At 44.6% G+C, this 130,808-nt stretch overlaps 2 protein-coding genes across 3 annotated transcripts in view; one reads left to right on the top strand and one right to left on the bottom strand.

The window, feature by feature from the left end:
• Positions 1-9,458: 9,458 nt before the first annotated feature.
• On the bottom strand, positions 9,459-70,420 carry AK4 (adenylate kinase 4). Its single transcript, XM_069738201.1, has 6 exons — positions 70,222-70,420; positions 69,108-69,296; positions 41,071-41,190; positions 19,825-19,997; positions 17,381-17,499; positions 9,459-11,975 (listed from the first exon to the last, which is right to left on the bottom strand). The coding sequence occupies exons 2-6, from the start codon at positions 69,250-69,252 to the stop codon at positions 11,837-11,839; spliced, it is 696 nt and encodes a 231-aa protein (XP_069594302.1). The 5' UTR covers positions 69,253-69,296; positions 70,222-70,420; the 3' UTR covers positions 9,459-11,836.
• A 35,736-nt stretch (positions 70,421-106,156) lies between these two features.
• Positions 106,157-130,808, top strand: part of JAK1 (Janus kinase 1) — a 74,782-nt gene continuing 50,130 nt past the window's right edge. The window contains exon 1 of one of the 2 annotated variants that reach the window (XM_069738198.1): positions 106,157-106,273. The gene's annotated coding sequence lies outside the window, so the exon portion shown is untranslated. Of the gene's footprint in view, positions 106,274-125,365; positions 125,480-130,808 lie in introns of those variants that run through there. The other variant, XM_069738197.1, reaches the window with a different exon arrangement.

Here is a 130,808-nt window from a genome sequence, read left to right as displayed (position 1 = left end):
GATGGGCCCAGGGCAGTAAAGCTGGACACAGGGTGGGGGCCGGGGGGAAGTAAAGCTGGACACAGGGTGGGGGCCGGGGGGCAGTAAAGCTGGACACAGGGTGGGGGCCGGGGGGCAGTAAAGCTGGACACAGGGTGGGGGCCGGGGGGCAGTAAAGCTGGACACAGGGTGGGGGCCGGGGGGCAGTAAAGCTGGACACAGGGTGGGGGCCGAGGGGGCAGTAAAGCTGGACACGGGGTGGGGGCCGGGGGGCAGTAAAGCTGGACACGGGGTGGGGGCCGGGGGGCAGTAAAGCTGGACACGGGGGGGCAGAGTGCTGGGCAGAGTGCTGGACAGAGATGGGGCAGAGTGTTGAACAGAGATGGGGCAGAGTGCTGAACAGAGATGGGGCAGAGTGCTGGACAGAGATGGGGCAGAGTGCTGGACAGAGATGGGGCAGAGTGCTGAACAGAGATGGGGCAGAGTGCTGAACAGAGATGGGGCAGAGTGCTGGACAGAGATGGGGCAGAGTGCTGGACAGAGATGGGGCAGAGTGCTGGACAGAGATGGGGCAGAGTGCTGGACAGAGATGGGGCAGAGTGCTGGACAGAGATGGGGCAGAGTGCTGGACACTGATGGGGCAGAGTGCTGGACACTGATGGGGCAGAGTGCTGGACAGAGATGGGGCAGAGTGCTGGACAGAGATGGGGCAGAGTGCTGGACAGAGATGGGGCAGAGTGCTGGACAGAGATGGGGCAGAGTGCTGGACAGAGATGGGGCAGAGTGCTGGACAGAGATGGGGCAGAGTGCTGGACAGAGATGGGGCAGAGTGCTGGACACAGATGGGGCAGGATTGCACACAGACTGGGCAGAGTGCTGGACACAGATGGGGCAGAGTGCTGGACACAGATGGGGCAGGATTGGAAACAGATGGGGCAGAATGGAGACAGATGGGGCAAGATTGGAGACAGATGGGGCAGGATGGATACGATGGAGACAGATGGGACAGGATGGGGAGATCATATGGGGCAGAATGGATACCCATGAGGGCAGGATGGGAGAACATATGGCTGGAGCCTGGAATGAGACACACGGGGGCTAGGATGGCGAATATTACCATAGGGGCTAATTAAGGGATATTTTTATTGCAGTGATGTATTTATTTTATTTTTTGAGTATACTGTTTTAAATGGGGGGGAGGTCCTGTTACTGTGTAGAGTGATACTATGTTGCCTTCTTCATGTGGTGTAATGTAGAAGTTGGGAAAATTAAGTAATGTGTTCTACAAGCGGAACTCGAGATAACTGTTTTATTTCCTGCAGAGACGAGTCCTGGCTGGATGAAGTGATGGCGGTCTGTGCTGGATGAAAGATGAAGGACTTCACCTAGAGACGTCACTGGTGAGTCAGTGTTACCTATACACTGACACTATACACTGTATACTATATACAGAGGTCCTGTGTACAATGTCACCAGTGATCACTGTATTACCTATACATTATATACAGAGCTCCTGTGTATAATGTCACCGGTGATCACTGTATTACCTGTACACAGACACTGCTTACTAATTACAGATCTCCTGTGTATAATGGCACTGATGGTGATAGTATTGTGGTTTTTTTTTATTACTGATCAGTATTGTAGTATTCAGTCATTGGTGGTAATATGCGGTCTGGTCATGGTGTAGCGGTATTTGTTCCTTGTATTTTATATTATTCGATCACTGTGGTGGTAATATGTCATCTGGTCATAGTGCGGTGGTATTTGTTCCTTGTATGTAGTATTATAGGTCATTTTAAAAATTGAAAAATAAATAAAAATATACCTAAATTGTATTGCATATTTTAACAAATATTTAGTAGGTTACAGTAGAGTAGGGCCCGGCCAAAAGTGTCTACCGTGTTATGGTGGCGGCTTAAAAAATCTTTTGGCCAAAACAAAAGCTGCCGGCTATATATGTGATCTGGTGATGGGAACTGTCAATGTGTGATAGGTGAGAAGTGGAGATTTTCCAAGAGAGAGCGGTGGGACTGTGGACAGTTCGTGGGGTGGAGCCTGGAGGCGGGGTTGGGGTGGAGCCTGGGCGGAGTTTCAAGGGGGCCCCGAAAATTTTGCCAGTATGGGGCCCCAAAATTTCTAGTGGCAGCCCTGCCGCAGTGGCCAATCCGCTCCGGATCCAAAGCAAAATCCGCAGCGCGTGCACATACCCTGAGGCTGCCGTCACACTAGCAGTATTTGGTCAGTATTTTACATCAGTATTTGTAAGCCAAAACCAGGAGTGGAACAATTAGAGGAAAAGTATAATAGAAACATATGCGCCACTTCTGTATTTATCACCAACTCCTGGTTCTGGCTACAAATACTGATGTAAAATACTGACCAAATACTGCTAGTGTGACGGCAGCCTAAATCTTGAGAACAGATACCACTGATACATGTCACTGAGTAATTCAGGTAAAATACTGTACCTCCTCAAAGGACTCAATTTATATAACACAAAGGACACTCCTCAAATAGATGAATCCTACAAAGACATGTCTGGGGCTGTGGTTGGAGCTGCCCTAAAAGACGAAGAAGCTGATAGACTCCATGGATGGAGCGTATGGCTGTTATTGAAAAGAAAGGCAGCCAAATTACCGTACTATATAGGTCACATGTATGTATCAGAAATGTATTTTTGTTGAGTTGTTTGATTTTTCATTTAGTTGCCAAATAATTCTGCACACATTGATTTTCCCCTAAGAAAGACTTTTCTTAAATATTCAGGTTTATTGCCCTTCTCCATTGGCCGACAGCACCGGAGTTGTTCAATAGTAAAATTATTATTATGATTTTACAGCCTTCGGCTCGATCTTGAGCCATGGCAACTTGAAGGATAAACGCTCTATATTAAGATAGATCTTATGCAGCCTAGATGGGTCCACCAGGGTCTTCTCCACCGTTATCTTGATAGTATCTACCATTGGGTTGCTGGTCTTCCTCTTCACCTGGCTTCTTCTAATCTTACGTCCATGATGTCCTTCTCCAATGATTGTTCTCTTCATGTGATATGTCCAAAGTAGACAAGTCGTAGCTTGGTGATCCTTGCTTCCAGGGACATGTCTGGCTTGATTGGAGCCAAGATTGATGTTTGTTCTTCTTGCCATCCATGGTATTGAGAACATCCTTCTCCAGCACCACATTATGAAAACGTCAGTTCTTTTGTCTAGTTTCTATATCCTCCAGGTTTCACATCCATCTGTTACCATAGAAAAGACCAGATTATGTACAAATCGAGTCATCACCAGTCACATGTTCCTTGATTTGAAGACCTTGTCCAGTGACTTTATTGGTGATTTGTCCTTAGCTATTCTCCTATTATTATTTATTATAGCGCCATTTATTCCATAGCGCTTTACATGTGAGAAGGGGAATACATAATAAAAAACAAGTAGAATAATCTTAATCTTCTGGCGTTGTCACTGCATCTTGAGTGATAATTGATCCGAGTAGGTTGAAGTCCTTTACAACTTCCAGTTCATCACCGTCCATCTCAGATGTGTCCTGGTTGTTCCTGGCCGTAGTCAGTATCTTTTGTAGCAGTCCCATGTTCGAGCTTTCTAGCTTGACACTCCGTAATAAGTCCTTTACTCCATCTATGCTTATTGCTATCAATGTTGTAAATTAATAATCAAAAATACAAATTGCTTAATTATGTACACAGTGTACCTATATATCTATCTGTTCAACACTTTATGTCTATGATTTTTGTCTACACAGTGGGAGTTTGACAATACTTGTACTGTTTCTACAAGAAGCAGTATTATTGTAATATAATAGTTATATTCTTGTACGTAGAAGCAATAATATAGTGGTTATATATATGTGTATGCAGTAGTAGCGTTACTTTGTCATGCACTTCTTGCTTGCGATGATGGACACCTCCCTCCTTCTTTCCATCCTTCTGATCCAGTATCATCTTTCAGCTTGTCATCTAAGCTTCATGGTCTGTGTCTGTCATCTTTGGCTAAAATAATTTTTCTGCTTCTTCTTGATATAAGATTTATTACAGAATCTCACATAAATGACATTGATGCTTGTGCTGTTAGATCTTTGTGCCCACCAGAGGGCGCTGAAGAACAAGATTTTCCAATATTTCACTTATAAAACAGTAGCTGACAGATATAAGCATCACACAAAATATCTAAAGTAGAAGGTACATTGGCAATTTAAAAGCTAATTTAAAGAATATTGTCCAGTAACAATCACAAAATTCCCAAAATTTATAGGTGCTCTAATCGCTCTGTAGTTTTGAGTGATTAGTAGTGATAAGAGAACGTGCTCAGATAAGGTGTTATCTGAGCATGCTCGGGTGCTAACCGACTGTCTTCAGCGTGCTTGAAAGATATGTATGAGTCCCCATGCCTGGGTGTTCGACAGTCGCAACACATGCATGGATAGCCTTTTTGTTAGGCAATCTATGCATGCATTGTGGCTGTCAAACAGCAGCAAAACCTGCAGCTCGAGGACTTGAACGTATTTTTTGAGCACCCCGATTTAGCTCGGTTAGCACATGAGCATGCTGAGATAACACCATATCAGAGCATGTACGCTCATCACTAGTGATTAGCAGTTCTATTCTGTTATTTACATATAGAGTTGAGCAAATATGTTTGGGTTCCCTCTTATTCGGCAAGCTATAGTGCTTACCCAAGAAGCTGCAGAGGGAACACGGCTTCCTGGATCGCGCTGGACGATCAACTGATCAGTGCCGCAACTGCATGTGTCGCGGCTATGTGACTGTCACACCACATGCATGGACAGCCTGTATGTTGGGTTCTCCATGCATGTGCTGTGATAAGAGGGAACCCGAACATATTCGCTCAGTTCTCGCACAAGAGCTGTGGCTCAGCAGAGATCCGACAAACGTAACTCTGCTCAAAATGGGGACAATGTATGAATATCGAGTTATCTCATACTATCATTGTGTTATATCCAATCTTTTACTCCAGTCACATCTAAAGCTGCATTCAAAATTGGACCCCAGAACCTTTTTTGACAGTGGATATCCAAACAACCATTATCATTGGCATATCCAGTGCCTGCAGTAAGAAGTTTGGGTGGGGTGTACATACTAATGTGTCCACCTTTTTGTGATAAATACTCTTTCAAGGAATTTTCCAGTTTTATGTTAATAAGGAATAATAATTCTTTACCAAACATTTCTTCATCTTTCTATCACACTAAGGCCGGGATCACACATGCGAGAAATATGTCCGAGTCTCGCATGCTAATACCCGGCATTCCTGCCGTCACTCAGGAGCGGAGCGTGCGGCTGCATGTATTGCTATGCGGCCGACGCTCCGCTCCTGAGTGACGGCGGCAATGCCGGGTATTAGCATGTGAGACTCGGACGTATTTCTCGCATGTGTGATCCTGGCCTTAGCTTTTCAATTCCTGGGTATTCAAGTTCTCACCTTGCTGTCAGTGAATGGGAACATTCATTTTTCTCCAAAGGGCGAGAGACTCACGGTAAAAAGTTCTGAGCCCATGTCAAGCAAAGAACTTGAAAATTGAAAAAAAAAAATAAAAAAAAATTGAAACGTTAAACTATACTATCCTATTGTTTGGAACTGGGGAATCCCTATTTTCAGGTCATTTCATAAACACAGATAATGAATGACAAGAAAATGCAGATTAAAGGGTTTAATTTATTAAGAAATCGAGGCTGATTACAAACGAGGAAAAGTGAAATCAGTAATTAATTTTCATTCACCTGTTAAGAAACTTGTTCAGTCCTTTTAGTGCCTAGAAAAATTTCACAGAAACAATCCTTTAGGGCTCGCTGATACGAGCGAATAAATCAGAGTAGTGCAATCTGATAAAAAAATCGGATTGCACTCGACCCAGTGTTATTCTAAGGGGCTGTGCACATCTGCGATTATTTTCTCATGCCAATTTGACTTGCAAAAACAATCGCAGCATGCTGTGAATGGCTGCGAGAATTGAATCGCAATCACCCATACAAGTCTATGGGCGCATATGAAACATCGGACTGCACTCGGATGTCACCTGAGTGCAGTGTGGTTATCGCAGGCACTGGAGGAGATGGAGAAAGTAATTTCTGTGCTCCAATTTGATCATGCCAGAAAATCGGAGCACAGAGCACTAGCACTGACACTCGGGTCACACTCGCAGCAGAGCTGGAGCCGAGTGTCGTTAGATGCCATAAGCCAGTGTGACTCCGGCCCTAACCTGGTGTTCACAGGAAGCAATATCTGACAGATTATCAAATATTCTGGATTAACAGATGGTCATATAAAAATTAATATTCCATTATCTGCATTATTATATGGCTGCACAGATCTATGTGTTGTCAGATTCCACATCATCTTGCAGTATTGCCCTAGAAATATTCCAGATTATCAGAAAAACCAGATGCCAGACTAAAGGAATTTGCTGTCATCTATAGTTTATGAAAAAGAAAATTGCTAATGATTATAATGCCAGAGTTATACAATTTGCTGCCATCTCATGTTCCTGAGTTTCCTTCAATGTGAAGTGGTTGAAAAGTTGAGTGAGCACAAATATGTCGCCATCACCCAGGCAAGGGAGCGTATACTATAGAGTCAGACTGTGTGGTAGAATGGAAAACAAACACCAGGACCTTCCGTTCTAAATGTAAAATCCAGCAGCATAAAAGAAGAATATTTGCAATTAGGCCCTTCTTTCCCCAATGGGCATGGAGCATTTTGAGAACTCCTAGTCCATAAAGTTACAGTAGTGTGGATTGTATCATTGCAGAACTAGACAGATTTGCAAGTTAAAAGTCGATGAAAGATGTCGAACAACCCCAAATAGTGACTACATTGGTTGTCATTCAGCTTTCATGGCTACAAAATGGTCAAAAACATTATTCATTTTTGTTTTGTTTTAAATAGTCATTGAATTTTTATTGTTTATTATGTTTCCGTCCTGGATTATGATTCTTTTGTTTTGCTAGAAAAGATTTATAATATAGAAAATATTTATAAAACACAAAGGCATTAAAAAAAAACAACAAAATATTATATAAGTGCATCTGGAGGGGGTGAGGTCTCACCTTCCCCATATCTGGGAGACATTACTTTGGATTGTAGAAAAAGGAGTTAATCACTCCCACCTGTAACCTGATAATACAAAAAATGTCTGTAGAAATATGAGAAGTAACGTGCAAATGAGACAGAGAAACATGGAAGGAATGAGGGGAGCAAACGAAAACGTCTGAGGACAACAGTAAAGGAGAGAAGTCCAGGGATGCCCATCACAAACACCACTGACTGTGAACCCTCTGTCTTCACAATATTTATTATTTTTGCTCTAAGTGTGTGTATACATATGCACCTAAAACAAAGAAAAAGGGATTTGTGCAAAACTTGCATAGGTCCCGTGTAGACATATCTGTATCCATGTTTACACCCCGCAAACAAACCCTGCAGTCTGAACCTTCCGCCATTTGGTAAGGCGCTCAGGACCCGGCTCTCTGCAACATGAAGGGCACAGAATTCATTTTAATTGTGGCCAGAGTTCCACTGTATTCTTATTAACCCCTTAATGACCACCAATATGTCTCTTTACTGACCTGAGATACAAGAGACAAGCATCCCCATACAGGTGACAATCCAGCAGCTGTCGGCTGTCCACTATAGCTGACAACTTGCTGCATCAGCCACGATCAGTGTTCACATTGTCCAAATCTGTTTAAGCCCTTAGATGCTGCTGTCAATAGTGACATCATATAAATGGTTAACAGAGTGTGAGGGCTTCCTCTTTATCCCAATCGGTGCCCTCAGATCATGATTTTGTGGTCCTGATGTTTGCCATGGAAAATCCATGACCAAATAGCGGCCTTAGGCCGGGGGTCACACTGGCGACTTAAACGGACGAGTGCAATGCGATTAAAAAAAAAAATCGCATTGCACTCGGACCAATGTTAAGCTATGGGGCAGATCCCACAGCCGATTTTTTGACTGTCGGCTCACTCGCACCCATATGAGCCTATGGGTGCGAGTGAGACAGTGCACACCCCTCGGATATCATCCGAGTGCTGTGCGTTATAAGCGGACCCCAGCAATGGAGGAGATGGAGAAATTAGTTTCTCCGCCTCCTCCGCATCTGTGCTCCGATCCGCTCTGTGCGAGAGGCTCGGAGCACAGACGCATGACACTCGGCTCCTGCTTGCAGCAGAGCAGGAGCCGAGGGTCATTAGCATATCGCATCGGATGCAATATGCTAGTGTGACCGCAGCCTTAAGGCACCTTCACACTGAACGATATCGCTAGCGATCCGTGACGTTGCAGCGTCCTGGATAGCGATATCGTTCAGTTTGACAGGCAGCAGCGATCAGGATCCTGCTGTGCCATCGTTGGTCGGAGCAGAAAGTCCAGAACTTAATTTTGTCGCTGGACTCCCTGCAGACATCGCTGAATCGGCGTGTGTGACGCCGATTCAGCGATGTCTTCACTGGCAACCAGGGTAAACATCGGGTTACTAAGCGCAGGGCCGCGCTTAGCAACCCGATGTTTACCCTGGTTACCAGCGTAAACGTAAAAAATACACTACATACGTACATTCCGGTGTCTGTCCTCCGGCGCTGTGCTTCTCTGCACTGTGAGCGCCGGCCAGCCGGAAAGCAGAGCACAGCGGTGACGTCACCGCTGTGCTTTCCGGCTGGCGCTCACAGTCAGTGCAGAGAAGCACAGCGCCGGGGGACAGACACCGGAATGTAAGTATGTAGTGTTTTTTTTTTTTTACGTTTACGCTGGTAACCAGGGTAAACATCGGGTTACTAAGCGCGGCCCTGCGCTTAGTAACCCGATGTTTACCCTGGTTACCCGGGGACCGGCATCGTTGGTCGCTGGAGAGCTGTCTGTGTGACAGCTCTCCAGCGACCACACAGTGACGCTGCAGCGATCGGGATCGTTGTCTAGATCGCTGTAGCGTCGCTAAATGTGACGGTACCTTTAGAGTAATCTCTGTCGAATAGCTGTTATGCAGCAGTGGAGAATCGAACATATGCTCGGACAACACCTTATCAGAACACTTTCGCTCATCACTAGTCAGGAGCAATGGTGAAAGAGAACTGATAATTGATCAAAGGACATTTGTTTGACAGAACAGCAGTTCAAGCCATGGCTATTTTATGGATGCACTTGTCCATGGATATAACATGAAAGCCTTGGAGAGTGTCTGATATCGATAGTAAAGGCCCCGTCTTTCCTCCTGTACAGGAATGGATCACTGCTTTTTATCCACAGTGTCCCAGGATCACATACAGGAACATAGATGGAGTATACACCCATCGGCATGCATGTGTATATTCATTCCCGTATGTGATCCCACATATACACGTGTGACCTCTGTGAGTGTATATGCGCTGTATGAATACATGCGTATCCGCTACATACACATGTATGTAACATACAACTGGATGGAGAATATGAATCACATAAACACAGTTTCAGAATTTGTATTTTAATCACATTTGATGATATGATGATAATGAAGGAAAAAAACAAACATCTTTAGCCATAAATCTTCATATACCGGGTCTGCACCGCTCTCGATAACAGAGAGCACAAAACCCGGCAATCATCTGATCAGAACTTCATTGCAGATACCAGGGCAGATTTATCATTGTGACGCAGAGTAATGGCCACACTGCTAGAACAAGAATCCTGGGGTGCACAATTACCCCAGAATTGTTGACATTATGGGGTGCCTAAAATCGCTGGTGAAGGCATACCACTGACTGATGGCACAGCTGCGCACCTTCACCTCTGTTGCTCACACCCTCACCTCTGTCGCGCACCCTCACCTCTGTCGCGCACCCTTCACCTCTGTCGCGCACCCTCACCTCTGTCGGTGAACCCTCACCTCTGTCGCGCACCCTCACCTCTGTCGGTGAACCCTCACCTCTGTCGGTGAACCCTCACCTCTGTTGTGCACCCTTCACCTCTGTCATGCACCCTTCACCTCTGTCGCGCACACTTTACCTCTGTCGTGCACCCTCACCTCTGTCGGTGAACCCTCACCTCTGTCGCGCACCCTCACCTCTGTCGCGCACCCTTCCCCTCTGTCGCGCACCCTTCCCCTCTGTCGCGCACCCTTCACCTCTGTCGCGCACATTCACCTCTGTCGCGCACCCTTCCCCTCTGTCGCGCACCCTTCTCCTCTGTCGCGCGCCCTCCACCTCTGTTGTGCACATTCACCTCTGTCGCGCACCCTTTACCTCTGTTGTGCACATTCACCTCTGTTGTGCGTGGGCCTTCGGGGAAATATTGGTGGAACATTAGAGCTATGTGTTTACTTTGCATATCGGTTCAGCTTTTATGGTCCTTCTTGATGGACTACAGAAGTGTGTGCCCCAAGTTCTCTAAACCCCACCCCATGTAATTACATGCTCTACCTTTTGTGAGACATAGGAGAGGTTTGGCAGCAGCCTAGGCAGGTATCAGGGCAGAGAAACAAATCCTTAAAAAGGTTAGTCCGATGCCAATCTCCTTCGCAACAGCAAATGAGCGGTGCAGATGACCTGCGTCAATGGAGACCTACCAGGATACAGGCAGGAGCAGCAAGTATCGGGCGCCTTATGGTTCCTTAAGACAGATGCACAATGTCTGCCAATAATGCCCTCCTCCAAGGAGATATCTATCAATGCAACATCATCAGCGCCTCCCGACGAAGAATTGAACGGCGCAAGACAATCTCTCCAAAAGAAACCTTTCAGCAAGTTTCCCCTCTGGAAGTAATGGTATACTAGATTTATCATGACTGGCCCATTGGATCTCTAAAAAAAAAAAAGTATCATTTTTACTGGGGGACGAGAGCCTTTTGAGCCATACCACTACTTCCATATGTAAAACTTGCTGACTGTTTCCCTTTATGATATGGCAAAAGGGGCTGCATTTATCCTTTAACCTAAATGGCCTGCAATACACCACATTCTTGTTCTTCAACCCTTTATATAGTGTGGTCTCATGGCAGTCACACTCCATGTTTATCAAGGATTTACTAACAGACGTCGTTAGCACTGAGCCAGGCGGCCGCACCACACTGGACACAGCAAAACTAAAAGAATTAGGTTGGAGTATTACAGACAAAAATAGCTGATTGTCCCGGTGTTCTTTCTCTCAACAGTCTTGTTTGTCCTGTAAAATGGATCTGAAGGATCATGAATGATGCAAATATTCCCCAAGATAGGCATTTCTAGGAGCAAATGTCCTGCAATGATAAGGTTTATTCCCTGTGTCAGTCCTGATAAATCTGCCCCAGGGCTTTATGCAATTTCTGACCATCTTTGGTCTGTATAGGAACAGTCCCCATATGTCTTGGAGACAAATCAGCCTTCTTTCCCATGGAAGTCAATCAGGATCCATGTTTCATTACTCCATTGCAAGTTATAAAACAGCGTCTGATTGGTTCCCATGGATCCCAAAGCCACATCTCAGTTTTGATACATGGGGCCCATTGTTATGTATTACATCTTTTACAAAAAAAAAAATTTACTTTGACATATATATATATATATATATATATATATATATATATATATTTTCACAAAAATACAGGATATCCTAAAGGTCACAAGGCCAATAATAACCGATACGCTATATAGATATATTCAAAAAATATCCAGATAACTGCAGCGGGCAGTTCATTGGTTGACGCTCTGAGAAACACTGAACAAATTTAGAAAAACATTTTTCTAAATAAAATTACTTAAAGATCCTGATAGAGAATAAAACGTAACAAAACATCATAAACAATTCATGGATCGTGAGTACATAGCACCACATGGATACCGCACACAGACATCAATAAATAACCCGCGGGTCTACGGGTTCTCATGGCGCAAGGCTTGGCTGGTGTCCTCGGGGTGAACCGGTGTGGTTCTGGTACTCATGAGCGTGTAGATGTACGGCCAGATTTTATTTGTCTCAGTTCCTGAAAATGTGTGAAGAACTCCTTTACTCCTGAAACAAACAAAAAAAAAGAATTACATCAGAAGACAAATAGAGCAAGAGTATGCCTAAGGGTTCACATTGCGTTAACAGGCTGCTGTTAACGCAAATGCCGGTATGGCAGCGCGCTAGCGCAGATAGAGCTAGCAGACACTCTATCTGCGCTAGCAGTGACGGACCCGGAAACGCTGCAACCCGCGTCCCAGGGTCCGTCACTCAATGGCGGCACATCGCTAGCGCACGCCCATTGTACACTTAAATACCCAATACTGATCCTGAGTTACATCCTGTATTATACTCCAGAGCTGTACTCACTATTCTGCTGGTGCAGTCACTGTATACATACATTACTGATCCTGGGTTACATCCAGTATTATACCCCAGAGCTGCACTCACTATTCTGCTGGTGCAATCACTGTGTACATACATTACATTACGGATCCTGGGTTACATCAAGTATTATACCCCAGAGCTGCACTCACTATTCTGCTGGTGCAGTCACTGTGTACATACATTACATTACTGATTCTGAGTTACATCCAGTATTATACCCCAGAGCTGCACTCACTATTCTGCTGGTGCAGTCACTGTGTACATACATTACATTACTGATTCTGAGTTACATCCTGTATTATACCCCAGAGCTGCACTCACTATTCTGCTGGTCCAGTCATTGTGTACATACATTACATTACTGATCCCGAGTTACATCCTGTATTATACTCCAGAGCTGCACTCACTATTCTGATGGTGCAGGATGTTCCTCAGGATCACTTTAGGATCAGTAATGTAATGTATGTACATAGTGACTGCACCAGCAGAATAGTGAGTGCAGCTCTGGAGTATAATACAGGATGTAACTCAGGATCAGTAATGTCATGTATGTACACAGTGACTGCACCAGCAGAATAGTGAGTGCAGCTCTGGGGTATAATACAGGATGTAAATCAGGATCAGTAATGTAATTTATGTACACAGTGACTGCACCAGCAGAATAGTGAGTGCAGCTCTGGAGTATAATACAGGAGGTATCTCAGGATCAGTAATGTATGTACACAGTGACTGCACCAGCAGAATAGTGAGTGCAGCTCTGGAGTATAATACAGGATGTAACTCAGGATCAGTAATGTATGTACACAGTGACTGCACCAGCAGAATAGTGAGTGCAGCTCTGGGGTATAATACAGGATGTAAATCAGGATCAGTAATGTAATGTATGTACACAGTGACTGCACCAGCAGAATAGTGAGTGCAGCTCTGGGGTATAATACAGGATGTAAATCAGGATCAGTAATGTAATGTATGTACACAGTGACTGCACCAGCAGAATAGTGAGTGCAGCTCTGGAGTATAATACAGGGTGTAACACAGGATCAGTAATGTATGTACACAGTGACTGCACCAGCAGAATAGTGAGTGCAGCTCTGGGGTATAATACAGGATGTAAATCAGGATCAGTAATGTAATGTACAGTGGGGCAAAAAAGTATTTAGTCAGTCAGCAATAGTGCAAGTTCCACCACTTAAAAAGATGAGAGGCGTCTGTAATTTACATCATAGGTAGACCTCAACTATGGGAGACAAACTGAGAAAAAAAAATCCAGAAAATCACATTGTCTGTTTTTTTTAACAATTTATTTGCATATTATGGTGGAAAATAAGTATTTGGTCAGAAACAAACAATCAAGATTTCTGGCTCTCACAGACCTGTAACTTCTTCTTTAAGAGTCTCCTCTTTCCTCCACTCATTACCTGTAGTAATGGCACCTGTTTAAACTTGTTATCAGTATAAAAAGACACCTGTGCACACCCTCAAACAGTCTGACTCCAAACTTGGTCTTCCCCAAACTATGGGGAAGACCAAAGAGCTGTCAAAGGACACCAGAAACAAAATTGTAGCCCTGCACCAGGCTGGGAAGACTGAATCTGCATTAGCCAACCAGCTTGGAGTGAAGAAATCAACAGTGGGAGCAATAATTAGAAAATGGAAGACATACAAGACCACTGATAATCTCCCTCGATCTGGGGCTCCACGCAAAATCCCACCCCGTGGGGTCAGAATGATCACAAGAACGGTGAGCAAAAATCCCAGAACCACGCGGGGGGACCTAGTGAATGAACTGCAGAGAGCTGGGACCAATGTAACAAGGCCTACCATAAGTAACACACTACGCCACCATGGACTCAGATCCTGCAGTGCCAGACGTGTCCCACTGCTTAAGCCAGTACATGTCCGGGCCCATCTGAAGTTTGCTAGAGAGCATTTGGATGATCCAGAGGAGTTTTGGGAGAATGTCCTATGGTCTGATGAAACCAAACTGGAACTGTTTGGTAGAAACACAACTTGTCGTGTTTGGAGGAAAAAGAATACTGAGTTGCATCCATCAAACACCATACCTACTGTAAAGCATGGTGGTGGAAACATCATGCTTTGGGGCTGTTTCTCTGCAAAGGGGCCAGGACGACTGATCTGGGTACATGAAAGAATGAATGGGGCCATGTATCGTGAGATTTTGAGTGCAAACCTCCTTCCATCAGCAAGGGCATTGAAGATGAAACGTGGCTGGGTCTTTCAACATGACAATGATCCAAAGCACACCGCCAGGGCAACGAAGGAGTGGCTTCGTAAGAAGCATTTCAAGGTCCTGGAGTGGCCTAGCCAGTCTCCAGATCTCAACCCTATAGAAAACCTTTGGAGGGAGTTGAAAGTCCGTGTTGCCAAGCGAAAAGCCAAAAACATCACTGCTCTAGAGGAGATCTGCATGGAGGAATGGGCCAACATACCAACAACAGTGTGTGGCAACCTTGTGAAGACTTACAGAAAACGTTTGACCTCTGTCATTGCCAACAAAGGATATATTACAAAGTATTGAGATGAAATTTTGTTTCTGACCAAATACTTATTTTCCACCATAATATGCAAATAAAATGTTAAAAAAACAGACAATGTGATTTTCTGGATTTTTTTTTCTCAGTTTGTCTCCCATAGTTGAGGTCTACCTATGATGTAAATTACAGACGCCTCTCATCTTTTTAAGTGGTGGAACTTGCACTATTGCTGACTGACTAAATACTTTTTTGCCCCACTGTATGTACACAGTGACTGCACCAGCAGAATAGTGAGTGCAGCTCTGGAGTATAATACAGGGTGTAACACAGGATCAGTAATGTATGTACACAGTGACTGCACCAGCAGAATAGTGAGTGCAGCTCTGGACTATAATACAGGATGTAACTCAGGACCAGTGATTGGTCTGTAATGTCATGTAAATAGAAAGCGGTGACCTGGCATCCACAGTCGCTATGCTGTGTTACTTTCCTAAACCAGACTCCAGCAGTTGATCGTGTACAGCTTTTTGGCTGTGGTCCAGTTGTCCTTATCTTTATGCAAGATAAAACCATCCTACACTTGACCATCAAACTCACCAAGTGAAGGCAACTGCAAGACGCATCAGCCGGGTGTTACGCTGAGAACGTGCCCAGCTCAACACTCAAGCTATTTTTGTCCTTGTTACGGAGACTATGCAGAGACTTCTTATCATGAGACCTGGGGCTGGCAGGGTAAGCCCGCTCTAGCACAGTAATGCAGTTCTTCAGGGTAACATGATCTAGATTAACGCAACGGAAAATCAGCGCAAATTAACTTGTTTGGTTTGCAGAACTCACAGAAAAATGCCATATTAGAACATAATGAGGCAAAACCGAGGGAGAGGTCACTGATGATCCATTTTTTACAAAAAGGAGTGTACCAGTTATGCACCAAGCCAGGAACGCGTCATACATCTGCAAAATTTCATTGCAAAAGAGGGTGACTTCATACAAGGGTACAATTATTAAATGAGGTCAAGGGCAGAGCTGAAGCAAGCGCTGGATACAGGACCACCCTCAGAGCTGGAGCAAGCGCTGGATACGGGACCACCCTCAGCGCTGGAGCATGTGATGGCTACGGGACCACCCTCAGAGCTGGAGCAAGCGCTGGATACGAGACCACCCTCAGAGCTGGAGCAAGCGCTGGATACGAGACCACCCTCAGAGCTGGAGCAAGCGCTGGATACGAGACCACCCTCAGAGCTGGAGCAAGCGCTGGATACGAGACCACCCTCAGAGCTGGAGCAAGCGCTGGATACGGGACCACCCTCAGAGCTGGAGCAAGCGCTGGATACGGGACCACCCTCAGAGCTGGAGCAAGCGCTGGATACGGGACCACCCTCAGAGCTGGAGCATGCGCTGGATACGGGACCACCCTCAGAGCTGGAGCAAGCGCTGGATACGGGACCACCCTCAGAGCTGGAGCAAGCGCTGCATAGGGGACCACCCTCCGTGCTGGAGCACGAGATGGCTACAGGACCACCCTCAGAGCTGGAACACATGCAGAATACGGGACCACCCTCAGAGCTGGAGCATGCGATGGCTACAGGACCACCTTCAGAGCTGGAGCATGCGATGGCTACAGGACCACCTTCAGAGCTGAGGCACGCGCTGGATATGGGACCACCCTCAGAGATGGAGCACGCGCTGCATATGGGACCACCCTCAGAGCTGGAGCACGCGCTGGACACGGGACCACAATCAGAGCTGGAGCACGAGATGGCTACAGGACCACCCTCAGATCTGGAGCATGCGCTGGATAGGGGACCACCCTCAGTGCTGGAGCATGCGCTGGATAGGGGACCACCCTCAGAGCTGGAGCACGCGCTGGATATGGGACCACCCTCAGTGCTGGAGCACGCGCTGGATACAGGACCACCCTCAGTGCTGGAGCACGCGATGGATACGGGACCACCCTCAGAGCTGGAGCACGCGATGGATACCGATCCATAACAGACTATTAAGGTTTTGCCTGGTTTAGAAACCTTATTTTAAAATACCCTATGAGTTAAAAAAAAAACTATGATTTTACCATCCGCTATGAAGATAGGGATGACGAAAATTTGTCTCTTTCTGGAACACCCAGCATGACACAGATACCCACTGATTTGGGCACCATGTAACGCTTCATTTCTCCAGAGGTGGCGCCAGAGACTTTAATGAGTGCCTATTTCGTCTGTGACATTTATGGTTAGAATATGTAAAACTGGATTGAGCAACGCTCTTTGTAATCAGTTTTCTACTTTGGTTAATTGAGGGGGTGTTGTGAGTGCAGCGTATTTTCTATTACAGTTCACACGCCTCAATGATGCATATTCATAGGGTCGTTCATCATATTGAAAAATAGATTAAAAAACGAATTTAAAAAAATAAGAAGTCACATTGCTTCCATGGTTCACACAGTGGAAGGTTTTCATGCAGCATTTAGGAATGAATCACGAACGGCTCCACACACAATACTCCTGACCGAGCTCTTATGTAATCTGCTGATTCACTCGCTGGATTCCGCCGTTTCACTCATGCAGTAATAATAAGGTTAAGTAAACTCACTTATATCGCTCTATCACCGGTTTGGCAACGTCTTTGTATTGGCGTAATCTGGCGACCACTGCGTCGGGCTTATCATCCTCCTGCTGGACAAGGGGCTCCCCAGTAACATCATCAATGCCCTGAAATCAGACAGCGAAAGAAGAAATACATAAAGGGCTATTCCCAAAGCATCAATTGCCGCCTCTCCACCGGATAAAGGATATCTTGCAGATCGCTGTGTTCCAACCACTGGACCCTGAGCGATCCCGAAAACTTTTCTCTGGAGCCCCATCCTCAATGACCTCCAGCGATAATCAAGCTATCCCCTTTCCAATACATAGGGAGTACCTTGAATTTTGATGACTTACCCTTGAATATGCAGCTCGCAAAACAACATATATACCGTAGTTTAATTTCAGCACGTCCTAACAACCTCAGGATGCTGACAGTTGTAGTTACAGCAAACTATAGTTTGGAAGCAACAGCACGCATAGCTATATTTTAGAATGTCCTCCACAAACTTCTTTCACCATATTATCCATATTACCTAGATATCCCTTGACCAGTATAAAAAATGCCACTACACCGCATCAAAACTAAACACAAAAATAATTTTTTTTCCATAAAGAGCAATATTTTATAATATAGAAAATTCTACACAAAGAGTCATAAGCAGACACTTCTTGATAATGCTGCAACTTCCTGGAAATGTGTGAGATGGCAATAACAAGAAACGTCTTGGGAGAATAGAACTGACAAGGCTGTTCACTTTTAACCAAGCACAGGTGCTTCTCACAAAGATTTTAGAATATCATCAAAAAGTTAATTTATTTTAATAAAAAAAGTGAAACTCATATTATATAGAGTCATTATAGACTGATCTATTTCAAGTGTTTATTTCTGTTAATGTTGATGATTATGGCTTACAACCAATGAAAACCCAAAATTCATTATCTCAGTAAATGAGATTAACAAAAAACACCTACAAAGGCTTCCTAAGTGTTTATAAAGGTCCCTTAGCCTGTTTCAGTAGCTCCACAATCATGGGGAAGACTGCTGACCTGACAGATGTCCAGAAGGCAGTCACTGACACAGTCCACAAGGAGGGGAAGCCACAAAAGGTCATTGCTAAGGAAGCCGACTGTTCACAGAGTGCTGTATCCAAGCATATTAATGGAAAGTTGATTGAAGGAAAAAGTGTGGTAGAAAAAGGTGCACAAGCAACCGGGATAACCACAGCTTTGAAAGGATTGTTAAGGAAAGACCATTAAAAAATGGGGAGATTCACAAGGAGCGGACTGTTGCTTCAAGAGCCACCACACACAGACTTATCCAGGACATGGGCTACAAGTGTCGCATTCCTTGTGTCCGGCCACTCATGACCAATAGACAACGCCAGAAGCGTCTTACCTGGGCCAAGGAGAACAAGAACTGGACTGTTGTCAGTGGTCCAAGGTGTTGTTGTCAGATGAAAGTAAATTTTGCATTTCATTTGGAAATCAAGGTCCCAGAGTCTGGAGGAAGAGTGAAGAGACCACAATCCAAGCTGCTGGAGGTCTAGTGTGAAGTCTCCACAATCAGTGATGGTTTGGGAGCCATGTCTTCTGCTGGTGTAGGTCCAATATGTTTTACCCAGACCGAAGTCAGCGCAGCCGTCTACCAGGAAATTTTAGAGCACTTCATGCTTCCCTCTACCGACAAGCTTTTTGGAGATGGAAATGTCATTCTCCAGCAGGACTTGGCACCTGTCCTCACTGCCAAAAGTACCAATATCTGGTTTACAAACAACAGTATCACTGAGCTTGATTGGCAGCAAACTCGCCTGACCTTAACCCCATAGAGAATCTATGGAGTATTGTCAAGAGGAAGATGAGAGACACCAGACCCCACAATGCAGACGAGCTGAAGGCTGCTATCAAAGCAACCTGGGCTTCCATAACCCCTCAGCAGTGTCACAGGCTGATCGCCTCAATGCCACGCTGCATTGATGCAGTAATTGATACAAAAGGAGCTGTGACCAAGTATTGAGTGCATTTACTGAACATAAATTTCAGTAGGACAACATTTCGGATTTTAAAATAATTTTTCTAGCTGGTGTTATAAAGTATTCCAATTTACTGAGATAATGACTTTTGGGTTTTCATTGGCTGTAAGCCATAATCATCAACATTAACAGAAATAAAACACATGAAACCTCACTCTGTTTGTAATGACTCTATATAATACAGTGAAGGAAATAATTATTTGATACCTTGCTGATTTTATAAGTTTGCCAACTGACAAAGACATGAACAGTCTGTAATTTTAAGGGTAGGTTAATTTTAACATTGAGAGATAGAATATCAAAAATAAAATCCAGAAAATCACATTGTATAAATTATATATATTTGCATTTTGCAGTGAGAAATAAATATTTGATCCCTCTGTTCTGCAAAGATTGATCAGTCAGCCCTGAACGTTCTTACGTGCACTTGGGGAGGGTTGAATTCCAGGTTGTAGACTCTTCCGCTGGGCAGGTGAACCCACCGCGTGTTTAGACGATCCTTTAAGGTTTCAAATGGGATATTCAATGTGATCACCAGGTCTAGGTCACAGATCTTATCCAGAGCCTCTGCCTGAACCACCGTCCTGGGAAATCCTAAATATCAAGACACAAAACATAATCAGATTTTCAGAGCCATGTTGAGATAGAAATAAAAAACAAACATACAGTTAGGTCCATATATATTTGGACATAGACAACATTTTTCTAATTTTGGTTATAGACATTACCACAATAAATTTTAAACAAAAACAATTCAGATGCAGTTGAAGTTCAGACTTTCAGCTTTCATTTGAGGGTATCCACATTAAAACTGGACGAAAGGTTTGGAAGTTTCAGCTTCTTAACATGTGCCACCCTGTTTTTAAAGGGACCGAAAGTAATTGGACAATTGACTCCAAGGCTATTTCATGGACAGGTGTGGGCAATCCCTTTGTTATGTAATTCTCAATCAAGCAGATCAAAGGCCTGGAGTTGATTTCAGGAGTGGTGCTTGCATTTGAAAGGTTTTGCTGTGAAGTAAACATGCGGTAAAGGAGCTCTCCATGCAGGTGAAACAAGCCATCCTTAAGCTGCGAAAACAGAAAAAAAAAACATCCGAGAATTTGCTACAATATTAGGAGTGGCAAAATCTACAGTTTGGTACATCCTGAGAAGGAAAGAAAGCACTGGTGAACTCATCAATGCAAAAAGACCTGGGTGCCTACGGAAGACAACAGTGGTGGATGATCGCAGAATAATCTTCATGGTGAAGAGAAACCCCTTCACAACAGCCAACCAAGTGAACAACACTCTCCAGGAGGTCGGCGTATCAATATCCAAATCTACCATAAAGAGAAGACTGCATGAAAGTAAATACAGAGGGTTCACTGCACAGTGCAAGCCACTCATAAGCATCAAGAAGAAAAAGGCTAGACTGGACTTTGCTAAAAAACATCAAAAAAAGCCAGCACAGTTCTGGAAGAACATTCTTTGGACAGATGAAAGCAAGATCAACCTCTACCAGAATGATGGAAAGAGAAAAGTATGGCGAAGGCGTGGTACAGCTCATGATCCAAAGCATGCCCCATCATCTGTAAAACACGGCGGAGGCAGTGTGATGGCTTGGGCATGCATGGCTGCTAGTGGCACTGGGTCACTAGTGTTTATTGATTATGTGACACAGGACAGAAGCAGCCGAATTAATTCTGAGGTCTTCAGAGCCATACTGTGTGCTCAGATCCAGCCAAATGCAGCCCAACTGATTGGTCGTTGTTTCATACTACAGATGGACTTTGACCCAAAACATAAAGCCAAAGCAACCCAGGAGTTTATTAAAGCAAAGAAGTGGAATATTCTTGAATGGCCAAGTCAGTCACCTGATCTCAACCCTAATTGAGCATGCATTTCACTTGTTAAAGACTAAGCTTCAGACAGAAAGGCCACAAACAAACAGCAACTGAAAACCACCGCAGTGAAGGCCTGGCAGAGCATCAAAAAGGAGGAAACACAGCGTCTGGTGATGTCCATGAGTTCAAGACTTCAGGCAGTCATTGCCAACAAAGGATTTTCAACCAAGTACTAGAAATGAACATTTTATTTAACCCCTCTGTGACCTTAGACGTACTATCCCGTCGAGGTGCCCTGGGCTTATCTGACCCTGGACGGGATAGTACGTCATAGCCGATCGGCCGCGCTCACGGGGGGAGCGCGGCCGATCGCGGCCGGGTGTCAGCTGCTTATCGCAGCTGACATCCGGCACTATGTGCCAGGAGCGGTCACGGACCGCCCCCGGCACATTAACCCCTGGCACACCGCGATCAAAGATGATCGCGATGTGCCGGCGGTGCAGGGAAGCACCGCGCAGGGAGGGGGCTCCCTGCGGGCTTCCCTGAGCCCCCCGCAGCAACGCGATGTGATCGCGTTGCTGCGAGGGTCTCCTCACCTCCCTCCCTGCTCGAGCCCCGGATCCAAGATGGCCGCGGATCCGGGTCCTGCAGGGAGGGAGGTGGCTTCACAGAGCCTGCTCAGAGCAGGCACTGTGAAGGCTGCAGCGCTGCATGTCAGATCAGTGATCTGACAGAGTGCTGTGCAAACTGTCAGATCACTGATCTGTGATGTCCCCCCCTGGGACAAAGTAAAAAAGTAAAAAAAAATTTTTCCAAATGTGTAAAAAAAATAAAAAAAAATATTCCAAAATAATGAAAAAAAAAAAAATATATTATTCCCATAAATACATTTCTTCATCTAAATAAAAAAAAAAAACCAATAAAAGTACACATATTTAGTATCGCCGCATCCGTAACGACCCGACCTATAAAACTGTCCCACTAGTTAACCCCTTCAGTAAACACCGTAAGAAAAAAAAAAAAAAAACGAGGCAAAAAACAACGCTTTATTATCATACTGCCGAACAAAAAGTGGAATAACACGCGATCAAAAGGACAGATATAAATAACCATGGTACCACTGAAAGCGTCATATTGTCCCGCAAAAAAAGAGCCGCCATACAGCATCATCAGCAAAAAAATAAAAAAGTTATAGTCCTGAGAATAAAGCGATGCAAAAATAATTATTTTTTCTGTAAAATAGTTTTTATCGTATAAAAGCACCAAACCATAAAAAAAATGATATAAATGAGGTATCGCTGTAATCGTACTGACCCGAAGAATAAAACTGATTTATCAATTTTACCAAACGCGGAACGGTATAAACGCCTCCCCCAATAGAAATTCATGAATAGCTGGCTTTTGGTCATTCTTCCTCACAAAAATCTGAATAAAAAGCGATAAAAAAATGTCACGTGCCCAAAAATGTTTTCAATAAAAACGTCAACTCGTCCCGCAAAAAACAAGACCTCACATGACTCTGTGGACCAAAATATGGAAAAATTATAGCTCTCAAAATGTGGTATTGCAAAAAATATTTTTTGCAATAAAAAGGGTCTTTCAGTGTGTGACGGCTGCCAATCATAAAAATCCGCTAAAAAACCCACTATAAAAGTAAATCAAACCCCCCTTCATCCCCCCCTTAGTTAGGGAAAAATAAAAAAAAATGTATTTATTTCCATTTTCCCATTAGGGCTAGGGCTAGGGCTAGGGTTAGGGTTAGGGCTAGGGTTAGGGCTAGGGTTAGGGCTAGGGTTAGGGCTAGGGTTAGGGTTAGGGCTAGGGTTAGGGCTAGGGTTAGGGTTAGGGCTAGGGTTAGGGTTAGGGTTGGGGCTACAGTTAGGGTTGGGGCTAAAGTTAGGGTTAGGGTTTAGATTACATTTACAGTTGGGAATAGGGTTGGGATTAGGGTTAGGGGTGTGTCAGGGTTAGAGGTGTGGTTAGGGTTACCGTTGGAATTAGGGTTAGGGGTGTGTTTAGATTAGGGTTTCAGTTATAATTGGGGGGTTTCCACTGTTTCGGCACATCAGGGGCTCTCCAAACACGACATGGCGTCCGATCTCAATTCCAGCCAATTCTGCGTTGAAAAAGTAAAACAGTGCTCCTTCCCTTCCGAGCTCTCCTGTGTGCCCAAACAGGGGTTTACCCCAACATATGGGGTATCAGCGTACTCAGGACAAATTGGACAACAACTTTTGTGGACCAATTTCTCCTGTTACCCTTGGGAAAATACAAAACTGGGGGCTAAAAAATAATTTTTGTGGGAAAACAAAAAGATTTTTTATTTTCACGGCTCTGCGTTATAAACTGTAGTGAAACACTTGGGGGTTCAAAGTTCTCACAACACATCTAGATAAGTTCATTGAGGGGTCTAGTTTCCAATATGGGGTCACTTGTGGGGGGTTTCTACTGTTTAGGTACATTAGGGGCTCTGCAAACGCAATGTGACGCCTGCAGACCAATCCATCTAAGTCTGCATTCCAAATGATGCTCCTTCCCTTCCGAGCCCTCCCATGCGCCCAAACGGTGGTTCCCCCCACATATCGGGTATCAGCGTACTCAGGACAAATTGGACAACAACATTTAGGGTCCAATTTCTCCTGCTAACCTTGGAAAAATACAAAACTGGGGGCTAAAATATAATTTTTGTGGAAAAAAAAATATTTTTTATTTGCATGGCTCTGCGTTATAAACTGTAGTGAAATACTTGGGGGTTCAAAGCTCTCACAACACATCAAGATGAGTTCCTTAGGGGGTCTACTTTCCAAAATGGTGTCACTTGTGGGGGGTTTCTACTGTTTAGGTACATTAGGGGCTCTGCAAACGCAATGTGACGCCTGCAGACCAATCCATCTAAGTCTGCATTCCAAATGATGCTCCTTCCCTTCCGAGCCCTCCCATGCGCCCAAACGGTGGTTCCCCCCACATATCGGGTATCAGCGTACTCAGGACAAATTGGACAACAACATTTAGGGTCCAATTTCTCCTGCTAACCTTGGAAAAATACAAAACTGGGGGCTAAAATATAATTTTTGTGGAAAAAAAAATATTTTTTATTTGCATGGCTCTGCGTTATAAACTGTAGTGAAATACTTGGGGGTTCAAAGCTCTCACAACACATCAAGATGAGTTCCTTAGGGGGTCTACTTTCCAAAATGGTGTCACTTGTGGGGGGTTTCTACTGTTTAGGTACATTAGGGGCTCTGCAAACGCAATGTGACGCCTGCAGACCATTCCATCTAAGTCTGCATTCCAAATGGCGCTCCTTCCCTTCCGAACCCTCCCATGCGCCCAAACGGTTGTTCCCCCCCACATATGGGGTATCAGCGTACTCAGGACAAATTGGACAACAACTTTTGGGGTCCAATTTCTCCTGTTACCCTAGGGAAAATACAAAACTGGGGGCTAAAAAATAATTTTTGTGGGAAAAAAATTTTGTTTTATTTTTATGGCTCTGCATTATAAACTTCTGTGAAGCCCTTGGTGGGTCAAAGTGCTCACCACACATCCAGATAAGTTCCTTAGGGGGTCTACTTTCCAAAATGGTGTCACTTGTGGGGGGTTTCAATGTTTAGGCACATCAGTGGCTCTCCAAACGCAACATGGCGTCCCATCTCAATTCCTGTCAATTTTGCATTGAAAAGTCAAACGGCGCTCCTTCCCTTCCGAGCTCTCCCATGCGCCCAAACAGTGGTTTACTGCCACATATGGGGTATCAGCGTACTCGGGACAAATTGGACAACAACTTTTGAGGTCCAATTTCTTCTCTTACCCTTGGAAAAATAAAAAATTGGGGGCAAAAATATAATTTTTGTGAAAAAATATGATTTTTTATTTTTACGGTTCTGCATTATAAACTTCTGTGAAGCACTTGGTGGGTCAAAGTGCTCACCACACCTCTAGATAAGTTCCTTAGGGGGTCTACTTTCCAAAATGGTGTCACTTGTGGGGGGTTTCAATGTTTAGGCACATCAGTGGCTCTCCAAACGCAACATGGCGTCCCATCTCAATTTCTGTCAATTTTGCATTGAAAAGTCAAACTGCGCTCCTTCCCTTCCGAGCTCTCCCATGCGCCCAAACAGTGGTTTACTGCCACATATGGGGTATCAGCGTACTCAGGACAAATTGGACAACAACTTTTGAGGTCCAATTTCTTCTCTTACCCTTGGAAAAATAAAAAATTGGGGGCAAAAATATAATTTTTGTGAAAAAATATGATTTTTTATTTTTACGGTTCTGCATTATAAACTTCTGTGAAGCACTTGGTGGGTCAAAGTGCTCACCACACATCCAGATAAGTTCCTTAGGGGGTCTACTTTCCAAAATGGTGTCACTTGTGGGGGGTTTCAATGTTTAGGCACATCAGTGGCTCTCCAAACGCAACATGGCGTCCCATCTCAATTCCTGTCAATTTTGCATTGAAAAGTCAAATAGCGCTCCTTCCCTTCCGAGCTCTCCCATGCGCCCAAACAGTGGTTTACTGCCACATATGGTGTATCAGCGTACTCAGGACAAATTGGACAACAACTTTTTGGGTCCAATTTCTCCTGTTACCCTTGGTAAAATAAAACAAATTGGAGCTGAAGTAAATTTTTTGTGTAAAAAAGTTAAATGTTCATTTTTATTTAAACATTCCAAAATTTCCTATTAAACACCTGAAGGGTTAATAAACTTCTTGAATGTGGTTTTGAGCACCTTGAGGGGTGCAGTTTTTAGAATGGTGTCACACTTGGGCATTTTCTATCATATAGACCCCTCAAAATGACTTCAAATGAGACGTGGTCCCTAAAAAAAAATGGTGTTGTAAAAATGAGAAATTGCTGGTCAACTTTTAACCCTTATAACTCCCTAACAAAAAAAAAAATTGGTTCCAAAATTATGCTGATGTAAAGGAGACATGTGGGAAATGTTACTTATTAAGTATTTTGTGTGACATATCTCTGTGATTTAATTGCATAAAAATTCAAAGTTTGAAAATTGCGAAATTTTCGCCAAATTTCCGTTTTTTTCACAAATAAACGCAGGTACTATCAAAGAAATTTTACCACTATCATGAAGTACAATATGTCACGAGAAAACAATGTCAGAATCACCAGGATCCGTTGAAGCGTTTCGGAGTTATAACCTCATAAAGGGACAGTGGTCAGAATTGTAAAAATTGGCCTGGTCATTAACGTGCAAACCACCCTTGGGGGTAAAGGGGTTAAAATTATTGAATCTGTCCAATTACTTTTGGTCCCTTTAAAAACAGGGTGGCACATGTTAAGGAGCTAAAACTCCTAAACCCTTCATCCATTTTTAATGTGGATACCATCAAATAAAAGCTGAAAGTCTGAACTTTAACTGCATCTGAAATGTTTTGTTTAAAATTCATTGTGGTAATGTCTATAACCAAAATTAGAAAAATGTTGTCTCTGTCCAAATATATATGGACCTAACTGTAAAACATAAAAATAAATAAAAACTGTAAATGACATCTGGTGACACCAGTCATGTCCCAGCAGGCCCTTCTGTGTAAGAAGATTACTAGCTGCTATGTTCTCAGCGTGGCTCGGGGGCAGCTCCGCAAGGGTGTAGATTTCTACCTGACATGAGATGAGGTCACTGAATTTGTGTGGAATTGTCAGTAGTCCTCTCGCCTGAGCCGCTGCTGTGATAATACAGATTTTTTTGAGCCATTAAAAAATCACAAGTTTTTCAATCATAAACTGCATTAGGGTATGTGTACACTAGGGTTGAGCGAAACAGATCGGCACTTTTCAAAAGTCGCCGACTTTTAGCAAAGTCGGGTTTCCCACTCTGGGATCGGGTTGGCGGTCGGGTTTATTTAAAAGTCTAAGGCGGTCTAATTAAAAGTCGGGTTTCGTTATATATATATATATATATATATATATACATCCATTACTTAAAAAACCATCCCTCGATCAAAACTGTGCCGCTAATTATAGACCTGTCTCTAATCTTCCCTTCATCTCTAAACTCCTCGAACGCCTGGTCCACTCCCGTCTTACCCGCTATCTCTCAGATAACTCTCTTCTCGACCCTCTTCAATCTGGCTTCCGCTCTTTACACTCTACTGAAACTGCCCTCACTAAAGTCTCTAATGACCTACTAACAGCTAAATCTAATGGTCACTACTCCATGCTAATTCTCTTGGATCTCTCTGCAGCATTCGACACTGTGGATCATCAGCTCCTCCTCACTATGCTCCGCTCCATCGGCCTCAAGGACACCGTTCTCTCCTGGTTCTCCTCCTATCTCTCTGACCGATCCTGCACTGTATGTTTTGCTGGTTCCTCCTCCTCTCACCTTCCCCTTACTGTTGGGGTTCCTCAAGGATCAGTCCTAGGCCCCCTACTCTTCTCGTTGTATACTGCCCCTATTGGACAAACAATCAGTAGATTTGGTTTCCAGTACCATCTCTATGCTGACGACACCCAATTATACACTTCTGCTCCCGATATCACACCGACCTTTTTAGAAAACACCAGTGATTGTCTTACCGCTGTCTCTAACATCATGTCCTCCCTCTATCTGAAACTAAACCTGTCAAAAACTGAACTCCTCGTGTTCTCTCCCTCTACTAACCTACCTTTGCCTGACATTGCCATCTCCGTGTGCGGTTCCACCATTACTCCAAAGCAACATGCCCGCTGCCTTGGGGTCATCCTTGATTCTGACCTTTCATTCACCCCCTACATCCGATCACTGGCTCGCTCTTCTTACCTGCATCTCAAAAACATTTCTAGAATTCGCCCTTTTCTTACTTTCGACTCTGCAAAAACTCTGACTGTTTCACTTATTCATTCTCGTCTGGACTATTGTAACTCTCTACTAATCGGTCTCCCTCTTGCAAAACTCTCCCCGCTCCAATCTGTCCTGAATGCTGCAGCCAGGATCATATTCCTCACCAACCGTTACACCGATGCCTCTACCCTGTGCCAGTCATTACACTGGCTACCCATCCACTCCAGAATCCAGTACAAAACTACTACCCTCATCCACAAAGCACTCCATGGCTCAGCACCACCCTACATCTCCTCCCTGGTATCAGTCTACCACCCTACCCGTGCCCTCCGCTCCGCTAATGACCTCAGGTTAGCATCCTCAATAATCAGAACCTCCCACTCCCGTCTCCAAGACTTTACACGTGCTGCGCCGATTCTTTGGAATGCACTACCTAGGTTAATACGATTAATCCCCAATCCCCACAGTTTTAAGCGTGCCCTAAAAACTCATTTGTTCAGACTGGCCTACCGCCTCAATGCATTAACCTAACGATCCCTGTGTGGCCTATTTATAATAAAAAAAAAAAAAAAAAAAAGGTTCCTCGCATCATGTTCTCATACACTTTATGCAGTATTAGCCCTCTGTGTCTGTACTGCTACATACTTAGGCAGCTTTACATGAACACCTGAGCCTTACACTATAGCTGGTCCGAATAACTAAAGCAATTGTTACCATCCACCTCTCGTGTCTCCCCTTTTCCCCATAGTTTATAAGCTTGCGAGCAGGGCCCTCACTCCTCCTGGTATCTGTTTTGAACTGTATTTCTGTTATGCTGTAATGTCTATTGTCTGTACAAGTCCCCTCTATAATTTGTAAAGCGCTGCGGAATATGTTGGCGCTATATAAATAAAATTATTATTATTATTATTATTATATATATAATATATATATGTCATTCAGACACATATATATATATATATATATATATATATATATATATATATATATTTATATTAACTTCAGCCCAATATAGCAGAAAAGCTGGTAATTCAATTACCGGCTTTTCATTTCTCCTGCCAAAACCCGACATGATTTGAGACATGGTTTACATACAGTAAACCATGTCATATCCCCCCTTTTTTTGCATATTCCACACTACTAATGTTAGTAGTGTGTATGTGCAAAATTTCAGCGCTCTAGCTCTTAAATTTAAGGGTTAAATCGCGGAAAAAAATTGGCGTGGGCTCCCGCGCAATTTTCTCCACCAGAGTACTAAAGCCAGTGACTGAGGGCAGATATTAATAGCCTGGAGAGGGTCCACGGATATTGCCCCCCCCCCCCCCCGGCTAAAAACACCTGCCCCCAGCCACCCCAGAAAAGGCACATCTGTAAGATGCGCCTATTCTGGAACTTGGCCACTCTCTTCCCATTCCCGTGTAGCGGTGGGATATGGAGTAATCAAGGGTTAATGCCACCTTGCTATATTTTTTATCTTTCATACAATTGGATTAATAATGGATAGGTGTCATAATTGACGCCTCTCCATTATTAATCTGGCTTAATGTCACCTTACAATAGCAAGGTGACATTAACCCTTCATTACCCCATATCCCACTGCTACACAGGAATGGGAAGAGAGTGGCCAAGTGCCAGAATAGGCGCATCTTCCAGATGTGCCTTTTCTGGGGTGGCTGGGGGCAGATGTTTTTAGCCAGGGGGGCCAAAAACCGTGGACCCTCTCTAGGCTATTAATATCTGCCCTCAGTCACAGGCTTTACTACTCTGGCGGAGAAAATTGCGCGGGAGCCCACGCCAATTTTTTCAGCGATTTAACCCTTAAATTGCTGAAAGCTATTAAATTTAAGGGTTAAAGGCAGTTTAAGGGTTAAATCGCTGAAAAAATTGGCGTGGGCTCCCGCGCAATTTTCTCCGCCAGAGTAGTAAAGCCAGTGACTGAGGGCAGATATTAATAGCCTAGAGAGGGTCCACGGTTTTTGCCCCCCCGGCTAAAAATATCTGCCCCCAGCCACCCCAGAAAAGGCACATCTGGAAGATGCCCTATTCTGGCACTTGGCCACTCTTTTCCCATTCCCGTGTAGTAGTGGGATATGGGGTAATGAAGGGTTAATGTCACCTTGCTATTGTAAGGTGACATTAAGCCAGATTAATAATGGAGAGGCGTCAATTCTGGCACCTATCCATTATTAATCCATTTGCATTAAATGGTTAAAAAAAACACACACACATTATTAAAAAATATTTTAATTAAATAAAAACACAGGTTGTTTTAATATTTTGTTGTACGCTCAATCCACTCGCTGAAGACCCTCGCTCTGTAACAAATAAAAAATAATAAACCAACAATATCCATTAACCTTCCGTAGATCTGTAACGTCCCACATTGTAAATCCATCTGAAGGGGTTAAAATATTTTACAGCCACAAGCTCTGCTAATGCAGCTGTGCTTGTGGCTGTACACCCCAGCGAATGAAGGTAATGTAGGTCAATGACCTATAGTTACCTTAATTCGCGGTGATGCGCCCCCTGCTGGATGTCCTCATATGACCTCGAGCCTGGGAACTTTTCCCACGCTCCAGGGACATCCAGCAGGGGGCGCATCACCGCGAATGAAGGTAACTACAGGTCATTGACCTACATTACCTTCATTCGCTGGGGTTTACAGCCACGAGCAGCGCTGCATTAGCAGAGCTCCTGGCTGTAAAATATTTTAACCCCTTCAGATGGATTTACAACGTGGGACGTTACAGATCTACGGAAGGTATGTATATTGTTGGTTTATTATTTTTTATTTGTTACAGAGCGAGGGTCTTCAGCGAGTGGATTGAGCGTACAATAAATTATTACAACAAACAGTGTGTTTATTTCATTAAAATACTTTTTAATATTGTGTGTGTGTTTATTTTTAACTCTTTCATACACTTGGATTAATAATGGATAGGTGTCATAATTGACGCCTCTCCATTATTAATCTGGCTTAATGTCACCTTACAATAGCAAGGTGGCATTAACCCTTCATTACCCCATATCCCACCGCTACACGGGAATGGGAAGAGAGTGGCCAAGTTCCAGAATAGGCGCATCTTACAGATGTGCCTTTTCTGGGGTGGCTGGGGGCAGATGTTTTTAGCCAGGGGGGGGGGGGACAAAAACCGTGGGCCCTCTCCAGGCTATTAATATCTGCCCTCATTCACTGGCTTTACTACTCTGTCGGAGAAAATTGCGCGGGAGCCCACGCCAATTTTTTCCGCGATTTAACCCTTAAATTTAAGAGCTAGAGCGCCGAAATTTTGCATATACACACTACTAACATTAGTAGTGTGGAATATGCAAAAAAGGGGGATATGACATGGTTTACTGTATGTAAACCATGTCTCATATCATGTCAGGTTTTGGCAGGAGAAATGAAAAGCCGGTAATTCAATTACCATTTTTTCTGCTATATCGCCCTGAAGGAAAAGTAAAAAAAAACAAAAACCCCCATAGACTTACATTGGGTTTCGAGTTTCAGCCGATCCCCGACTTTTCAATAGGATCGGCTGATTTCACTCGACCCGACTTTTGAGAAAGTCGGGTTTCGTGAAACCCGACTCGACCCTGAAAAACTAAAAGTCGCTCAACCCTAGTGTACACTGTGTCTTTGTCAGCCGGGTTCATCAAAACGACATTGCTGTGCACATGTTCCGTCTTAGGCCACTTCTCAGGGTATGTGCACACGTTGCTGATTTTGCTGCGGATATGCAGCGGATTGGCCGCTGCAGATTCGCAGCTGTTTTCCATGCGTTTACAGTACCATGTAAACCTTTGGAAAACAAAATCCGCAGTGCAAATGCTGCAGAAAAAAACGCTTGAAAACGTAGCGTTGTTTATTGCGCAGCATGTCAATTCTTTGTGCGGATTCCGCAGCATTTTACACCTGCTCCATAATAAGAATCAGCAGGTGTAAAACTGCAGGTGGAATCCGCACAAAATCCATGGTAATTCCACAGTGTGGTTTAACTGCGGATTTTCCAAAATCAGTCAGGAAAAATCCGCAGAGTAATCCGCAGCGTGTGCACATACCCTAACAGCTTAAGGCCTAACAGAAGTGACTTGCTCTGTCCTTGGGAAGTTGCCCACTCGCTATACTTAACAGCCACTGCTACACGAACAACGGCAAAGCCGCCTCTGGAAAATAACCCCCTTTATTGTCCTGAAGCGATTTCACCTGTTTTCCTTTTCTTTTTTCCTTTTCTTTTCTTTTTTCCATATTGCAATCTTTACTAAAAGATTTTATTTTCGAGCCCTGAAGCAGCTGAAAGAAATGACATAAGCTGGAACATGTGCACAAAAGTGTTGTCCTGACATTGCTGAGCACTACGTTTAGTTTTTGGGACGCTTTTTCAGGCGGATTCCGTGTTCACATAGCCACGATGACATTTTGACACTGTGTATTTTCATTCAGAAAAAAAAATTGTCTTACAGTTTCAGCAAAGTGGAAGGGATTTATAGAGCTCTCATGCCCACTGTGCTTTTTTTTTAAACCAGGGTAAACTGTCCTGCGGTGCGTGTTTCAAATCCGAAACGTCAATTTTTCTTGCAGGTACGCTGAGATTTATGAGCGGATTTCCTTTCATTAGATGTGGCAAATCCGCAGTTAAAAAACACATGTTGCTGTGAAAATGCACTAAAAATGCATATAATCTGCACACGACTTTATCAATAAAGTTTTGTTAAAGTTAAATACCGGAAAGTATTTAAAACAAAGCAGCTTAATGTAAAACATGACACGCCAAAAAGAGAAAAACCGCAGCATGTAAAAATAAAAATCCAATAAAAGACACAAGTGACCTAATTCAGCCAATGGGTGTAGCAGAAACTCACCAAATACTGGTTTGAATGCAGCCTGTTTTGTGGGATTGGCGTGTCCTATACCAGTCCTAATCTCATCTGCGCTGGAGGAAGATGTGCCAGCTCTATTTAGATGCACACACCTCTCCGCAAATTCTTTAATTTATACTGGAAATCTCCATTAAAAAAAAAAGATCCATCACCAGTCCAGACATGTCTGGTCCAGTAAAACCTGCCACCAAAAGTGAATTGAAAGGTAGCCTTTTAGAAGGTGGTCCTCTCTAACAAAATGCATAAGGCCATGTTCAGACCTGTGTTGGCGGCTCCGTTTGGAGCCATTGTCGTGGATTCCTGATACCTTATGGACGCCATGAACCCAAATCAACCCATTGTAGTCATTAGGGTCATCAGGGCACCATGGATCCATTGTTATGGAGCAGAATAGGAATGAATAGCGCAGGTGTGGTATCAACCAGGGCTGTGGAGTTGAAGACGGAGTCATGGAAATTAGGGAGTCGGAGGTTTGGCTTACCGACTCCACAGCCCTGGTATCAACATATAGAAGGATGGTGCAGGTCAGAGATGCCCTGTAAGATCAGTCTATAATAGATGGAGGAGCCTATTTTGACAATGAATTAAAGAAAAAAAACAAAACGATTCTTCACGTCCACGAGTCTGTAAAATCCGCCATATAAAATATACCGCTCACAGCAGCGCAGAGCATTACTGCAGATAAAAATATAACCCGGTGACAGCTGGGGACGAGAGAACATTACTCCACAGGGAAATGTCTGATGCCGGAGGAGATTAAACAGCAGGTCCACCCCGCAGACACCGATATGTGCACACTCAGCAATCTTCTATGTATGCAGCTTCAAAGAGATTTTCCCTCACAACTGATGGCCGCCGCGTTATGTGCAGCTAGACGGTGCATCATTGCCCAGTGAGCAATGAGGGAGAAACATCCGGATCTCTGCACGCGGGATCCCTCCACATGCACAGCAGACCCGAGCATGCGTGTCCTTCATGTCAGTAAGGCTATGTGCACACGTTGCGGAATGGGGTGCACAATTTTTCACACAAAATCTGCATCTCCAGGCAGAAACTGCAGGTGCAGAATTGCCACGGATTTGCCGCAGATTTTGTGCGGTTTTGATGCGGATTTTCGGTGTTTTTTACCACTGCGGATTTCTATAATGGAAGGGTGCAGAAACGCTGCAGTTCCGCCCAAAAGAAGTGACATGCACTTCTTTTCATTCCGCTGCGGATTTAGTGCGGATTTTTCCGCACCATTAGCACAGCTTTTTTTTGTTGCTAATGATTTACATTGTACTGTAAATCACTGTGCGGAACTGCAGCGTTTCTGCGCAGAAAAATCCGCTGCGGATCTGCACTAAATCCGCATCGTGTGCATATGGCCTAAGGCCTCATTCCTGGACGGCTTCTATCCAGGGTTTTCATGTACCCAATATCATCTATGTACAACTTTACGTGTCTGGGGTTCTTTTTTTAAGACTACTTGACTGTCAAAGAAATGGAGACATGTCAGTTTTCCATCTGATTTGCGGATGAGTCTCATCCATTCATGTGAGTGGGTGCATAAATAAACGGTTAGCAAATAAAGGCCGTCTATGTTGGGCAAAGAAGATTGCCATTTATTGGATCCATTTTCCAAAAGCTTTTTTTATGGAATATCTGATGATAGATACAAGGTTTATTAATATATCATTAAAATTAACAACATTTAAAGCAAAGACATATTGCTGCTATAAGATTCAGGGATCTGTAATCGATATTGCATCAAACCACCATAAAACCACTTTGGAAAATACAATAGTGGATTTAACCTTTAGTACTAAATAATGCCAATGGTTTCATGTAAAAAGCACTTCATATATAAAGCCACAAAATTCATAGAACAAAAAGGGAATATAAAATAAAAAGGGCCACAGTGAATGGGAAAGTAACAAGTGTAATTAAACATGCATATACATGTAGAGTAATGACAACAGTATTGTGTACGTGATTGGTATCTCTATAAATAACAGGACTCTATAATGTGTATAGTATATACAGATCTAGCTACAAAAACATAGAGTATAAAGTGATACGCACCCTCAGTACAACTGAATGTAATGAAGAAAAAAAGCCAAGTATATAATCACTTGGTAAACCTGTCATTTCTATGAGCTGTATCATGATAACTACCAGGAAAGCCCCCTGATGAAGAAAGGGCGAAACGCACGTTGCGGCAGAGACCATATGCTCTCCACTTTCTACTTACGTAAGTGTAAATATTCAGTCTAAACTTCATTTTTCCTGGTACTTCTCATGGTACAGCTTACAGAAATGACAATCAGGTTTACCAAGTGATTATGTGCATGGCCTTATTCCTGCACTCTGTACTTAATTTTTATCTGCTACTTTTCTGAGTGCAGTGAAAACGGACTGCACTCAGATGTCATCCGTGTGCAGTCTCATCTTTTGTATGGACCCATAGACTTGCATGGCCGAGTGGGATCCGATTTAAGGATGCAAATCGTGCATGCTGCAATTTTTTTCCTAGGACAGAATTGGTCAATGTAAAAAAAAAAAAAAAAAAATCAGACATGGAGGAGGTTGCAGGGTATCGGAGCCCCACAGGTCTAATACTGATCAAGTATCCTAAGAATGGGCCATCAATACCAAAGTTCTAGAAAACCCTTTAATGTCATCCTGCCTCGAAAATTGTAGAGGTCTCCCTGCAGATCCAAATACCAAACCAAAGAGCAGTGTAAATGACAGAATACGACTAACTAGAAGTGTCTTAATCGCCGTGCCCACAATCCCAACATGCTAATCCTATAATTATATGAGTGCAAATAGGATAATCCATCGCATAAAGCTGAGAGATAGAAGGACGGGAATAGTCGGCAGCGGCGGCGGATGTCATCATCATCACTGGGTTTTCTGTTATGACACCTGACAGTGTTACATGGGCGAATATCATACAAAATAATGATGTGTTACGTCGTCTGCAAGGGAAGATCCACATCCCTGTACCCCGCAGACGCGCTAATGAGGATTCGGGGCTGCGATTCATCGGTGCTCAGAGACAGCTGCAGCACGGATCACTATCTCATAAGGATATAACAATCTACCGCACAGCGGGTCTGAGTCATTGTAATTACTCTGCTTACATGAGAGCAGCCCTGCTATATTATACCTTTATAATTGCGTTTAAAGGGGGTTGTCCAATTTTATAAGAAATAAAAATGTCTGATTATATTTCATTTATGCCTGCATGGCTACACTGTGTCGAGTATTTAAGGATGGACTCCAATACCAGACACAGCCACATGGGCAAGTGGGGCGCTGTTTCAGGAAAATTTTCATTCCTGGACAAACTATCAACTGTCCTTTGGCCAAACAAAGAAGCAAGTACGTGTATACAGGTCACAAATGTAGTACAGGGAAACATTATTCCTTATAATATACACCTTGCTGCTGCAGAACCTCTTTTTAAGGTATGTGCACCTGTAGAATGATCCTCTGCGGATTTTTCCGCAGCAGATTTGATAAATCCGCAGGGCAAAAACTGCGCATTTTTCCTGCAGATTTACCGCTGTTTTTGTGCGGATTCCACTGCGGTTTTACACCTGCAGATTCCTATTGAGGAGCAGGTGTAAAACCGCTGCGGATTCCGCACAAATAATTGACATGCTGCGGAATGTAAACCGCTGTGTTTCCGCTCGTTTTTTCCCGAAGCATGTGCACTGCGGATTGCGTTTCCCATAGGTTTACATTGTACTTTAAACGCATGGGAAACCGCAGCTGCGGAAATGCTGCGGATCCGCAGAAAAATCTGCAGCGTGTGCACATAGCCTTAAAGAGTAAAGTGATGCTTCATCACTATTGAAGGATATGAAATGCCCTTATATTTTTATAAAGAAGCTCTGCAGCAGCTGTATTTTTGATGCTCAGCTGTTCAGCTAGGGGACAGTACTGTTCATTATGCACGGCAGTTGCTGAAGAACCTCTTTGAAATATAAGCACTGTACTGGATGGCTGACACAGGAGAAGGAGATCAATGACAGAATGCTTTTGCAGGAAGAGATGAGCACTCATCTCTGTATAATCCTCAGACTGTGAATGCAGCTCTGGATGTGACTAGAGTATGTAACTCAATATCATGCTTGTTGCAGTATTTACAATGTTACATGCTGATTTACTTATGTGATAAAGCGGATAATGTATCACACAGGTTTTGTGCAGTCGGAGCTCTGTCAGAATCTGGGGCACTGCTCATAGTCGCCCTTCTGCTCCGCCGCCATCCTGGTTCTAGAATATAAAATCCATTAAAAGCCAAATCAGTTTCATTCCAGTGATTCACATTAACCCAAATCTACTGAACCAATAGCTTCTCATAAAAAATTGAAGAAAACTAAGACTTCTCCTTAAGGTGCACAGACACCTTAGATAACTGGTGGCTGTAAGCTGTATCTCCTGTCCATACAATACACATGCATGCTCAGTTTATGCGAGCATGCCTGTGTTCTTAAAAGGCAGATCTACAACCCCTTCTGATTAGTAGGCCGCCATTACTTCTTCACGCATCACGTTGCAGCGGCCTATTAATCTGAAGAAGTGTCAGGCATGTTGCAGGCAATAGGAGGTTTGCAGGGCTCCGGTCCGGTCTGCTTACCACTATGGCCGCTGGACCTGGGTTCTGCAAATCTTTCTGCTCCACTCTATGCATCTGCTTTATTGGACTACAGTCACACAGGGTTTTATTCAGGTGTTTCTGGAGAGGGTCTGCTCCGCAAAATACCGGAAAAATTGCTCATAAAAGGCTTGAAAGACCCTTACAGTTCATTTCTATTGAACAGTGATTCATACGTTCAGTCTTTTCAACGTTTTTAATCAATTTCAGGTTTTCAAAAGAAGACGCTGCAAACTTTAAATTCAAAGTCAGTGGGAAAGCTAAAAAAAGCCATAACATTTTTTTTTTTTTTTTAGTGTTTTGTTAGCTTTTTGTTCTGGTATTTTGACTATAGCATTTTAGCCATTTCTTATTGGATTTCAAAAAATATCAAAGTCAGCCAAAACATGATTTTAAAAAATGCTTATAAAAAATGTTTATAAAAAAGATTTAAAAAAAAAAAAAAAAGTTTAAAAAAATAGTAGTAAATGGCTTACAAAATTTTAGCAAAAATGCTTCAGGGCAAAACAAGGTGAAGAAAATGCCACCTAGAAGGAGCATTTCCACAGCGCTAATCACCCAGCTTTCTCAGACTCCTAAATGGCAAACTAAAAAAAAAAAAAATCAGATTGCGCTCGGGATAATGTTATTCTATGGGGCAGTGCACACCTGCGATTATTTTGTCATAAAGATTCTGCATGCGAAAACCAACGCAGAATGCTGTGAATGGCAGCGAGAATAGAATCGCTCTCACCCATACAAGTCTTTGGGTGCGTGTGAAACATCGCACTGCACTCGGATGTCACCCAAGTGCAGCGTGATTCCTGCGGACGTCGGCAATGGAAGAGATGGAGAAATGTATTTCTCTGTTTCCTCAGCACATGTGCTCTGATTCTCTCATGCACTGACACTCGGTTCCCTCTTGCATCGGACGCCATACGCTAGTGTGACTGCGGCCTTAAGAGGCAGAACTGATATTGACATTTTTGAGAACGCTGGGGGATAACCAGTGGGAGCTGTAACATTCACCATGTCTGTGACCAGATCTGCAATCTGAGAGTCACAAAACTTTTAGATAATATGTGTATGAATGGACATGGATGATGGAGGGGCCCTAGAATCGTAACCCTATGGGGCCCGTCTCCTTCATGGTCCAGCTGGTAAAAGACAAGCCGTCCGTGAGGATCAATTCCACTTGTAAACCTCAATTTCACTTTGGTTCTAGTAAATATTGAAAGATTGTATCGAAATGAAGGACAAGTGTGACGATAAAGGAGGAAACACAATGTAACAGCCACAAGGTTCTGTTATTACAGAGTTGAGTCATCCCTTTCCGTTACTGTCACATCTGAGCCGGCCAGATACACAGATCGGATGGAATATTCCACAGGCTGAGCTGCTGCCACATATAGAAGATTTCACAATGGAGTATTAGCTGGCGCTCCGGCGACTTACTACCAAAACCATTGCACAGAAGGAACTAGTTAAAAATTAGATTTATGCCAGCATTATATATATATATATATATATATATATATATATATATATATATATATATGTAAGTAATTAGGTGGTCGTAAGGCATTAATTAGTAGTTTTGAGACACCCACTGATCCCAACAATGAGCTGGTGTAGCACAGGTCCCACTAACATAGTCTATTGCCATTGAAATGAATATGGGGTTATATAACGATGATTGTAGAGCGCAGGCCACACCTGCACGATAGCGCTCCTCTGAAGTTATTAGGAGTTATATGTGACATACTAATTGATCCGAAACCACTATAGTAAGAAAAACTGGAAAATGAAAAATCTGGGTAAACTACTACCAAAGGCATTTTAAAACAATTTTTAAACATTAGGCAAAATTTCCTTCTATCACCTTAATATTACATGTTTCAGACCAAAATTGAGTGTTGATTGTTTCCATAATAAATTATATGGATTGAGACATTATTTTTTTTTATAGATTGCCAAAGCCTCTGATTAGACGTGAAAAAAAATTAAAAAGAAAAATTCTGTCTTTTATTTTATAGGCTGAACTGGATGGACAAATGTCTTTTTTCGGCCTTACTACCTATGTTACTATGTTACTATGTTACTATGTCTGCCCAAACTCACCACTAGAGGGAGCCTGCTCTACAATAATACAGAGTGCATTGAGCTCCCTCTAGTGGTGGCTGCTGGAAACGGGGATTTTATTAATAAACTTCGCTTTCACAGAAATTGGAGATTTGTGTCAGAAAAAGGGAGCTATGACCTCTATAAAAATATATACGCAATAAATAAATCTTTATTGTTTATTTCTTTTTCGAGCAATCATAGCAGTCATTTTTTTTTACAATCCTATTTTTATTTTCACTGTACCGTCACTGTAAAGTCTATAGGCTAATATACTACTCCTATGCTGTAAGTGATATTTAAGGTACATTTCTGTTGGTGCAATAATTACCCGGGAGGGCAAAAGCTGATCTTGTAACTTAACTCACAAACCACAAGCAATTTTAGGTACATGTTATATAGTGAAAATACACATGCTTACGGCTGCAGGACATGTAGTGTCACCTTCCTTATCATCTCCGGTCAGCTGCACAGCCCGGGGCTCAGCTACAGACAGAATTCTTATAACATTGCTTTAGGGGATAGTAAAGTCTCATCTGGTCGTATGCTTAACCTGAAGTCCAAAAGACTGTGTAACCATTAGATGTCGTTTACGTACCTAATACTGGCATGTCACTCTCTACAAGGAGAAACCTTATCCCTTAGATCCCAGTCTTAGCACGTCATCCAGCCAAATCAGATCTCATACCTTGCACTGATGAAGGGCAATACCCCCAAAACACCATGGCAGCAAATTGAGATTCTAAATTGGCTTTTACCCCAAGTCATATTACAAGGCTCCTTAAAGGGTCGATATTGACTTGTAGGATTGCTACTTCCAATAGGTGGCGCTAGAGTTCAAGTCCAGTTCCTCTCTGAAGAGACAATTTGCATATTTAATTTCCCAGAGGAGCATGCAAGGCGTTTAAGTCTCCTCATACTGGCATGTCACTCTCCATAAGGAGAAAACGTACTCCTTACATCCCATTTGGGAACAGGAAATGTTTGTACAATGAAATTCCAGACTGTGGAGCAATGAAAACACGCAAGCCGGGCCTGATGTCTCCTTCTACTCTGGTAATATAATGGTTACACAGTCTTTTGGACTTCAGGCTAATCATACGCCCAGATGAGACGTCATACATTGGTACCTGTTACTTTGTGCCAGGTCGGTTGTGTAACACACCTGATCCATGGACTACGTACAGTGGATCTGCTGCCAGATTTCACTACACAAATTGCAAATATTATTAGTACTTTCTCATAACTACTTGGGATAGGTCATCAATGTCTGATCGGTCGGGGTCGGACACGTGGCGCCTCCACTGATCAGCTGCCCTCGGGGTCGGCGGGAGCCGCCGGACGGAAATGCTCGATTGTGGAGCGGCTCCGTCTTCTGATAGTGGCCACGGCTGGTACTGCACGGCCAGAAGTGTGAGCTCACCGTCTAGCAGCCAACTGTGCGTCGTCTTCTTCTCCAGCTCAGAAAGCATGACACGTGTGATGAGGTCGTCGGGCACAGGAAGACCTTGCTGCATATACTGCTTGGCTAACACTCCGGCCTCTGGGGAAAAGCAGAATAAAGCGGAGTCTGTTACTGGCTCTTACCTCAACAAGGCAGAATGTAGCATGGAATAGAAAGCATGAATGTAACAACCAAGAGTCATTACTGCAATGCATCCAAAATATATAAAAAAGCTTCTGTGCGATTCTTCGTGCTTCTCTTGTGCAGATTTATGCGTTTCATGGTTACAAACACAATTAGGAATGCGTTAGATCAGATCCTCGGCAGTCTCGTCAGTCCTTTCCATTATTTCACACAAGTGAAACCTCAGGACCAACAACATGTTATGAAGCCGGAAAGATCTGTGGAAACCATGGATGGAATGAAAATACTAGAAGTCACGCAGCTCCTGAAATGCCTGTTAGCACTGAAGAGAAGAAAGAAGAATTCATATTTATTAGGAGTCTATTAAAGGGGAAGTCAGAAGAGTCAGAGAGGAATTAAAGGGGAGTGGTCGCCTGAACACATATTTTACATCCAAAGGCCAGAATCAAACGTCCATATATAAAGTTCTGCGTGCGGACCAAGACACCAGGACTGACCACAGGTTCATGGGCCTAAACTCAGCAGCCTCGTATCTGCCTGTAACAGAAGCAACCAGAGATTGCTCAGATTGCTGCTGTTTAACCATTTAAAAGCCGCTGTCAATCACTGACAGAATTTATAAATGGTTACTAAAAATCTCAGTGATAACACTGCCTGCGCAGAGATGACCACATGAAAACACTGCCTGCGCAGAGATGACCACATGAAAACACTGCCTGCGCAGAGATGACCACATGATGACACTGCCTGCGCAGAGATGACCACATGATAACACTGCCTGCGCAGAGATGACCACATGATAACACTGCCTGCGCAGAGATGACCACATGATAACACTTCCTGCGCAGAGATGACCACATGATAACACTGCCTGCGCAGAGATGACCACATGAAAACACTGCCTGCGCAGAGATGACCACATGAAAACACTGCCTGCGCAGAGATGACCACATGATGACACTGCCTGCGCAGAGATGACCACATGATAACACTGCCTGCGCACAGATGACCACTATGATACCCAATGACACTATGATAACACTGCCTGCGCCCGGTTGTCACTATGATAACACTGCCTGCGCACAGATGACCACTATTAAACCCAGCGTTACTATGATAACACTACCTGCGCACAGATGACCACAATGAAATCTAGTGTCACTATGATAACACTGCCTGCGCACAGATGACCACAATGAAACCCAGCGTTACTATGATAACACTACCTGCGCACAGATGACCACAATGAAACCCAGCGTTACTATGATAACACTACCTGCGCACAGATGACCACAATGAAATCCAGTGTCACTATGATAACACTGCCTGCGCACAGATGACCACAATGAAATCCAGTGTCACTATGATAACACTGCCTGCACACAGATGACCACAATGAAACCCAGTGTCACTATGATAACACTGCCTGCACACAGATGACCACAATGAAGCCCAGTGTCACTATTATAACACTGCCTGCACAGATGACCACAATGAAATCCAGTGTCACTATGATAACACTGCCTGCACACAGATGACCACTATGATAACACTGCCTGCACACAGATGACCACAATGAAGCCCAGTGTCACTATGATAACACTGCCTGTGCACAGATGACCACAATGAAGCCCAGTGTCACTATGATAACACTGCCTGCGCACAGATGACCTGTAACTTACTTTAGTTTGATAAATACTTTATTCTGTAGCACACTGATAAGAGCAATACAAGCTGAAACAAGCTGCTCACTGTCTGACATGGTTCAGATATTCACCCAGAGGCAAAAGCAAGACAAGTAAAAAGAAAATGTTGAGTTTTAGCTGAAGATTTCACACCGTAGACGCCTTAAATCCTTTACTTTTTATAAAGAGTTTTCTCAATCTAGACAAATTTATTTAAGGGAAAAAAAATGACCAACTGGAAAGTGCAGCTCCCATGTCGGCAGGTTGATAAGACCATTTGTTATGTGATGATGGGAAGATGTCCAGAGAATGCTCCATTTTTTTATCACTTTTTAGGCAGGGTTCATATTGCGTTGCTGCAGTCCGTTCAACGCATGCATTAAATGGACTGCACCAATGCTAGTACCTTTTCTAAGATCACGTTAAGATGCTCAATCTGCGCTGTGACGGACCCGGAAACGCTGTTAGCAATGCGCTACATAATGGCAGTCAATGGGTGCGCTAACGCATCCGTTACATAGCGTTAGTGCCGCTATGTGACGGATGCAGTCAGCGCATTGCCATTGATGCAATGTGAACCTGGCCTTAGGTGTAATCTTTTATGCTGTTTACATTCTTAAAAGGATCATCCAGGATTATAACAACAAGGCTGCAGAAGTACTCCAGTTCATGGGTCGTGTCTAATCTTGAGGTTCTGTTTCACTGGAATCAATGAGCTGCAATACCACACACAACCTGAGGACATGAGTGGTGCCGTTTCTGGAAAAAAAAACATACAATTTTTTCTAATCCTGTACGATCTCGCCAACGTGCCTTTATGGGAAATGGAGCTTTATTTTCTGACAACGAGCTCCTATCGATCAATTACTCCAAATATAGATTACAAGAAGTGTAACAAGTTTTTAATTGGTAAATGATCCTGTGTGCAGACATTGCCATTATCGCCTCCTGATGTTTTTTTCACAGTCCTCGTGTGTCCTGTGCCTATGATAAAGACAAGCTCAGTAGCTCAGCCTCATCACATGTATAGAATAGAAGGTGCCATAACATTGAATTAAAGGGAATCCGTCAGCAGGTTTTGCTATGTAATCTGACAACAACATGATGTAGTGACAAAGACCCTGATTCCAGTGATGTATCACTTACTTTCATGATAGAATCAACGTTTTCTCCATTGCAGATTTAGCAAAGCTCAGATGTGCTGTATAACCCCACCCACACCACTGATTGGCAGATTTCTGTGTATAACCTCACCCACACTACTGATTGGTAGCTTTGTGTATAACCCCGCCCACACCACTGGCAGATTTCTGTGTATAACCCCGCCCACACCACTGGCAGATTTCTGTGTATAACCCTGCCCACACCACTGATTGGCAGATTTCTGTGTATAACCCTGCCCACACCACTGATTGGCAGATTTCTGTGTATAACCCCGCCCACACCACTGATTGGCAGATTTCTGTGTATAACCTCACCCATACCACTGATTGGCAGATTTCTGTGTATAACCCCACCCACACCACTGATTGGCATATTTCTGTGTATAACCCCGCCCACACACTGATTGGCAGATTTCTGTGTATAACCCCGCCCACACCACTGATTGGCATATTTCTGTGTATAACCCTGCCCACACCACTGATTGGCAGATTTCTGTGTATAACCCCGCCCACACCACTGGCAGATTTCTGTGTATAACCCCGCCCACACCACTGATTGGCATATTTCTGTGTATAACCCTGCCCACACCACTGATTGGCAGATTTCTGTGTATAACCCCGCCCACACCACTGATTGGCAGATTTCTAAGAGGGCAGCACGGTGGCGCAGTGGTTAGCACAGCAGCCTTGCAGCGCTGGAGCCCTGGGTTCTAATCCCACTGAGGACAACATCTGCAAAGAGTTTGTATGTTCTCTCCGTGTTTGCGTGGGTTTCCTCCGGGTTCTCCGGTTTCCTCCCACATTCCAAAGACATACTGATAGGGATTCTAGATTGTGAGCTCCATCGGGGACAGCGATGATAATGTGTGCAAAACTGTAAAGCGCTGCGGAATATGTTAGCGCTATATAAAAATAAAGATTATTATTATTATTATTACATTGTATATTAACAGAAAGTTGCTAATCAGTACTGGGGCGGGGTTGGACAAGGAGGCACAAGGCCAGTTGTCCTATAGTGATAATCTCCTGCTGATAAGACACTGATTGTATTGAAAAAGTAAAACGCAGCACGGTAAAAGTACCTTCACACATAACGATATCGTTAACGATATCGTTGCAGCGTCACGCTTTTTTGTGACGTAGCAACGATCTCGCTAACGATCTCCTTATGTGTGACAGCAACCAACGATCAGGCCCCTGCTGGGAGATAGTTGGTCGTGGGGAATGATCAGGACCTTTTTTTGGTCGCTGATCACCCCGCTGTCATCGCTAGATCGGCGTGTGTGATGCCGATCTATCGATGTGTTCACCTGTAACCAAGGTAAACATCGGGTTACTAAGTGCAGGGCCGCGCTTAGTAACCCGATATTTACCCTGGTTACCATTGTAAAAGTAAAAAAAAAAACAGTACATACTCACATTCTGATGTCTGTCACGTCCCCCGGCGTCAGCTTCCCTGCACTGACTGTCAGCGGCGCCGGCCGGAAAGCAGAGCACAGCAGTGACGTCACCGCTGTGCTCTGCTTTACGGCCGGCACTGACACAATGGTAACCAGGGTAAATATCGGGTTACTAAGCGCGGCCCTGCACTTAGTAACCCGATGTTTACCCTGGTTACCCGGGGACTTCGGCATCATTGAAGACAGTTTAACAAGCATATAACATCAGGGGGTGCCATAACAAGCATATAACATCAGGGGGCGCCATAACAAGCATATAACATCAGGGGGTGCCATAATAATTATGTAACAGTAGTGGGCGCCATAACAAGCATATAACATCAGGGGGTGCCATAACAAGCATATAACATCAGGGGGCGCCATAACAAGCATATAACATCAGGGGGTGCCATAATAATTATGTAACAGTAGTGGGCTCCATAACAAGCATATAACATCAGGGGGTGCCATAACAAGCATATAACATCAGGGGGTGCCATAACAATTATGTAACAGCAGTGGGTGCCATAACAAGCATATAACATCAGGGGGTGCCATAACAATTATGTAACACCAGGGGGCACCATAACAAGCATATAACATCAGGGGGCGCCATGCAAAGCATATAACATCAGGGGGTGCCATAACAATTATGTAAGACCAGGGGGCACCATAACAAGCATATAACATCAGGGGGCGCCATACAAAGCATATAACATCAGGGGGTGCCATAACAATTATGTAACAGCAGTGGGTGCCATAACAATTATGTAACAGCAGTGGGTGCCATAACAAGCATATAACATCAGGGGGTGCCATAACAATTATGTAACAGCAGGGGGCGCCATAACAAGTATATAACATCAGGGGGTGCCATAACAAGCATATAACATCAGGGGGTGCCATAACAATTATGTAACAGCAGGGTGCGCCATAACAAGCATATAACATCAGGGGGTGCCATAACAATTATGTAACACCAGGGGGTGCCATAACAATTATGTAACAGCAGTGGGTGCCATAACAAGCATATAACATCAGGGGGTGCCATAACAATTATGTAACACCAGGGGGTGCCATAACAAATATGTAACACCAGGAACATATGTTTGAATCAATCCAATTGAAAAATTGTTATATTTTGGGTGATCTAATATTGTTCATTAATCATCTTAAAAGCCTCTTTAAGGATCAGACTATAAAGGAATTTTGTGTTGGTAACCTTAGAGACACATGTTTGCACAGAAACTATACACAAAATTGTAAAATATTTTAAAATCAAGACTTAATACAACTGCAGAGTTTCAACAGTACAATGAGAGTGAATAGTGGCAGAGCCGGACGTACTGCAGCCTTTCAATACAATGAATGCCCGCTGCGCTGCTTTCTTGTAGCGGGTATGGAACGACGATAGATCTTGCAGAACAAGCGACAGATGGAGCAATAAGCAGAGCGGCCGGGATGTTATGCACAGCGTGAACACAATAGAATTATCAGAGGGAATCCTGGCAAATATCTCTCACTATCAAACCATCCGCCCTCACAAGACAGAACATGAATTAATATTGTATAATGCACAGAGCTGACCGTCTCCACGTCATCGAAACATCATAAACATCAATCATTTGCTCATCTTGTATCTCCAGGGCAGCTCTGCTCCACTGTTTCCCAGCTCCCTGCTTACTAGGGGATGATTGACTTCTGAAGATTGACAGTTCGTACCAGCGGCAGAGCTGTGGTCTGTACTGTGCGCCCTCTGATGCTGCGATATGTGGCAGCTCTACCTCTGCAGCGCCGTTACACTGAAGGTGGCGCGATCCAGTGACCTGGCAGAGCAGCGCTTGTAAGCTTAAGCAAAGAGCTTGCCAACACCTGTTCCTTGCCTTGGAAACCAGCCACCTTTGAAACACTGCAGAAGTGGCCGGTGAGGAGCAACAAGCAATTCACTATACCATTTATACTAAGAGATAAATTGTTTTTACAAGCGCTTTGCAATTTTAGATGAGATAACCGCTTTAAGAGCAAGAAAGACATTATTTAGGATTTTTCTAATAATTATCTCTAGCAAAAAAAGATTCTACTCAACATTTGGAAACAAAATATTTCTAAAATATGACAATGGAAAACAAAAACAATTTCAATACCTCTCTGCTGTCACAGAATATTCTTGCTTGCATACATAGTTTCCAAATAGATACACCCAAATCTCACAACTGAGGCTATGTGCACACGATGCGGATTTTGCTGCGGATCCGCAGCAGTTTCCCATGCGTTTACAGTTCAATGTAAACCTATGGGAAACAAAAAACGCTGTGCACATGCTGCGGAAAAAACCACGCAGAAACGCAGCGGTTTACATTCTGCAGCATGTTACTTCTTTCTGCGGATTCCGTGTCGGTTTTACAACTGCCCCTATGGAAAACCGCAGTTGTAAAACCGCAGAAAAACCGTGGTAAATCCGCGATAAATCCGCAGCGGTTTTCCACTGCGGATTTATCAAATCCGCTGAAATCCGCTGTGGAAAAATCCGCAGTGGACCTAGAATACGAGTGCACATAGCCTAAAGTTTGCTACAATTGTGTCCAGTTCAGATAAACATTTGTGATCTAAGCACATCAGCAGCGGATCTCTGTACCACCATTTGCTTTGATTTTGTATAGAATCTCAAAAAAAATTGTGCCATGTTTCACTGCACAACGGATTTCGTAGGAATTCTCCCATAGAAATTCCGCTGCCGAGACAGAATGTAGTGCGTCATGGAGCACATGGAGCGTCAATGCGTCTTTTTATAAAGTACAGCAGTTGGCTTTCACTTAGTTTACACAGCCAAGGACCATTGTGACCTTTCTACAAGTGAGAACCTACAGGAGCCTTGAGAGGGACATCGAGGAGACACAAAAAAAAGAAATTTAAATTACCGTAATAAAAAAAAAATAAAAAAAAAATGTAAAGACATAGAGAATTATTCTGCAATAAAATGTGGAAAGTGAAGTGAGCTAAAAAGTCCTCTGGAAAAAAAAATCTGATTCAGACCTTGTTCCTTATCTAAAGTGGAGACATAAACTCTATAGCGACAGGGTCTGTTCCGCAGGACTGGCGCATAGCAAATGTGGTGCCAATATTCAAAAAGGGCTCTAAAAGTGAACCTGGAAATTATAGGCCAGTAAGTCTAACCTCTATTGTTGGTAAAATATTTGAAGGGTTTCTGAGGGATGTTATTCTGGATTATCTTAATGAGAATAACTGTTTAACTCCATATCAGCATGGGTTTATGAGAAATCGCTCCTGTCAAACCAATCTAATCAGTTTTTATGAAGAGGTAAGCTATAGACTGGACCACGGTGAGTCATTGGACGTGGTATATCTCGATTTTTCCAAAGCGTTTGATACCGTGCCGCACAAGAGGTTGGTACACAAAATGAGAATGCTTGGTCTGGGGGAAAATGTGTGTAAATGGGTTAGTAACTGGCTTAGTGATAGAAAGCAGAGGGTGGTTATAAATGGTATAGTCTCTAACTGGGTCGCTGTGACCAGTGGGGTACCGCAGGGGTCAGTATTGGGACCTGTTCTCTTCAACATATTCATTAATGATCTGGTAGAAGGTTTACACAGTAAAATATCGATATTTGCAGATGATACAAAACTATGTAAAGCAGTTAATACAAGAGAAGATAGTATTCTGCTACAGATGGATCTGGATAAGTTGGAAACTTGGGCTGAAAGGTGGCAGATGAGGTTTAACAATGATAAATGTAAGGTTATACACATGGGAAGAGGGAATCAATATCACCATTACACACTGAACGGGAAACCACTGGGTAAATCTGACAGGGAGAAGGACTTGGGGATCCTAGTTAATGATAAACTTACCTGGAGCAGCCAGTGCCAGGCAGCAGCTGCCAAGGCAAACAGGATCATGGGGTGCATTAAAAGAGGTCTGGATACACATGATGAGAGCATTATACTGCCTCTGTACAAATCCCTAGTTAGACCGCACATGGAGTACTGTGTCCAGTTTTGGGCACCGGTGCTCAGGAAGGATATAATGGAACTAGAGAGAGTACAAAGGAGGGCAACAAAATTAATAAAGGGGATGGGAGAACTACAATACCCAGATAGATTAGCGAAATTAGGATTATTTAGTCTAGAAAAAAGACGACTGAGGGGCGATCTAATAACCATGTATAAGTATATAAGGGGACAATACAAATATCTCGCTGAGGATCTGTTTATACCAAGGAAGGTGACGGGCACAAGGGGGCATTCTTTGCGTCTGGAGGAGAGAAGGTTTTTCCACCAACATAGAAGAGGATTCTTTACTGTTAGGGCAGTGAGAATCTGGAATTGCTTGCCTGAGGAGGTGGTGATGGCGAACTCAGTCGAGGGGTTCAAGAGAGGCCTGGATGTCTTCCTGGAGCAGAACAATATTGTATCATACAATTATTTGGTTCTGTAGAAGGACGTAGATCTGGGTATTTATTATGATGGAATATAGGCTGAACTGGATGGACAAATGTCTTTTTTCGGCCTTACTAACTATGTTACTATGTTACTATGTAAAATGTGCAGCACGGCGGCGCAGTGGTCAGCACTACAGCCTTGGCTCAAACCCCACCAAGGACAACATCTGCAAGGAGTTTGTATCTTCTCTCTGTGTTTGCGTGGGTTTCCTCTGGGTACTCCGGTTTCCTCCCACATTCCAAAGATATACAGATAGGGAATTTAGATTGTGAGCCCCATCGGGGACAGTGATGATAATGTGTGCAAAACTGTAAAGTGCTGCGGAATATGTTCGCGCTATATAAAAATAAAGATTATTATTATTATAAAATCCTCCATAGACTTCTAGTGAGGGCACTGGCTCAGCTCCACCATCATCATCACCTATAACTACATCAGCTCATAGAACGACCCACATATGCACCATAAATGTTGCTTTCGGACACTGCCTTTTAAGGAACGTTATGGGTCTTTCACAGCGGGCTTTACAAAGGAAAACACCACAAAAATAGAGAATCCACATGCTGCGCCCCACATCTCTCTGGCTCTGCACCAGGTAGAACATTTCACTTCTGCCTGGAATGTTCCTATGGACAGGTTGGTATTTCATCTACAGGAACGTCATAGGAAAACCAGCATGTGCAGCATTGCAAGTGCCCCGACACTACGGTGTGAGCCACATGGTGCCCCGACACTACGGTGTGAGCCACATGGTGCCCCGACACTACGGTGTGAGCCACATGGTGCCCCGACACTACGGTGTGAGCCACATGGTGCCCCGACATTACGGTGTGAGCCACATGGTGCCCCGACACTACGGTGTGAGCCACATGGTGCCCCGACACTACGGTGTGAGCCACATGGTGCCTCGTGCCTCAGAATTAACAACTTGAAGATTGTTTTGAACCACAAGGTTTCCTTGCTTTGCACTGAAGATACATTTTCTTTTACACCACCTCCTGACAACTCAGCTGGGCTATATCTGGATTTAGACGACCCGTGCCAATGTAGAAACGTCGTCAGCAGGTGCTCTCAAGGTCACTGTGAGACAGGCACTGTATGGCTCTATAGCAGCTCCTCCATTTATATCCTTTTCCACCACTGAATGTTTTATTTATCGAGCCTCCGATATTAGGGTTCGTTACAATGACGTCTTTTTGAGGTGGATTCTGCCTTATAAAGTGCATAAGTGATTCTATAAATAATTGACATGTGCCCTGTAATGTCAAACAGACCTGCAAAAAACACGACCAAACAGACTCCAAAAGAGGACACTTCAAGAAAATCACCGTTGGTGTATTGCAGAAGAGCCTTCGTCTTCAAAAACTCAGCATCTAAAGACATTGTTTGCACAGAGGCTTTTTATTCTGATTCAGACACGCACTTCCTGACAAAAGGTGAAGCATGGAAACAAAGTTGTCAAAGCGTGTCCATCTCTTGTCTAATAAAAAGTGACAGGCTTTGCGTTGACTCCTTCGGTGCATTCACTGCTTGGCCACGCGGAATCTGTGATTTTAAAAACCAACAAGACCTGACAACCTATTTCCCACACGTCACTTTTTCATGTTGCTATCCTTTTTTTTTCATGGATAGTGGTCATATAAAGTCTCTGGGGCTGTTCACATGTCAGATTTTTTCTCGGACCAAGTGGTCCATGCAAAATCATAGCGACATGTCCAATATCGATCCAAGTGTGGGATCAAAATCTATTGGGTCAGTGAAAAAAAACAAATCGGACAGCACCAGGATGCCACTGACTGATAAGAGAAGGTGGAGAAACTTTATCTCATCAGTGAAAAAAACTGATGAAAATCTGATGAAACCTGGTATTTTTTTCTTGTACGTGAAAAAAACTGTCGTGTGAATGAGGCCGTAAGCTTTGTTCACATTTTTTTGATCCGCAGACAAAAAAAAAAATGATATTTCAAGCAAAAACGCTCTTTTTTAGGGTTCAAGTTTTTTTTCAGACTTTTGATTAGTAAATAATAATCTTTATTTTTATATAGCGCTAACATATTCCGCAGCGCTTTACAGTTTTGCACACATTATCATCGCTGTCCCCGATGGGGCTCACAATCTAAATTCCCTATCAGTTTGTCTTTGGAACGATTGGACGTTGCTGCCTAGTTCAAAGCAGATTCTATCAGGATTTGTGTCAAAGAAGTAACTTGCAGTTTCTTTAATTAGAACCTTTTAGAAAACAAAAAACCTTGTTAATACTCCTCAGGCAGCAAAGAAGGTTTCTTGTGGTACTGGCAAAATTGTATTTTCCATTGTACGATGTTTGTGCTTTATTTACCTAAAACCAGAAAACGAAGTTCAAGAATGGCAGAGTCAGATATTATTTTGCAAAGTTGCAACTTTCCATGGACTGCCATTACTACAAGTTAATCCATCCGTCACACTGCTGTAATATTCCACAAAGCACGTGGCTTCTACCCATTGTGTCTCTGGAGTAAATCCAAAGTAAACCACTTCGCTGTCCCCTTCCGGAGCCGCAGCCATCAGACAGGCCGGCATCTCTCATCCTACAGGCTCAATGATTAATATGGATGGGCATGCTGCTTACAGGTTAACCTTCAGTCCTGCTGCCCGCTTCATTAACACCAGACACCCACCATGGTCCTCGCGCCTGCTGGGCAACAGCTACACTCGGCCACCTCCTGGAGAATCATACAGCTAATCAGGAAAATAAATGTCATGTCAGTCACTGGGTAATAGGCTGGAGGAAAGGTTAATCACTGAGAAAACCCCAAGCTTCTAAGGCCGGTTTCACACGTCAGTGGCTCTGGTACGTGAGGTGACAGTTTCCTCACGTACTGGAGACACTGACTCACGTAGACACATTGAAATCAATGTGTCTCTGCACATGTCAGCGCGTTTTCACGGACCGTGTGTCCATGTGCAAAACACGGAGACATGTCAGTGTTCGTGGGAGCGCACGGATTACACGGACCATTAAAGTCAATGGGTCCGTGTAAAACACGTACCGCACACGGACGCTGTCTGTGTGCAGTCCGTGTGCCATGCAGGAGACAGTGCTACTGTAAGCGCTGTCCCCCCCCCCACGTGGTGCTGAAGCGGCCATTCATATCTTCTCTCCAGCAGCGTTCGCTGGAAAGAAGATATGAAAAATCCTTTTTTTTTTTGTCATCGTGTTCAAAATAAAAATCCCTGTCGCCACCCCCCCTCCCACCCCTGTGCGCCCCCCCGCTGTTACTAAAATACTCACCCTGCTCCCTCGCAGCGTCCTGTCCTCGCCGCACCTTCTCCTGTATGAGCGGTCAAGTGGGGCCGCCGATTACAGTCATGAATATGCGGCTCCACCTCCCATAGGGGTGGAGCCGCATATTCATTATTGTAATAAGCGGCACCACGTGACCACTCATACAGGAGAAGGTGCGGCGAGGACAGGACGCTGCGAGGGAGCCGGGTGAGTATTTTAGTAACAGCGGGGGGGCGCACAGGGGGTGGGAGGGGGGTGGCGACAGGGATCTTTATTTTAAACACGAGGACAAAAAAAAAAAAAAGGATTTTTCATATCTTCTTTCCAGCGAACGCTGCTGGAGAGAAGATATGAATGGCCGCTTCAGCACCAGATGCAGGGGACAGCGCTTATCTCTAGCGCTGTCTCCTGCACGCTCCGTGTGGTACCCAGTTGGCACACGGGCGGCACACGTGTGCCACACGGATGGCCTACGTGAGCTCACGGAGACACGGACAATTCCGGTACAGATTTTTCCGGTACCAGAATTATCTGGACGTGTGAGACTGGCCTAACAAGTCGATCACTGAGAGGACATCAACCAGTTTATAAGTTTTCATCCTCCGTATAAATATATGTAAAAGAGCATTTATCCCGTAGCGAAAAAGGAAAATTGTAAATCGTCAGGAAAGGAGTTGAGCTGCAATAACAGAGTCAACCTGTGGAGAGGTGTGGCGCTGTCTAGGGAAGAAAGATGCTATTTTTTGTGCCGACACATATGTTATAAAATGTACTGCACTCATAGCAATGCCATCCACAGTGCGCCCATAGCAGCAACCGTGCAGGGTGAAGGACACGTGACCATGACGTCCTCAGAGATCCTTCTACACTTCCAACTTTGGAAACTGTACTGATAGTGCAGGACTGCCGTTATAGGTGCAGTTTCTGGTAGATGGCCATAGACTGAACAATCTGTAGGCATCACTAGGGGCAACTTTGGGGATGAAGGCCTTGGACAATTGCACAGTGTGTCCCCATCACTTGATGCTGGCCATGCTCACAGTAGTGACAGTCACAGTGCCCCCATAAAACTGACACCGTATCTCACACAGTATCCTATAATAATGACCTCTACAGTGCCCCCATAATAGTAACACTCACATTGTACCCACTGCAATCAGAAGGTCCTCAAAAGAAAAGCAGCTCCAGTACCCCCATAACAATGACAAATGTTGCCTCCATAGCAGTAACACTCACACTGCACCTTTAAATGGGTGTTCACAATAGGTGATGTCACAGTTCACCTCTTCCCCCTCCTGTATAACGACTGATAACACCTCTATATACAGTAGATAACACAGGATCCACCATTCACAATAGGTGATGTCACAGCTCACCTCCTCCTGTACAATGACTGGTAACACCTCTATATACAGTATATAACACAGGATCCACCATTCACAATAGGTGATATCACAGCTCACCTCCTCCTCCTGTACAATGACTGATAACACCTCTATATACAGTAGATAACACAGGATCCACGATTCACAATAGGTGATATCACAGCTCACCTCCTCCTCCTGTACAATGACTGATAACACCTCTATATACAGTAGATAACACAGGATCCACCATTCACAATAGGTGATATCACAGCTCACCTCCTCCTCCTGTACAATGACTAATAACACCTCTATATACAGTAGATAACACAGGATCCACCATTCACAATAGGTGATATCACAGCTCACCTCCTCCTCCTGTACAATGACTGATAACACCTCTATATACAGCAGATATGATAGACAAGGCTGAATTATTTGGTCAATCGGTCTCAGTGGTTGGAATCCACTGATCAACAAATTATCCCCTATTCTGTGGATAGGTGACACTTTGTTTTATCTGGACAACCCCATTAATATGCCCTTAGATAGCTGACAGCTATTCCCCCATACACATGTACATTCACTGTACATATATCTTATCAATGGGGAAAATAAAATAAATCACAACTACCGGTATATAGTCTCAACATACCCAATCCTTCTTTCTACAAATTTTGGCCAATCCTTATCTCTCCCATATAAAATACGAGAGGGTAATGGTCATCAAGAGTTGTGGCCCTTCGTTTTAGGGATCAGTGGTGCCTGGATCCCAAATTATAACAATACTGACACGAGAAGAATTGTACCAAACCCCTAAATGGTAAATCAGTCTAATGTTCTCATTCCCAAAATGCTGGGGAACGTGAAACATTTACTGTTCAGGGGTCTGAGTATTGGTCTGATAACCCCCATAATGGCGGCCATATGCCAGACCCAGGCAAGGCATAGAAGTGTTTCAATAAAAAGGATTTTTTTTTTTAATCTCGGAGCTTCCGTCCCTGTTGTCATTTCTACTATAATAGGTTAATCCGGGCTAACACTTGGCTCTTATTCTCTGTAAGTCTATTTCTAATGCCTGAACGTCCCAGCAGCTGCCGGCAGCCACATTGCCTGTTCTGTGCCACACAAGCCCTCCAGATATAAGCTGTGTGCCACACGTATGCCACTTGTTGACAGCAGATCCCTTTGGGACAATACGCCCACAGCAGAAAACAGGAGCGAACACCGGGATAATGAAGCAGTGAAGCTTGTGTGCATTAACCTGCCGGTATCAAAGCGCAATTCATCTTCTCAATCAGGAAGAATGCAAGAAAAAGCAAAGGAAAAATAACCCACAGCTGAACACAGAAAACTGCGTGAACCTAAAAGCTGTCACGTTTTCTCTGTTATTGAATTGTATGCCCTTTTCGGTGGGTTGTTTTAAACTTTAGTGTTGGGACTCGCAAGATCGCGAGGAACCTTAAAGTGGCCCAATAACTCATTCACTTTTGTAACATCTTTTTGTTGCCCATTTTTCATCTTTTGCAGGGTGCCACAGGTTCCTTTAGGGCAGTGTTCCCCAAGTCCAGTCCTCAAGAGCCACCAACAGGTCATGTTTTCAGTATTTCCTTAGTATGGCCCAGGTGATAATTGCATCACCTGCACAGGCAATAATTCAATCACCTGTGCAATAGTAAGGAAATCCTGAAAACATGACCTGTTGGTGGCTCTTGAGGACCGGACTTGGGGAACACTGCTTTAGGGTATGTGCACACGCTGCGGAAAACGCTGCGGATCCGCAGCAGTTTCCCATGAGTTTACAGTACAATGTAAACCTATGGGAAACAACGCTGTGCACATGCTGCGGAAAAAAACGCGCGGAAACGCAGCGGTTAACATTCCGCAGCATGTCACTTCTTTCGGCGGATTCTGCAGCGGTTTTACAGGTGCTCCTATAGAAAACCGCAGTTGTAAAACCGCAGTGAAATCCGCAGAAAAACCGCGGTAAATCCGCAATAAATCTGCAGCAAAAACGCAGCGTTTTTACCCTGCAGATTTATCAAATCCGCTGCGGAAAAATCCGCAGTGGACCATTGTACCTGTGCACATAGCCTTAGTGTTGGCTGGCAGAATTGGAGTGTCTATCCTTGTGGGGTGCACTTATAGTGCTGGGCAGTCACCTGATCTAGTAGTTTGGGTGTAAGCCAGACACTGGGCATCACACATGCCTGTGTGACTGGTGCCCTGTACAAGCCTCATCCGTGTGCATTTATAACACTGGGCGTGTAAATGGTTGTTTCATCCATATTTTGCACCTGTGCTGCCTTCACCTTTATTATGGGACTGCTGCATCCTGCAGTGCATTAATATTGTGACCTGGTGGTGGTGAACACGATGATTTTTTTTTTTTTTTTTTTTTTTTTAACCTAAAAGCGTACCTATTACTTTAGGATAAACTGTCATGTGTACATACATGAGGAATAACATTTTTTCTGGCATTATACGACTTGTAACCTGCATTTTCACCAGTTTTCCCCCCACTAGTTTTCAGTTGTCTGTGAGCTAGTGGATAAAGAGATGAACTGCCATCATGTCTCCCATACACTGTGCTGAAGGAATCTTGCTCTCCTGCCTCTATGTAGCACATATTCAGAAGCAGCAGCAGCATGGAGGAAAATAAATAGCAGCAATGATCAGTGTAGCTGTGACTCCAGCTCTGGTGTAAAATATAACACTTACCAGAAAAGCACTTCCTATAAGGCAGCAGCAGGATCTATTGTGTATCTGTACATCGTTCTAACTCTATTCCTCCCATTTTTGCTGTAACCTGGTCGCTCAGTGAGCTGGCGCCTGCCATTTATCTTGAGCAAAATATATTTTTAACAGTGGCTCACAATAAATAATAAATTCATAGGGAAGGGAGAAAAGAAGAAGTGGCTCGAAACTCAGGAAAGAAGCACATTTCTTTAATAAGGTACATTACAGTTTTAAAGCTTCTTATATTCGCTTGTACTATTCATTAAAGGGAATCTGTCAGCAGGATTGTGCACAGTAACCTACAGACCGTGTCAGGTCTGCGCCGTTATACTGATTACAATGATATCTGGTGATGAAATCCGTCTTGTGGTTGTTGTTTAATATTTATTTTCACTTTTGAGTTAATGATATACTCGTGCTCCGGGGGGCGGCCTGTGGGTGGGGCTGCGGGGGTCTTTCTGTGGTGCTCTGATTAGATATGGCACTGCCTGCGCAGTAGCAGCTACCGGAAATCGCTGACAGCCGCTACTGCGCAGGTGGAGCCAAGATTGTTGGAGGAGGAAATGTTGTTTTCCTCTAGCAAGATAGAGCCTGCACACTAGCAGCTATCAGATCACCGACAGCTGGTACTGCGCAGGCTCGGCGATCGCCATTTAAAATGTTTTCTTTTTTTCCATGGAATGTCCGGATAACCTGAAACACATTAATTCTATACACAGTACACATGCGATTATGCTGCAGCGCATGTGCCACGGCCGCCACCTGCCTGCAAAAGGGTTTTTATTTATTTTTTCAATATGCATCATTGTAATCAGTATAACGGCGCTGACCTGACACTGTCTGTAGGTTACTGTGCACAGTCCTGCTGACAGGTTCCCTTTAAAGCGGCAGTGCTGAAAAAAACTTTCCAAAATATTACCCCAACTGACAATGCGCTGTGACGAGAAATTTAACTCAGTCCCAAAAAAGTAAGTAGGGCTGCACAGCAATGTGTACACAGTCCTATGTCAGGAATGGTGCGGTTTTAGATATTTGGCTGATGCTCATTAAAGGCGCCTACAGGCCACTTTGTTCCAACCTTTGCTGGAGGAGGACAACACAATTTGGGCTTTGAGGAAGGAGCAAGATGGAAGAAAACCCATTTACTTAGTCATTTATATTTTAAAATGGCAAAACTGGAAATATATTTACTAAACAATCTACCGTAGTTCTTGAAACTCTCTGTACGGCTCCATCTCTAGAGGTAAGTAATAAATTACTTGGCACTCAGGAGATTTTGTTGCAAGATAAGAAATCAGTTTATTCAGTGCATCCAGTTCCAACTTTTTAAACGTTTTCGGTCACGTTTAAAAAGTTGGAACTGGATGCACTGAATAAACTGATTTCTTATCTTGCAACAAAATCTCCTGAGTGCCAAGTAATTTATTACTTACATTTGACGGGTTGGATACCTAACTTGAGCACCGCCAAGAAGCCCTGAGTGCCGTGTGTACTATTGCTACCATCTCTAGAGGTAGTCAGCAAAGGGAAGCCCAAAACATCCTACATTTATACGAGGAGGCGGCACTGCCCAATCAGAGGAGACTCGTGTGCTTCTCCTATATTCAGTGCAATGCGGAAAGTGAAAACACGTTCCCTGTAGTCTGCGAGTCTCCTCACAACTATGCACAGAACCTCCAGTCTGCATTCTGCAAGTCCCTGACTCATAAACCTGTGCAAATAGTTAGAGAAGAGGAAGGAAGGAGAGAACATTATTCTTTATTTACTTTGCTCCCATCAAGCTCCTAGGCAGACGAATGCTATAGTTACATTCTAGACCTTCTCACAGGAGGCAGTAATCATTAGAGAATGAAGGTACCTTCACACTGAACGATATCGCTAGCGATCCGTGACGTTGCAGCGTCCTGGCTAGCGATATCGTTCAGTTTGACAGGCAGCAGCGATCTGGCCCCTGCTGTGACATCGTTGGTCGCTGCAGAAAGTCCAGAACTTTGTTTCGTCGCTGGATCTCCCGCAGACATCGCTGAATCGGCGTGTATGACGCCGATTCAGCGATGTCTTCACTGGTAACCAGGGTAAACATCGGGTTACTAAGCGCAGGGCCGCGCTTAGTAACCCGATGTTTAGTCTGGTTACCAGCGTAAAAGTTAAAAAAACAAACACTACATACTTACATTCCGCTGTCTGTCCTCGGCGCTGTGCTTTCCTGCACTGGCTGTGAGCGCCGGCCAGCCGGAAAGCACAGCGGTGACATCACCGCTCTGCTTTCCGGCCGCTGTGCTTACACAGCGCAGAGAAGCAGAACGCCGGGGGACAGACAGCGGAATGTAAGTATGTAGTGTTTGTTTTTTTTTACTTTTACGCTGGTAACCAGGGTAAACATCGGGTTACTAAGTGCGGCCCTGCGCTTAGCAACCCGATGTTTACCCTGGTTACCGGCATCGTTGGTCGCTGGAGAGCTGTCTGTGTGACAGCTCTCCAGCGAACAAACAGCGACGCTGCAGCGATCGACATCGTTGTCAGTATCGCTGCAGCGTCGCTCAGTGTGAAGGTACCTTTACACAGACACTTGGATAAAACCAAAATGACAAGCCCTAAAGGGGTATTATCAAGGTATTAAACTGCTTTAACAGGTTTGCAAGAAAATAAGCAAGTTTGCAATTAACTTGCTTTTTCTACCTGCTGTCATTCTCCTGCAATGAAAGTTTTTATCTTTCATGGTGTACAGCTCATTTCCCTGGAGCTCGGCCATGACCCAAAACACTTCTAGTGTTTGAAAAGCAACAGATAAATTCTATCTCCTTGTTTGTTCCGGATTTTATTGTGGAAAAAAAAAGCATTACTATTACTATAATACTGCTGCCTAGGTATAAGAATATAACTACTATAATACTGCTCCTATGTACAAGAATATAACTACTATAATACTGCTCCTATGTACAAGAATATAACTACTATAATACTGCTCCTACTGTATGTACAAAAATATAACTACTATAATACTGTCCCTATGTACAAGATATAACTACTATAATACTGCTCCCTATGTACAAGAATATAACTACTATAATACTGCTCCCTATGTACAAGAATATAACTACTATAATACTGCCCCTATGTACAAGAATATAACTACTATAATACTGCCCCTATGTACAAGAATATAACTACTATAATACTGTCCCTATGTACAAGAATATAACTACTATAATACTGCTCCCTATGTACAGGAATATAGCTACTATAATACTGCTCCTATGTACAAGAATATAACTACTATAATACTGTCCCCTATGTACAAGAATATAACTACTATAATACTGCTCCTATGTACAAGAATATAACTACTATAATACTGTCCCCTATGTACAGTACAGACCAAAAGTTTGGACACACCTTCTCATTTAAAGATTTTTCTGTATTTTCATGACTATGAAAATTGTACATTCACACTGAAGGCATCAAAACTATGAATTAACACATGTGGAATTATATACTTAACAAAAAAGTGTGAAACAACTGAAAATATGTCTTATATTCTAGGTTCTTCAAAGTAGCCACCTTTTGCTTTGATGACTGCTTTGCACACTCTTGGCATTCTCTTGATGAGCTTCAAGAGGTAGTCACCAGGAATGATCTTCCAACAATCTTGAAGGAGTTCCCAGAGATGCTTAGCACTTGTTGGCCCTTTTGCCTTCACTCTGCGGTCCAGCTCACCCCAAACCATCTCAATTGGGTTCAGGTCTGGTGACTGTGGAGGCCAGGTCATCTGGCGTAGCGCCCCTTCACTCTCCTTCTTGGTCAAATAGCCCTTACACAGCCTGGAGGTGTGTTTGGGGGTCATTGTCCTGTTGAAAAATAAATGATGGTCCAACTAGAACAAAACCGGATGGAATAGCATGCCGCTGCAAGAATCTGTGGTAGCCATGCTGGTTCAGTATGCCTTCAATTTTGAATAAATCCCCAACAGTGTCATCAGCAAAGCATCCCCACACCATCACACCTCCTCCTCCATGCTTCACGGTGGGAACCAGGCATGTAGAGTCCATCCGTTCACCTTTTCTGCATCGCACAAATACACGGTGGTTGGAACCAAAGATCTTAAATCTGGACTCATCAGACCAAAGCACAGATTTCCACTGGTCTAATGTCCATTCCTTGTGTTCTTTAGCCCAAACAAGTCTCTTGTGCTTGTTGCCTGTCCTTAGCAGTGGTTTCCTAGCAGCTATTTAACCATGAAGGCCTGCTGCACGAATTCTCCTCTTAACAGTTGTTGCAGAGATGTGTCTGCTGCTAGAACTCTGTGTGGCATTGACCTGGTCACTAATCTGAGCTGCTGTTAACCTGCGATTTCTGAGGCTGGTGACTCGGATAAACTTATCCTCAGAAGCAGAGGTGACTCTTGGTCTTCCTTTCCTGGGGCGGTCCTCATGTGAGCCAGTTTCTTTGTAGCGCTTGATGGTTTTTGCCACTGCACTTGGGGACACTTTCAAAGTTTTCCCAATTTTTCAGACTGACTGACCTTCATTTCTTAAAGTAATGACGGACACTCGTTTTTCTTTACTTAGCTGCTTTTTTCTTGCCATAATACAAATTCTAACAGTCTATTCAGTAGGACTATCAGATGTGTATCCAGAGGTGTATCTAGGGTTTCTGGCACCCGGGGCAAGAATTCATTTTAGCGCCCCCCCAGGACATATGCGATTTGCACACTTAGTCATGTACCCACGAGTTCTTCTCCCTAATGCTCTCAATATTCAGTGAAAAACTGAGAGAAGCAGAAGAGAAGCTCGTTGTCACAGGACCACACGTATGAAAGTCACATATGAGTGAAGTGTCCATGTGACGACTACTGGAACCTGCAGAGCTGAATCCTGACATTGCAGCTTCTGAATTCTCACAACTAATGCACTGCACACTTTTAGAATTCTCCCTTGCCGGTGGACAGTCATGTCAGCACAAGTATGTGATTTGTATACTTCTGACCACATTCCGACTAGACGTGCCCGGCCTCACTCAGTTCATTTTCATTGACTCAGGCCACACATGTCTAATCAGCACGTGACCGCATGTATGTAAATCGCCAGCACAAGAGAATCCTGACAGCGTGCAGTGCGCACTGTGAGAATTCAGAAGTCTGCAGTCACAAAGAATGACTGCAGACTCATTACAAACCTGGACAACCCCTTTAAAGCTCCTAACATAAATAAAAACATGAGAATTAGTTAGTATCACAAATAACATTTACATCCAGATACCTTATAGAGGACGTCGTCTCTTGAGTCGTTCTCCTTCTTTTCTTCATCTTGTCCAGACCCCATTATGAGCTTCTCATCCATAGCCGTCGCTGCAGACTTCTATCTTCTCTGCTCTTTTGTAAAAAATCTCCACATGATGCCCTTAAAGATACAAGTGTCATTAAAATGCTTCTGAATAAAAAATTGCCCCTCACTATATTGTCTGCACAAAATATGACCCCCACATTGTCCCTCTTATGGTACATGCTCTTCACACTGACCTCTCCTTTCCATGCTCTTCACACTGTCCTCTCACACTGTGTCCCCCTATAGGGCTCAATATTTATTCTGTACTCTCATCACACTCCCCCTCCTTGGTATACTGTCCCCTCTTGGCTGTGCCCTTATACTGTCCCTCCAAGCTACGCCGCCACTACTCAGTTTCTATTCTGTGCCCACTCACTTTTCTCCCTCCATACTGTCTCCTCACACTATTCCCCTCCCTCCTCATACTGTCTCCTCTCACATCCCTCCTGTTCACCATAGTGTCTCCTCATATATTTACCCCCTCACTTTCTATACTGCCTGCTCACCTGACTCCCCATACTGTGTCTGCACACATCCCATCACCCCCATTCCCCCATACTGTTTCCTCAGATATGCCCCCATTCCCTCATACTGTTTCCTCAGATATGCCCCTCATTCCCCCATACTGTTTCCTCAGCTATGCCCCCCATTCCCCCGCACGGTTTACTCATACATGCCCCCCATTCCCACATACTGTTTCCTCATACTTGCCCCCCATTCTGTTTCCTCATACATGCCCTTCATTCCCCAGTACTGTTTCCTCATACATGCCCTCCATTCCACAGTACTGTTTCCTCATACATACGATTTCTGCCTCCATAATGTCCTCAGATTTCTGCCCCCTATAATGGCCTCAGATTTCTGCCCCCTATAATGTCCTCAGATTTCTGCCCCCTATAATCGCCTCAGATTTCTCCCCCCTATAATGGCCTCAGATTTCTGCCCCTGCTCCCACCCTATCCTTGTGTCTGTAGGCTCCATGTAGCCGACCCCAACCAGCCCTTTCTAGCCCCCTTAAATTTCAAACATTAATCTTTGGTGTCTTCAGCTCCATTACCCCGCCGTCTGGAGCTGGAGCACTTACCACCAACGCTGCCTGAGCCCTGTGTGTGTGTGTCTGTGAAGAGCCGGCGAGTGACGTCAGCAGCGTGATCATGTGACCTGATCACGCTGCTGGCGCTTCACTGATGCGGAAGTGCCGGCGGCAGTCAGCGGTCAGAGCTTAGAAATAGATCAAGGATCAAGCCAAGGGTACGAGCGTTGCTAGTACATCCTTGGGATTCGGAACCGACGCCCAGCACTTTCTCTGAGCCGGCTGTCAATTTGACATCCGGCTCAGAGAACGGGAGAATCTCAATGTGGGGGTGGCAGAATGCCTCCTCCTTGGACCGCCGCATCAGGCGGTCCGCTGGCGCCCCCGTCGGCTGCGCCTGCGGCACATGCCCTGGCTGCCCCCCCTGGATACGCCACTGTGTCACACAGTACCTGGGCCATTCCCTGGTGGGCCCGGGCACTGACACCTGCTGGCATAATGGCCAGCAGCTGCCTAGGGCCCCCACTGCTCCAGGGGCTCCCCAGCCAGTGGAGTGTCGCTGATAGCGACACACCCTGCTGCTATGGGGCCCCTGAGTCAGGAGCCTGTCCCCGCTGCTAAAGAGAAATGAATATTCACGCTTCCACACGCCCCCATGGGCGTGGAGAGACATGAATACCATTTAACTTTAATGGCGGGCAGCGTTAGACGCAGGCTGAGGCTAACACTGCCCGCCGCTGCTGCTGAATGGGGGGCACCGGAGTTGGGCCCCTAAAGGGCGGCGATCCTTGATTGCGATCCCTGCAGCTTGGGACCAGAGCGGAGCTGCAGGAATCCACGCCATCCTCCTTCCTGCCTGGCACTTCCTGTCTGAATCTGGGAAAGTTGCTGGGATGTGCTGCGGCTGCTGGGAACGTGCAGAGAGGTGAGTGGGTGGTGTGTGTGTGTGTCTGTGTGTATGTGCCTGCGGGTGTGCGGCTGTGTGTGTGTCTGTGTGTGCGTCTCTGCCTGCCTGCGTATGTGTCCCTGCCTCCGTGTGTGCAGCTGTGTGTGTGGGGGGAGGCAATGATGATGATGGTGCTGGAGGCAATGATGATGGTGGTGGGTGCAATGATGATGGTGCTAGAGGCAATAATGATGGTGGTGGGGCAATGATGATGGTGGTGGGGACAATGATGATGGTGGTGGGGACAATGATGATGATGGTGCTGGAGGCAATGATGATGGTGGTGGCAATGATAATCGTGCTGGAGGCAATGATGATGGTGGTGGGGGCAATGATGATGATGGTGGTGGGGGAAGCAATGATGATGATGGTGGTGGGGGAAGCAGTGATGATCGTGGTGGGGGAGGCAATGATGATGGTGGGGGAGGCAATGATGATGGTGGTGGGGAAGAAAGCAATGATGGTTGTGGTGTAAAGGACAAATATGGTAGTGGTGGAAAGGACAATGGTGGTGGGGGAGGAGGCAATGATGGAGGTGGTAATGAGTACAATGGTGGAGGGTGCTGCATTATACCCTTTCAGGGGGGCTGCATTATACCTTATGAGGGGGCTACATTATATTCTGTGGAGGGGCTGCATTATATTATATCTGGGGGCTGCATTATTCTCTCAGGTGGCTACATCATACTATATGAGGGGAGCTGCATTATGCCCTATGAGGGGGCTACAGTATATTCTATGGGGAGCTGCCTTATGAGGGGGTTGCATTATACTCTGAGGACCTACATTATATTCTGTGGAGGGGCTGCATTATGCCATATGAGGGAGCTACATTATGTTCTATGGGGGGGCTGCATTATACCTTATGAGGGGGTTGCATTATATTTTGTGGGGTGCTGTATTATACCCTATGAGGGGGGCTGCATTATATTTCATGAGGGAGGCTACATTATATTCTATGAGGGAGCTGCATTATATTCTATGGGGGGCTGCATTATATTCTGTGGAGGCTACATTATATTCTATGAGGGGGCTACCCCAACCCCTGCTACATACCGTATATACTCGAGTATAAGCCGAGATTTTCAGCCCAAATTTTAGGGCTGAAAGTGCCCCCCTCGGCTTATACTCGAGTCACGGTAGCGGTGGGGTCGGCAGGTGAGGGGCTGAGGGCGCTGGGGTATACTTACCTAGTCCCAGCGATCCTCGCGCTGTCCCTGCCGTCCCACGGGCTTCGGCGCTGCAGCTTCTTCCTCTCTTCAGCGGTCACGTGGGACCGCTCATTACAGAAATGAATAAGCCGCTCCACCTCCCATAGGGGCGGAGCCGCCTATTCATTCCTCTAATCAGCGGTGCCGGTGACCGCTGATAGAGAAAGAAGCTGCAGCGCCGAAGACAGGAGGGGACAGCGCGAGGATCGCCAGGACTAGGTGAGTATGTTATATTCACCTGTCCTCGTTCCAGCCGCCGGGCGCCGATCCATCTTCCCGGCCGGCGCCTCCATCTTCCCGGCGTCTGCGCTCTCTGACTGATCAGGCAGAGGGCGCGATGACGCATATAGTGTGCGCGGCGCCCTCTGCCTGATCAGTCAGAGCAGAGACGCCGGGAAGATGGAGGCGCCGGAACGAGACGCTGGGAGCTGCAATCAAGGGAGGTGAGTATGTGTTTTTTTTTTTTATTGCAGCAGTAGCAGCGGCAGCACAGATTAATGTGGAGCATCTATGGGGCACAGTGAACGGTGCAGAGCACCGTATAAGGCACAGCTAGGGGGCACAATGAACGGTGCAGAGCACCGTATAAGGCACAGCTAGGGGGCACAATGAACGGTGCAGAGCACCGTATAAGGCACAGCTAGGGGGCACAATGAACGGTGCAGAGCACCGTATAAGGCACAGCTAGGGGGCACAATGAACGGTGCAGAGCACCGTATAAGGCACAGCTAGGGGGCACAATGAACGGTGCAGAGCACCGTATAAGGCACAGCTAGGGGGCACAATGAACGGTGCAGAGCACCGTATAAGGCACAGCTAGGGGGCACAATGAACGGTGCAGAGCACCGTATATGGCACAGCTAGGGGGCACAATGAACGGTGCAGAGCACCGTATAAGGCACAGCTAGGGGGCACAGTGAACGGTGCAGAGCACCGTATATGGCACAGCTAGGGGGCACAGTGAACGGTGCAGAGCACCGTATAAGGCACAGCTAGGGGGCACAGTGAACGGTGCAGAGCACCGTATAAGGCACAGCTAGGGGGCACAGTGAACGGTGCAGAGCACCGTATATGGCACAGTTAGGGGGCACAATGAACGGTGCAGAGCACTGTATATGGCACAGCTATGGGGCACAGTGAACGGTGCAGAGCACTGTATATGGCACAGCTAGGGGGCACAGTGAACGGTGCAGAGCACTATATGGGGCACAGCTATGGGGAAATATGAATGGTGTAGAGCACTATATGGCACAGCTATGGGGAAATAATGATCTATTTTTATTTTTGAAATTCACCGGTAAATGCTGCATTTCCACCCTAGGCTTATACTCGAGTCAATAAGTTTTCCCAGTTTTTTGTGGCAAAATTAGGGGGGTCGGCTTATACTCGGGTCGGCTTATACTCGAGTATATACGGTAATTAAGATGTGTACTACCTTATATTATGCCCTGATATTAGTGTGTTTTACTACACAATTGATGGTCTTGAATTTATTTCTATGTAGCTACATAGTGGGCCCCAAGAATGATTTTCTCTGGTGGGCCCAAGGTGCTCCAGTCCAACGCTGACTGTGTGTATCCACCAGACTTCTGCAGAACACAACTGATGGTCCCAACCCCATTTATAAGGCAAGAAATCCCACTTATTAAACCTTACAGGGCACACCTGTGAAGTGAAAACTATTCCCGGTGACTACCTCTTGAAGCTCATCAAGAGAATGCCAAGAGTGTGTAAAGCAGTCATTAAAGCAAAAGGTGGCTACTTTGAAGAACCTAGAATATAAGACATAATTTCAGTTGTCTCACTTTTTTGTTAAGTATATAATTCCACATGTGTTAATTCATAGTTTTGATGCTTTCAGTGTGAATGTACAATTTTCATAGTCATGAAAATACAGACAAATCTTTAAATGAGAAGGTGTGTCCAAACTTTTGGTCTATACTGTACAAGAATATAACTACTATAATACTGTCCCTATGTACAAGAATAAAATATAACTACTATAATACGGTCTCCTATGTACAAGAATATAACTACTATAATACTGCCCCTATGTACAAGAATATAACTACTATAATACTGTCTCCTATGTACAAGAATATAACTACTATAATACTGCTCCTATGTACAAGAATATAACTACCATAATACTGTCTCCTATGTACAAGAATATAACTACCATAATACTGTCTCCTATGTACAAGAATATAACTACTATAATACTGCTCCTATGTACAAGAATATAACTACCATAATACTGTCTCCTATGTACAAGAATATAACTACCATAATACTGTCTCCTATGTACAAGAATATAACTACTATAATACTGCTCCTATGTACAAGAATATAACTACTATAATACTGCTCCTATGTACAGGAATATAACTACTATAATACTGTCCCCTATGTACAAGAATATAACTACTATAATACTGCTCCCTATGTACAAGAATATAACTACTATAATACTGCCCCTATGTACAAGAATATAACTACTATAATACTGCCCCTATGTACAAGAATATAACTACTATAATACTGCCCCTATGTACAAGAATATAACTACTATAATACTGCCCCTATGTACAAGAATATAACTACTATAATACTGTTCCCTACGTACAAGAATATAACTACTATAATACTGCGCCCTATTTACAAGAATATAACTATTATAATACTGCTCCTATATACAAGAATATAACTACTATAATACTGCCCCTATGTACAAGAATATAACTACTATAATACTGCCCCTATGTACAAGTGATTGCTCAGTGATTAGTATTTACAGAACAGGTCTAAGCAATGATTTGGGTCTAGGTGACCTTGGGAAGGCCACATTGTCTTTATATAAATATAGAAACTCATGCCTGACTACTTGGTCACCATTGAATAGATAGAAGATAATAAATCTTTTCTGTGAGTTTTCTGGTATCAAAAAGTTGCACATTTTGCCGGATGCCATTTGATCACAACAATGTGTCATTTCTTGCTATCCTCTACCACTTTCCTATCTCTGTCTGCCTGTGATGTAATGTTCTCCAGATTGGGCCTCGTGCATTTCAGTGCTGAATATGACGTTCCTCTCGGTGATCGATGCTTTTTCCATCTCGTCAGTTAGTATCACTTTCTTTCAGCCATTCTGTATATAGATCCTCATTAATAAATCATATATAATATGCGAGAACATTCGCTGCCCCCTGCCCTGGAGAAATCCGCTGATAGTTTTATCTTACCTGTATTAGATCGGATGTTCTGTCTCAAGAAATCACCACTGGACAGATGCTGCAGCCCGAAGTTCTTGGCGATCCTGTGGCACACTGTCCCTTTGCCAGATCCCGGTGGTCCTAAAATGACAGCTCTCAAAAGTTTGGACGCCATCAGAAGGGGTGTTTGTACTTCTGGAAACCCAACTCCGAGAGGATCTGAAAAAGAACCAATCGGGAAAAAATATTTGGTTACTGCCTCCTGCTCAGTCCCGGCCCCTCTTAAGATGCCAAAGAATACTTAAATGAAATTAACCCCTTCTCTTCCAAATTAAAGAGACATGACAAATTATAAAATTAGGAGACTGGAGGACGATTTGCGACACAGGAACTCGTGCACCAGGTGAAAGATTCTGCCCTTGGGCTGCTGTGACACTACAACTCCTAGCAGAGTCTGTGCCTCTGCTTCCCCAGCTGTCTTGGTACTACAACTCTCAGCATGACCTAACCTATCTGTAAATTGTGGCTCCCTGGCTATTGTGAGACTACAACTCCCAGAATTCCTCATCTCTTTTCAGCTTGTAGTTCCCCAGCTGTTGTGACACTACAACAATCAGCATGGCGTAATTGCTGCCGGCAAACTGTAATTCTGATATAAGCAGCAACATGTCCTGAAAAAGACATTTGTTTCCTGTGGATTCTGAGACGTTGAGACACTACAACTCCCAGCATACCCCTGACCTGTGTGTAACTGGTGACTCTCCAGAGATTCCCAACATGAACTGAAGGCTGCAGGTTGTAGTCCACCTATATGATGCATAGCAACGTTAGATCTTTTCTTAAAGCAACAGATCCGGATCTACGGCTGTCCACAGTATTAAAATTCCTCTATTTAGCAGCTGATATCTTTAAAATTAGATATTTCTTTTTAGCCATAATAGAAAAAAAATGCAACTGGTGTATCTGAAACCAAAAAGAATATTGCATTTGCCAAAATGACATAGAGGTCATCCCTGGAGCCTCCTTAAGGAGCAGTCAGAGTCCTTCCTTTTGCACTTTACAGCTTTGACAGGCAGAGGAGATATATAAGCCTGAGCTAAGATACAACATCCTTGTTTTTGCAATTTGCAAAGTCCTAACTCACCTGCTGGGTTCCTCTATATCCTTCAATATGGCGAGTAAGCAGTAGTAGGGGATCCTACATTACATGATCCGCGTCCAGGCTGGGAGCCTTTAAGGGAGAGGATTGTGGCACAGGAGGGACACGACGCCCAGCGCAGGCTGCTCCCTCACACATCAGCAGCAAAGAATTCTGCACAATTCATTGTGAAGGCTCAGACGCCCCGCCGCACAGACTTCTGGGATATGTAGTCTTATTGCTTCTTAAAAAAACACAGGACTATAGACTGTCAAACTACAGCTCTATGATGCCACCTGGTGTACGCTGTCAGAACCGCAGAAATGGATTTGGATACAATTTAATTTGTTTCAATTTGTGTCACTTTTTTATTTACCTTGTTTTGGTTCTGTAACATTATATTATACTTCTTAACTCTTTTCTTCCCCATTTTAAATATCTCTGCTTGTTGCCGGCGTTAGACAACGTTCAGTATTAGGTCAGTATTTTACATCAACATTTGTAAGCCAAAACCAGGAATGGGTGAAGCATGCAGAAATGGTGACGTGTTTCTATTATACTTTCTGTCTAATTGTTCCTCTCCTGATTTTGGCTTACAAATATGTAAATAAGTAAAATACCGACCAAATACTGAACGTGTGAACGTGGCCATACAAGAATATTCTTTATTCAAACTAAAGTCCAAATACAGTAAGTGTACAGACCTAATACTTTTTACAGCTATAGGTTTGTTACAATTCTGTCCTGTGTAAACAATCCTCTGTGAGCATCGGCACTGATACATTGTAGCCAACTACCAGGACAAAAAAAAAAGAGATTTGTTCAGCCGATGTTTGCCTTTAGTGTAAACCAGACACAGTAGGTAAGAAAACGCTGTGTAAAGGTTGGTACTTTCAGCTTCTGAATGTAAATCAGAGTGTTCATCTTCACTGACAACAAGCAGAGGTCTTGAACAGTCTGCATTCCTCTGTACATGATGTATATACTGCGGGGGCGGACATATCATTGATGCAACCTGTACAGGCCTGGGACAAGGTATTTTGGTGCTCTAGGCAGAAGAAGCCAATTTGTCCCCATCCCTGCCCCCCCCCCCCCAATGAACCCTCAGCCCCCCAGGTAAAGAAATAAGTCAGAGACTAAGGTAACAGGTCCCCTTATCACACGCACCTCTCCCCTCCAATGGGATAGGTAACAAGCTCTGACCACTTTCACTAGAACTATTACGGTACTTTTTTTTACGCAAAAATACCAGGAAAGGTAAAAAAGTCGTGTACTTTTTGAGACTCAACAAGGAGTGGAATTTCAAGATATAAAATAATTACTGTAATTGTTTGTGGACCATTTACATAATTCCAGGGACAAATAGCGATATTAATCCCTGATGTCCCATATTTTATGTCAGACACAAGGATAGTCATGCAAATTAATATAGCTTATCTATAACGTGGGCAATTTGTTTCAATTATGGTGTAGAGCATTTGGTGTATACTTTAATGGACACTAAACGGACCTCATTATAAAAGGATATGCATGATGGTTTTGTCATGCCACAAATACAGTTTGCAACAAAACTGAATGGATAGTGGTTCTGATGACCTATTCGTGTACTCATGATTCTGTATGTCACTTAAAGCTCCCTATATAGTATGGTCATCACAGTCCCTTTACAGTATGATGTCTCCACAGCCCCCAGTATTATATCCTCCACAGTCCAGGTGTAATGTTCCCTACAGACCCCCTATATAATCTGATGTCACCCACTGCCAGCCCCCAGTATAATGTCCTCCACAGCCAGCCCCCGGTATAATGTCCTCCACAGCCAGCCCCCAGTATAATGTCCTCCACAACCAGCCCCCAGTATAATGTCTTCCACATCCAGCCCCCAGTATAATGTCTTCCACATCCAGCCCCCAGTATAATGTCCTCCACAGCCAGCCCTCAGTATGTTTTCCAGCCAGCCTCCAGTATAATGTTCTCCACAGCCAGCCCCCAGTATAATGTCCTCCACAACCAGCCCTCAGCATGTTTTCCAGCCAGCCTCCAGTATATTGTCCTCCACAGCCAGCCCCCAGTATAATGTCCTCCACAGCCAGCCCCCAGTATAATGTCCTCCACAGCCAGCCCCCAGCATAATGTCCTCCACAACCAGCCCTCAGTATGTTTTCCAGCCAGCCCTCAGTATGTTTTCTACAGCCAGCCTCCAGTATAATGTCCTCCACAGCCAGCCTCCAGTATAATGTCCTCCACAGCCAGCCCCCACTATAATGTCCTCCACAGCCAGCCTCCAGTATAATGTCCTCCACAGCCAGCCCTCAGTATAATGTCCTCCACAGCCAGCCCTCAATATGTTTTCTAGCCAGCCCTCAGTATGTTTTCTAGCCAGCCCTCAGTATGTTTTCTAGCCAGCCCTCAGTATGTTTTCCACAGCCAGCCCCCAGTATAATGTCCTCCACAGCCAGCCCCCAGTATAATGTCCTCCCCAGCCAGCCCTCAGTATAATGTCCTCCCCAGCCAGCCCTTAGTATGTTTTCCACAGCCAGCCCTCAGTATAATGTCCTCCCCAGCCAGCCCTCAGTATAATGTCCTCCCCAGCCAGCCCTTAGTATGTTTTCCACAGCCAGCCCTCAGTATAATGTCCTCCACAGCCAGCCCTCAGCATGTTTTCCACAGCCAGCCCCCAGTATAATGTCCTCCACAGCCAGCCCCCAGTATAATGTCCTCCCCAGCCAGCCCTCAGTATAATGTCCTCCCCAGCCAGCCCTTAGTATAATGTCCTCCCCAGCCAGCCCTCAGTATAATGTCCTCCACAGCCAGCCCTCAGTATGTTTTCCACAGCCAGCCCCCAGTATAATGTCCTCCACAGCCAGCCCTCAGTATGTTTTCCACAGCCAGCCCCCAGTATAATGTCCTCCACAGCCAGCCCTCAGTATGTTTTCCACAGCCAGCCTCCATTATAAAGAAACATTTAAAAAAAAAAAATTACATTAATTCCAGGCTCTCCGTCCAGTGTGGAGACTTATAGGCAATGCATTGTTCCATGGGAAATAACATCTTCAAGTAACCCTTTCACAGTTGAAGAGAACGTGGCTCTGGTGGCACCTATTGGAGGAAGCAATCCGAGAAATTAGAAACTTTTAAAGAGAACTTGTCACCATATTAAACTAAAGATACTGCCATAATGGCGCTGATATACTGATTTAATACATACTTTCAGTGAAGAAATACGTAGCCTGGTTTTTAGGCCGGAGTCACACTACAGCGAGATACGGCCGAGTATCGCAGGTTAAAAACAAGCTCTGGCACCAGAACTTGGGAGCGGAGCGTGTGGCTCCATGTATTGCTATGCGGCCGCACGATCCGCTCTGGAGTGCCGGTGCCAGAGCTTGTTTTTAACCAGTGAGACTCGGCCGTATCTCGCTGTGTGTGATCCCAGCCTTATAAATCATTATTAGAAGTTTTAAACTGTGTGCATCAGGGCAGGACTGTGGGGTGGGACTGTGGGTAGAGTCTTCAGCTCTGTCATGGTCCCTCCGCTTCCTCTGCTATTTTCTTCCCTATTTAAATTCCGCACTGGTGCCGTCTGAGCCGCAGCCGATGCTTGTGCAGATTGATCTCTTTATAGGCTTCAATAAAATGGCACCAATAACTGCGCATGCGCAGAATGATCATCTCGCAGTCTTCGGGAAAATGGTGCCAGTGATGGCGCATGCGCAGACTGAGATCTCAGCTCGTCATTGACCTGTGTACGTGCCACACTCTAAAACAATAGAATAAAAATTATCAAAACGTCATGTATCCCAATATGGTATCAATACAAAGTACAGATCAACACGCAAAAAAACGTGTTCCATGGATGAAAAAATAAGAAAAAGTTATGAGTCTCAGAAAATAGTGGGAGAATCTTTTTTTTTTCTTTTTACAAAGTTCTTAAATTTTTTCTTTAGTAAAAAAAACCCTAACCTTTGATTTGGTATCACCATAATCATACTGATCTGGAGAATCATGTCACTGGGACTTTTTTTTTCTACTTAATGAATGATGTAATTAGAAAATCCTCAACAATGGTGGAATTTAATTTTTTTCCACCATTCTATCCCACATGGAACTTTTTCTCCCATTTTTCAGTACATTACATGGTTGGATGAATGAAGATTACAGTCAAACTACAACCTGCCCTGCAAAAACACAAGCCCTCATACGGCTATGTATGGCAGACAAATAATGAAGTTATGGAATAAATAAGGCTTCTTTCACACTTCCGTCTTCCAAATCTGCACAGGATCCGTCAAGACGTTGAAATGACGGATCCTGTGCAGATTGTGGAAAACGTGTGCAGGGCGACTTCTCGTGAGATTTGGCAATGTATTACTAGGAACGCTAGCTGCCGGGAGCATCGGTGACGCTGCGCAGGACACCGGTAGGTGAGAATATTGCGATTTTTTATTTTTTTTATTATTTTTCACATTATATCTTGTTATTATTGATGCTGCATAGACAGCATCAATAGTAAAAAGAGAAAGAGAGCGAGCGAGAGAGAATTTCCCTGACGGGAAATTCTTCCACGCATCCTCAGTTTGAAAAGACGGGACCCGCCGCTGGATTCCTGCTTTTCACAGTCAGCGACGCATCCTGCGCAAATAGGCTTCCATTGTAGCCAGTGACGGGCAGCGCAGGATGCGTCACTGACCGATTTTCCGACGTGCGGAAAAAACGTTCCTCCGAACGTTTTCTCTGCCCGACGGACCGTTTTTTTTACGCAGGATCCAGTGCAGGACGGATGAAACGGATGGCCATCTGTCACAATCCGTCGCTAATACAAGTCTATGAGAAAATGCAGGATCCTGCATTCTCAAAAATCGACGGATTGTGACGGGAGCTGAAAGACGGAAGTGTGAAAGAGGCCTAAAAGGGCAAAAAAAAGTGGTTGTCACGTTCTATGATGAACAATATGGCTGCCCTTCATGTCATTTTTGTTAAAATTGGAATTCATAAAAAGCCAATAACTTTGCAAGGAAAACAGACATAATTACCAGATTTTGGCTGCTGCTTTAGCTTCTCATTTACTCTTGTAGCTGTGTCCCTGCCTCATCTCTTTCCTGATTGTCCCTTTAAATAATGCAGGAGAGGCAACAGATGGCATTAGAATCATAGCGTCTGCACCCATCTGATTATTCTCTGCCTCCCATTACTGTGACAAATCCCTGTATAACATCCATCTCATGTGAAGTCTGGAATTCAAACAGACAGAACGTTTACAATTAATGATGGGGAGGATCAATGTAAATTGTGAACTTAAGGACTCGTTCACACTGGCGTATAATACGGATGGGTGCAATGCGAGAAAACATCACATTACACTCTGACCAATGTTAGCAAATGTTTCAGTGTCATCTGCAAATCTTTTCTCAGCTCGAGTCGGACTAAGGAAAAAATCATAGCACGGTGCAATTGGATGCGAGAGACGGAACGCACTCGCCAATTCAAGTCAATGGGTGTGAGAAAAAAAAAAAATCCCATGGCACATAGACCATGTGTCTGCCGTCCAATTTTTTTTACACACATCTCAAAAGAAACTTGACGTTTCATCAGGCAAGTACAGTAAATTCACAGCCCGAACCATCAGAATATAATAGATACAGATTGGGATAATTGTGGTAAATTTCTGCGCTGCTGAATAACTAGAATTCTAGAATTATTAGTACATGTGGCTTTATTATTCTACGCGTTTCAGAGTTCAAGACTCCTTCATCAGGAAACACAACACAGGAACAACAGTGTTATCCCAATGTGTATCTAACGGACTGGACTCCTCGATCTGCTGCAGCGAATCCTTTCAATGCTTCAACTCAGCTACATCTGGTCAGTGCAATCCTATGGATTAACCTTTTAACCTTCTCAGATAAGACACTATTTACGCTCTTTCCTTCAACAGTTTTCATAGAATATAATAGAAAGAATAAATAGATTAGATAAATGTCATGTAGAAATTTAATGTCACAAGCCCCCGACATATAATAAACTAGCACCCTTTAGTGACTTTTATGTTGCACTAAAGGGTAAATTAATAAACAATTACATGACGACCCCCTCCCCTTATCTACTATATAGTTGTCTAAGGGTCACTTCCGTCTGTCTGTCACGGATATTCATTGGTTGCGGCCTCTGTCTGTCATGGAAATCAAAGTCGCTGATTGGTCGCGGCAAAACAGCCATGACCAATCAGCGACGGGCACAGTCCGGAAGAAAATGGCCGCTCCTTACTCCCCGCAGTCAGTGTCCAGCGCCCGCATACTCTCCTCCGGTCACCGCTAACACAGGGTTAATGCCGGCGGTAACGGACCGCGTTATGCCGCGGGTAATGCACTCCGTAACCTGTGTGTCCCCAACTTTTTACTATTGATGCTGCCTATGCGGCATCAATAGTAAAAAAATGTAATGTTAAAAATAATTAAAAAAATAAAAAATCGTTATATACTCACCGTCTGTCGGCCCCTCCTCGCAATGCTCCGGTGACCGTGCCATGCATTGCGGTCTCGCGAGATGATGACGTAGCGGTCTCTCATCATCTCGCGAGACCGCAATGCACTCTTGAGAACGGAGCACACGAGGAGCGGCGGTAACCGCTTCCTGGATCCAGGGGCCAACGGAGGTTGAGCATATAACTATTTTTTATTTTAATTCTTTTTTTTTAACAGGGATATGATGCCCACATTACTATATACTATGTGGGCTGCGCAATATACTACGTGGGTTGAGCAATGTACTCCATGGGCTGCGCAATATACTCCGTGGGCTGCGCAATAAACTCTGTGGGCTGCGCAATAAACTCCGTGGGCTGCGCAATATACTTCGTGGGCTGCGCAATATACTCCGTGGGCTGCGCAATATACTCCGTGGGCTGCGCAATATACTCCATGGGCTGTGCAATATACTATGTGGCTGTGCAGTATACTACGTGGGCTGTGCAATATACTACGTGGGCTGTGCAATGTACTACGTGGGCTGTGCAATTTACTACGTGGGCTGTGCAATTTACTACGTGGGCTGTGCAATATACTACGTGGCTGTGCTATATACTATGTGGGCTGTTACACACTACGCATACATATTCTAGAATACCCAATACGTTTTTAATAACCAGCTAAGGGAAAGCAGACAGCTGCAGGCTTGTATTAACAGACTGGGAAGGGCAAGATAACGATGGACCTCACCAGCGTGTTAATATCAGCTCACAGCTGTCTGCTTTGCATTTTCTAGTTATAGAAGGTGGGGCGGGATCCTAAAAAATATAACATGGGGTCACCCTATTTTTTATAACGAGCAAAGGCAAAGCAGACAGCTATGAGCTGATATTAATAGGCTGGGAAGGTCCATGGTTATCTGGAACTTCCCAGCCTAAAAATACCAGGCCGCAGTCGCCCCAGCCTCCTTTAGATGTGCCAATTCTGGCCCTTTGCTTCAGCTCTTCCCGATTGCCCTGGTGTGGTGGCAATCGGAATAATGGTTTATTGGGTTGATGTCAGCTTTGTAATGTCAGATGGCATCAAGTCCAGGGGTTAGTATTGGAGAGGCAGCTATCAGACACCTTGATTCCCAACCCAGTAATCAAAAATAAAACACAGAGAAAAAAAAAAAAAACTTTAAAAACATCCCCCACACCTCTTTCATCTATTTAATTAAAATAAAAACCATGATGTCTCTAGGCGTAGTCAACCGAATCTGAAGTAGTCCAAAAATGGGAACCTGAAAGACATAAAAAGAGAGAGGTAAAAAACTAAAAACAAGAAGCACTCCCTCATTCACCAATTTATAAGAACAAAAAATCCCCACAGCTCCGACGTAATACATCGAGATCCCACAACGTCCAGCGATTCTGTACAGCAAACTATGGCGCATTGATCTGACGACTCTTTCTAGGTCATTCCGTGTCACGTCTCCCGAACTATGACATCAGTAACGTAATCGTGCGAGACCTGACCAGGAGTGACCTACGGTTGCAATCCTGGATCAGAGCTGCGGCTCTGAACAGCAGTGACGTCAGTAGCTACGCCGCTCATCGGAGTCGCCGAGTCTCAGAGACATTGACAAATAAGAACAGCATCCAAATAAGTTTGGTTTCCCATCGTATATTGGACCTTTTGCAGCACGGATTTATATCCACTTTCCCTCCAAGTTTGCACGTGTTGATCAGCTGACAAAGGGGGCCACACTGCGCTGAGCACCACGTCCCATTTATATTCGTGTAGAGATTGATGGGGTCACATAAAAAAGTACGCCACATAGATCATTAATAATTGTACAAGACGCACAAATTGAGGAGTTGGCAAAGCTAGTAAATAGCAAATGGTGATAGAAGGCTAAGAAATGACATTTTCTTCATTACAAGACCCACAGCTGATGTTCATGTGCCAGTAGCTAGTAGGTAAGTACAATTTACAGATTTTCTGACTGATGAAATCCGCACTGTTTATGAAATGCAGCAAGGAAAATCTAAACATATTATCACAAATAATAAAAAACAATTGCTTGTTGTGTACTTCATTTTTTGTGGCCAAAATAGTGATGACCCAGGGTTGAATTGACAGAAAACAAGGAAAACTATTTATCATATTCGTTAGATGATAAATAATAGATAAAAGATAGATGATAAATAATAGATGATAGATACATAGATAATAGACAGATGATAGATAGATGATAAACAAATAGTAAAGGAAACGGCACCAATCCTGAATTAGCGGGTACACGCCTTCAGGCACACGGATCCTGAATATAAAATCCAAAAATAGGCGTCACTTCCAAAAATGATGATGAAGGCTGAAAATGTATTCTGTGCCAGAAATGTACAATGTGGCTCTTTAGCGGAGCATGGAAGGCATTTTCAGCTTTCACTGTTTTTTGGGGAGATAGATGCTAGATTTATGGTGGAGACCGGCTCTGCTGCACAATATCACCTCTGGGTTCCATCGGTGCTGCGATCGCTCGTTAGTGACTTCTTGCCCATACAGGAAATCTTGACTGTGTCTCACACTGAAGACTTTTCTTCTTTGACCCCTTTGTGTTCACACATTGCAGTCAAATTGCTATTTTAGGCAATGTGCGCACGTTGCTGATTTGGCTGCGGATCCGCAGCAGATTTGGCCCTGTGCATCTGGAGCAGTTTTCCATGCGTTGTACAGTACCATGTAAACCTATGGAAAACCAAATCCGCTGTGCACATGCTGCAGAAAATTATGTGCAGAAATGCAGCGGTTTATTTTCCGCAGTATGTCAATTCTTTGTGCGGATTCTGCAGCGTTTTACACCTATTCCATAATAGGAATCCGCAGTAAAAATGCAGGTGGAATCCGCACAAAAACTGCAGTGAATCCGCAATGTGTGCACATACCCTCAAGCTTAACCGATGCAATTTCATAAAGCGTGAGAACGGCACCAGCAGTCCGGCCTAAGGCTGGGTTCCCATTGCGTTATGGGAACGCGCTTAATGGACAGCGTTGCACGGCGAAATTAACGCCAACGGCAATGGGAACGCGCAGCACTAGCGCGTGCCATGTTCGGCACGCGCTAGCGACGCGCCGGTGATTCCTGGCGCGCCGCGGACGCTGCTTGCAGCGTCCGAGGCGCGCCCGCGGTCCGTTCCCCGCTCTCGCAGATCGGGGACGTTACCGCGGCCCCATTAAAAACATTGCGTTAGCGCAACCCGCTAGCGCTAAACGGGTTGCACTAACGCAATGTGACCCTAGCCTAACAGAAGTGTCCGGTATTCCTGGCAGAACGGTCTGTCAGCAGGTTTCCATCTGGAGAGTATTATGTCTGGGCAGTATATAATGGAAGTTACACGGTAGGAGGGTCCACAAGGGCGAACGTCAGCGCAATATTAGATCCAGAAATGCAATAATGGGTTTTTTTTTTGCTGCACCTTAAAAAAAAAAAAAAAAAAAAAAAAAAAAATGAGTAAATGGATGTCATTGGGGCAACCAAACCAAACTACGGTGGGCTGGGAAGATTCCTTTGGCCCACGGAGCGCAGGATCAGCCACTGAATGTACATTATGGCTTTTATTTTTTATTTTTTAAATACTTATAAATAAATTAGATTTATCTTTTTTAAGGCTCTTGGAAGAAGGGAAAAAACAAAAGTGCAAAAAAGAAATGAAAATGATCTATGACGAGAAATACAGTCTAGTTGTAGAATGTAGGAGAAGATGGCGCACAGTGTGAACAGGTCTGATAGCCGCAGCTGCAGCGGCCCCTTTCGCCGTCCCAGGGGCCCCTCTACCTCCTCCTTCTGCCGCCCCAGGGGCCCCCCTCCCACCTCCTTCTGCCGCCCCAGGGGCCCCCCTCCCACCTCCTTCTGCCGCCCCAGGGGCCCCTCTCCCACCTCCTTCTGCTGCCCCAGGGACCCCTCTCCCTTCTCCGCCCCCGGGGCCCCTCTCCCACCTCCTTCTTCTGCCCCAGGTGCCTCTCTCCCTCCTCCTTCTTCTGCCCCAGGGGCCCCTCTCCCTTCTCCGCCCCAGGGGCCTCTCTCCCTCCTCCTTCTTCTGCCCCAGGGGCCCCTCTCCCACCTCCTTCTTCTACCCCAGGGGCCCCTCTCCTCTCCTCCCTCTGCCGCCCCAGGGGCCCCTCTCCTCTCCCTCCTCCTCCTTTCCTCTGTCTCCTCTCCCTCCTCCTCCTCTCCTTCTTCTCCGCCCCCGGGACCCCTCTCCCTCCTCCCCCTCCTCCCCCTCCTCCCCCTCCTCCCCCTCCTCCCCCTCCTCCCCCTCCTCCCCCTCCTCCCCCTCCTCCCCCTCCTCCCCCTCCTCTCCCTCCTCTCCCTCCTCTCCCTCCTCCCTGTTATTCCAGGCTCATGTGCCTTTTGTTATTTTCCTGTCATGAGACCCGGAAGTTTGTTTTTTTTCTCCCATCACATGGCTCGGAGAGATTTAATAAAAACACAAAAATGGCGCCAGTCACGTTACTGCTGCTGCGTCACCAGCTCTCGCTCCGGTGAGTGCGGGCGCCCGGCGGCGGCCAGGGCCGGGGAGAGGCGCTGCAGGACGGGGGCACCCGGAGGAAGAGGAGGCAGAGCAGGGGGCGACACCTGCCAGGTGGGTGCAGCAGCGGACGAGCTCAGGATCTGCACCGAGGAGCCGCCGAGCATTGTCCACAGCTCTGTATTTGGGGGGCGCTGCACCGGGGCTGGAGGGGTTAATGTCGGCCTGCGGCCCCCCTTTATTTTCTGCCATTATATATATATATATATATATATATATATATATATATATATATATATATATATCTGTTTACAGCTGGTCCCGGAGGGCGGGAGGCACCGAGGAGGAGTCTGCACACCGGGCTGTAAACAGCCGTAACCCCTTCCTCCCTGGAGGCAGACGTGGTGCCTGAGTGCTGACAGCGGCGCTGCTCTATTCCCGGTGCAGTGTCTGGGGTCTCAGGTTGGGTATTGACCCCTCTTCTTCTTCTTCTTCTCTTTTTTCATTTTTTTTTTCTTCTTCCAGCAACGGCACCTATTCTATCGTCTTCAGGATTGTATCAGGAGATTTCTTGCGGTACCAGCTGTCGTCTTTATTTCATTTTGGGGTCCATACACCTGATCTTATTGCTCTGTTTTTTTTATTTTATGTTTTATTTGACTTGTGAATGGGTTATAGGGGAGCAGAGATTCTGCCCTTGCATCGCTTTCAGTTTTTGCGTTCAATGTTTGGGATAAATCTTTATATTTTATTGGTTTGTGCAGTTATATGCTTTGAGATACTAAATGTTTAATTTATTTTAAAAATATTTATTTTAGATTTTAATTACGGGGGTTAGAGATGGGTTGTGCAGGGATTCTCCTCCCCTTTTTTTTTTAATATTTATTTTAATATTTTTTTCTTCTTATTAATGACCCTAGGGCAGGGGTGTCAAACTGCATTCCTGGAGGGCTGCAAACAGGTCATGTTTTCAGGATTTCCTTGTACTGCACAGGTGATAATTTAATCACCTACACAAATAATGAGTTGGTGATTAAATTATCACCTGTGCAGTACAAGGAAATCCTGAAAACATGTTTGCAGTCCTCGAGGAATGCAGTTTGACACCCCTGCCCTAGGGGACTTGGACCTGCAGTCATTTGCACGATACTATAATATTGTAAAATTTCCAATCCCCTATAAAGAAGAGATGGTGGCGTACAAACATGGCAGACTCTAAAGTCCTCAGCGGTTCTCCCATGACCATGCCATTGGGACCATGTAATCATGTTATTGGGGGGGGGGGAATGATATCTTCTGCCGTCTTCAACCTCCTAAATGCATCTTTAATAACTGCGAGCGGCATCTAAGAGGTTAACCTTTACGGATCAATAACCTATCCATCACCGCGCTGTATGAAGTGTTCTGAGTGATGATGATTGCCACACACATCCACAAACAGAAGCCTGCGCATGGTGGGCACCTGCACTTGCCTGGATTCACCAGATGATGGCGCTGGCCCTGGTGATGAGCAACATGGCTGCGTGTTATATGCCAAAGGGGTCGTCCTCTAGATCTCATTAAGCCTTTAACAGAGAAATCTGCACATTGTCCCCACAGTATGGCATACCTTGGTGTATAGTTAGCCGGATTTACCATTCTGGAGCCCGGAAAAGCTGGATTCTTGATTTAACGCAGCCTTATTTCTTGTCGCCCAGATCTTCCATGAGTTTATGGAGCTGTCAAACCCACCTAAGTGGAGGAAGAGGTCAATTCAAGGACATTATGAAAATAAAGTGAAGTTATCGTAAAATCAAAAAGTTAATTTCTTGTTTCCATCCAAAGCTCCATAGATACAATTGTATCCGGTGGATACGATCCTCTGCCGATAAACGCTTCTAATATTTGTCTGGAACAAACTGCCTGTGCTGATACATTGTAACAAACACTCAGTCTAGAACAAAGTTTTGTTTATTTGTCTGTTGATTTGTGTAGATAACTCGGTGGACTGGATACAATTGTAGCAAACTGAATTATGAAATGTATCGTTTTTGGTTGACTTAAAGGTGGGAGGCCATGTGAAGAACTGTTGTATTATGTGACCGCTTTAAAGGGGTTTTCCAACATCTAAAACTTTCTAAGGATTTATTTTTAAAACTTGGCCACTTTTGTAATTAACTTAAAGATTCCGTCCCTTCTGTTTCTTTATTTTACTTCTGGTGATCAGTTAAGTGTTTTCCTGAATTCACTGGGGATTGTCAAACTGGCGTCATCAGAGGGGGCGGCACTGCGGTCTCTCACTGCCCTGAAATGGGACCTCATCAGGGGGCAGGCGGTGGAAGAAACTGAGAGGAGGGACCCCAGTGCCGCCCCCTGATAACGTCATGTTTGAAAATCCTCAGCACATTACAAAAAAAAAAAATAAATAAATAAACTTTCCAAAAAAAATTGTCATATATCTATATATCTATATCTATATCTATATATAATCTCTCATCGCCCAAAAATTATAAGAGTGAGGGATCAGTAGGGAATTTTCATGTAAATTAGAAAAATTGTTTTAAAAAATGAGAAGAGAACGCCTTAAGTGTATATTCACATGAAAAATCCATATATGCGGCAGTGTGGGTTTTTCATGCAGAAATTCTATAATTTTTGAGTGTAGATTTGTTTTCTCTGTTGATGGAGTTTTTTTTTCCTGCTTCTTCTCCTTCAGTGCTCACATTTGACACACACACACACACACACACACACACACACACACACACACACACACACACACACACACACACACACACACACACACACACACACACTGAAGAAAAAAAAAATACCGTAGTTGCCAATATTTCTGAGTATTTTTTTTTTTTTTTTAAGTCAGCTCCACCTTTGATATCCCACACCCTTTGCCCACCAGGGCTAATTTACATAAACTCTGCCCCCTTTTTCCCAGAAGTTCCAAGAATTCTAAACAGTTGTCATCTGCAATAGATAAGAAAAATCCAGCACCTCTTGCTCCACAGGCGTGTTTGCTTATTGGTATCAATCTGAAGCTTATTGAAAAAGTATTTGACGGTTGTATTTTATGTGGATTTTGGCGCAGCATTCACTTAAAAAAAACAAATTGGAATAGTTGTTGTGAACTTGTGATTACAGACTAAGCAGAATACAAGCTTCCAGTGATAATGTAAGGAATGAATTGTGCAGCATCTTTTCTAATAACCTGTGCCGTTCCTCTGTTATTCCTCCAGGAAATTTATGAATATATTGGCAAGTGGGCGTTATCTATTAAAAGTCAGTCCATCTAGAATGGTCAGTGTTGATAAACTCTGTGTAGGGAATCTCACAATTGTAAATGTATTAATACATTTCCAGGAGGAATAATAGAGGATCTGAATACATGTGTACCTTGTTTTTTGTTTATGTTTAATGTATTTGTCTATATTTGCCCCCTTTTTCACATGTAAAGCACCATGGAATAAATAGTGCTAAAAAATAATATAATAATAAAAAAATATCATCTTGACGTATTAGAAATAAAAGCTATGTGGTCATCTCACATGTGTAAAAGGGAAATTAAATGGAAAAAAAAAATAATTTAGTAATTTAAAATAACCCAAAGTGTGTTTTTTTTTTTTTTTTTCCCCCCCCCCCCCCCCCCCCCCCCAAGCAGCTACATTTTCACTAGTGGACAAGCCATTCATAATGAAGATTGTACCCCTTGACATGGTGACTTCTTCCCATACGTCCTTGTCTGCTCTGGTATTTATTACCTTTTTACCCTCAACAAGGGAGGTAAGAAGCTCATTATACACACTGTAAAACGTTTATTTCTATAGACAGATTGATTTTTTTTCAAGCAAAGAAAAATTAGAACGTCAGAAAAATGTCACATCTACGTGGAAACTGTCAGCAAGCTGGTGGTGAGAGATGCGCTATTCTTGTAATGTTTTTGTTTTTGATGCAATACTCTTTGCTGCCGACACATAACTTCCAGGTAAACATGAATTTATGGATAATTTATTTCAGTAGAAAACTGATCTATAAATCCTCTTAAGCTCGTGTCATTTTCCTGACCACCACTCAGGTACGGACTGAGGCTGAAATTCAGTCCTGGCATTTGAAATCACACAGGCCCACACTGTCCCCATCCACAAGAACCAGATGGGATATACTACAAAAAATTACCCTGGATGGAGGAAAGCAAGATTTACTACAAGACCAATATTTCTAATGATACCCTTGGCCTGCTGGGGTAAGTGACGGAGTCAGCGACTTTGTGCTTCGTCACAACTCTTAACAGAGTGGGTGTCTTGAGAACACTGATTCTGTTAATCAGGGGTGTCAAACTGCATTCCTCGAGGGCTGCAAACGGGTCATGTTTTCAGGATTTTCTTAGCATTGCACAGGGTGCTGTAATCATTCTCTGCAGGTGATTAAATTATCACCTGTGCAATGCAAGGAAATCCTGAAAACATGACCTGTTTGCAGCCCTCGAGGAATGCAGTGTGACACCCCTGCTGTTAATAACGTAGCAGACAAGGCAGACCACGACCAGACAGGCCCTTCTGGCATTTGCCAGAATTGCCAGATGGCCAGTCCGGCCCTGCCACCACGGAGTCTGGTTTTTCTCACCCATCAGCAGGAAGACATTTTCCTTTTTCTCTTCCCTTGCTGGTCTTAGGAGGGCCGCCAACCTCCCTCCTCATCTCATTGCTCCTTAAATAATCCTGCGCTGTGTCTGCAGTGACTGCCGCCTATCATTTGTATTACGACTCCCTAGGAGGAACACCCAGCTTTCCCGGACTCTGCAATCATCAGTTTAGGTGCACAGTGATACATGGTCGGATCATATATTGCCACGTATATGGTTTACCGTGACCCCTATGGGAGCCATAATGGCAGCTGGCAACGGATCAAAGTTTTTTTTAATTTCACAACAGGACTCCACAATTCACCATATTTTACAGTAGTCAGAGAGGGACCCCAGTACAACAGACCCCTGCCTGTTTGGGTTTCCTGATGCCTAAAGGAACATTTGTATTTTGATCAGCTCTTAAAGTGTACCTGCCTGTTCATACACAACCTGTAGAAAAGCCGCCCCCACAAGTTAAACTGCCTTCATTGCACATATCCATCTATAGTCAAAAATTGTCCTGATGGTTTTACTTGGTTGTCTGAAACTTGCCCCTAGTAAGTGAGAAGTGTGCTTTGCTTTTTTTTTTTTTTTTTAACCATGCTCAGCATTCTGCCAGTACTATAGGTGCAAGTTTAATAAGGACTGACATATTGGGTATACATCAAGTAAATATGGTCCTAAAATGTATGACCAAAAAATGAGAGCGCAAAAGAACCGGAGTATACTCTCATACGGTATAAATATAGAAAAACTATATATATATATATATATACATATATATATATATATATATATATATATATATATATATATATATATATATATATATATATATATATATATATATATATATATATCCAACCAGTCTACAAGTAATAATGTTCAAAAGTGAAAATTTATTAGACACATAGCTCTTAGTACAATACAAAAGAACGGCTAAAAGAAGCCCAAATGTTACAAAAACATGATAGGATGACGAGGGAAAACACACGTATAAAAACAACATCAGTCTGCCAAGAAAGGTCCATCCCTATATGTAGGTGCATGAATGTGGGTTACAGACCAGCATCTCATAAACAAAAAAGGGAGAATAGTCACCCAGAGAGCCTCTAAGTGTGTGTGAACCCTGGCTGGTGACTCTAAGGTCACTACATTCATTAAGCACCATATGCAAAATGCTTACCCATGTGGGAGAAAGACAGGGAGAGACCACGGCAGGCTGAATGGTACGGCCCCAAGTACTATAGGTGCAGTAGCTTCCCTTCCCTCACTACCCAGTATGCATTGATCCGGCCATTGTCAAATGGCTTGCCTACCCTGGACTGAAAGCTCCCCTCTGTATTATGCATGTTGACAGACCGGAGAGCGGTGGCTACAGTGTGGCCCCGGACCCCATAGAGAGATGATGACGTGACCCTCATCCTATAATCCATCTCTCTGCTGCTAGAGGCTGATTACTCTTTACAACAGGCAGAGGAATAGAAGTTATTAGTCTTTTATTAGACTCTCAGATATCTCTCTTCTCGACCCTCTTCAATCTGGTTTCCGCTCTTTACACTCTACTGAAACTGCCCTCACTAAAGTCTCTAATGACGTACTAACAGCTAAATCTAATGGTCACTACTCCATGCTAATTCTCTTGGATCTCTCTGCAGCATTCGATACTGTGGATCATCAGCTCCTCCTCACTATGCTCCGCTCCATCGGCCTCAAGGACACCGTTCTCTCCTGGTTCTGCCAGTCATTACACTGGTTACCCATCCACTCAAGAATCCAGTACAAAACTACTACCCTCATCCACAAAGCACTCCATGGCTCAGCACCACCCTACATCTCCTCTCTGGTCTGTCTACCACCCTACCCGTGCCCTCTGCTCCGCTAATGACCTCCGGTTAGCATCCTCAATAATCAGAACCTCCCACTCCCGTCTCCAAGACTTTACACGTGCTGCGCTGATTCTTTGGAATGCACTACCTAGGTTAATACGATTAATCCTCAATCCCCACAGTTTTAAGCGTGCCCTAAAAACTCATTTGTTCAGACTGGCCTACCGCCCCAACGCATTAACCTAACGATCCCTGTGTGGCCCATTCAAAAAAAAACAAAAAAACCTTAATCCGGTTCCTCGCATCATGTTCTCATACACTTTATGCAGTTATTAGCCCTCTGTGTCTGTACTGCTACATACTTAGGCTGTTAACTGGTTCATGCAGCTTTACATGAACACCCGAGCCTTGCACTACGGCTGGTCCGAATAACTTAAGCAATTGTTACCATCCACCTCTCGTGTCTCCCCTCTTCCTCATAGATTGTAAGCTTGCGAGCAGCAGGGCCCTCATTCCTCTTGGTTTCTATATTGAACTGTGATTTTTGTTATGCTGCAATGTCTATTGTCTGTACAAATCCCCTCCTTAATTTGTAAAGCGCTGCGGAATATGTTGACGCTATATACATAAAATGTATTATTATTATTAGACTGCTACATTGCCCTGATCGTCTGTTTTATCCTTCCTGGAAGTGAATGAATAAATTGCCAATATTATGCAGTAAGCTCTTGAAAGACCATTGCAGTGCTTTGTTTTTTAATTTATTTTTTGACTCCTCCATTAACTATTATTCATGTGCGTTAAAGTACTGACCCATCACGGTCTTCTGATGTTTCCAGCGCCGCCTCTGTCCTCTACTGGATCACGTGAGTGTAGTTAGGACCAGCCGGCTCAGTACATTGGTTTCTGGGTGGACCGGAGGTCACTTGTTCACTGTAAATCTATAAGACTCTGAATGAAATTCTAATGGACTTAAATTTGGCAAATAAATCACACTCTGGGCTGCAAACCCAGAACTACAGTCATAACAGAGGTGAGGATCGGACCGGAGCGGTGCTGGAAACTTCAGAAAACAGCGAAGAGTAAATGCACTAGACTGACCCTGGTAATGCTACTCAGTCTCAAGGTAACTAAACTGCAGTACCAAGCACAACTGCCTGTTCAGACCGGGCACCTGCATTAACAATCGGGGGTTTGCAATGCCCGCCATAGTGCTGCGGCCCCTCATTACACCGCTCCATGCAGTCTATTAGTCTTCCTGCCTTATGTTGCATGTTCTACAATACTGCCCTCTAGTGTCATGTTTTTATATTGCATAATATAGATCTCATTGCAACATTCTGATGTTGTTGTTCAGGGTGGTTTTTGTTCTTGCTCTACATTTTTATTTTATATTTTTTATACTTCTTAACAGGAAACTACTTTGAAAAGCTCACAAGTTGTTACACATCGTCGTTTTGGTAAAAGATTCTGTGACTGACAGGCTACCCTGGCTCAGTTATCACAGTGCTGATGCTGTCTGGTCTAAAGGTACAGTACTGTGATAACTGAAGGATGGCAGCCATCTTAACGTCAGACTCTTACAAAGGACCAGAAGACTGCGCTCATCAATCTTGTTTTAATCTCGGATATTGTTGTCTGGATATTCATCTTGGTAAAATATTGCAATAAAGCTAATAAAGCAAAATTTGGTACCATTTGAATAAGGACTATGTCTGAAATGCGTTTGCTGTGGTTTTTACAGAATTGTAGATTTTTTTTTTTTTTTCAATAAACTGAGTTTTCTCCTATGCCTCATTGGGGACACAGGACCATGGGTGTTATGCTGCTTGCCACTAGGACACTAAGTAAACACAGAGTTAACTCCTCCTCTGCAGTATACACCCCTTCACTGGCCCGTAACGACTCAGTTCTTGCTTAGTGTCTGTAGGAGGCACTTGGGTTTGTTCAGACCCCACCATTTATTTTATTTTTATTTTCTGTAAATTTTTATTTTTTATCTAACGGAGTGAAGGGGGCGACAGACTCCTTTTTTTAGGGCCCGCTCTCCTTCGAACCATCCACAGGTGAGCATGGCGAGTATACCTTCCTGTACCTCTCCTGCGACAAATAAGGTACGCCTAAGCTACACCAGGGCGACTGTTCCTATACGGTCCCGATCTCCCCAATATAGGTGGGTGAGCACATAGAGTATACCTCTCATGTGCATCTCCCGGGCTCCACCGCACTCAAGCCCTCACCTCGGCGTCTTGTAGTCCCCACGGTAGCCGTAGGTCCCATGCGGCAGGCACATCAGCACGATGGCACAGCCAGAAGTCCCCTGCGGCAGGCACACATATGACGCTCTCCATCTTCCGGCGCAGGGAGGACCGATTGAGCTGGAGGCCGCACCGGGGCTTGGTGAGTAGTCCCCTCCATCACGCTGCAGCGTGGGAGGATGCGGTCCGGGTCCCTGGGGAGAGGTTACAGCGGCGATCGTTCGGCGTTACACCGCGACCGCCGGCAGCCTGCACAAATTTAGTCCCCGGCTTTTCAGCCGGACTAGGCCGCGTTTATAATTCCCGCCCACCGCTGGAGCCCCGCCGACTGCTTAGGCGCTTCTCGTTCTGAACGAGAACAGCCCTGCAAGTCTCGGGCGTCATCTTGGGACTCCTCTCCTGCGTGAAATTCAGCACAAACGCTTCCTCCTTCCTCCCTGGGGACACCGACACAGGACCGTGGGTAAGCTGCTCCTTCCTATAGGAAAACGCTTAACCCCTTCTTTGCATCCCTGCTATTGCAGTATTTGGGAGGCACAGACATATACTACGTCTCACTCTAAGGAGGCAAAAAGTGGCAACAAAAAGCACACTGTATTTTTTACCGCATGTGCCACTTGCAATTCTCTGCCACATTCTCACACTACCCCTTTGTGCCAGAACTGTGACCTAGCCGGTGCGCAGCCGCCTTCTACCTCCCCTTCCAATGTCTCCACCGACCCCAGTCGGGCCCAACCCTCCTGAGTGGGCCGCTTTCTTGTCGCGTTCCATGGATTCATTGGCCAAGGCATTGGAATCCTTCCGGGGATCCTCTATAAACCAGAACTCCCCTCCGTCTACCGTAACTGAATCCGCCGCCGGTGCAGGGCCGTCCGACCACAGGGGCCGTACTTTGCTTCGAGAATCTCTGGGTTCTAGGAAAAGGGCCCATGTCTGGCCCCCCGTACACGCTCTAGCTTCAGCATCGGGGAGCTCCACCTCTCGCTCCCCTTCTCCCGATGGTCGCAGCGTACATGATTCGGAATACGAGTCAGAGGAGTCTTTAACTCAGGACTCCTCGATAGGTCAGGATACACTTGACGCCCTTATTGAGGCAGTCAATAAATCGCTGATGGTAGACGAGGAATCTGTCTCCACTCTGGAACACGTAGTGTATTTTTTAAAAAGACTAAGGCTAGGTTCACACTGCGTTGTGTGAACCCGTTAAACGGGCTACATTACACCGCGGTGTAACGTAGTCCATTAACGCCGCCATTGCTTGCAATGGCGAACGCATCGCTAGCGCACGCCCACAATGGGCGTGCGCTAGCGATGTGCCCTCATTGAGTGACGGACCTCGAACGCTGCTTGCAGCATTTGAGGTCCGTTCCTCGCTAGCGCAGATAGGGCATCTGCGCTAGCGGGATAGGCAAACGCGATCCCTTTTGGGACATTGCGTTAGCGCAGTCCGTTAGGGCAATCCGTTTAGCGCATAGGCTAACGCAATGTGAACCTAGCCTAAACGTGTCCAAAAAATATTTGCTAATCGCCCTGAGTTCCAGGACATCGTCCAAAAACACAGGGAACATCCGGATAAGAGTTTTACGGCCTAAAAGGCCACAGAAGCCAAATATCCCTTCTCCAAGGACCTGATGAAGGAGTGGCTTCTCTCTCCTTCTGTAGATCCTGCCGTATCACGCCTCGCATCCAAAACAATCCTATCCTTGTCCGACGGTTCATCGGTCAAAAATCCTTCTGACCGTCAAATTGACTACCTGGCTCACTCAGTCTTTGAAGCCTCAGGAGCAGCACTCCTTCCATCTTTTGCGGCTGCCTGGGTGGCTAAGGCAATGGTTGCCTGGGCAGAGGTGTTAACCTCTTCAGTCCACGGCCGTAATCTTCCCCCAGAGGCGGCCAGACCAGATAGCTCAGGCTGGAGACTTTTTTTTGTCAACGCTTCTATAGATGCGGCTAGTTGCGCAGCTCAAGCGACCGCAAACGCAATTTCCATCAGGAGGGCCTTATGGCTCAGGGATTGGCGTGCAGATTCTGCCTCTAAAACGTCGCTGACATCTTTACCTTACCACGCTGGCCGTTTATTTGGAGAAAAGCTAAACCAAATCATTTCTGATGCTACTGGAGGGAAAAGTAAATTCCTTCCTCAGCAGAAACCTACACGGCCCTTTCGGAATCAACAGCCGTTTCGATTCCGATCCTTTCGTAACAACTCCGGTTGGTGGTCCTCTTCCCCTGGTTCGGGACAACGGGGAGACAGAAATCCCCAGGTCTCATACAGACCTAACCGTTCCTGGAAGCCCAGACCAAGACCCTCTGGTTCCAAGGCATCCGCACCCACTAAATCTTCTCAATGACTCGTCGTGTCTGGCGGACACTGACAGAGTAGGCGGACGTCTTCTCTTGTTTCACCAAAATTGGCTTTCGGTCGTCCACGACGAGTGGGTCAGAGAGCTTGTGTCCTCCGGATACAAGATCGAGTTTTCTTCCATCCCTGCTCCGCACTTCTTCCAGTCTTCTTCCCCCCCCCCAAAGCAAGGGCGTCACATCTCCTTCAGGCCATACAGGTGCTTCGAAGGGACGGTGTCATTGTTCCGGTTCCTCGAGACCAGAGGTTCAGGGGATTCTACTCGAACCTATTCGTGGTCCCAAAAAAGGACGGGACTCTATGGCCCATCCAGGATCTCAAGCTGCTAAACAAGTTCGTACGGGTTCGACACTTCAGAATGGACTCGCTCCGTTCCGTTGTCACGTCTCTGGAAAGAGGAGTTCCTTGCATCCATAGACATCAAGGACGCCTATCTCCACATCCCGATCTGTTCCTCTCATCAGCAGTTCCTGCGCTTCGCAGTCCAGGACGAACATTTCCAGTTTGTTGCCTTACCTTTCGGACTCGCCACTGCCCCCAGTGTTCACAAAATTCATGGCAGCTGTCATGGCCATTCTTCACGCTCGGGGAGTGGTAGTTCTCCTGTACCTGGATGACCTATTGATCAAAGGGCCTTCCCACTCTGCATGTGCCGAGTCTGTCATAACTTTGGATTCTCTTTCTCGCCTTGGTTGGAAAATCAACTTCGAGAAATCATCTGCGGTGCCAGCCCAGCAAATCTGCTTCCTGGGCATGATTTTGGATTCTTCCCGCGGGTTAGTCATTCTCCCCTCGGAGAAGGTCTCGTCCGTACAACGGAGCGTGCAAGCTCTCCCGCCCAGTCCCGCACTCCATCCGCTTTGTGATGCGCATCCTCGGGAAGGTGGTGGCCGCAATGGAAGCGGTTCCATTTGCGCAGTTTCATCTCCGTCCCTTGCAACAGGCTCTGCTGTTAGCCTGGGACAGGAGTCCGTTTTCCCTCGACCGTCGCTTTCGCCTATCTCCACAGGTCAGGAAATCCCTCAGGTGGTGGATGCTACAGTCCTCCCTGCATCAAGGGAGGTCTTTTCTTCCAGTGCACTGGTTGGTGGTGACCACCGATGCCAGCCTCTCGGGCTGGGGCGCGGTTTTCAATCACCACACAGCACAGGGTCGTTGGTCCGCGCGAGAGTCTCGTCTCCCAATCAACGTCTTGGAGATTCGAGCGATCAAGCTCGCCCTACGCAATTTTCATCACCTCACAGGACATGCCATCAGGATCCAATCTGACAGCGCCACGGCTGTAGCGTAGATCAACCGGCAAGGGGGAACCCGCAGCATGGCAGCCATGTGTGAAGTCGCCCATATTCTTCGCTGGGCCGAGACCAATCATTCCCTCATCTTGGCGATCCATATTCTGGGTGTGGAGAATTGGGAAGCGGACTTCCTCAGTCGCCAAGGTCTTGCCTCGGGCGAGTGGTCCCTCCATCCGTAAGTCTTCCAGCAGATTTGTCTTCACTGCGGGATGCCGGATGTGGATCTTATGGCCTCGAGGCTCAACAACCAAGTTCCCCAGTTCATTGCTCGATCCTCGCGCCATCGGAGCAGATGCACTGGTTCTGTTATGGCAGCGCTTCCAGCTGCCGTACATCTTTCCTTCTCTTCCTCTGCTCCCGAGAGTCATCAAGAAGAGCAAAGGGGAGACCGGTGATTCTTGTCGCGCCAGACTGGCCGCGCCGAGCAGGGTACGCGGAACTTGTCCAAATAGTCGCCAACGTCCCCTGGCGGCTTCCAGATCGCACGGATCTTCTCTCACAGGGCCCGATTTGCCACCAGAACTCCGGGGCCCTGTCTTTGACAGCGTGGCCGTTGAATCCTGGTTTTTAGCCCAAGCTGAATTCTATCCAGGGGTTTCTTCTACCATGATTCGCGCTAGGAAACCCGTATCCAAGTGCATTTATCATCGCACCTGGCGCATCTTTTCATGGTGCAATACCCATGGACATTCTCCTTTTTGGTTTTTTCCCTTCCGTCCATTCTGGAGTTTCTCCAATCAGGTTTAGAGTCTGGCCTTGCCCTAAGCTCGCTCAAGGGACAAGTGTCCGCATTGTCTGTTCTATTCCAACGAAAGATTGCTTCCAGACTACCGGTTAAGATGTTCATCCAAGGAGTCTCCCGGGTGGTCCCTCCCTATAGAATGCCTTTGGCCTCATGGGATCTTAACTTGATTCTCGGAGTTCTTCAGGAGGCCCCTTTCGAACCATTGCAGGACATCTCTATCACCCTCCTTGTCCGGCACCAACCCATCGTATCGAGAAAGCTCTCCATACTCTGGATGTGGTTAGAGCTCTTCGGCGGTACATATCTCGCACGGCACCCTTCCATAAGTCGGATGTCCTGTTCGTGCTTCCAGAGGGACATAGGAAAGGTATACCTGCCTCAAAGGCCACTCTAGCCAAGTGGATTCGCTCCACTATTCAGGAATCCTACCGCGTCAGGAACACCCTTGTCCCAGCAGGGATTAAGGCGCATTCGACTCGGTCGGTGCTTCTTGGGCCATTCGGCACCAGGCTTCTTCACAACAGCTTTGTAAAGCTGCGACTTGGTCCAGTTTGCATACCTTCACGAAGCACTATCACGTCCATACCCAGGCTTCGGCAGAGGCTGCCCTTGGCAGGCGCATTCTGCAGACAGCGCTACCTCAGTAAGCCAGTGGTACATGGGGGTTTTAGCAGTGCAATTGCTCCCCACCCAGGACTGCTTTAGAACGTCCCATGGTCCTGTGTCCCCCAATGAGGCGTAGGAGAAAAGGAGATTTTTGTGTACTCACCGTAATCATTGGGGGACACAGCACCCACCCTGTTAGCCTATTGGCTATTTGTTGTTGTATTTTGTTCCTCAGTTTTGGACATAGTTTACTTGTTTTGGTTTTACTCCTACTGCTTTACTACCGAACTGAGTCGTTACTGGCCAGTCAAGGGGTGTATACTGCAGAGGAGGAGTTAACTCTTTGTGTTTACTTAGTGTCCTCCTAGTGGCCAGCAGCATAACACCCATGGTCCTGTGTCCCCCAATGATTGGCTTGGAGAAAAGGATTTTACGGTGAGTACACAAAAATCTCCTTTTTATGGATCTGCTCCCTTTGATGAATTTTTCTTCTCTTGCTACTAATATTGTCCCTATGTACAATAATATAACTACTATAATACTGTCCCCTATGTACAAGGTTATAACTACTAGAATACTGCTCCTATATACAAGAATATAACTACTATAATTCTGTGGGCAGGGTGGCTCAAAGAATTGATCAATTGTTTGTGAATAATATTGCATGCACCACGTTTCAGTTTTTGAATTTCCACAAAAATTTAAAATAACCAATAAATTTCGTTCAACTTCACAATTGTGTTCCACTTGTTGTTTCTTCACCAAAAAATTGGTATCTTTATGTTTGAAGCATGATATGTGTGAAAAGGTTGAAAAGTTCCAGGGGGCCGAATACTTTCGCAAGGCACTGTACATTACTGATCCTGAGATACATCCTGTATTATACTCCAGAGCTGCACTCGCTATTCTGCTGGTGCAGTCACTGTGTACATTATGTAGAATAATCCTAGCCGCCTGTGAGATGTGCTGTGGATGCGTAAGTCGGTCATGTCCATGTTCTGTACTTCGCTCTGCTCTGAGATGCCCAGAAGCTGCCGTGTGGAGATGGTTTTACTGTCCCTCCTCTTCCCGTCTTTGGCTATGTTCACACTTTGCGGATTTTGCAGCAGTTTCCCATGAGTTTACAGAACAATGTAAACCTATGGGAAACAAAAAATGCTGTGCACATGCTGCGGAAAAAAACGCGCGGAAACGCAGCGGATTAAATTCCGCAGCATGTCACTTCTTTTCTGCGGATTTTCACCTGCTCCAATAGGAAACTGCAGATGAAAATCTGCAGAAGAAACCGCAGTACAAACCGCGATAAATCCGCAGTAAAAACCGCGACGGGTTTTCACTGCGGATTTTGGAATTCTGCTGTGGAAAAATCTGCAGTGGAATCCGCAAAGTGTGAACTTGGCCTTTAGGGTATGTGCACACGTTGCGGATCCGCAGCGTTTTTTGAGGTGCAGAAATGCTGCAGATCCGCAATTGATTTACAGTACAATGTAAATCAATGAGAAAAAAAATGCTGTGCACACTTTGCGCAAAATCCGCTGCGGTTCAAAAGAAGTAGCATGTCACTACTTTTTTGTGAATCTGTAGCGTTTTTGTACCCATTCCATTATAGAAAACTGCAGGAGTAAAAACCGCAGCAAAAACGCACAAAAAAACGCTGCGGAACCGCAGGTGCGTTTTCTGCCAGAAGAGAAATTCCTAAGCCTAATCCGCAACGTGTGCACATAGCCTTAAAGGCAGAGTTCATCTTTTTGGCAGGACTTTGGATCCTGAAACACAGGATATATGTGATGGGGGAATAGGGATTTTTATGGCCTGATCTGTAATTTGCATCTTTTGTAAAGTGGAACTAATAATCATCAGTAATGGGGAGGTCTGGGCCTCGTTACTGGAAACTAAACCTTATGAGTTATGCAGTAAAACCTGTTCTGGAGTCGACTCCGCTCTGTGCCCTCGGGTTATGTTTGGTGAATACCAGGAAAAGCTCCTGCTGTATACACATAATGTATCCATAGAGCTCCATTCATCTGATGGAAGCAAAAATACTGTCCCTATAGAGGCAGTGTCACCATGTCTTGTACTAAAAATCGACCTTACTATGCAGAAAGATAATAATGTAACAAGGGGGCAATGCATTGTACCAAATATTGCAATTTTCATAAGTTTTTTTTTTTTTAATTTTTCCTAACCAATAGACCAAAAAGGAAACTGCAAATTTTTTTTTAAGTGAATTCTGCAACAGAATATTTTGCGTGTTCCCCGCCCCCCCCTTTACACTTTTTTTTTTTTAAATACATTTTGAACCTATTTTTGGGGCTGAAATCACTGTCCTGTTCCATGCAGGGGTGCGGTAGTCTGTAGACCATTCTCTGTTAGAGCTGCTATTCTAGTAATTGTAGTGTTATAAATTGCACATGACGGCCGCAGTTTGGAGAGCTGATATAGATGGCGCATCACTTCTCTGGATGCTGCTATTTGTGCCTCCTGATGAGTCCTATGTTGGATCCACCTTTTATTAAATATTCATACCTTGCATTGGATTAAAATTTATATTCTGAACATCCCCAATGTTCTTGAAGTTTACAAATAAGCTGTAATTTCAGATATATAGATCCATTATCCACAACAGATGGAGAACATCCTCGTGGTCTCCCGTGCACACAGTGTTCATCTTTAGAGTAACCTCTTTGCCCGTTATTAATGACTGATGTGATTTAAAACTCAGAATTGCGCTTTTGTTCAGATGGCCATATTTTCGGGTCAGTGTGCTGTTGTTACTTGGCCAAGTTCTAAGGCTGAGCATTGCGCGGTCTTCTCCTGTTCTTCAGGTTACCACGACATCCCGAAGCCCAGCTTTGACCACTTCTTCTTACCAGGTCACTGAAAGGGGTTTTCCCCTCTTAGAAACCGTTGTCTCCAAATCCTTTTATGTGTGTAAAATAAACATAGCAGGCACTCTTTCCCCGCTTCAGAAGCGGTTTGTTGCTGTTGCAACTACTTTTGTGTTTTCTGCTGCTGCAACTGACATCACGACTACAGCATACTTCACTGCTGCAACGGTAGAGATCTGGTGATGGACCTGGGGTGGGTGAGTACCTGCTTTGTTTGTTTTTAAGTGCGTGCGTGTATGTATGTATGTGTGTGTGTGTGTGTGTGTGTGTGTGTGTGTATACACACACACACACACACACACACACACACACACACACACACACACACACACACACACACACACACTGATGAGCACAAGGGTAACGATGTTTTGAACTTTTGACTTTCAGGCTCCATATCTCTCCATCCAATGCTGCTTCAAAAGTGAGACTACTGTCATTTTGTAGATCATCATCTTGGCTATCTCATACATAAGTTTGACTTCTAGCTAACATATGACTTAGTTATGCAGATTCTCATGTCACTGCATTGTTAGTTTTACTCCTGGTGGTGGAAAACGCTTTGTTCTTTGATACTACATATTGCAATCTGTAATAGCTCAGTGTGTTAGTAGGTTGATTCCCAAGCGAAAGGTCATTGGTTCTAATCGAGGAGCAGCCGTGAAGACTATTTCCCAACAAAAGAGAAGTAGCATCATCCAGATCATCGATGGGGGTCAGTCGGCCAAGTAAATTGCCAAAGTGCATCATATGAGAGCCTTGCCAGATGGAAGAATATGAAATGAAGTCCGTCCATCCATTCAGAAGCCAAGAGGTGAATGTCCAGGCAAAATATTGGAGTCGACAAGTCAGCTCATACCAAGGTCTATACAAGGTCTTACACGACAAATGCGGCAGTGGAGGAAGCCCGTATCCTCCATAATGGTGAGGTCACAGAGGTCCATGGAATCACCGTGTAACACACATTACACAAGTCTGGAATGGTGGCCCCAAAAAAGGTGAAGCTTCAACTTCAGTATCGTCATCATAAGCGTCGGCTCATATTTTCAAAAATACGAAAAGTGGACAGAAGATTGGAAACTAGTGAATTGGAGCGATGACACGAAAGTCAATAGATGGCTCTGATGGGTAGAAATGGGTCTGGAAGAAACGAGAAAAAGGGGCTAACATAACGAGAAATTTAAGGAAATATCAAGTTCGGTGGAGGAAACCTGATACATCAGATAATCTGTAGACAGGAGCTGCCATATAATTGGCACAACCTGTGCTACCGTACAGGGGCCCATGAGGAGAAGACGCCGGCTACCTCTCCAGATGGAGGTGTATTATGATAAGCTGTTGGATTGCAGAGGGCCCATATACTGTTCTTGCTCAGGGTCCTTCCTGTGTTTCTCTAAACCGTTTGTGGCTGATGTTTGCCCTCTTAAATTTGTAGCTTTTCAGGAGCAAAAAACCAAGTAGTCAGTGACACATCGGCCCGTAGGTGGCAGCATTTTCCATCTGCTTTATAGAGGATACAAAGGCGACCTTTTAGGTGCTTGATTGTGACTTTCTTCAGTAAAATGATTTTCCCATTCAGACCTGCAGATTTTATTTTGCAGGTGAAGGAATACAGGAGACAGGTGCTGTATATTATTAATAATGTGTATAGAACTGTCCTAGGACTTGGATGTGTGCAGCTATGAGGCAATATAATTATTTATCTGATCTAATTAAATAGCCTTTTTATTTTGTTTGTTAGACTACTCATGCAATAGGAATAAAGACTCCAGATGTTTCTGCGGGTCTTCCAAATTTTGCATATACATCTCCAAGTGTTTTACTGACCTCCCATTTTACATCCACAGACATTAATATGGAGTCGTCCTCTGCAGATATAAAGGTTCCACTCTTCTGGGAAGGATTTCTACAACGTTTTGGAGGCGTCTGTGCAAATTTTTGCCCCTTCACCCAGAAGATCATTTGTGAGGTCAGACCCTAATGTTGGGGAGGGGGGGAGGCCGGGTTAACAAAACATATAATATAGAGCCAGGGAAAATAATCAGATGTGTAACATGTAATCTCTTTAAAAATCAAAAACTTTAATTATTTTAGTTTAAAAATACCTTTCCCTGTGCAGACAATACCAAATAACAAATCTAATAGAAGTCTTAACAATAAGCTAACAATTCCCTATACTTATCTGCTGTCCCTTCCTGGCAGTGGAGGTTGGCACCCTATTAGATGCGGTTATTTGGCGCCCCCACTCCGCGGCGGCTGTCCCTGACTAGCCCTAATATATCCGATTTTGCTATAGGTGGGAAAACAATAAGCAATATAAAGAAATGAAGAGATAGTGCTTATTAATTAAAAGAAGTAGGTCATTGTACAAATTAAACATCCACAGAGTACTAGTCTCTCAAAGATAAATATATCCTGTGATGCCGATACACACTGGATTTATATTATGGTCTCTTCACAGCTCAACAGGATTTGTACACCAAGTGAGAGGGATCATATAGCCAATCAAAACAGCCAATCAAAACAGCCTGGTTCAGCCAAAAAACAACTGTCCACCATAGTTCACATAGGGACACATAGATATACAATTAATGGACATTGATAGAAAATTGAAAAGAACATAGCTGGGTGTTATCCCAAACTTCCAGCCTCTCCTTGGGGGGAGGTCGGGCTCACAATCTCCATTATAGGTGAGCGCGCTCTGTGCGGCCAGTCACGTTCTTCCACCAATGACTATTATGGACCTTGTCAACTGGGCACAGTCATGGGGAACAGAAAAGGGTCTTCCCCCAAACTTTTCCCAAAGCTGGAAGCTACAATTGTCCATAATGTCTTCTTTAGAAGAGGACAGACCTCCGTTGCTCTTACTCTGCACCATTATAGCCTGTGATAGCGGTAGTATGAGGTCAGTGGACACTTGCAGTTTACCCCTTTAGGCCGGGATCACACTTGCAAGTGCAATGCAAGAAACTCGCCAGAGTCTCTCGCATCAATACCCGACACTTGGGATCGGAGTGTGCGTCAGCATGTCCATTCCCGAGTGTCGGCGGCAGTGCCGGGTATTGATGCGAGAAACTCGTGTGAGTTTCTCGCATTGCACTTGCAAGTGTGACCCCGGCCTAATTCTCCTACTCTGATCTGTCCGTGCAGAGATTAGTTTCTGTGCTCCTCTTGCTGTTATTTCAGTCATCACGCAAGCCTTGAACCAATTTTTGAGGTTCTATGTGGTTAAACAAAACAAATTTGCTTTCAATCCGGCTCTCATGCTCCTACTAAATGCCGCATCAGCTACCTCCTTGATTCGCATGACCTTTACGGCTTGTCCTTTGCGTTGCAATTTCACTGGTGCATATCTCCATACACTCATTGATGGAGTTAAGCATCTTTATTGGATCAATCATCCCAAGACAGTCGCAGAGGGGTCCGAAGCAGAATGCAGCTGATGATCAGCTGCAGACATCATGAAAAGGGGGTGAGGTGGGGAGACACATCAGTCACAACTGTAGGTTCCTGGTCCTGCCTCTCCCTCTCAGCTTCTAACCCAATACTTGTGGGAAGCTGAGTGTTATGCTTAAGGACTATGGAGGATGCACTGCACACACTGTAAGTAATGCTGTGCATCCTCCGATCACTTAATGGAGGGTACCCTCTCTGGATGATGCCCCTGGGTAAGTGCCCATTTTCCCTGTAGCGCAGTCCCTGGTTATTCATCTATCATTTACCTGGCTGTCCAGATTTTGGTAACTCGTAAAGATGGGTCGTCATGAGTGTAGGGTCCGATGCAGTGTGCTCTTGGCCTTGGACGCACCTGCTTAGTCAGTCTGCAGACTCTGGCCAGTTCCTCATTCTTCATTTCCCGTTTTATGACCTCAAACAATTGCAAATAATGCAATCTCTGTGCTGTGCTCCCAGCTGTAGGTTAATCAGTGCAATACCTTTCTGTAATACTCCGTAGTTCACATTTAAATATTCCACCATTTTAACAGATTTCATCTTTCCCCTTTTACTCGTAACTTTGCTGCGCACACACAAAAAGTTTCTCAAAGTTTTTTTTTTTTTTTTTTTGAGAAATCAAGGAATTTCAGAAATCAGTCTCATGGGAGTCAACAGTCTGTTCTCTTTTTTTCAGTCCATTTCCGGTCTTACCAGGACGGCATCTAATTTAAAAACATCCTGAAATAATAAGATACAGTTTCCATGAATTTTATCCTCCTTTTTACTATGCTTAGCGCCATCGTCTTGATGACAAGCTGTTGCTCTTACACCCTGAGCTATTAATCCAGGCTCAATCAATAAGTTATGGGAATTCCAGGCTTTTAGGCAGTGAAGGAGCCTTGAGGATTCCACTTTCGGTAAATAACATATTTCCCTGCCCACATATACTTTTCTGGCAATTACGTCTTCCTGCAGATTTTCTCTGAAGTCGTGCACCGCCCCTGTCCTGGATGTCGGGTCCTAGAGCCTTGCTGCTGCTGTAATCCCAGAAACTGTCCACTCACTGCAGCGTATAATAATACAGCAGCGTATAATAATGCAGCAGCGTTATAAGAGTGGCCGCCGGGATCCGTTACACCTATGCATGTATATTGGCAGCGCTGAAGATGATCCTCATTTACAAAGAGTGGTTTAAAGGGGCAACCTCATCTAATTAAATGGTTAAAATTGCAAAGTGCTTGTAAAATAAATGAATAAATGTTCAACACCCTATTTTGAGTCCACTACCATCTTCTAGGATATGAAACTTTTTTTTTTTTTTTGCGACTTGTATGTGGAAATGCAATCACAAATCTGTTGCACTTCACTCCAAATGGTTAACTGGGCCTCCCCCTTTTTCCCCCCAGCATTTTTAAGTTTTCGTACTAAAAACGGTGCAATAAAAGTTGTAAGTCAGTGATAAATTTGGCCAAGGCATTCATACGAAAATTAACAAATTATTGAATAGTCTATAATACGGCATGGCTTTTTGTTTTTTTGTTTTTTTTCAGAACACAAAATTCTCCCAATTTTTTTTTTCCATAGGTTTCTTGACAATTGTAAAAAAATAAAAAGAGCAAAACAAATGCATATTTAAACTTGAAAAATAATGTAAAAAAAATTTTTTTTTTCACCTGCCTTTAATAAGGCTGATGCTACACGGGAATGTGTTGCGTCGCAGTAATTCTTAGACAACTAAACACATTGCTCCGACTTTTGGCTTGCCGTTGTGTGACTATTTTAGGTCTGTTTTCCTATTAAACGCAAAAACAAATCAGCTGTGTCGCATGTGACTTGCAGTGAAATTTAAGACAAGCCGAGCGCCGGGTGTCTTGCGACCAGCATCCGAAAAATCTTGTTCACTGTACTCTAGGGGTGTCAGACAGACTCCATCTACATTGCAGCTGATACATCACAGCGAAGTTCACAGATTGACCTGAATCTCCATCTAACCAGAGCCTAATGCATTGGAAATATTGTGAATGGAGAGGTCTGTAAATGTTATCATAGGTACACTTAAACTATGAGAGACAGAATCTTACAAAAAAAAAAAAAACAGAAAATCACATTGTATGATTTTTAAATAATTAATTTGCATTTTATTGGATGAAATAAGTATTTGATCATCTACAAACCAGCAGGATTTCTGGCTCCCTGACCTGTTAGTTTTTCTTTAAGATGCCCTCCTGCTCTGCACTCATTACCTGTGTTAATTGCACCTGTCCACACACTCAATGACACTCCAAACTCTCCACCATGGCCGAGACCAAAGAGCTGTCTAAGGACACCAGGGACAAAATTGTAGACCTGCACAAGACTTGGATGGGCTACAGGACAATAGGCAATCAGCTTGGTGAGAAGGAAACAACGGTTGGTCCAATTATTTGAAATAGGAGGTGGCTGTCAATCTTCCTCTCTCTGGGGCTTCATGCAAGATCTCGCCTTGTGGGGGTAAAGATTATGAGAAAGGTCTGGAATCAGTCCAGAGCTACACGGGAGGACCTGGTCAATGACAAGAAGAGAGCAGGGACCACAGTCTCAAACATTACCGTTAGTAACATACTACGCCATCATGGATTAAAATCCTGCAGTGCACACAAGGTCCTCCTGCTCACTCCAGCACATGTCCAAGCCCGTTTGCAGTTCACCAATGACCATCTGGATGATCCAGAGGAGGCATGGGAGAAGATCATGTGGTCAGATGAGACCAAAATGGAACTTTTTGGCATCATCTCTACTCGTCGTGTTTGGAGGAATAAGGATGAGTACAACCCCAAGAACACCGTCCCAACCTTGAAGCAAATGGAACAGGGAGTACTGCACCATATTGATGGGAGGATGGATGGGGTCATGCAGGTACGGACTGGGACTGAAATTCAGCTCTGGCATTTAAAATCACACAGGCCCATGCTGTCCCCGTCCCCAAGCACCAGATGGAATATATTACTAATATTACCCTGGATGGAGGAAAGTAAGAACTACTACAACACCATTATATTTCTAACTATACCAGTTGCCTGCTGGGGTACGTGATGGTGTCAGTGACTTTGTGCTCCATCACAACTCTTAACAGTATGGGTTTCTTGAGAATACAGATTCTGTTAACAACATAGCAGACAAGGCAGTCCACGACCAGAGAGGCCCTTCTGGCATTTGCCAGAATTGCCAAATGGCCATTTCGGCCCTGGGGTCATGTATCACAAGATTTTGGCCAACATCCTCTTTCCCTCAGAAAGAGCATTCAAGATGGGTCATGGCTGGGTCTTCCAGCATGACAATGACCTGAAACACTGCCAGGGCAACTAAGGAGTAGCTCCGTAAGAAGCATTTCAAGGTCCTGGAGTGGCCTAGCCAGTCTCCAGACCTGAACACAATAGAAAATCTTTAGAGGGAGCTGAAACTCAATGTTGTCCAGTGACAGCCCTGAAACCTGAAAGATAAGAAGATCTGTATGGAGGAGGGGGCCAAAATCCCTGCTGCAGTGTGTGCAAACCTGGTCAAGAGCTACAGGAAATGTCTGACCTCTGTACTTGCAAACAAAGGTTTCTGTACCAAATATTAAGTTCTGTTTTCTATTGTATCAAATACTTAATTCATGCAATAAAATGTTTTATTTTTAGATTCTGTGTCTCACAGGTGGTGTATCTATGATAAAAATTACAGACCTCTCCATTCTTTGTAGGTGGGAAAACTTGTGATATCCGCAGTGTATCAAATACCGTATTTTTCAGACTATAAGATGCACCCCAAATTTTGGGGTGGAAAATAGCAGAAAAAAGATTTTAGAATTTGGGAGTCCATCTTATTGTCCAAATTTAAGGTGTCTTACCTGAGGGTCGGCGGTGGTACAGTGGGGTCACATGAGGCATGGTCCCTTCCTCAGGAAACCGGCGGCGGCAGAAGTGGAGCAATGCTGCAGGTCCGGTGTCGGCGCTGAGGCAAAGCATGGAGCAGGATCCCTTCCTCAGGATGCCAGCTGCAGAAATGTGATGACGCGGCCCGGCGTCCACCGTGAGCACAGCCAAGTGCATCACCGGTTTCTCGGCGGCCATCTTACTGAGGCCACACGTGCACAGATTGAGATCTCCGCAGCCCTTGGCTTCAGGAAAATGGCCGCCGAGATCTCAATCTGTGCATGCGCCGCCTTCGGCGGTCCAAGCTTCAGGAAGATGGCCACAGGTAAACAAACGATGCACTGCCCACCGCCGACAAAGAGCCTCAGCATCGCCACACCTCCGCCGCCGATGTTGCTGCTACACCACTGCCGCAACCTCCCTGGTAAGCCTGCATTTGGACTATAAGACGCACCCCCAATATTAATCACAAATTTTTTTGGGGGGGAAAAGTGGGTCTTTATAGTCCGAAAAATACGATCCTTATTTTCCCACGGTTTGTGACGAAGTTGCAATAAGTCACGGATCACAATATGACAGCAATCATTATGTTTCCGTTGATTTACACAGAATATAGGTAATAGCAATCGACAAAATTTAACTGCACAAATCATTTCTGGTTTCCCAGGACTTTAGAAAATTCCATAAATAATGTTTACTTTTATAGTTCCAACTTCTTACAATTCAGAGGGAATAGCATTAATTCTTCAACGCATCCCATTCATTACTGTGGGATTTTGCGGTATTTTACATTATGTTCTATCTAAATGATATATATTTTTTTTAAATTAATTTCTACTAAAGCAAGACTGACTGTAAGCTCACTGAGGTTATACCCCCTATTATACTCCGTGGAGTAAGAAACAAGTGAGACAGGGAGATTAGGCTGCATCTTCAAGCAACTGTTTTATTCCACCGCAGAGCTGGATTCACAGCTGTATTGCTATATAATGTCCTGCATGCTTTATTCTGTCCCCACCAGCTCAGAGACAACAAACTTATAGATGAAGACTGCAGAGGATAAAACTGGTGAAAGGATGCAAGTCATAAAATGGCCGGAACTAGTGTTATTCATCACGTGCACACATGATGGCTAATTCTGAAGTCACCTGAAATGACAGGTACACGTTAACCCTTTAATGGCCTTGGACGTATAGTTACCTCTGATGTTTGCTCTGGCGCTGAGCCCGCATCTTTCCTTGCACGTAACAGCTGATCTGATCAGCTGTTATGTGCCTCTTTAACAGCTGTGGGTGGATTCAAGATCCACCCACAGCTGTTAACCAGTTAAATGCCGTTCTCAATCTCTTGACAGTGGCATTTAACACATGCTGTGCAGAAGTGCATCACAAGACCCTGGCATGTGATCGCGGGGTGCTGATGGGTTGTCATGACAGCCAGGGGTATGCGCTGTTATTTGCAGCACAGGTGATCAAATTTCATTTTTATTTTTTTTATCCTGTAGGGAGATTTTTATTTACTTTTTTTTTTTTTTTTGTACTCACATATCTATAGTATTACTAGCATGCCCTAATGGTCCCGGAGTCTCCATTGATTTAGGAAAAAAAAAATACTGCCGTGTGCAGAACTCCATAGAATATTGTCTGCGAAAAACAAAACAAAGCAAAAAAACAAACAAACAAAAAAAAAACGTACTCCACATATATAACGAATGCTGAAACTTGCGCTTATCTTTTGGCCAAATTTACTCAGGTTTGCTACCCTCCTCAGGGGTCCTCATTGTATTGTGAATCTGGAAACTGAAATCCCGATAAAAATTATAAAAAATCACATGTCGATCGGTGATGTATCTTGCTGCTGTGATATGGCGGTAAGCCCTCAGTCCACCTTAAGTGCAGGGTGTGGGACGGGCCCCGCTGTACGGTTGTATTCCAAGCAGCAGCGCAGCCGTTTCCTGAAACTAATTGTGACCTAACATCGTTTGTACATGAGACTGCAGACACTCCTGTGAGCAGGAAATCCCCCCCGACTTCCCATCCTAAGCGTAACACACAAGATGACATCTCTGTGCCCACAACCGGGAGCTGGAGATCTAATAATCCGATAATACCGTGATGATCCAATGCCGGGACCCTCGGCGGGAATGGAATATCATTTTTATGTTGTTCCTATGAGACCGGATGTAAACAAACAAAAATCCCCCTTTTGCCGGTGTCTTTGGGTCCATGTGCCACAATGTAACATATGACGTGCACTAACTATAAGATCTTTTCAACATATCTCAAAGCACGGAAATGGCTAAAAACGCCAAAAAGTTGCAACCGGTTTATAAAATGTGCACGGTGTTTGGTACGGAATGTTGAAAGTAAAGTTGTGTATATTATTCTCGCGTACAGCTGATATTCGCCGCTCTGTGTGCGGCTGCGTATTTATAGACTGGCTACACATGGAGTCGTGACTTCAGGCCAAAAAGCACTTTTATTTTAAGGACTGAACTTTGGCATTAATAATCTTTTAGGTCTGGATAATTGGGGACAAAAGTGACAGGCGCTGTGTAGATGAGCACGGGTGGGGATGCGGTCGCTGGCTGGACAGTTTACTTCACTTCCCCCAATGTGGATCATTGGTTATATTTCTATATTTTGGAAGATTGCCCAACTAATATTTCTAAATATGCACAATATATGACATGCCTCGCAGGGGTTTTTTTTTTTTTTTTTTTTGGGGGGGGGGGATTTTTTTTTAACAAAAAATGCATATGTGTCCTCCTGGGAGGAGGAGGAGGAGGAGGAGGAGGAGGAGGAGGAGGATGATGATGATGATGATGATGATGATGATGATAATAATAATATTTGAACTAGGGGTGATGCAAATGAGAATTGAAATGTTGGGAAGTCTGGGTACAAGTATATACTGTAGTTACATGATGGGCATTCTAGTACTATATTGTGCATTTAACGTGTAAATATCTAGACTGAAATCCACAGCATTTCTGTATCTGCAATCCGCACACATCTTCCGCCCCTACTCATGTGTTTGTCTTAATTTTGTTCCGGAAATGCATGAATATTTGCAACAAAACCCAGACTATCTGTAGATTTTGGGTCCTTATCAAAATGAATGGATGAAATCCGCACCGAAAATGTGCATTAAAGTCTGCAGATTCAAACAAAAAAGCCAATTTCCATTCTGATTCTTCTCTCAAACAAAACCAAACTGCCCCATATGGATGAGATGAAGTTAACTCCTCCACTTTGCTCGTACTGTAAAAATACTGTGCATTTTATGTGCATAAAATCCACACAAAATACGCAACATAGCAGTACGTTCACATGCTGGGGGGGGGGGGTGACATTTTCATAGTAACATAGTAACATAGTTAGTAAGGCCGAAAAAAGACATTTGTCCATCCAGTTCAGCCTATATTCCATCATAATAAATCCCGAGATCTACGTCCTTCTAATTGTATGATACAATATTGTTCTGCTCCAGGAAGACATCCAGGCCTCTCTTGAACCCCTCGACTGAGTTCGCCATCACCACCTCCTCAGGCAAGCAATTCCAGATTCTCACTGCCCTAACAGTAAATTATCCTCTTCTATGTTGGTGGAAAAACCTTCTCTCCTCCAGACGCAAAGAATGCCCCCTTGTGCCCGTCACCTTCCTTGGTATAAACAGATCCTCAGCGAGATATTTGTATTGTCCCCTTATATACTTATACATGGTTATTAGATCGCCCCTCAGTCGTCTTTTTTCTAGACTAAATAATCCTAATTTCGCTAATCTATCTGGGTATTGTAGTTCTCCCATCCCCTTTATTAATTTTGTTGCCCTCCTTTGTACTCTCTCTAGTTCCATTATATCCTTCCTGAGCACCGGTGCCCAAAACTGGACACAGTACTCCATGTGCGGTCTAACTAGGGATTTGTACAGAGGCAGTATAATGCTCTCATCATGTGTATCCAGACCTCTTTTAATGCACCCCATGATCCTGTTTGCCTTGGCAGCTGCTGCCTGGCACTGGCTGCTCCAGGTAAGTTTATCATTAACTAGGATCCCCAAGTCCTTCTCCCTGTCAGATTTACCCAGTGGTTTCCCGTTCAGTGTGTAATGGTGACATTGATTCCTTCTTCCCATGTGTATAACCTTACATTTATCATTGTTAAACCTCATCTGCCACCTTTCAGCCCAAGTTTCCAACTTATCCAGATCCATCTGTAGCAGAATACTATCTTCTCTTGTATTAACTGCTTTACATAGTTTTGTATCATCTGCAAATATCGATATTTTACTGTGTAAACCTTCTACCAGATCATTAATGAATATGTTGAAGAGAACAGGTCCCAATACTGACCCCTGCGGTACCCCACTGGTCACAGCGACCCAGTTAGAGACTATACCATTTATAACCACCCTCTGCTTTCTATCACTAAGCCAGTTACTAACCCATTTACACACAATTTCCCCCAGACCAAGCATTCTCATTTTGTGTACCAACCTCTTGTGCGGCACGGTATCAAACGCTTTGGAAAAATCGAGATATACCACGTCCAATGACTCACCGTGGTCCAGCCTATAGCTTACCTCTTCATAAAAACTGATTAGATTGGTTTGACAGGAGCGATTTCTCATAAACCCATGCTGATATGGAGTTAAACAGTTATTCTCATTGAGATAATCCAGAATAACATCCCTCAGAAACCCTTCAAATATTTTACCAACAATAGAGGTTAGACTTACTGGCCTATAATTTCCAGGTTCACTTTTAGAGCCCTTTTTGAATATTGGCACCACATTTGCTATGCGCCAATCCTGCGGAACAGACCCTGTCGCTATAGAGTCCCTAAAAATAAGAAATAATGGTTTATCTATTACATTACTTAGTTCTCTTAGTACTCGTGGGTGTATGCCATCCGGACCCGGAGATTTATCTATTTTAATCTTATTTAGCCGGTTTCGCACCTCTTCTTGGGTTAGATTGGTGACCCTTAATATAGGGTTTTCATTGTTTCTTGGGATTTCACCTAGCATTTCATTTTCCACCGTGAATACCGTGGAGAAGAAGGTGTTTAATATGTTAGCTTTTTCCTCGTCATCTACAACCATTCTTTCCTCACTATTTTTTAAGGGGCCTACATTTTCAGTTTTTATTCTTTTACTATTGATATAGTTGAAGAACAGTTTGGGATTAGTTTTACTCTCCTTAGCAATGTGCTTCTCTGTTTCCTTTTTGGCAGCTTTAATTAGTTTTTTAGATAAAGTATTTTTCTCCCTATAGTTTTTTAGAGCTTCAATGGTGCCATCCTGCTTTAGTAGTGCAAATGCTTTATTTTTACTGTTAATTGCCTGTCTTACTTCTTTGTTTAGCCACATTGGGTTTTTCCTATTTCTAGTCCTTTTATTCCCACAAGGTATAAACCGCTTACACTGCCTATTTAGGATGTTCTTAAACATTTCCCATTTATTATCTGTATTATTAGTTCTGAGGATATTGTCCCAGTCTACCAGATTAAGGGCATCTCTAAGCTGGTCAAACTTTGCCTTCCTAAAGTTCAGTGTTTTTGTGACTCCCTGACAAGTCCCCCTAGTGAAAGACAGGTGAAACTGTACAATATTGTGGTCGCTATTTTCTAGATGCCCGACCACCTGCAGATTTGTTATTCTGTCAGGTCTATTAGATAGTATTAGGTCTAAAAGTGCTGCTCCTCTGGTTGGATTCTGCACCAATTGTGAAAGATAATTTTTCTTGGTTATTAGCAGAAACCTGTTGCCTTTATGGGTTTCACAGGTTTCTGTTTCCCAGTTAATATCCGGGTAGTTAAAGTCCCCCATAACCAGGACCTCATTATGGGTTGCAGCTTCATCTATCTGCTGTAGAAGTAGACTTTCCATGGTTTCTGTTATATTTGGGGGTTTGTAACAGACCCCAATGAGAATTTTGTTACCATTTTTCCCTCCATGAATTTCGACCCATATGGACTCGACATCCTCATTTCCTTCACTAATATCCTCCCTTAAAGTGAACTTTAGACAAGACTTTACATAGAGACAAACCCCTCCTCCTCTCCGATTTTTACGATCCTTTCTAAACAGACTGTAACCCTGTAAGTTAACTGCCCAGTCATAGCTTTCATCTAACCATGTCTCGGTTATTCCCACTATGTCAGTTACCTGTAGATATTTCTGCTTCTAGTTCTTCCATCTTGTTTGTCAGGCTTCTGGCGTTTGCAAGCATGCAGTTTAGAGGATTTTGTTTTGTTCCAATCTCCTCGCTGTGGATTGTTTTAGAAATGTTCTTGCCTCCCTTCTGAGTATGTTTTCCTGGATCTTCTTTGTTCAAGTCTAATGTTTTTCTTCCCGTCCCCTCTTCTTCTAGTTTAACGCCCTCCTGATGAGTGTAGCGAGTCTTCTGGCGAATGTGTGTTTCCCAGGTTTGTTGAGGTGTAGTCCGTCTCTGGCGGATAGTATCTGTATTTGTAGATACTAAAGCTTTCACAATGCACTTTTCCAATGATCCCTTTAAAGATTTCCCTTAGAACAGATTTGTTTTCTGAAGTAGATCCACTGATTTTTTTTTTTTTTTTTTTTTACCAGGGAATATCACACATAATAGGCCTAGATACATAGTCTATTTAATATGAATATAACCCGGATTTATCTGCATTTTGTTACTTTGGACAGTCTGTCCGTCCATCCGACTCAGGAATGCGTACATGCTACTGACTGCGTGAAGAGCAAATTTTACTTCTGAAGACCAGACCAAGAATTTTGGCAGCACATTCCTACAACTTTATGCCACTTTAATGATTGTGTAATACTAAGAACAAGCAGTTTTAGATTTTTAAACGTGACTTACTCTCTTGTATTTTTGAACTGATGTATTCTATTCTTGATGCATTTTGCAGTGGCGTAACACACACACACACACACACACACACACACACACACACACACACACACACACACACACACACACACACACACACACACACACACGTCAAGGGGCTCCATAGAAGAAGTATAATGCAGTCCTCCATAAAATAGACTGCTAAGCCCATAGTCATCCAAGCACTTTAATGCACCCCATAGTAGTCATCCAAAAAGTATGCACAGCCCATAGCCATCTACAGTGCCTTGCGAAAGTGTTTAGCTCCCTGGAACTTTTCAACAGTTTCCCACATATCATGCTTCAAACATAAAGATACCAAATATAAATTTTGGATGAAGAGTCAATAACAAGTGGAACACAATTGTGAAGTTGAACGAAATCTATTGGTTATTTTAAATTTTTGTGGAAATTCAAAAACTGAAAAGTGGGGCGTGCAATATTATTCGGCCCCTTTACTTTCAGTGCAGAAAACTCACTCCAGATGTGGATCTCTGAATGATCCAATGTTGTCCTAAATGCCTAATGATGATAAATATAATCCACCTGTGTGTAATCAAGTCTCCGTATAAATGCACCTGCTCTGTGATATTCCCAGGGTTCTGTTTGAAGCACAGAGAGCATCATGAAGACCAAGGAACACAACAGGCAGGTCCGTGATACTGTTGTGGAGAAGTTTAAAGCTGGATTTGGATACAAAATGATTTCCAAAACTTTGAACATCCCAAGGAGCACTGTGCAAGCGATCATATTGAAATGGAAGGAGTATCATACCACTGCAAATCAACTAAGACCCGGCCATCCCTCTAAACTTTCATCTCAAACAAGGAGAAGACTGATCAGAGATGCAGCCAAGAGGCCCATGATCACTCTGGATGAGCTGCAGAGATCTACAGCTGAGGTGGTACAGTCTGTCCATAGGACAACAATCAGTCGTACACTGCACAAATCTGGCCTCTATGGAAGAGTGGCAAGAAGAAAGCCATTTCTCAAAGATATCCATAAACAACAAGCCACCTGGGAGACGCACCAAACATGTGAAAGAAGGTGCTCTAGTCAGATGAAACCGAAATCGAACTTTTTGGCAACAATGCCGAGCGATATGTTTGGCGTAAATGCAACGCAGCTCATCACCCTGAACACACCATCCCTACTGTCAAACGTGGTGGTAGCATCATGGTTTGGGCCTGCTTTTATTCAGCAGGGACAGGGAAAATGGTTAAAATTGATGGGAAGATGGATGGAGACAAATACAGGACCATTCTTGAAGAAAACCTGTTGGAGTCTGCAAAAGACCAGAGACTGGGACGGAGATTTGTCTTCCAACAAGACAATGATCCCAAACATAAAGCAAAATCTACAATGGAATGGTTCACAAATAAACGTATCCAGGTGTTAGAACGGCCAAGTCAAAGTCCAGACCTCAATCCAATCGAGAATCTGTGGAAGGAGCTGAAAACTGCTGATCACAAACTATCTCCATCAAACCTCACTGAGCTCGAGCTGTTTGCCAAGGAAGAATGGGCGAGAATTTCAGTCTCTCCATGTACAAATCTGATAGAGACATACCCCAAGAGACTTGTAATCGCAGCAAAAGGTGGCGCAACAAAGTATTAACTTATAGGGGCCGAATAATATGGCACGCCCCACTTTTCAGTTTTTGAATTTCCATAAAAATGTAAAATAACCAATAAATTTCATTCAACTTCACAATTGTGTTCCACTTGTTGTTGATTGTTCACCAATAATTTACATTTGGTATCTTTATGTTTGAAGCATGATATGTGGGAAAAGGTTGAAAAGTTCTAGGGAGCCGAATACTTTCGCAAGGCACTGTATATACTAGTATGGCCACTGATTTTTTAAAAAATACATAAATACTTGCCTTCCCTTTACTTCCCCAATGGGCCTGTCCGCAGCAATACACTTCAGCTGGATGTGTGCCCGAGGACGCACATCCAATTGAAGTTCCTGCTGGCATTGGCAGGCCCCTCACCCGCTGTGCCTGGTCACAGCTGCGATTGCAGTTGTTGTGCCCGATGCATTTTGCAATAAAAGTACAAAGTACTTGTGCATAAAATCCATACAAAATATGCAACATAGCAGTACGTTCACATGTTGCGTGGGATACATTTTGCATCTGTATTTGTAGATACTCAGGGTATGTGCACACGTCAGGATTTCTTGCAGAAATTTTCCTGACAAAAACCGGATATTTCTGCCAGAAATCCGCATGAGAGTGTTTCGCGCATTTTTGACGCTTTTTTTGTGCGTTTTTCCCAAATGCATAGAATAGTGGGAAAAACGCAGAAAATCTGCAAAATTAATCAACATGCTGCTTCTTTTACCACGATGCATTTTTTTGCGAAAAAAAAAAACGCATCATGTGCACAAAACATGCAGAATGCATTCTAAATGATAGGATGCATAATGTATGCGTTTTTAATGAGTTTTTATAGCATTTTTATCGCGAAAAAACGTGAAAATACCTGAACGTGTGCACATACCCTAAAGCTTTCACAATGCACTTTTCCAATGATCCCTCTAAAGATTTCCCTTATTAGAACAGATTTGTTTTCTGCAGTAGATCCACTGATTTTTACCAGGGAATATCACACATAATAGGCCTAGATACATAGTCTATTTAATATGAATATAACCCGGATTTATCTGCATTTTGCTGCTTTGGACAGTCTGTCCGTCCATCCGGCTCAGGAATGCGTACATGCTACTGACTGTGCGAACTGCAAATTTTACTTCTGAAGACCAGACCAAGAATTTTGGCAGCACATTCCTACAACTTTATGCCAATTTAATGATTGTGTAATACTAAGAACAAGCAGTTTTATTTATTTAAACGTGACTTCCTCTCTGGTATTTTTGAACTGATGTATTCTATTCTCGATGCATTTTGCAGTGGCATAACTAGAGTCTGATGGACCCCAGTGCAAATTTGGACTGCTGGCTGCAATCGCAGCTGTGACCAGGCACAGCGGGTGAGGGGCCTGCCAGCGCAGCGTTGGCTGAAATTTATTTTTGTTATACTGTATATACCCTTCTTTACTTGGCTTCTTCTTCGCTTATTCAATTGTTACTTTCTAGCTGTAAATTCAAGGATTGTTTCTTCTCCGTCCTGGGAGATGCATGCATTTGTGTTCTCGGAAACGGGGGTTTTGGTCACAAGAAGTTCCTATATGATGAAATTGCATGGACTGCACTACTGAAGTTCTCCATTTTATGGTTGGACAGAAACTCTTGTCACAGTGCCTGATGATGATTATACAGCACCTGTCACACAATTGTAATGTCGGCTATCACAGCTCGGTCTCGCTGACTTATGATCTAGCTTGTTTATATCCTCCCTGCAAGCAGAGATGGTGCTGGCTCTTGCTGCCCTTCTGATTTTGTGCTGATGCATGCAATCTTATACTTGGTGATGGCCTCCTCAGTCAGACCCATTTCACTCTGAACATTTCCTGACCAAGAGCGAGCAATACGCCATTGCTTTGTGCAATAGAAATCCAATTTTTAAATTTCCCTATAACCTGGCATGTGAGTACTTAGACGTCTTGTGACTTTTTTTTTTTTTTCCTTCTGATATTACATCTGAAGACATCAGATGTCAGGAAATGATAGGAGTTGTAGTTTTCCTACAGGTTTAAGACCAGGAAAATAGAGTAAGAGAAGCACTATCATCCCCTTAAGGTACCGTCACATTTTAGCAACGCTGCAGCGATCTAGACAACGATGCCGATCGCTGCAGCGTCGCTGTGTGGTCGCTGGAGAGCTGTCACACAGACAGCTCTCCAGCGACCAACTATGCGAAGTCCCCTGGTAACCAGGGTAAACATCGGGTTACTAAGCGCAGAGACGCGCTTAGTAACCCGATGTTTACCCTGGTTACCAGTGCTAATGTAAAAAAAAACAAACACTACATACTTACATTCCGGTGTCTGTCCCCCGTCACTGTGCTTTCCTGCACTGACTGTGAGCGCCGGCCGTAAAGCAGAGCGGTGATGTCACCGCTGTAATCTGCTTTACGGCCGGCCGGCGCTGACAGTGCAGGGAAGCAGAACGCCGAGGGACGCGACAGACACCGGAATGTAACTATGAAGTGTTTTTTTTTTTTTTTTTTTACACTTACACTGGTAACCAGGGTAAACATCGGGTTACTAAGCGCGGCCCTGCCCGATGTTTACCCGATGTTTACCCTGGTTACCAGTGAAGACATCGCTGAATCGGCATCACACACGCCGATTCAGCGATGTCTGCGGGAGATCCAGCGACGAAATAAAGTTCTGGACTTTCTGCTCCGACCAACGATGTCACAGCAGGATCCAGATCGCTGCTGCGTGTCAAACACAATGATATCGCTATCCAGGACGCTGCAACGTCACGGATCGCTAGCGATATCGTTGTGAAGTTGATCAGTGTGAAGGTACCTTTAGAGTGAAAATATAATTGCATGCTGGGTGATGAGCTTCTTCAATTATTGCAGAACTACAAGTGCAAGACCAGGGTGATAGATTAGAAGATGCATTATACCTCCTTTTAATACAGCGTTCAGGATATGCTGAGGGTTGTAGTTTTCTAAAGGCTGATTCTTGTTGGAGACCAAGATAGTAGTAGATCATACAGATAAGTGTCATGCCTTTTAGGCCGGTTTCACACGTCAGTGGCTCCAGTACGTGAGGTGACAGTTTCCTCACGTACTGGAACCACTGACACACGTAGACACATTAAAATCAATGCATCTGTGCAGATGTCATTGATTTTTTGCGGACCGTGTCTCCGTGTGCCAAACACGGAGACATGTCAGTGTTCGTGGGAGCGCACGGATTACACGGACCCATTAAAGTCAATGGGTCCGTGTAAAACACGTACCGCACACGGACGTTGTCCGTGTGCAGTCCATGTGCCGTGCAGGAGACAGCGCTACAGTAAGCGCTGTCCCCCCCCCCCCCCCCCCCCCACTGGTGCTGAAGCCGCGATGCATATCTTCTCTGCAGCAGCGTTTGCTGTAGAGAAGATATGAATATTCCTTTTTTTTTTTTTTGTTTCTCGTGTTTAACATAAAGGTCCATGTCCTCACCCCCTCCCACCCCCTGTGCGCCCGCCCGCTGTTCTTAAAATACTCACCCGGCTCGCTCCCTCGCTGGCGCTGCTTCCTGTCCTGGCCGCACCTTCTACTGTATGCGGTCACGTGGGGCCGCCGATTAGTCATGAATATGCGGCTCCACCTCCCATAGGGGTGGAGCCGCATATTCATTACTGTAAATGAGTGGCCCCAAGTGACCGCATACAGTAGAAGGTGCGGCCAGAACAGGAAGCAGCGCCAGCCAGCGAGGGAGCCGGGTGAGTATTTTAGTAACAGCGGGCGGGCGCACAGGGGGTGGGAGAGGGGTGGGGACAGGGATCTTTATTGTAAACACGAGAAACAACAAAAAAAAAGGATTATTCATATCTTCTTTACAGCAAACGCTGCTGCAGGGAAGATATGAATGGCGGCTTCAGCACCAGATGCTGGTGCGTGTGGTACCCAGCACGGTGCGTGTGGTACCCAGTGGGCACACGGGCGGCACACGTGTGCCACACTGATGTGCCACAGAAACGCATGGGCACACTGACACGGATAATTCAGGTACCGATTTTTCCGGTACCAGAATTATCTGGACGTGTGAGACTGCCCTTACACACACTTCTTAGAGCACGCTGGGAGTGGTAGTTCTGCAGGAGCTGGGAAAGCCCTGATTTTGGTACCAGGATTATAGATTTATAAGAAGCACTACCCCCGAGTATGCATACAGCTGTCAGAGCATGCTGGGAGTTGTAGTTTTGAAACGGTTATAAAGCTATAGGTTGTAAACTGTGAGAAGCACTCCCATCTTGTTGTCGGCACATGTTGCGAGTTACATAGTAACATAGTAACATAGTTAGTAAGGCCGAAAAAAGACATTTGTCCATCCAGTTCAGCCTATATTCCATCATAATAAATCCCCAGATCTACGTCCTTCTACAGAACCTAATAATTGTATGATACAATATTGTTCTGCTCCAGGAAGACATCCAGGCCTCTCTTGAACCCCTCGACTGAGTTCGCCATCACCACCTCCTCAGGCAAGGAGTTGTAGTATTGGAGCAACCAAAAAGCTTCTTGTTTGGGAACAGGCCATCAGACTATACTAAACTGGCAAGCTACGAGCACTGCTATCTCTCAGGACATGCTGGGAGTTGTAGTTTTGCAAAAACTAGAGAGTTATGGGTTGGAGATGCGGATGAATCGCTGCCACGTCCTATACACCATGATTAGGATGGTGGATGAGGAGCCTCGTCTGATTGTGTTTTTCACGCTGTAGACCTGAGTGATCAGAATTTGCCGTCCGTCACCTTTCCTCTGATCACGGCTCTGTGCATTTACCATAGCAACATCCTTCCTGCCGTGGTTTGTACAGAACTCTGAGTACTCAGCCCCGAGATGAGAACAATATGTTTACGACTACAGACACGGCCTGAGAGCAGCCATCGTCCCGCACCACGCTCTGACTGCACCGAGCAGCACAACAATCACTTTATTTAAAGGGATAATCTAATATAGTCAGAGAACTAAGCATTAACCCCTTAGTGACGGAGCCAATTTTTTTTAATCTGACCAGTGTCACTTTATGTGGTAATAACTCTGCAATGCTTCAACAAATCCCAGTGATTTTGAGACTGTTTTTTTTCTTGACACATTATACTTTATGATAATGGTAAATTTAGGTCAATATGTTCTGCGTTTATTTTTATAAAAAATATCAGAAATTTGAGAAAAATGTTAAAAAATTTGCAATTTTCTAACTTTGAATGATTATCCCTTTAATCCAGATAGTCATATCACAGCAAAACATTAATAAATAACATTTCCCTCATGTCTGCTTTACATCAGCACCATTTGTAAAGCGTTCTTTTATTTTGTTAGCATTTTAGGTTTAAAAAACGTAGCAGCAATTTTTCATTTTTTTTCAACGAAATGTACAAAATTAATTTTTTTAGAGACCTATCCAGGTTTGAAGTACCTTTTAGGGGTCCCATATATTGGGAAACCCTGCAAAGTGATACCATTTTAAAAACAGCACCCCATGACATATTAAAAACCGCTGTCAGGTAGTTTATTAACCCTTCAGGTGGTTTCCAGGAATTAATACAAAGTGGCATGACCGAAATGAAAATGTGTATTTTTACCAATAAAATGCTGCTAACTTCTGAACAGGTTACAACAGCCGGCAGCCTCTAAGGCCGCTATTTGGTTGTGAATTGCCATAGCAAACATCAGGACCACACAATCATGATCTCTGGGTGCTGATGTATTCACTATTGACATGAGCATCTAAGGGGTTAAACAGACTTGGATGGTGCAAACACTGATGTGGCTGATACAGCAAGTTGTCAGCCATAGTGTACAGCCGACAGCTGCGGGATTGTCACCTGTATGGGGAGGCTATTGTCTTATATCGCAGGTCAGTGAAAAGAAGTATTGGCTGTCATTAAGGGGTTACGGCGAGACATTCTGTGCTTGACGTGCAGTCTCCTGGGGAACAGGGATGGATGAGTTCAGGTGGGAATGTTCACACAACAAAGGAGCAATATGGAAATGGCGGAGGACTGAAGGGAATCTGCAAATACAGAGCGACAGGAGTGTGTCCTCTCCGACTGCAAGAACATGAGGCTTCAGTCTTCACCCTAATAACTGTGCTGAGGACGAGTGATGTCGCGGTAGAGGGATAAGGCACATGGTAATGTCGCGGTAGAGGGATAAGGCACACGGTAATGTCACGGTAGAGGGATAAGACACACGGTAATGTCGCGGTAGAGGGATAAGGCACAATGTAATGTCGCGGTAGAGGGATAAGGCACACGGTAATGTCGCGGTAGAGGGATAAGGCACACGGTAATGTCACGGTAGAGGGATAAGACACACGGTAATGTCGCGGTAGAGGGATAAGGCACACGGTAATGTCACGGTAGAGGGATAAGGCACACGGTAATGTCGCGGTAGAGGGATAAGGCACAATGTAATGTCGCGGTAGAGGGATAAGGCACACGGTAATGTCGCGGTAGAGGGATAAGGCACAATGTAATGTCGCGGTAGAGGGATAAGGCACACGGTAATGTCGCGGTAGAGGGATAAGGCACACGGTAATGTCACGGTAGAGGGATAAGACACACGGTAATGTCGCGGTAGAGGGATAAGGCACACGGTAATGTCACGGTAGAGGGATAAGGCACACGGTAATGTCGCGGTAGAGGGATAAGGCACAATGTAATGTCGCGGTAGAGGGATAAGGCACACGGTAATGTCGCGGTAGAGGGATAAGGCACAATATAATGTCGCGGTAGAGGGATAAGGCACACTGTAATGTCGCGGTAGAGGGATAAGGCACACGGTAATGTCGCGGTGGAGGGATAAGGCACACGGTAATGTCGCGGTAGAGGGATAAGGCACACGGTAATGTCGCGGTAGAGGGATAAGGCACACTGTAATGTCGCGGTAGAGGGATAAGGCACACGGTAATGTCGCGGTGGAGGGATAAGGCACACGGTAATGTCGCGGTGGAGGGATAAGGCACATGGTAATGTCGCGGTAGAGGGATAAGGCACAATGTAATGTCGCGGTAGAGGGATAAGGCACACGGTAATGTCGCGGTAGAGGGATAAGGCACACGGTAATGTCGCGGTAGAGGGATAAGGCACACGGTAATGTCGCGGTAGAGGGATAAGGCACAATGTAATGTCGCGGTAGAGGGATAAGGCACACGGTAATGTCGCGGTAGAGGGATAAGGCACAATGTAATGTCGCGGTAGAGGGATAAGGCACACGGTAATGTCGCGGTAGAGGGATAAGGCACACGGTAATGTCGCGGTGGAGGGATAAGGCACACTGTAATGTCGCGGTGGAGGGATAAGGCACACGGTAATGTCGCGGTGGAGGGATAAGGCACACTGTAATGTCGCGGTGGAGGGATAAGGCACACGGTAATGTCGCGGTGGAGGGATAAGGCACACGGTAATGTCGCGGTGGAGGGATAAGGCACACGGTAATGTCGCGGTGGAGGGATAAGGCACACGGTAATGTCGCGGTGGAGGGATAAGGCACACGGTAATGTCGCGGTGGAGGGATAAGGCACACGGTAATGTCGCGGTAGAGGGATAAGGCACACGGTAATGTCGCGGTAGAGGGATAAGGCACACGGTAATGTCGCGGTAGAGGGATAAGGCACAATGTAATGTCGCGGTAGAGGGATAAGGCACACGGTAATGTCGCGGTAGAGGGATAAGGCACAATGTAATGTCGCGGTAGAGGGATAAGGCACACGGTAATGTCGCGGTAGAGGGATAAGGCACACGGTAATGTCGCGGTAGAGGGATAAGGCACACTGTAATGTCGCGGTAGAGGGATAAGGCACACGGTAATGTCGCGGTGGAGGGATAAGGCACACGGTAATGTCGCGGTGGAGGGATAAGGCACACGGTAATGTCGCGGTAGAGGGATAAGGCACAATGTAATGTCGCGGTAGAGGGATAAGGCACACGGTAATGTCGCGGTAGAGGGATAAGGCACACGGTAATGTCGCGGTAGAGGGATAAGGCACACGGTAATGTCGCGGTAGAGGGATAAGGCACACGGTAATGTCGCGGTAGAGGGATAAGGCACACGGTAATGTCAATCATTTCAGAACTTTTTCCACCTTCAATTCATATACAGTGGGGAAAATAAATATTTGATACTCTGCCGATTTTTACAAGTTTTCCCACCTACAAAGAATGGAGAGGTCTGTAATTTTATTGTATATACACATCTGTGAGAGACAGAATATAAAAATTAAAACTAGAAAATAACATTCTATTATTTTTTTACATAATGAATTTGCATTTTAGTGCATGAAATAAGTAGTTGATACTAAGGAAAAAACAGAATGTAATATTTAGTCCAAAAACCTTTGTAATTATTACAGAGGTCAGACATTTCCTGTGGTTTTTGATCAAGTTTGCACACACTGCAGCAGGGATTTTGGCCCCCTCCTCCATACAGATCTCCAGATCTTTCAGGCTTTGGGGATGTCACTGGACAACATTGAGCTTCAGCTCCCTCCTAAAGATTTTCTATTGGGTTCAGGTTTGGAGACTGGCTAGACCACTGCAGGACAATGAAATGCTTCTTACGGAGCCACTCCTTAGTAGCTCTGGCTGTGTTTTTCGGGTCATTGTCATGCTGGAAGACCCATCCACGGCCCATCTTCAATACTCTTACTGAGGGTAGGAGGTTGTTTGCCAAAATCTTACAATACATGACCCCGTCCATCCTTCCTTCAATACGTTGCAGTCGTCTTGTGCACTTTGCAGAAAAGCACCCCCAAAGTATGATGTTTTCCCCGCCATGCTTCATGGTTGGGACGGTGTTCTTGGGGTAGTACTCATCCTTCTTTTTCCTCCAAAAATGGTGAGTGGAAATGATGCCAATAAGTTCTATTTTGGTCTCATCTGGCCAAATGACCTTCTCCCGTGCCTCCTCTGGATCATCCAGTTGGTCATTGGTGAACTTAAAACAGGACTAAACATGTGCTGTTGTGAGCAGGGGGACCTTGCGTGCCCTGCAGGATGTTAATACATAACGGCGTAGTGTGTTACCAACGGTAATGTTTGAGACTGTCCCAGTTCTCTTCTGGTAATTTAACAGGTCCTCCCATGTAGTTCTGGGCTGAATCCAGACATTTCTCAGAATAATCCTTGCCCAACGAGGCAAGGTCTTGTGCTTTTTTTTTTCTTTTTCTTTATAGATTCTGTCTCGCAGGTGAAATGTACCTATGATAAAAATTACAAACCTCTCCATTCTTTGTAGGTGGGAAAACTTGCAAAATCGGAAATGTATCAAATACTCATTTTCTGTGCTGAATAATATGTTAAACACGTTCAATTCAGTTGAAAATATACTAAAATCTTCTTGGGTAGAAAAACAAAAGAAAAATAACTAAAATGATGTGGATAAATTTGCGCACCCTTGGACTAATACTTTCTTGAAGTCCCATTAGCCTTTATGACATTTGTTTTTTTGGGGACAGTCTATCAGTATAGCACCTCTAGAATTGGCGATCTCTGCCCCTCTTCCTTGTAGCTGCCCCAAATTTTTGTTTCCAGAGGCCTGAAGGCTTTGTTTAAAAAAGACTGATATTTGGAACTTTTCATAATTCTCTCCACTTTGACTATAGCCCCCGTTTTAGCTGCAAAAGAAAATAGCCTCAATGCACAATGCTGTCTCCACTATGCTTCACTGTGGGTATGGTGATCTTTTGTTGATGCGCAGTGTTGGCTTTGCACCTTTTGGATTTATGACCTAAAAGTTCCTCTTTGGTCTCATCAGACCATAAGACGTGTTCCCTCATGCTTTTGGCAGACCTGATGTAGGTTTTGCAAAACTTATCCAGGATTGGAAAGATCTGTCTTGTCAACCTACCCCACAGGCCAGACATATGAAGAATATGGGAGATTGTTGTCACATGCAGTGAAATTCCTGCAGCGCCTTTAATGTTGCCGTAGACATTCTGGACCAATTTTGTTTATTTTCATTAAATTTTGAGGGTCGTCCAGTTCTAGGTAACATCACTGTTGTGCCAAATTTCAGCCACTTCTTGATGACGCCTTCACAGTTCTCTATGGTAGATCTAATTAATTTGATTTTTTTTTTTTTTTGTATTCTTCTCCCGCCTGACAACTTTCAACAATGAGATCCCCCTCCTTTTGCTGTGTTGTAAGCGGTTTATGGCTTGTTCGGCAAAATGCAAGAAAATGTCAGGAAAATCCTCCTCAACCAGCAACATTTTCTCTGTGGTTAATCAGAATCGCTGTAAATGATTGCGGACATGCATTGACTACTATGTAACATGGGAGTAAATGTGATTGGCTGATTCTAAACACAACCTCCACCCCCAATTACAAAAGGGTGTTCACACTTATGCAACCACATTATTTTAGTTTTATTTTCCACCTGCAAAATGGTTTAAAGCTTATTTCTCAATAAATTTGCACAGATTATGGGCGACATAATAGAAAAGGTTCTGAAATGATTCTTTTACCATGGGGGGTGTAGACTTTATCACACATGATAGCGGCTTAGATATATCATCAGATATCAGAAACCATTTTAGAATAACATTCAGTATCATTACATGATGGTGGCTGTAGTCCTGGAAGAAGTGTTGACTTTTTCTGTTACATCTGGGAAGTCCATAATTTATTACTGTAAGAAAGGAAGAATGACAGAGGCCATTACTGGTAATGAGAGAGATGCAGCTCATCGTGTGCAGGAGGAGGCGCAGCGCGGAGCTTTCCTCCATGTGTGTCTGTCTGCTGCCTGGTCATTACAGGGTTAACATCCAATAAAAAGTCTTCATCTTCCCGGAGATCCTTCATCGCTCATCTCTGGTCAATACATAGGAGTTTACAGGCCGGAGATGTTCTGCTGTATCTAGTATGGGTTATTGCAGGTTCATTTCTCCTAGAGCAATTTAAAAAAAAAAAAATAATAAAATAATTGAAGAAAAAAAAAAAATTCTCAATATTGGAATTGCCCACTTTCTTCCCATCCAGAAATAAAAAAGTTAGTAGCATCACTCTGTGAAACTTAATAAAAAAAAAATAACCCATAAGATAAATGCCGTCATGAAAGAAAAAGTCAAAATGCCAGAATTGCTGTTTTTTTTTGTTTTTCAGTCTCCAGATTTCACCCTCCTCCAAGAATGTAATAAAAAGCGATTTAACGTTGTTTGTATCAATGAAAACATCACCTCGCCCCGCAGAAAACCAGAACATGACCCACAGCGGCTCTAGTGATGGGGAAAAGAGGAAAAAAAGTTTCTGGTCTCAAAAAAAAAAAAAAAAAAAAGTGGGAACAAATAAAGTTTATATTTTTTTTCTGAATTATTTTACCAGTAAAATTAAATTCACACGTTTTGTTCTCGCCGTATTCGCACTGGTCTGCAGAAGATCGGCCCTCGGATGGAAGAATAATGGAGTTATGAAGGAGAGGAAAAACCAAAAATAAAAATAAATGGTCCTGTCGTTAAGGGGTTAATTGAAAACTCTACATAAGAAACGGTTAGAAATAACTTTTCTGTGTAGTTTCCCCCCTAAACTTCAGAATATTTTTGATATTAATTGCTGGGATTTGTAGTTCCTGAACATCTGACGGCACTCTCGACCTGTAGTCAGCCAGCGGATGAGGAGAGCAGACGATCGGGTTGGACAGATCTTGATGGTAACGTCCAACTCTCAGTTCCACCTTAAGAAACTGGCGGCTGAGCCGTCCGCGCATGCGCAGCCCCGTCAGTGCTCGCGGGAGCTGAAGTGAAGTGACGGGAAGCGGAGACTCGGGAGCGCGCACTGACTGAGACGCAGAGAGCCCGGGACCGAGGGAGCTTTACCGAGAGCCTGGATCACCGGAACACGGGTGAGTGCAGGGAGAGGACGCAGAAAGTCTTTGATGGAGGGGAGGCTGAGGGGAGCAGTGTGAGGAGGGGAGGCTGAGGGGAGCAGTGTGAGGAGGGGAGGCTGAGGGGAGCAGTGTGAGGAGGGCAGGCTGAGGGGAGCAGTGTGAGGAAGGGGAGGCTGAGGGGAGCAGTGTGAGGAGGGGAGGCTGAGGGGAGCAGTGTGAGGAAGGGGAGGCTGAGGGGAGCAGTGTGAGGAGGGGAGGCTGAGGGGAACAGTGTGAGGAGGGGAGGCTGAGGGGGAGCAGTGTGAGGAAGGGGAGGCTGAGGGGAGCAGTGTGAGGAGGGGAGGCTGAGGGGAGCAGTGTGAGGAGGGGAGGCTGAGGGGAGCAGTGTGAGGAGGGGAGGCTGAGGGGAGCAGTGTGAGGAAGGGGAGGCTGAGGGGAGCAGTGTGAGGAGGGGAGGCTGAGGGGAGCAGTGTGAGGAAGGGGAGGCTGAGGGGAGCAGTGTGAGGAGGGGAGGCTGAGGGGAGCAGTGTGAGGAGGGGAGGCTGAGGGGAGCAGTGTGAGGAGGGGAGGCTGAGGGGAGCAGTGTGAGGAAGGGGAGGCTGAGGGGAGCAGTGTGAGGAGGGGAGGCTGAGGGGAGCAGTGTGAGGAGGGGAGCAGTGTGAGGAGGGGAGGCTGAGGGGAGCAGTGTGAGGAAGGGGAGGCTGAGGGGAGCAGTGTGAGGAGGGGAGGCTGAGGGGAGCAGTGTGAGGAGGGGAGGCTGAGGGGAGCAGTGTGAGGAGGGGAGGCTGAGGGGAGCAGTGTGTGGAAGGGAGGCTGAGGGGAGCAGTGTGAGGAGGGGAGGCTGAGGGGAGCAGTGTGAGGAGGGGAGGCTGAGGCGAGCAGTGTGAGAAGGGGAGGCTGAGGGGAGCAGTGTGAGGAAGGGAGGCTGAGGGGAGCAGTGTGAGGAGGGGAGGCTGAGGGGAGCAGTGTGAGGAGGGGAGGCTGAGGGGAGCAGTGTGAGGAAGGGAGGCTGAGGAGGGGAGGCTGAGGGGAGCAGTGTGAGGAGGGGAGGCTGAGGGGAGCAGTGTGAGGAGGGGAGGCTGAGGGGAGCAGTGTGAGGAGGGGAGGCTGAGGGGAGCAGTGTGAGGAGGGGAGCAGTGTGAGGAGGGGAGGCTGAGGGGAACAGTGTGAGGAAGGGAGGCTGAGGGGAGCAGTGTGAGGAGGGGAGGCTGAGGAGGGGAACCCTGTGAACAGGGGAGTCTGAGGAGAGTAGTGAGAGAAGGGGAGGCTGAGGAGGGGAGCCCTGCGAGCAGGGGAGGCTGAGGAGGGGAGCCCTGCGAGCAGGAGAGGCTGAGGAGGGGAGCCCTGCGAGCAGGAGAGGCTGAGGAGGGGAGCCCTGCGAGCAGGGGAGGCTGAGGAGGGGAGCCCTGCGAGCAGGGGTGGCTGAGGGGAATAGTGAAGATAAGCTGGTCTCTATTCTGTTACCAGTTATTGGGGATGTTTGGAGTGGTAATTCTCCTAGGACATGCAGAGGGGAGGCTTCGGAGGATACGATGGGTAGACTGGGTGGGCAGTGGAAACAGCAAGGTGAAGTGTGTGGTGGGCAGAGGGGTGCAGCAGTACAGGGGTGGGTGATGGCACCAGGAGTGAAGCCTCTGAAATCAGCAGATGTTCATGTTTTGTATCTAATTTGTGGTACATAATGGGTAAATACAGAGGAGAGGGCACATTAAGGGGACGAAGGGCATCGGGTGGGGTGTACAGTGGGTAGTGACTGGTGTCCAATCTTTGTGGGAATTTCTAGAACTTGCGGCTAATTTTGCCAGCTTGCTCCTATAGCAGACACGTTGAGCCCCCTGTTTGACAACCCTCATTTTTTTTTTTTTTTTTTTTTTAATCAAGAGGTCAGGTTTATGGCAGTGATCTGGATTTAGTTGAAGCCAAAACTACTTTAAGCTCCTGGTGGGAGTTATAGTGTCGCCACAGCCGGAGAGTGGCTGATTCCAGGAGACTGGTTTATTGAATGGCTCGGGTTGGTAAATCTTCGGGGATGTCCGTCAGCTTCTCGCATGTAGACATTTTACTATTATAAGAACTGCTTTACTGGAAGAAGCAACCAGTATAGGACGGGCCGCCCGCCCGCCCAGTGCCACCTCCCAGTTTAGGCACCTTTACTGGGCACAGAATCTCCACTTGTGTGTTAGGAAATTGCTGACCTTGCAATTGCCTAATATAAACACAGTAATGCAATTGCTGCTGTTATTCACTCCTCAACAGTGAAATGACTACACAAAGATGGAGAAGTCATGGACTGATGGATAGACCTGTTACTGGTCTGCAAATGAAAAAAATGGAAAATAAATTTGCAAAACATCTGGATTTCTTTAGTTTGGAGCATGAGCTATGTGCAGAAATCCTCGGCTGCTATCAGTGAGGTTATTAATGGTGGTTCTGCCGCTGAATGCACTTAGGCAAATAATCAAGATCCGCTGCTGGGTGCTCCAATGTAGTCACCAATCCATGACGTCCCCGATCTTCGCAATGGGAGACAAGTCCGCACACTGTGCAGCCACAGTAGCATGTTTAGGCCACAGTCTACTCACAGGGGTTAATTATGACTTCTTAGCTGCCTTTAGCCACCACTAGAGGGAGCACAGATTATAGCGCTTTTATTATGGCGTTCTAGAAAAAAACCTATACAGTAAACCCCCCTACTGTTGGGTTTTCCAGTTCTTTAAATTTGATGGCCTTTCCTTAGGATATGTCATTAATATCAGACTGGTGGGACTCAAACTCCCAGCACACCCCCTGATCAGTTGTTTGTTGAGGCTGCAGTGCTTGGAGAAGCCGTGTGGCCTCGCCATGGTTTATATGTACAGTTGCACATTTAGGATATTGTTGCTGAATAAGACGGTGTACCGTAATCTTTTTTTTCATATGGTAGATGACCAGTGTGTAATTTGGGGTTACATTATTACAATGTTGCTTCTAAAGAATGTAAACAGTTGCAGCCCCCTTGTTGCAGTCCTGGATTATCTGTGTTTTCTTGCTGCTTGGTGAACCTTTTTGGCTGTGTCCTGTTTATTAGCTGCGACTGTTATCCACAGTATAATTGGCTGGTTGTAGGATGTGATGCTGATTTTGTTACATTCATCATCCTCTGACTTCCTTCTTTTTTGGAACTGCAAATTGTTTATAAGTTATCTGTAACCTCAAGATCCAGAAGGAAAGCAATTCAGCCTGATCTCTGTTCTGGTATAGGCTGTAGCCAAATTATTTTTTTCTACGTGGCTGAAGTCGCTGATACTTCAGGCTATGTGCACGCGTTGCGGATTTTGCTGCGGATCCGCAGCAGTTTTGACGCTGCGGATCTGCAGCAGTTTTCCATGAGTTTACAGTACCATGTAAACCTATGGAAAACAAAATCCGCAGTGCACATGCTGCTGAAAAAAAAAGCTTGGAAACGCTGCGTTGTTTATTCCGCAGCATGTCAATTCTTTATGTGGATTTGGCAGCGGTTTACACCTGCTCCATAGTAGGAATCCACAGGTGTAAAACCGCAGGTGGAATCCGCACAAAAACCGCGGTAAATCCACAGGTAATCTGCAGTGCGGTTTACCTGCGGATTTACAAAAACAAGTGCGGAAAAAATCCGCAGAGATCCAACCTACATGTGCACATACCCTCACTTCAGACCCCTCCACTTTACACCAGCTACAAAGTGGGATAGTCAGTCTGTGGATGGCAGAGGATGGAGGCAAATTACTGGGGATTTCATTATCCGGCGCACACAGCGTTCAGCTCAGTATCTGTGGAGCTGCCTCCAAAAAGGTTTTTGTTTATTTTGAAATTGGTGCTTTAGGTTAAGTTTATATAACACTTTATTTATTTATTTATTTTTTTAAAGATGATTCAGGAATCTTTTTTTTTTTTTCCATTTTCTGATTACTTTTCGGGTGGTTTTTGGAGCAGACCTACACCAAATTCACTTGGAAAAAAGTTTTAAGGACTTACACTTAAAGCAATTTTTTTTAAATGTATTTATTTATTTTATTTTTTTTAGGCAAAGTAGTCATAAACATTCACCTTGAACAATGGACTATTCTCATCATGTGCAGTAATAGGGGAAGTTATTATCTGTACTTAGCCCTGGTCTGAAAATCTTTGAAATGCAAAAACTCTTCTATATGCAGCATTTTGCTGAGACTTTTGGAGTTTCCTTTGCATGGCTTATTTTCCATTTGTACCGATTCTTTAATAGAGGTGAGTTCACCGTTCAGGTGGGGATGATGTCGCCCTCTTCTCTACCATCACAAAGAGTTTTTTCTTTCTGTAGGACCTGGCGTGTTTGGGCATTATTCGCTGCACAATGGGTGCAGTGTAATGCTTCATTTCTCCAGTGGTGGTGTTGCCAGGAAATTACTCATTAGTACCGATCATCCTCCAAGATCACACCTGATCTCTGGGGGTTCCAGCCACAAGAACTGCTCTGATCGTTTTATAGTCAGGCTATGTGATCACGTTGCGGATTAGCCTTAGGAATTTCTGGTGCGGATTCTGCCTCTCCTGGCAGAAAACGCACCTGCGGATTTGTTGCGTTTTTTGTGCGGTTCTGCAGCGTTTTTTGTGTGGTTTTTTTTCCCTGCGTTTTTTGGTGGATTTTTTGCGTTTTTTACCCTGCGGTTTTCTATAATGGAATGGGTACAAAAACGCTGCAGATTCGCAAAAAAGAAGTGAGATGCTACTTCTTTTAAACCGCAGCGTTTCCGCAGCGGATTTTCCGCAAAGTGTGCACAGCATTTTTTTTTCTCATTGATGTACATTGTACTGTAAATCGATCTGCGGATCTGCAGCGTTTCTGCACCCCAAAAAAACGCTGCAGAGAATCCGCAACGTGTGCACATACCCTTAGGGGACCATTACCAAGAAGAGGGCAGATTCCAAGCTACTGTACTTTTGTCTAACAGCTGTTTGTGTAAATTAATTTGTAATATTTATAATATTTATACATGGCACAGTTAAAGTTTATGCAAATCTCTTCCTTTTATGGGCTGTCCTGACGACGACTTCTTTTCGTGTGAATTTGATTATGCAAATTTTAGTGATGGGTTCGTTTGGCACATGACTCATTTGTGGTGTCTTTGGGTGTATAACGTAGAACGAAGTGTTAAGCATGCTAACCAACCGATCCTAGGGGTTTAGGCTATATGCACACGTTGCGGATTTCCTGCGGATCCCCAGAGTTTTTTGCCGTGCAGAAACGCTGCAGATCCCCAAGTGATTTACAGTACAGTGTAAATCAATAGGGGAAAAAAAAAATGCTGTGCTAATGGTGCGGAAAATTCTGTGCGGAAACGCTGTGGAT

This window comes from Ranitomeya imitator, chromosome 8, assembly GCF_032444005.1.
Source record: "Ranitomeya imitator isolate aRanImi1 chromosome 8, aRanImi1.pri, whole genome shotgun sequence".
NCBI lineage: Eukaryota > Metazoa > Chordata > Amphibia > Anura > Dendrobatidae > Ranitomeya > Ranitomeya imitator.
The sequence above is the reverse complement of the archived record's forward strand: the minus strand, read 5'-3'. Positions and strand labels throughout refer to the sequence as shown.

Excerpts from the sequence above, each read along its gene's own strand:
- AK4 (XM_069738201.1), bottom strand. The coding sequence starts at position 69,252 with ATGGCGTCCAAACTTTTGAGAGCTGTCATTTTAGGACCACCGGGATCT. Across the intron at positions 41,191-69,107 it reads GAACATCCGATCTAATACAG|AGGCCGGAGTGTTAGCCAAG; the intron begins GTAAGATAAAAC and ends GCTTTTCCCCAG. Across the intron at positions 17,500-19,824 it reads TCAACCCTCCCCAAGTGCAC|GGCATTGATGATGTTACTGG; the intron begins GTAAGAACGTTC and ends GTCTGATTTCAG.